This window comes from Python bivittatus, unplaced genomic scaffold (genome assembly GCF_059951505.1).
Source record: "Python bivittatus isolate LINGU-HERP-01145 unplaced genomic scaffold, Pbiv_v1 ctg000680_np1212, whole genome shotgun sequence".
NCBI classification, from domain to species: Eukaryota; Metazoa; Chordata; class Lepidosauria; order Squamata; family Pythonidae; genus Python; species Python bivittatus.
Genome location: NW_028277095.1, coordinates 8,781,273 through 8,911,513, shown reverse-complemented (window position 1 = coordinate 8,911,513; position 130,241 = coordinate 8,781,273). Strand labels below are relative to the sequence as shown.

At 47.1% G+C, this 130,241-nt stretch overlaps 2 protein-coding genes and 1 long non-coding RNA gene across 5 annotated transcripts; 2 read left to right on the top strand and 1 right to left on the bottom strand.

The window, feature by feature from the left end:
• The first annotated feature begins 41,834 nt into the window (after positions 1-41,834).
• Positions 41,835-44,014, top strand: LOC148214417 (uncharacterized). Its single transcript, XR_015798146.1, has 3 exons — positions 41,835-42,019; positions 42,266-42,440; positions 42,906-44,014. It is a non-coding gene; the product is annotated as an uncharacterized LOC148214417 (long non-coding RNA).
• Positions 44,015-50,941: 6,927 nt separating this feature from the next.
• LOC103049442 (hexokinase-2) lies at positions 50,942-98,239 on the bottom strand. Of its 3 annotated transcripts, none has more exons than XM_088152124.1 (18): positions 96,239-98,238; positions 74,972-75,134; positions 71,841-71,989; positions 70,347-70,466; positions 68,838-68,933; positions 67,574-67,673; positions 67,076-67,259; positions 66,275-66,430; positions 65,246-65,479; positions 62,917-63,221; positions 61,937-62,085; positions 60,492-60,611; positions 59,682-59,777; positions 58,449-58,548; positions 57,161-57,344; positions 56,614-56,769; positions 53,913-54,146; positions 50,942-53,272 (listed from the first exon to the last, which is right to left on the bottom strand). In XM_088152124.1, the coding sequence occupies exons 1-18, from the start codon at positions 96,368-96,370 to the stop codon at positions 53,128-53,130; spliced, it is 2,823 nt and encodes a 940-aa protein (XP_088008250.1). In that variant the 5' UTR covers positions 96,371-98,238; the 3' UTR covers positions 50,942-53,127. The 3 variants fall into 3 exon arrangements, with proteins under 3 accessions (XP_088008250.1, XP_088008251.1, XP_088008252.1); XM_088152125.1 differs by lacking the exon at positions 96,239-98,238 and adding an exon at positions 87,815-88,020; XM_088152126.1 differs by lacking the exon at positions 68,838-68,933 and having other exon boundaries at positions 96,239-98,239.
• A 25,028-nt stretch (positions 98,240-123,267) lies between these two features.
• On the top strand, positions 123,268-130,016 carry FIGLA (folliculogenesis specific bHLH transcription factor). The gene is made up of 3 exons (XM_007441741.3): positions 123,268-123,495; positions 125,744-125,896; positions 129,786-130,016. Exons 1-3 carry the CDS (start codon positions 123,268-123,270, stop codon positions 130,014-130,016), a joined length of 612 nt encoding a protein of 203 aa, XP_007441803.1.
• Positions 130,017-130,241: the final 225 nt, after the last annotated feature.

Genomic DNA, 130,241 nt, shown 5'->3' with positions numbered 1-130,241 from the left:
TTTTGCCAGTGTACATGACAGTAAGACTGTAATGGAGGTTTTAATGGAATTTTTGCCCAAGAATACTAAATAAAATTTCGATCCTAGAAAAACTGTTTACAAAAGAATAAAATCTACATTTCTTTCCAGCTAGGGAAAGCAAGCAGGTGAGTGTAAAATGCAGATCGTTCAGAATGAAAGTGACTTATCCTTTGCCTAAGAGATGCTCAAGGACATCTCTTTAAAAGGCTATCATGATAAATAACTATTCTGAAGGAAATAAACATCACTTCACAGGATTGCCTTTCCACTATGAGATACTCAGGTATGTCAGAGTCTGCACACTCATTTCCCAAGTTCAGTAAATCCTCTGGACTCTAATTAGTTCCATTAAAGATTTCTTTATTGAGAGAAATGTACAGCATCTATAGATTGTTGAGTCTAACCATTTCTAAGCAAAAACCTTCCTTTTAACCCCTTCCCTCCCCCTTCTACTTTCCTTTCCCGCTTGAAATTCCTCGCGCCTTTCTCCTGGTCTCACGGTTGCTTGACCTTGTTGGCGCCTCTGCAGAGATAAAGGTAGCACCTGGCTTGGCACCTTCCTCCCCCTTCTCTCCTAACTTTGATGGCAGGAACAAGCAAGCGGGCCTCCAATTAACAATTCTAACATTTAACCTTTTAACTATACATCAGTAGTCTACATTTAATTAAGCTTTAATTTCTAGCTTGCGTAGATCCTGACAGGTAAGTGCTTAATTGCCCAGGTAAGATGTGTATGTCAGTAGAATATGCAGTTGGATCCAGATGTCCCAGGCCTTGCTAGAATGCATCTCTACTTGTAAGTAAATGCATGTAGTGAGCAGGGCTGAATCCATCGGGTGGTGGTCTGGAGATCTCCAACCTTCTCTTCCCAAAATGCTCTGGGTCTTCACACACCTAGTCGCTTTCACAGCCATCACTTACCTTCCATGAGATAGATCTTACCTGGCATAATCCACGCTATCCTTCGGTATGAAAGATAGAGAAGTCTACAATACCTTGCTGTCTTTCTAGTGGATAAAAAAGATAAAAATGAAATTATAAAGATGGATGGTTGGATGGATGATGGATGATGATAGATGATATAGATAGAAATTTCACAAGACAGAAAGAAAAATCAAAGTTTTTTTTAAGACAAATATATAAAAATACCTTGTTCAGTTTAAAAATCTTAAAATTATAGCTATGCAGTGTTGCTGGATCTAGAGTATACAGTTGCCCAATTTACAATATACATCAGCTGACAAGTTGGTTAAAAAATCCAGAAGACCTCAATATGGCACTGAATCATTCATCGCCCAAAGAATTTCTTAGGGAAAAATATGATTTCCAAGATATGTGAAAGAAAGGAAGTACTTCACGCACACCTGATATATTTTATTTATGTATTTATGTATTTATGAAAGACAGAAGCATATGCAACGACTGCGTTTCTACAGAGGTATAAAGAATATTGGACTTAAGCACAGAGAGAGAAAAAAGAAAGTACAATTGAGCCTAAACATTGAGCTGTCTCTGACGGGCAACCTAACCTCCCCGGCCCTTTGGGGGTAATTCCACCTGCTTCGCAGAGCTGTTGCGGAGACGGTGTGGCCCAGGCCAGGCCCAGGAATTTCTCAGTTTCCCCAGGGCACGGCCGGTCCTTTTAGAGGCTTTTTCTGGCCAGGGAGGAGGAACTGGACTTCTGCCTTTCCTTTGCACGGCTTCCCTCCCAGGCTTGAGAAGAAGGAACGTGGATCCCCAGTCCTTCTTTTGCAAGCACGCTGGGATCACGGCTTACACGGAGGGAAAGAAGCTGCCTTGTTTACTACGTCCTATTTAAGGGCAGCTGATAAATCCGCTGGACTCAGTTCAGTGAATGCAGCCCAGCTGAGGTCGTGCTTTACTTGGCTGTTTTACTTGGTAGGGAAGGAAACACTGCATGCCCACTTTGCCCGAACTCTGGATTCTCCCCAGCGTTGCAGAGCGGGCAGTCAGTGAGCGTAGCCAGACAACTGGCTCGTTATTAGTCGTGCTGAAATAAAAGTAGAAAACTCACTTGGTGCAGTCCTGAGATGTCTGAGCAGATCTTTGCTCACTGATTATTATTCATTATTATTCTCCTACCTGAACCATCAAAGAGCTCCTGGAAAGTCACTCCCCTCCGTGCTTCTCAGAAAGACAAGAAGAGGACTTACGCAAGGCTTCCTTCCATGCCCTCGTTATCATCGGAGCAACCAATTCATACCTCTGTGGGGCTGCTTACGGCTGCCTGGAAGAACTTTCTTGCATTTGAAAGAGGGGCACCCCGCTACCGCTTCCCTGCCAGACAGGGAGGCCTGCTTCATCATCAGCTTCTTCCTTGAACTTGCTTTGATCTGCCAAACTCACTCATTACCCTTGTATTAATTTCTATACGTAAACACACATTTTGCCTTTACAAGATAACAGAGGCTGTTATTTCAGCTGGTGTGGATCATCTTCCACTGAGAATGGAGTTTCGACTCCCGACTTGTAGATTATGTCCAGAAAGGCGTTTCCCTTCTGTATCCTCTGGTGGGGGACAATGCGCCTTTTGTCCAGACCTTGCACCTCTGGCAAGCGGTAGGCTTTGAGAATGGCTAAGGAGAAAAGCCCTTGTGATAGGTCATCCCAGACCCAATGAAGCTCTGCTTTATCCTTTAAAGCAGTGTTGTCCAAACTTGGCCACTTTAAGATGAGTGGACTTCAACTCCCAGAATTCCCCAGCCAGCAATTCTGGGAGTTGAAGTCCACTCATCTTAAAGTGGCCAAGTTTGGACAACATTGCTTTAAACACTTAGATATTCAAGTATAGAGGCATCAATACTGCAGAGGCAATTTATGAAAATGAGGCCTCAGCCACATATATATAAAACAAATACAAAAAAGACAGTTTCAGGTTGTTATCAAATCTTTGATAAAACTGACGAGTCCCTTGCTTCTTATGGCTACTGTTTGATGTCAAGGAATTCTGCGCTGCCCATATATACACCATTAGGGCTATGCTCTTGATACCTCTCTATTAAAGCAGAGGCTGTAAAGTATCTGGATGTCAAGGATCTCACCAATAACAGCAGACATCACCTCTTGCTGAAGACCATGCGGTGGAGGTGACCAACCCATAGGCTGACTATGATACCCCAGCACTCCTTTTATCAGCCAACACCCAATATTGTGCTGCCAACATTCAGTGGCAAAATGGCCCCATTTCAATGGCACAACTGCACCTCATTTGAGGGCCTTTGGCTTGAGCTGAAAGGTAGGAATGGGGTGAGTTGCCTCCCACTCCCATCTTCACCCTTAAATCCCATCCCAAGGCCAAAGAGGTGCAGAAGTCCTTTCAGCCACCCCTCTTTAGTGTTGTCATAGCCTCCCTGGGTGCTTCCAAAGAAAAAGGCCTTTATTGTAACCTTACCATAAAGTAGAATCAGCTCATCTGGCCATGTTTCCTGTCTGGTCTACTTCGCAAAGATGACAAACATTCACAGCTAGCTACAAAGATTAAAAAAATGACAAAATGTGCATTGTGCTGTTGTGACACACATTTCAGCCTTTCATATCTGCATCATGACAGACAGATGGTCTGACTCCATCTGTTCTAGTAATGGTCAGACTGTTGTTAACATTGTTTTTCACTGCCTGTATGGGAATTAACTCACAACTACTTCCTGTGATACTGTTAATGCATCCAAAATTGTAACCCAGTCTATTACTCTAGTCTACTAGAACAGCCAGTCTAGTCTTTCTAGACCCCTCCCCCAATCTATATTTGTGTCTTTCATTTTGTATGCCCAGATGCAGGACTTTATATTTCTCCATGTTAAATTTCAGCCTGCTTGTTTCAGACCACTGTTTAAGACAGGCTAGATTTTTTAAAATCTTCTTTTCTCTTCTAAGATGTTAATCAATCCTCCTTCTTTTGTGTCATCTGCAGATTTGATAACCATCCCCTCAACCCTTTTATTCACGTCATAAATACAAATAAAACAATTCTCCCTCTGTATGTAATAGGTGTTGCTCTCTCAACACACTGAGCTCCTCCAATTATGGTGCCCACCAAGCTATTTTCTCCTCCTTCATCTGTCAGTGATCCAGGGACATACAGCAGGCCCCTTCTATCAGCTACCACATATTTCTCGCCCCATCCTGTGTTGTTCTTCTCTCTTCCAGCCAAGCTTCAACCACCTGTACCACCACAGTCCATTCATAAGCCTCAGTCTTTCTCATTCCACAACCACTGCTGGGGCTCCCATTATCACTTCCAAACCTCTTCTCTCCAGCCCTTTTCTACCACAGTCAGCCCCCTCTTGCTCCAGTCTCTTCCACTTCTTCCCACCTTTGTTTCTCATCCTTTTTTTTAATCTGTTCAATTGCGTTTAATTCTCAGAGTCCCTGAAGTTTTCTTGGCAAGGTTTTCACAAGTGGTTTGCCATTGCCTCCTTCCTAGAGCTGAGAGGGAAGGACTAGAACTTACGGTCTCCCAGTTTCTAGCCTGATGCCTTAACAACTACACCAAATTGGCTCTCTTACTCTACTCTACTTACTATACTATACAATATTCTACTATAAATCCTCTGACCATTCACTCCCCAAGCATCCATCTGGGAACCCTCCAGCTCTTCCTCCTTGACTGTTCTCCTTCCCACATTATAGGACTCCTATCCTTCACACAAAGAAGAAGGCTGGAATTCAGTGCCAGCTGCAGCCATAGGCAACAGCCAAGCTGTTGGACCCATGGAGCTTAACTCCACATTCAGGATCACACTTACAGGGGAAATAGGGAACCCTAATAGATAATTTTCAGGAGGAACTCAATATCAGCATGTGTGCCTTGCTATCATGTGGTATGAAAGATGCAGTTTTTTCTATTTGGTGGAGAAAAATCCCACCTCCCCTGCTTCCTCGCCCCCAGCACAGCAGAAACCTTTACTTCAGGATTGGTTCAGTCATGGCTTCCAGTGGAGGCATGGCAAACTAAAAGCATATCTGGCAGAGCAGAGATGAAGACCAAAGAACTGGCAAGTAGACCAGTTCTTTGGAACCTCTCCAGACAAGGACAGGATGGGAGATCACCCACACGTGCTCCAGATGGCTGCTCCTTGTAAGGAGACCACAGGACAGTGATCTCCCACAGGATTGAGTGCCAGGAGACGAAGGGATCAATCATCAAGCTCACAACCATGGCGGAGCCTTTTAAAGGACACTAGGTTCACTAACCTCGCTTCTAATCGCTTTTAGAAATTGCTTATCTAACCATCTAATCACAAGCTATTCGAGATCTTCGGAATAACAAGTCTGAAAAGCCACCTGGGGAATCCTTCTTCATTTCTGAACAAAAGAAAAATTAACTATAAGTTTAAGAACTTAAAGAATTTGAAATAAATAGCAAAAAGCTAAATAAGATTTTGAACCAAGAAAGTTATAAATGAATTAAGAGTCCAGACAAATTTGGAATATTGAAACTTGTACATAAGATTTTGGAACTAACTATATAAAATAAACAGTTTTTCATGAGAACCAGAGTTCATAAGAACCAGATTTTGGAACTAACTATATAAAATAAACAGTTTTTCATCTGTTATTTTTGTCTATTGTAAGTCATAACAGAGATTAGAGACCTTATGATTTAAATTGGACACTAGAGGGGACTAAAGATGCCAGGCAAAAAGAAAAAAAAACTGCCTTTGGTTTTGATTAGAATTGGGATTTACAAAATGACACAACACATTGTAACATTTGAAATATTAAAGGAGATCTTCGAAGAATGGGGCCAGAAATTAGTAGCCACAATATCAACAATATCAGTAACAATGTCTGCTTCTATGGACAGACGGGGATGTTAAGGATAGACAAAGGATGTTAATGAAGGAATGACAGATGTGAAACAAATCTTGCTTGATGCAGAAATAGTGGAATAAGAACTATTGGATTAAAAAAAAGTGTGGATTACAAGACAGAGAAGGTATGTAAAGTGGAAATACAAGTGACAGGCCAAGAGAATGACTCAGATAAAGACGCTTTACTGAATATTTTTATTTATTTATTTATTTATTTATTTATTTAATTTGTCCCCGCCCATCTCCCCACAATGGGGGACTCTGGGAGGCTTACAACATACTAAAAAACATGAATACAGTTAAAAGTTATAAAACCAAACATTAAAAAGATTTTAAAAAGCTAAGAAATCCAAGAGGCCACTGGGGCCACAATGTACCACTAAGGGGCCAGCCAACCCCAATTCTGATTTCTTCCCTCCCTGCCCCAGGCCAGATGGCAGAGCCAGGTCTTCAAGTCCCTCCGAAAGGCCTGGAGTGAAGGGGCCTGTCTCACCTCCGGGGGCAAGATGTTCCAAAGGGCGGGGGCCACAGCAGAGAAGGCCCGCCTTCTGGACCCCGCTAATCGGAGTTCTTTTACCGCGGGGATCCGAAGCATGCCCTCTCTGTGAGATCGGGTGGGATGGGTAGAGATCGTGGGGGCGCGGCAGTCCTTCAAGTAGCCTGGCCCCATGCCATGTAGGGCTTTAAAGGTGATAACCAACACCTTGAATTGGACCCGGAAGCAAACTGGTACCCAATGCAGCTCACGGAGCAGAGGTGTTATATGGGTCCTTCTTCGGGCCCCAAAAATCGCCCGCGCGGCCGCATTCTGGACCAGCTGCAGCTTCCGGATATTCTTCAAGGGTAGCCCCATGTAGAGCGCGTATACAAAAGAAACTGGCTGAAGTTTTAGAAATTAAAAGGGAAATGCAAATGACAAACTAAGACAATGACCTAGATAAAGACTTTTTACTGGATTTACAAACGAGGTTTGCTAAAGCCTCGAAGAAGCCTCTGAGATGGGAAAAAGAAAAATTGAAGAGAGACCAAATCCTATGACAACATCTGAATGAATTAAAGGTTGATATTTTTAAAAGTAAAAGGAAGGAATATAAAGTCAGTTTGTTTGATCAAGGTTAAAATAAGACAGGTTTGTTATAAAGCTCTGGTAACCCTTTATGGACTTTTTGCTCACACCAGGACTAGAAGTTGATGATTTATGGATTTGCAAATAGATAAGGGATGAATTATGGGAAGAAGAGATATTTGTAACCTTATAGGGGGTGAAGAGTTATCAGATTTGTTTTTTACTTGTTGTGATGAAGAATGGAAGTCACTTATTTACATATTTATTTTTCTTTATCTTACCTGCTTTTTCTTTTTCTTTCTTTGCACTTTTTATTCTTTTTTCTATTTCTTTTTCTGAGTTTAGTTTGCATTTGCTTTTACTACTGTAATTAAAATCTTTAATAAAAAATATAAAAAAAAAAAAAAGCTATAGAGCACCAGCATGACCAGAAGTTATCAGCACAGATGGTGCAACTGAGCAAAGCATCTGGTATGAAGACCATGTTGCTCTTTTAATAGGCACGCATGCTTATGTGCTAACCTGACATCAGGCTGTCCCTTGGTTCAGTCCTTCCCTGTTCTCATGGCTCTTCTTCTGGCTTCAAGTTTCTTTAAGGAGACAAAAGGCAAGGTTGTAACAGGACAGTTCATCCTGACTTCATCCTCTGTTTCTGTTCATGGTTTTATCCTGTGCACCGCCGAGGAGCCTATGTGCAGGAAAGAACCATCTCCCAGGGCTGGCAGTCAGTCTGTTCGACATGGGAGGCCCCACCATCATGGGCTCTCTTCATGGGGGACTAGAGGGCTATTGCTGTGCCCAGGGTGATGCAGAAGGCCAGGAAAAATGAAGGCTGTACCTCAAGGAACAAGCAAGCCAGTTGTCAACACAACAGAGGGAAGAGAAGGAAATCCAGCAGAGGATGAGGTGGGGTGCAAACTGATCCTCCCTCAGAGCAAAACGGGCCTTCGCCCAGTAGAAACTGGTCACTCTGACTAGTTGGGACTAATGAGTCCATGACCTGCATGTGTCAATCACATTGAAGTTGAAATAAAGCAGAGGGAAATAAAACAAAATAGGATGCAAATAAGCCAGCTTACTGCATAAAAATCTGACACTTTATCCATCATGTCCTGCCTAGGAATGGAAAGATAGTTGTGCTTTATGTGCTGCTCAATAGGCCATAAAAACGATACAAGCACATGACAGATTATTCCCTTTCCCTGGGACATAAAATGATTAGGGAGGGGGATGCGTGCTCATAGATATTTGGGGGGAAACACAACATCGCATTTTCCGGTTCTTTGTTGGCACCACATAGTAGAAGCCCCACCAGATGGCACGAGGCAAAGAGGACATGGTTAAGGCAAACCGAGGGCCCTGGGGGAGGGCGCTCTGCAGCTTTGTGTGGGGAGAAGGGTGACTTTCTGAGGGTCAGGGAGAGTCTCAGCCCGAGAGCTCAGCAGCCGTGCCCAGAGGCTACCACCTGGTGCTGCTGGATCACAACTCTCGTTGCTGCTCCACTGTTAGATCACTGCTCAGAACTGGCACACAGCAGGGGAGGAGCTGATCCGCAGCCGGCGATCCAGCTTGTGCATCTCCCAGCTGGATGGGAGAAGTTCCTGAGCGGGACCTCCAGGCCCAGATAGGGGACCCTCCTTGGTGGTAGGGGACAAAAGTGGGACTTGGAGCACCTCTCACAGGCACTGTCAAAGGCTGCCAGCCATGGTGGGTGTGCCAGGCCCAGGATGCCTCTTTTCCAAAAGGGCAGCTGGGAGGTTGCTGCCCACCACCTTTGGCGTTTGCTCCTCTTCTTTCCAAGAAAGCGCTAGGCAACTCTGCCACCCACCATTTGATTTTCGAAGAATGCTTCTGGGGCACGGGTGCCTGGGGGGGGAATTAATAATGGCAACCACAATCATGTGATTGAACTTGGCCCCTTTTTATGTGTTTGTGTGTGTCGGTGCATTAATAAAGGTGTAGAGCTTTGATCACCCAATTGCAGCCGCCATCATGACTTTCCTGACCCTTCTGGCAGATGCCTCAGTGCTCTGTGGACCCAGCCGTGAGTGTGAAACAGGTGGCCCTTCTCCTTTCCAAGCAGTGCTGCAACAGCCAGCCGGTCTTCGTCAGGAGAGGGTCAGCGCTCTCCTGATGAAAGGGGGACAGGGACAGAGGGGGCCGGGCCTTCTCAGACCAGCCAGCCAGTTGCCGCTTACCTGGTGGGGTTGCCATAAGAAATGGACAAACCGTGGAACATGAAGTGGTTCAGAGATATGGACTCCTGATCACTTTCCCAGCCGTGCAGAGGATTTTAGTATCCTTCAGGGGACGGGATGACTTCAGCTTGCGAGAGGAGACATTTTACGCCTCTCTATCAGTGCCTGCTGAGGTGGAGAAAGCGCGTACGGTTGCGTGTGCCTGCACGAGCACTGTGTGCATTGCCTGTACATACGAGCCTTGACGTTCTTCCCGTTGCCTTGTGCAGCCCAGGGGCACCAGCTTTAGGACATTGTGCTCTACAGACACCAGCGAAGGTGGACCCATGGTTGAGTGAGAGTCCGGCTGGGGGTTGCCACGTCTCTCCTTTCAGCCCACAAGAAGAACCGTCCTGCGTGTTCCCTCTTCAGAAGAGCCAGGAAGTTTTTTTCATCTTTCAACTGAACAGACTCCAAAGGCGAAAGCTGCTTCTGCCATGCATTTTTATCAAAGGCTGGGTTTGCCAGGGATATGTATGCTGAAAAGGACTTCAAAATTAGGTATAGCCAAAGAGTAGCAACTGAAAATTATACAAATTAAAAGAAAGGTGCCTGTTAGGAGAAGGGCCATGGCAGATCTTTGCAGCCAGAGAACAAAAACGGGCATTTTTGGGAAACATTATAATCGTGAATAAACTTTGTGTGCTCTGCTGAGAATAAGTTGACATGCAGGAAAAAAATAGAATTAATTTAATGCTTTAGAAAATAAGATTTTCTTTTCCTCCCTCCCTCCAAGGCTGACATGTCATTTTCTGCCTGATGTAACCAATTATCAGAATAAGCAATCCTGACAGTGGAGAGATTTAATTGTGGAAGAAATCACCACTGAAAAGGAGAATTAAGGACATCTGCATGTGAAATGAAACAGTGATGCAAAAAATAAATTACAAGGATTAGAGGGAGGGCCCCCAGCCCTGACATCAGATGCTCAGCAGCCCCGCTCTTCCGCCGTAGGGAGCCAGGGTCTCCTCCATGGCGCTTGCCTTGGTCTCTGCCCCTGCCTGCGCCTTTTGGGGCTCCGGAAGAGCAGGGTCGCTGCCCTGGATGCTGCTAAGGGGTCGCCCTCTCTGCCCCCTACCTGATGAAAGGTCTTTCGGAAAGGAGGGACCAGAAGGCAAAGTTGGGTTGGACGTCAGAGAAACTTCCCTTTGCGCTTTGGAGGATCACCTCTCCTTTGTCAGAGGATTGAAGCAAATTCTTGGGACAGAAATCTTGGAAGCGTCTCTAGCTAGGGCTCCCCGACAGCCTGCAAATGTGGGACAGCCAGGAGCCCCCCCATCCCACCCCCGTGCCTGATTGAACAGGCCAGGCTGACTCTGGTCGGAGGAGGGGTTCAAAGTGGGTGCGCCAGGCAGGAAGGGCCCGGAGTCGCTTTGTGGGAGACGGGCCGCTATAGGAATGTGACATATGAATTAATGAATAAATACTGTAAATAAAGGCTATCCAGGTCAGTGCCTATAACTTTTCATTGTGCTTTGAACTAAACTGGTGACCTGAGCAGGGCCTGCAGTAGGCTCCCAATGTTGAGAACTGGTTAAGACAGGGGCCACCCGCATTCAGGACTAATTGCAATTTCTAGATGGTCTTTAAAAGCAGCCCCAGGCCGAGTATGTTGCAGTGGGGTATGCAGTGGTGGTGATGGCATGAGTTACTGTTGCTGTTGTCCCAGGTAGGGACACAAGTGCACATCAGCCAAAGCTGGGCAGAGGCCCCCTACCCATGTCCTCCCCCTGCTGTTCAAGCAGGAGTCATGAATCCTGAAGGACCCCCAAATCATGAACTTGCTCCTGGACTGGGAGTGCCTCTCTATCCAGGGATAACACTGGCCCCAAAGAGAACCCCAGTGTACAAAGAGCACCTCTTTCTTGCTCAGGTTCAGCTGGAGCCTGTTGTCTCCCATCCAGCCTCCAGGCACCAGGATAAAACATCATCTCTACCACAGCCCAGGGGAGTGATGTAGAGTTGCAGTCCCAACAAAAACACCAACACGAATTGTATGAGCAATGGAGCCCCCCAGAACTCCATCGGTTAGTCCATTGTTCAAGGAACCCACCGTCAGAAACAAGCAAAAGAGTCCCACAAACTGACATGGTTGGGGGTCATAACGAAGAAGAGCCTCAACCAGCACCATCTTGGGGAGTGGCCTTTTAAGTCTTATCTTTTAAGGCCTTATCTTTATTTCTTTCCACACTTTGGTTTTGGGAATTTGGGGGGTGGGGGACACATGGTACTGGAATTGCTTTGGTCACCTTGGTGGATGACTTATATGGGCAATTAGATAAGGGAAGTTCAGCCCTGCTAATTTTCCTGGACCCATCAGCAGTTTATGATAACATTGACTGTTATACCCTTCTGGGTCACTTGATAGATTTGGGCCTTGGGGTCACCAGTTTACAATTCTGGTCGCTCCTGTTCGGAAAAGTCCATAAAGTAGTGCTGAGGCCTGAGGAGACACTCAGGGTTCCTCTGAGGTTCCTGCCTCTAGGTTCCTGCATAAAACATTCTTGGATTATGGAAGTCAGTCCTCAACTCAATTAAGAATGAATATCAAGGGGAAAACACACATCCCAGAATTCAAGTTGAAAGTAGTACCCTTGCTTCTCAAAAGGGAAGCTTCATCCTCATCACCATTTACAACCAGATGGAAAGAGAATATTCAGAAGTGGACTTAATGTCTCTTCAGCAGACCCAGCATCTTTCCTGACATTGCAAAAATGAAATGATAGCTGAATGAACAGCTCTAATCCTGGGTAGCCAGGAGCAGAACATATTGCTCACTTGTGGAACTTGTTACTATAGGGTGCCATTTTGGATACAAGGTCCAATATGCAATTTGCTTCTGATTGGCTTTTACAGCAGGCTTTTGAATGTTCTGTGCACCCCACCCTTTGTGAGAAGACCCTCTGGCATGGTTCACAATGAATCCTTGTCCTTCTCCTGGTGTTAGTGGGCTTGCAATCCGAGTGGGGCTAAGTCTTTTCTGCCCTGTCCCTGAGCGCAACTGCTATTTCCCTTGCTATGACCCCAAGGAAAATCATCAGGAATCTGGCACAGGTCAAGCAGAAATGGTTGATCCAACTGTTTAGGCACTCAAACAAATACCTGGGACATAATCTTTTAGGTGTCCTTGTGAAGGGGCCTGCAGTCACAATGGTGGCACCCAGCAGGGACCATGAAGCATACTGATTCCATCCAAAGGGGAGGAGAGCAAAGAAGAACATCAAGCAACCTTCTAGAACCAGGGTCTTCTAAAGGCCTAAAATCAGGAGAAGTCTGGTAGCACCTTTTCAGACTAACAAATCTAATGAAAAGGCAGAAGCTTTTGTGAATTTCATCTTGTCTCTTTTTTAAAAAAATGGCTGGTCGGAAAAGGCATTATAGATGCCTCCTGACTTTTTGCTGCCAAAGACACACCCAAATCTCCCCTACAATGTCTTCCAGGTATGCAATGACATCACCCATCACCTCTGCTAAGTTCCAGGTTTCGAAGGCTGAAACAGGAATTGGGAACGGACTATAAGATAAATATGGTGAGGTGGATTGATTACAGTTATGTGTGCACTGTGAGTCCAAAGGAATGCAGAAACCCTGTAACATGGGATGTTGGAATGCGGGTTTTTAAGAATATTATTCTTTTTTTTTCAACCCCCCCCCCCCAAACACAATTTTCTAGCCCTTAGGACTGCATGGGATAGGTGACAAAAACTCATAATGTTTCCCAGGTTGGATGGGTGCCCAGGAAGCCAAGCCCAGAAAAACTGAGGAGGGGGCGGCCTCAGTGTGCATCATTTTACTGAAACAGAACTGTTATTTTTCTGAATTTTATTGTTGTTGGATTTTTTACTTATTCTTACCTCTTTTTAATCCTCTGTAAGCTGCCCAGAGTCATTGGTGAGTGGGCAGCCTTAGAAACTGATTGATTAATTAAATAAATAATTGGTGCTTGCCATTTAGATGGCCCTTCATCCAATTTAAAGAGGCCCTTCTGGAGCTGCCTGCAGTCCCTTTTCGCTATGCAGAATGGTTTATGTCTTTTCGTGGTAAGAGCTGTTGAATGACGGGAAGGAAAATTTGGTGGATTCTTCTTCTCTGGACTCTAATCAGAGGTTGGACCGCAATGTGTCAAGGATGCTGTAGAAGCCGGCTGCTGCACTGAGTAGCAGTGGACTAAATCGCTGTTTCTCAACCTTGGTAGCATTAAAATGTGTGGACCAACTCCCAGAATTCCCCAGTCAGCATGCATGGACTTCAATTCCCAGAATTCCTCAGCCAGCATGCTGGGCTAGATTATCTTCAAGATTCCTTGCAACCCAACATCCTATGTTTCTATGACTGTAAGACATTGGAAGGTACGACTAAAAGACTAGCAGAAACAAATGCATTTGTCTTGGCACTGTTTGGAGTGTTTTTAAAGTGCTGTTAAAGTCACTTCATTTCCAGCTTCAGGGATGAACTCTTGGAAGTCAGTGCAGAGCTGGCTGCTGCCATGCCACAAGGATGCCAGGATACCCAGCATGCTCGCAACATCTGCAGAGCTTCTCATATGTGGAAGATGTTGCTTAAAGTTTAGCAGTCAAGTCAAGCTATGCACAATGCGGTTGCCAGAGAAAAGCATTTGCTTGGGGCTGGGATGGACGTTGTATCTGCAAAAGCACATTCAGATATCCACATCATTGTTTTTTGCAATCACCCAAGAAGGAACAGAATCTGGAAATAGATGCCAGGACTTTCCCACAAGGAAACATAGACAAGGCTAAAGATAACGCACCAACATTTCTATGCCATTTATTTTTGTGGGAAGATGCATTGGGTCCAGATGTATCACTTTCCCCAAAGCCTGGACCTCTACAAAAATTATCACCCAATTCTCATTTTTAATCTGAAGGAAGGGAAGGATTATGAAATATACAGGGAATTGTAAGTAGGGCCCGAAAGGATACTTGACTTGAATGCCCATTTGAGGCACCCTCCCGACGCGGCTTCACCAAGAGGCCCTCCCCCCTTCTGAAAACAAGCCCTTCTTTGCCTTGCTTCTTGCAGCTTTGGCGCCTCGTCTGTGCATCCTGCTGGCCCTCACGATGCAGCCCCAGAGGCTCCATGGAGAAGGGCTGCGGCGTCCCCTCTGTGCCTCAGCAAGGCGCCTTGTGTCTTCTGCAGAGCACAAAGCCCGCCATGGAAGCGAAACTCCACCACCTCGTGTGGGCCTGGTAATCCTATCGCTGAATTGGATTGATTTAATTCAGTTATTGTCCAGCTCTGCCTGTTGGAGAGCAGCCTGAAAGCCAAGGAGTGGCTGTGTCCCAGATCTGCAACCTGCCCCCTGCCCAGGAGCTTCCCATTCACAAGCACACCTTTGAGTCAGTCATTATACACATACTGGTAAAACCATTTTTATGCATTTTTTATTTTCTTTGAATATTGCAAAATTTTACCCCATTGCCCTAAAGAGTCATTATTTATAGTGCAGCTCTTCCAAAACTTCTTTTAAAATTAAACCTCTCTGCCACATATTATTTTTGCCATCGACTAAAAGATGTTTTTTCTAACTTTTCCATTTCCTCATTTTTATTGCTAGTAATATCAAAGCTGAAATTAACACATTTGTAACCATTTTTCCCCCTTCCAATGAGTTCATAGGTAATTTATACTCAGCTATTTTCTGTAAAGCCACAATTAAATTAATCCAAAAAGTAATATATATTTTTGCAATTCCACCATACTTTTCTGGCCACTTCTAGGAAATTGCATTAGATAATTCATACAATGTCTGCAACCTCTAGGCCTTGTTAATGGACCTGCTTGCCTGCAAATTCAGCATGCCAGTTGTTGACTTCTACTGTTCTTGCCTCTTACAGATGTGGAGGAGCCAAGTTTAGGAAGCACTCTGCAGATAGTCCATGTCTCGGGCAGAAGAAGAGAAGTCTGGCAAAGCAGGACAGCAGAGGTGGTCAGCCTTCCTTGCTCCCCTTCCTTGAACCTGGTGATTGAATCAGGATTAGGAGGTGTTAAATACCACCAAGGTATTATGAGCAGCCACCTTATGTTGGTGATCTTCACACCTTGTGATAACCCATAATATGCTCCATTTGGTTTTGATGGTGTTCAAACCGAGCCACAGTGATGATAAATGCCAGTTTCCAGGTTATTGTAATGTGTGAATCCAGCCAATTGGGTCTTCCTTTCCTCCCTCCCTCCCTTCCTTGCCTCCTTTTCATTGGACAAGTTCAAGGAGAGGCTGGAGGAGGACATGTTCAAGGAGAGTCGTCCATCAGGGAAGATTTAATTTGAAACCCTGAACTGAGCAGGGGTTGGAATCAGAGGCCCAACTGTTATGCCCAGCTTTAGGAATTTATTTTTTTTCTCCTTCCTTCCTTCCTTCCTTCCTTCCTTCCTTCCTTCCTTCCTTCCTTCCTTCCTTCCTTCCTTCCGTATGGCACCTTTTATTTCCCAAGTTTCAATAAAGCCAAATAAGAAGACTTGAGATGAGGCTTTTTAATTAACAGAGGTTTTATTGGCCAAGGAAACCTTCTGGATGGCTCGAGGAGTGTTGCCCAGAACCACACCTTACAAAGTGAGCAACAAAGATTTTATAGGCATATTCAGATGGATTCAGATAGTACATCCCCTCATATCCATACAAGGGAATTTTGGGATGACCCAGGGAAAAGTAAAGGTGGGCCTAAAGAGGTGAATCTAAGTTTAACTTTTTTCTTCTTCTTATCTCTTCTTTGGAATTTCAAAGGGATCCACCCTATTTATTTACTGCATTGCCAGAATTTGGGCACTGCCTTCTCTTCTGATCCTGGGCAGCTCTTTCTGCCTCTGGAGTCACATTGCAGAACAGTCAATTTATCCCAAGCTTTCTTCTAGCAATCCACCCGGGGTGTTCACAGTGGCGAGGGGGGTCAGAAAGGGGCAGGGCATCAATTCTGCAGCTGCAGCTGCAGCCACATAAGAAAGGGCTTTGATCATGAGCCTGTGGCCACCATCTTGACTTTTTTACCCTCCCCCATGGATGCCTTTTGTACTGCAACCCTTTTTTTTTGGTAATTTTATTAAAGATTATAATTACAACAGTAAAAACTAATACAAACTAAAAAAAATGATAGAAGAATAAAAAGAGTAGAAGGTACAGAAAAGGGAAACATAGAAAGATAAATAGAAAAGAAAGAAAAAATAAGAATATAGTAAAGAAAAGAAAAATATATAAAGAAGTGACTTCCCACCTTCATCAAATAAATATGCACAATTTTAGTAACTTACCACCTCCTCTTAAAATACAAATGATCTCTTCTTCCATATCCCATCTCTTATCTATAAACAAATCCATAAAGCGTCACCATTTCAGTCCTGGTGCCAGCAAAAGTCCATTAAGGGTTACCAGAGATAACATTTTAACTTTGATCAAATAAAATCAACTTTATATTCCTTCCTTTTATTTCTAACAATCTTAATCTTTAGTCCCTTCAAATAATGTCACTGAACTTTCTTTTCGTTATATTTATTTTAATACCTTGGGTCACAAGTATGTCATCCCCCCAACGACATAGAAATTTAACACCGGCTTCACTTTGGCAGCATGTCAAGTAGTCGAGATTTCTAGAAAAGGCGTGGGCATTCATCTGGCTGTCAGAATTGGTGAGGGGAGTTTTAAGGCCTTTTTAGGAGAATTTAGGAAGGGGGGGGTCTTTGGTTTGTAACTATGAAACCAGTTTTATGTGTTTCCCACTTCAAGGTGGAAACAGTGCAGGGCTGGGCTCCCCAAGAGGTTAAAAAGGGTTGGAGGGCCGGCCCTGGGCTGAGTTTCAAGCTGCCCACCCATGGTTCAGCTCATAGGCCCTGGGCACAACGTTTCCTCGTCCCCTTTGCCCCTTTGCCCTCACTTTCCCACTGTACAAGAAGGCAGGACTTGAAGCTTGTGCCAACGTTAGTCCAATTTTATTTTGCTTTCTTTATTTAATAAACAGAACAGAAAGGGGGGGAAAGAAGAGAAAAATAGCACAAAAAGAAAAGAAAAAAACGCAATAACAACAGGATAAAGGCTTCTCACACGCATATAGATATATGATTTTTTTTACCTAACAGTTTCAATCAAAGTTGACTATATTTCATTGTAATTGTCCATGCATAATCTATGTCGACAGGCAGCTTGTTTGAAAAATGCAAATAACATCAGATCTTCAATCCACTTGGTAACTGGGGCCTTAAATTTGTATTTCCAAAGTTGAAAAACCAATCTCTTGGCAATAATAACAGCACCGAGAATGCTTTTGGTGTTCCAACCATCAATTTCCATGTAGCAGGTATATGGTTCAAAAGAACATATACATCCAAAAATATTAAACTTTGTCTCAAAGTCAAATTAATACATGGAATTACTTCTTCCCAGAACATAACTTTAGGACATCACAAAAACATGTCTTTTAATGAAGCGTTATTCTGTTTGCGTCTCCAACAACATAAGGATTTATTCACAATGGGGACCAGTGAGTTCAAAATATAATAAATATAGTATAAAGCCTTAATCTAAGATTTAAGTAGGTTTTTGGTACTAAGGGTGAAACCTTTTTCCACTGTTTAGGCAATAGTTCCCTATTCCATTCAGTTTTTGTTTAACTTGCATGTCAAATTATTTATTAACAGATATTTCTAAAGATTTGTCAGCTTTTTGATCTCATAGGATTTAATGATTCCTTCTAATAACTTAGCTGAAAACACCTCTGGTCCACAGGGAGATGTCAGTAAATATTGTAATTGTAAATACCGCTGATGGGTGGCACAGACAGAGAGTATTTATTTTTTAACATACAAAATGATAAAAACTCAATGCTATCGTCTGCTGGAGAGCCAGTTTGGCTAGGGGCAGGGAGACCGTGAGGTCTAGTCCTGCCTGAGGCACGGAAGCCGGCTGGGTGACTGGGCCAGTCGCTCCCTCTCAGCCCTGGGAAGCAGGAGCCAAGGGCAAGCTGCAGGACTTCAAAAACTGCAGCGACTGGTCCGTGTAGGTCACCAGGAGTCAACCACGACTCAAAGTCAATTTAAGAGCAATCTGGTCTTGGTGCTGGGCTAAGAGCAGGGAGGCGTCTGTGAGTTCTGGTCCTGCCCCTCAATCTTCAAGTTCTATGATCTGTACATCAACTCTCCCTTAAGGAAAAGAAGCAGAAACCAAGATGCGGCTACCTCCACCCTCTTCCCTTTGTGCTGGAGTCTCCCTCCACTGAAAGGCCATTAGGACAAACTGCCACTGAAGAATGCCAATTTTGCTCTCCCCACTTGCTGTCTGGGGTGGTGGAGTGGTGGGGTGGTGGGAGGGGGCTTCTTTCCACTGAGATAGACTGCCATGCAAGGAACAGCAATTTTAGTGGTTGTTCAGATGCCTCCCCCTTATACCCAAAGCAGCCCCGTCCATCACAGCTGGCCTTGATAACACAGACTGCACTGGGGCTGTACTTAACCATGAAAAGGTAATATACTTCAGGAGGAAAAATTCATAAACCATTAAGAATTGAAGCCAAGAATGCCTTCTTCCCTTCTCCCTTCCAGCTTCTTTTGCATCCATGTTCTTGTAGACTGTAAGCCCAAGGGCAAGAATTATCATGTTTTCAGTCTGAAGAATAGGATATAAATACTTCAAAGAAAGAAAGAGAGAAAGAAACAAGCATATACACAGTGTAGGAAAAATTAGGGCTTCACTAATGTCATCAAACTGTATTCAAAGTCCTTTGTGAGTTATCCTTTAGTCAGAATGGAAGGAAGCTAAAACAGTGTTGATGAAACAGCAAAAGTTTAGGAAAGAATGGCTTGGAAATGTGTATACTTCTAAGTTGCCTTCAATCTTAGCTTAAAACAAAAAGACAAGTAAATTGGAGGAGTCATCCTTGGAGAAAATCTGAAAAATTAGATGGAAGCAAAAACGTTAAAAAGAGGCATGAGATTTATCTCAGCTGGTCCCCACACAACCCCTGAAATGAATCAAGGCTGGTTGTTTGAACTGACCAGGAGCTAGAGGAGTCAGCATTGCCTGACATTAACATCCAAGGAAGAGGAAATGAAAACCTAATTAACTTTGGGCTGGGCGTGATTCTGGACATCCACAATCATTCATTCAGTTCTGCTCATAGTTCCTTAGTTTATAAGATTCTGAAGGTCTTGTGATGCCCATGCACACTTGTTTTTTTTGTTTTTACAGTTAAGAGGGTCTGTAAGACTTCAGGCAGCTCACAGCATTAAAAATAGTGAGCAATAACAAGAAAAGCACAAACCGTGTGTGTCCCAAAAAACCCCACATACTTCAATGAAATTCTAGAAGGGTTCAGCACCCACCCTAAACCGAGGCCTGAGGAACAGCCATGTTTTCAGTGAATTCTTGAACATCATCATTATGAGTGTCTTTAAGGGCAACCCCTTATAGACTGCATTGCAATAGTACATCTGTGGGGTGACTAGGGCATGAGCAACGTATGGAGGTCCTCCAAGACCAGGAACAGGTGCAACTGGCACAATGGATAAATCTGTACAAAGACCTTCTTGGTGACAGTTGCCACCAAACAGGAGATGTGAATCCAAGAAAACTCCCATATTGCACACCACTCTCAGATGGGGAAGTGCTGCCCCATCCGAGATTAAAGATGGAAAGCTCCCAGAGTCACGCAGTCTTGTCAGTACTGAGCCTGAATCTATTCCTCCTCAGACTTTCAAAGCGTCCAGCTGCCAAGACCGGACATTGGCAGTATCGCTTGAGTGGCCCATGGTCAGCTGGGTGTTGTCCACATATTGATGATACCAGATCCTGTCCTGATAGATGAGCTCCCCCAGCAGTTTCATGTAGATGTAAACTGGAGGGGCAAGAGCAGATTCCTGAGGCGTCACCCAGATGAGCAGCACGGGCATCCCCTTCCCTCCTCTGGCTGGAACTGACCTTGGAGAAAGAAGAGCCACTAACCATGGTGCTCCCGCTGCCAATCCTGTAGTCAGTTCAAAAGGATACCCTGATCCGTGGCACTGAAAGCCACTAAGAGATCAAGGAGAACCAGGAGGAATGTACCACCTCTGTCCACTCTGCAAAGATAATTGATAAAATAATGACTTAGTATTATTTGTTCCAAAATTGGGACTATGAAACCAATTTGTCCTAGGCACTCGAGCATTTTTACCAGGAGGCAAGATGCTCTGAACACAAGTGGCCCCTTTTCTGTGTGGTCACTCAGAGCATGAACAATTGACCCTCAAACCCAGTTTATATGTGAGAGGTGCACTTCCTGGTTCTGAATGACTTTTGATTATTGCTGAATTTGGGTGGGAGTGTGTTAAAGATTGAGAAGATCCGCTAGAGGCTGCCTTAAAAGAGCCACAAAACTGCCAAGTGTTGGACGGAAGTGGGGTCAGTTGAAGGTTCATACATGGGTCCTGCATCTGATACAGGTACACAAATTGCATGGTTTGTGTTGTGATCTTGTAACAGAAGTCTCATCATTGTTCCCTTGCAGTGGACACCTGCACTGGGTCTCCCTTGCTCTCTTCCAACATTGGCCTAAAGTACATTTAACATTCCCCATTTACTTCTGGATGTGGAATGTGGCTCCTGGCATAAGGAGAGCATGTTTATCTAGCCAGCCATGGCTCCTCAGTATTGTTCAAGCACCTGCTTGCAGCCTAAGCATTTCTCCACAGGGGCCTGAGACCACATTTGCATCATAAAGCTAAGAACAGAAAACAAGTGACAGTCATTAAGCAAAAAGGCACCAGGAAAAATAAACCCGAACTGTCATTTAATTGATGGCACTTAGCTTTTCACTGCATATTCAGCCATCATCTTGGCAGCATCTGTAGGACTTCCATGGAGGAAGCTTTGAATATTTTGCAGGAAAACTGTTTTGACAGCAGAAGGATAAGTAATCAAGTTGCAGAATGACATATAGTCAAATTACATTTTTATAAAGACAGACCTGCTCCTGCACAACTGGATGAGAGCTGCTTCTCAGGGCTTTGCTGAACACTTATTTTTGGTTCTGTTTCACTGAAAGATAACAGCTCTCTCTCTCCCTCCCCCAAGTTGGACTCTCTTTCCTACTCAGTTCAGTAGAATAATTTGATTCCATTTTCTTTCCTGACTGCTCTTTTCTTTTTCCTGGTTTAGTTGCATTGTTGATCCCAGTCAACCAGGGATGGTGTAGAAGGCAAAAGATTGTTGCAGATTGGGGGGGGGGGGGAATCTGCAAATTGCAAAATGCAGATTGGATCAAGGAATCAGATTGGATGAAGGGATGTTATCACTAGAGTGCAAATTAGGACAAATGAAAGCAAGGGCTAAGCATTCTGCTTTATTCCTGTGTATAGGTCAGCCAGATATTCTGGGTTCAATTAGTTCACAAGAAGCTCCCAAATGATTTGAGTACCTTAAGGAATACTTAGTGGGGGGGGGGGAACCCTCCGCCTTGGCAAGACCAAGTTCTCTCAGAAACTTGGAGAACATAATGCAGAACTGCTGGATTGACTCTCATGGGAAGAACTGTCCTTCCAGCAAGGGTTTGGAGCAAACAGGGTTCTTCCCAAAGCCAGCAAGGCCTCCGAACTCCCAAAATTCCAGCTGTGCTTGATCCTGACTCTTTTGATAGGTTGTGGTCCTTTTTGAAGGTTCAGATTCCAAAGACATCAGAGACCGTGGGAATTTCATCTTTTCAGTCTGCAAGTAATGGCCAGACAGGAGCAGAAAGAGGTGTTGAGGCTGACCCCCAATAATGATGGAAGGCTCATCAAATTCTGAATCTTGGGGAGGGAGGGAAGCCTTCCTGAGCACCCAGCTTTGAGAACATGATGTCAACCAGTGGATCCCTCAGGAAATAACATCAGAATAGTAGATAGCCAATCACAGTTGGCTGGATGCTGCTGCTGATTGGTGGATTATGTGCCATCACATCATTTTCATCTCCTAGTGACCACATGGATAGATTTTCTCCATGACAATCTATCCTCAGCTGATCATTCAGGTCTTCCAACAGTGCAGTCATCACCACTGTAACTGAATCCTTGCAGCTGGTCGTCCTCTTCCTTTCTTTCCTTTCCCAGAATTAGAGCCTTCTCCAGAGACCCGGGTCTTCGCATAATGTGTACAAAATAGGCTAAATTGAGCCTGGTCATTAGTGCCTCAAGAGAGAACTTTGGTTTGATTTGCTTATGGCTGCTGGGGTGCTTTCCCTCCAGTGCTGGACTGCATCTAACTCGAAGAATAGCATAAAAGGGCCGCTTACGACTCGGTTTTCCCTTTGGATCCCAGGATGAATAGTTCTGCCCAAGTGACTTTCTGGCAGCTTCGTGGGCTCTTGAAACTTCCTGCAGAGATAACTGGGCAGAGACTTCTGCAACTTACTTTGATAAATGCTGCATTTCATTGATTCTCGAAATGGTCAATTTCTTTTTTGTTAGATCAGCAATCACCTTTTATAACATCCTGGAACGTAGCTCAATAAAACTTGTTAGGTTAAAGGATTTTATTTTATTTTATTTTATAATTTATTTTTATTTTACTTTATTGCCTTCTCATCTTAACAAGAAGAAACTGCATTCTTTATTTCTGCTTATAAATGAGAAAGGATCAGTTCCAGTTTACAATGCAACATGTTTACATATAAAAATAATGACATTAAATATGTAAAAATTCAGTGAGCAATTTTTCAGCATTTTAGCTTAATTGGAGAAGAGAGTGAAATCAGGCATTGTATTAATAATTCAGCCTCGCCAAGCTGTTGCGATGAAGTGAAGAGGCCATCTGCTACCCAAGGAACCTCAAGGGCTCAGCAGGGAACCCTTCAGGCACCGTCCATCCAAGCAGCACTCATTCACTTCCTTTCCAAAGCACTTCTGAGTCCTTAACTTGTTGCTGGAGCCCAAATGTTAAAGAAGAGTGACATATGATGAGATGATGGAGGGGGATTCATTCAATAGTTGCAGGACTGTGAAGGCTGTGTGTTTTGCTTAATGATAGACCTGGTCTGCAGGCATGGAAGAAGAAGAAGAACTGTAATAAAAATGTAATAGGTTGTGAGGTTCTACAGTTTCAATATAGTGAATGATGCTAAAATCAGTGTAATAATGTGATGGCAGTTCTACACAACACAATTCAGATTGCAAGGCAGGCAGTAAAATGACATCCCACCTTCTTCTTTAGGTGCTGCCTCAGGCAAGGGCAAAGCACTTCTAAAATCTTGCCAAGAAAACTGCAGGGACTTCTCCAGGCAGTCGCCAGGAATCAACACTGACTTGAAGGCAAAAACATCTGAAAATGAGCTAGTGGAAAGGGCAACAGTGTGTCTTTGCTCATTATCAGTTGGGGCTTTCACTGAGGGCACCTGTGGGGTTCTCAGGAACATCTCAGGAAAACGGAGTTGGCATCTACTTGGTTCAAGCAGGGCCTCTGGGGCTGCCAGGTTTGGGGCAGACGGAGTCATGGTCCCAACATCACCACACCTCCATCAGATTCAGAATACAGGAATCAGAGCTGGACCAAAGTAGACAGTGCAAAAAACAGGGCAGGACTGGGACTGTGGGGCAGGAAAGGGCGGTGAATGCCTCTGCTTTTTTTCATGGCATGAGCCCAGAGGAAAATGCTTCCCATCAGCTGCTCTTGGCCAAGAAAAGGACGTGCTCTTCCCTCAGAGCAAAGAGCTACTGGAGGATTTGCCTTCATGCCCCTTTCCCTCCACTAGATCTCAGCATGGTTGGATGACGATGAGATTACAGTGACATATTTCTTAAATCACCCAATTTGGCCTAAATGTGTTGCAGAAAAAGAAGAAGAAATATATCTTGTGGCAGCTAAAAACAATAGATGGGGCAGCAGAGACCATTTCATAATATTAAATAATATGATACAGAGAAGCAGTATTGACTATATAAACATATCAGGAAGAAAGAAAAAGGATCATAGGATCATAGGGTTGGATGGTATTTAGGAGGTCTTCTTCCAACCCATTGTCCAGGCAGAGGATCCCAAGCAAACGGTTGTCCAATCTTTGCCTGAAAACCTCCACGGAGGGAACCCTCATGACTCCAGGAGACAGGCTCTTCCATGATTTAATAGTGCTCATGGTCAGGAAATGCCTCCTTATGTCAAGTTTGGGGCTGTCTTTGCAGAGCTCCCCCCATTGGTTCTTGTGCTACCCTCAGGAGCTAGAGATCTATAAATTCAGAAAAGGGAGGGAAAGACTGGAAAAATCAATTTTAGTTTTGACTAGAGCACAGACTAAAGATGTCAGGTGTTGAAGTCCAAGGTATCTGGATGGGACCAGATTGAGGAAGGCTGGTTCACAGTCTGAAAAGCAGAAAATTTTTCTACCAACTTCTTTCTCGGGCAAATATGTGTGCCCCAAACTGAGTCCAGCAGCAGCACTGTATAGCGCTAGAAAGATTGGCTACCTGACCAGTTTGATTTAGCAGCAGAAGGGAAACCTGGTAAGGATATGGCTGAACTACAGGACCCAAAATGCACCACTTTCAGTCTGTGCTGATTGGCCAGTGATCCTGCATTGGAGAATACCCCATAACTGGATCCGGCTTTGCTTTAAGCCTGTTACCGGGCTCCGGGGACTCGGGGACTCCTGCCATTTCAAGAACCCCAGCAGCGCTTCTGAGTGCAGAACAGGTAGAAAAACTCACGCTGCTCCCGGGTGCGGGAGCCAAGGGGGCCCCGCTCTGCTTCTCCATTTCCTTCCCACTTCTTCTTCAGTTCTAGTCTTTAGCGCCATTCCCAGTCCACGTGCCCTACGTAGAGTTAGCTGTAATGAAAATATATGCACTTTTTTCTTTACTTTTATCTCCAATTCTCTCCCTGCCACATGGTTTGGATCCTCTTCAGTAAAAGTCAGGCGTCACAGTAAATCTGATGCCACTTACCAAGTGGCAGCCACGGAGCATAAGGAATGTGTGTTCCCATTGCATGAAACAGTCCAAGAGGGAATGGAATGTCATCAAATGGAGCATCTCTGGTGCCACTTAAACACATTCCAGCCATTGGTTAAAAACGAATGGCAGTGTTCAGCTGGGCAAGACAGTGAAAGATCTTTCCTCGGCTCCTCTTTGCTGATTCCTGCAATTGAAATGCCAGAATTTTAATTTTTCTTCATAAAGCTTATCTCTTGCCACTTGAGTCAAGTTCTGTGCCATGCTTAGAATAAAGTACCCCACATATTCAAAATATTAATGTGCATACTTATATATTGTTCCAACTTTTCACCATGTCTTTTGCTCAGTGTTTTGGATTGCCGCATAAGTTACTCTGCTCATGTTACTTTTAAAGATTACTTCATTTGCACAGTCCCTATTGTCCTTCTTTCTGAATGGATTGCAAATTCTCAGTAATGCTAATGAAGGCTCTTACCTGGGGGAGCTGTTGGAGAACTGATTGCTTATCTTTACACACCCACACACCCACACATACACTGACACATCTAAAGGCACTGTCTACAAGTAGGACCTTGTTCCTATCTTTCAGGGAACTGCCTTTGAGTTGGCCCCGGATATTTTCAGGAACGGCAGAAGCAGGGAGAGGATGCAGTTTCCCTGCCTTTCCAGAAAGTGACACTGACCCATGGCCTGGTTTGCCAGAGCTGGGTGGCTTTGAGCCGGTTGCAAGCTTTCAAGCAAGGTGGCCTCTGCTTTCTGTGGAGAAGCTCAGCTGGGGTTGGGAGAGGACCCTGTTTGGAATGGCAGAGCTAGTGGGCAAGAGGGTCTCAGCACCTGCTTCGAAGACCACCTGCTAGAAGATGCCCCAAAGAGTCCTGCTGCTCCTCTTCCCTCCCCTTCCCCTTGGTGATGGAAAGGCTTAACCATTAACCCCCATTCCTTCTTTTGTTCTGCTTGGACAAGTGCCTGGAAATCCCCAGACATACAAAAAGTGTTTTCCAGGGAGAAGTGCAGAACAGATCACCAGAGAGAACTTTGATTTTTGTTGGTTTGGTTTTTTTTAACTCCAGATGATCCCTACAGTGGTTCACGAGGGTAATTAAAGTAGGAGAAACACTTAGAAGACAATATTGTTTAAGGAAACCAAACCCAACAACTGGCATGGTCAGAGTATACAAAGAAAGCAGCCCAGTGGTTGCAACCCTGCGGTTGAATTCCCACCCCTTGTTTGCATGAGAGGAAACTGGCTTAACTTTTCAGATCACCCCCGTGGATGTCTCTGCTCTGGGGGAATCTCTAATGCGGCATATGCGGTGGAGGAACGGTTGGGCTGTTTCAAGGGGTGTGTTGAGTTGGCTTCACGCAACCCACTTAACTGTGAGCCCAGTTCCAAAATACAGTTGCTATGTTGACATCAAATCTATGTTACAATGGCTTACACGGGTGGGCCTGTTCCCACAGTATGTGAGATCATGTTTATTTGCCCACCAGAGACTCACCCATCAACTACCCAGATTGGTTTTAACTTAGTACAGTGTGGTGTGTGAAACCAGTTGGAGTGGCACTGTGGTCTTTCTTGTCTTCCAACAATCTGGACAGCAGAATTTGTTTAGTATAATTTTTCATTTTATTGTAGTAATAATGATTGCTAAAGGGACAAAAGTGAAAGTTACAGAGGAAAAATACTGTGTTTTGGGCTCATCTCAATCCCAGTTTCACACAATGAGAAAAGCTGCTTTTTTAAAAAAAAAAATCCCATGTGGATACTTGTAGATTTCATTACCATATCATTAGCTATTTTTGAATGCACCAGCTTTTTAAATCAGCCGATGCTGCTCTTGTGTGTGTGTGTGCGCGTAGAAAAAGGTGCAAAGGAAATGATCAGACACATCCTCTTGCAAATAAGATTTCATTAAAATTGTTTACATAGTCGATTTGTCATTTTTCAGGGGAAGAAGAGCCTTTGAAGCAGCATTGGAATTCCAGGCACAACAGAAATAAGTCAAACAACATGGCTGAAAAAGGGAACAGCTTATTTGTTCTCAGGGAGACGAGATGCATTAAATCACTTCAGATAATCAACTCAAGGATTCCTGGCCAGGGCAAGCAGTCTCCCCCCGCCCCACCCCACCCCATCCCCGCTAGACAGATTACAATGGGAGATTCACGGGGGATCTGCCTCTGGCCTGCACTGAATGGCAAGGTCAGCTCCTTTTTCAATGCTCCCTGATAACTATAGCCCCACTTGTATTAAGCCAGAACCCAGAGAAGGCAATATTCTTATCTCTCAAGGTCGGCAAAGAGTCACTTTGCTGAGAGGGGAAACCAGGTAAATCTAAATAAATAAATAACCAGCCCAATTGACTCAGGAGCATCAAAGTTGCTGGTTTTTCCCTGGGAAGCAGCTCCAGACCTGGGTTCAAAGGACCACCGGGGCCCCCATGAGCCACTTGGATGGCTGTTCCTCCCCCAAATCTATCACCTCTCTGCTCGTGCTATTCCATCCCCCGGACGGCCGAAGCCTCTGCATGGTTCCAGTATCACGCATCTCCCTGCCTCTGAGGAAGTGAAACTGCTCAGGAAGCTTAGGATCTAAAGGACTATCTTGGCAATCTACAGCCTGGAAGTTCTGTGAATACTGAACCACAAAGTGCCCAACCCTACTTTAGCCTAGTCTAGTGGGTTGTGCAAACCCAACCTTCCCATATCCTGTTCAGGGCTCTGAGTCTTCCTCTAACATCTCTTGAGGAATATGAAGGGATCCCTGTGGGTTGGGGACTTCCAGGTGATCTCTCCAGAGCCCTTTCTCTGCTGCCAACTGGCTAGCTTTGGTCCTGAACAGAAACAGTTGTGTCAGATCAACCTATCAGGGACTGAAGGTGGGTGCTGCCATTACCTGTTCATGTCTACCCCCAGTGTTAATGTGAGCATGGCCAATAATCAAAGCATGCTAGAGAGACTTTAGGGGAGCCATCTGACGAAAAAATAAAATCATAGAAGATTTTATGAGCTGGAAGGGGTGTTCGAGGTCTTCCCCTGATCAAGGCAGGGACCCAAATTCAAGCATCCCAGCCACCCTGGGCTAGGTACCCTGTTGTACTTGAACACACCCAGAAATGGGAACCCATCATCCCTCTGGGGGACAGGGCAAATAATCTGTGTTGCTGGATTACTTACAAGGAGCGGGGCCTTCGTCTTTGTTCCATGAGGCCTGTGCTTGTAAAACGTTGAGGCAGCAGAAGAGCAAGAGCTGGATTGTTCAAGTGGAAGTCAAGCGGCAACCCCACCACTGGCCTGAATAGATTTGGAGTTTTGGGGAGGCCCCCAGTTCTATCCAGGCATTCCTTTCCAAACTCTTGCCTATGGAAATCTGGACGTTCATGCCTTCCCTTGACGATCACGCAGCAGCAACATTCAAAATGTTATATTTGACAGCATTAGATAGTATCTGCTCACAAAGGAGCGTCTTCTGAGGAATTGTAGCCTGCTAAAACTCAGAAAAAAGTGGGGGGGGGTTACTTTAACTGTTTCTTTAAGGGGAACTTTGTTTATTTCTTGAGGGAAGTGAATGAGATTTGTAGGCAAAGTTTCTGAGGGAGTGAAGCCTGACACATCCAAGACAGAGAGGTGCGGGGGCTTGTATATAAAACCTAATTTTATAATTTGGGAGTTTTCAAAGGGTTTGCTTGCCTCCTTGTGGCTTTGATGCTACACTCAGGCTAAAAACAACATACATCATAGAGGTGTCCTAAAGAAGAACTGTGGCAAATCATAAGAAAACAGGCATAGGAGTTTTTGTGTTAAGGGGCTTTATCCTTGGATAAAGGACGAAAAAATGAATTGACTTTCCCCTCTCCTGGGGTTTGGAGTAATTTTGTATGCATGCATCAGAGATGCCACTAAGTAACTTAATATTTCAGAAATATAGCACTGCTTCTTGGTAGACGCAATCAATGAAATCAAATTTGCAACGGAGAAAACCTGAATTTGTTTTTATGACTTCGTGTTCCAGCAGACCCAAATCCCACACCGGATGTAACATCCACGCCTCTTGAACTTTTCCCCATTTTTTAAAAAAAATTATTTCTCTTGCATGCAGAGTGTGTTTGTGTGTATAGTCAAACAGCAAAAAATTCCAAAGCTGGACACAAAAATAAAGTACACACAAGCCCAGGACCACAAGACAGAGACTGAAACAGAGAATTCTGCATTGAAAACAAAAGGAATCTACCCAATTAGCATCAAGACTGGAAGGTCGAGGGGAGAAAAGGCAAGTGACATGGCCACATGTAAGGAACAAACGTCAGCATCCAAGCAGCAGGAGGAATAAATCAAAAACGCTTGCAACTAGAATTTAGGAAGGAATTTACAAAAGGGTTGATTAGGAAAGGAAATGTATGCCCCAAACACCTGATTCTAAATACCACCCAAACTCTTTATAGCTTAGTGTTGGCTGGGAATTCTGGGAGTTGTAGTATCAACACAACTGGAAGACACCAGATTGAGGGACGCAGCTTGAAACGTTGCAGCAAGGAGCAGCCAAGAAGTGCCTTGGTTTCTGGCCACAGGACTTCCCCGTGGTCCTCTGAAGCCCTTCTTGAAGGAGACATTTTCTCTCTCCCCCATTTTCATGGCTGCCAGACCACTATCTTTTCTTCCAGTTCTCCATGTCCTTGTTGTGACTCTTGGATTATTTTCGAAGTGTCCCAAGTGCCCAGGAAACTCCAGGAGGCTCTTTTAATCTTTGGGTGACAGTTAAGAGTCCACAATACAGTTCATCCCTGAATTTTTACTTCTTTATGGATGTAAGAATTTGAATTGTGATATTAGGTTTTTGTGTTATTTGAAGTTTTCTTCTTTACAGCATGGTGGTGATCAGGATGGTATCACTGGAGAAATATTGGGGCCAAATATTTGGCCCTTTCAGAAAGAATATTTATTGTGCAATAAAAATGGGTCTGAACCATAAACTAGAAGCAAGTGGATATATTACTTAAACATCTCTCTTTCTCTCTCTCTCTCTCTCACACACACACACACACACACACACCCACACACATATCTGCAGTCACCACGCAATCGAAGCCCACTCAAAGGGGTGGGGCTTCTACTGCGTGGTAGCCACTGTCAGCCCCCCTAGGTAGACCAGAGCAGGAAATGAACTTCACAGGAAAACTAGTCTGCAAGTCTGATTGTGCTGGACCTCCTCCTCCTCCTCCTCCTCCTCCTCCTCCTCCTCCTCCTTATACCTCAGTGATGTCTGTCTGGGCTGCTTTTGAATGTTCCCTCATTCCTCTGAACATTAAAAGTGATTTCAGCCCCTTTTGCTTAGGCAACCGTTCCTGCATATCTCCATCAAGGTCACCTTCCATACTCTTAACAACCACCATCTTGACTTTTTTTACACAAACACACACACAGAGATGCCCCTACGTTTCTGGCTCTCTTTCCCTCTTCTCATGCTACCATTTTCTAAAATGGAAATCCTAGGAATACAGCAAGCCATTCTTGCTGATGCCACCACTTTGTCTGCCGTTACCACTGATTTCCAAACAGCTCTTGAACCTTTGGAGATAGATAGATAGATAGATAGATAGATAGATAGATAGATAGATAGATAGATAGATAGATAGATAGATAGATAGATATATGAATAAGACTAATACAAACTAAAACAGAGTGAAAAAGAAAAAAGGAAAAGGAAAAAAGAAGAGAAAAAGCTAAAAGTACAAAAAGAAAAAGAGCGGCAGAAAGATAAAAGACAAAGAAGTGGCTTCCGATTTTTACAGCAGTTATGAGTACAATTACAAATTGACCCTTCTCTCCAAAGTTACATGGTGACTCTCTTCTTTCCATAATCTATCCTGTCTAATCATCAAAACCATAAATCACAAGTTCATTTTTTTAACACAAAAAGTCCATAAGAGGTTTCCAGTCACCAATAAATGTAGATACTGTTTCTTCTCTCATCAGACAAGTCAATTTGGCCATTTCAGCAGCTTCTGTCATCTTCACCAACCATTCCTCTGTCATAGGTATGATGATGAACATGTGATTGCTAAAATGTATAAACTTTTATTGAAATTTGAAACAGAAGAAGAACAAGTTAAGGAATATATGATAAAGTGGGCTAAAAATTTTGATTGTAATATACAGATGGAACAACGGGAAAATATGTGGTTGAAAGGACTGAAATCTACACTATGTTTTAATCTTAAAGAGAATTTTTACAAAATGATGTACTGCTGGTATATGGCATCTAGAATATATAAAGGTACTTCAAATTTATGTTGGAAACGTGAACAGGAAGGGTCACTTTTTCATGCTTGGTGGATGTGCAAAAAGGCTAGAAAATTTTGGATTCAAACACATACAGTAATTCAGAGGATTTTAAAGATTGACGTTTAACTGAAATCAGAACTTTTCCTCTTGGGACTGATGGATAAAACAGTTGGAAAAACGTCATGGAACATTGTTTTTATACTGCAGCAAGATCAATGTATGCACAAAGATGGAAGATTCGGGAGAGCAGTTTCAAGGCCTGCTTCAGGTGACTTTGGGATCTCTCTGGACCAGTTCATCTGGGATGGGGTCCCACAGTTCCTTCAAATCCTGTGTCCACCTTTATGATCTACAAGCCCACCCGTGGATTTGCAGAGGCTGACCGGCCAGAGACAGAGACAGAAATTATTCATTCCAGTCACCGTCCTTGTTTTCGGCAACACCTTTGGCGAGTCGTGTCTAGATTCTGGAATGACTCCTCAACCCGCCTGATCAGCCGAACATTTCAGGGCTGCTTGTGCCTCCCCCAGATCTGCTCCTGCTCTCTTTCGTTGGCACCACCAAAGACGGAGGGACTCCTGGCTTTTCCCCAGCCTAGGGCTTGAATCTGATCGTTTGCGGCGGCTGCTTTCTGGGGAGAAAGAGTTTTGAAAATTATCCGCACCATCAAATTGCTTTTGGGTTTTCCTCCCCAGTCTTTGAAGCTGACAAGCAGAGCAAGCAGTGTGTCTCTGGCCGCATCTTCACCCCACGGCGTCCCACTGACCTCAGTCTCCACTATCCTGGTTTGGCAAAGGTAGGGTCTCCTTTAGGCTGGATTCAGCTCCTGGAGAAATCCCTCCCCACCCCCGGCACTTCTCTTGGCAAGAATAGGGAAAGGATTTGCCATTGCCTTTCCGCTTCCTAGTCTGGCTGTGGGATTTTCTGGTGGCTGATCACTTAACTGGAACTTACAAGCATGAATTGATTAGGCTGCTGCCCTGATTCTGGACCCCATTAAAATGCCAGCTTCGACTTCAGAGGCCAGAACCCCCAAAAGAGCATTCTAAGCTCAGGGCTTCTCTTGCAAACGCCCCTTCCCGCAAAATAAGGCCAGGTTAGCAAGGGGTCTTTGAAGGCTCCTGTTTGCAGGACGCTCTTCCTGCCCAACAAGAGGCTTGCGGGCAATGTTTGGGAAAGGTCTCCTCCTTACTGGCTTCCCAGATCCTGAGAACCTGACCTGAAGCCCTTCCGCCTGCCCAACTGTCACCACAGCGGGCTTTCTCGGCAGCAGAGTCCGTATTGGTGGAACCTGGAAGCCACTCCTGCTGGCTAGGCGGTCGCTACTTCTTCTCCAGTCAGATTACCTAAAAATGCCACTGATTCATTAGCTGAACTCTAAACCAGATGTTCTCTTCTTTGCCTTTTAAATGGGGTAGGGTTAACAACTGTGGCACAGGAAGACAACTGGGCAAGGCACAATTGGAGGAAGGCGGTCGCCTTGGGCAGGGGGAGATCTGGGTATTCCAAGTCCCCCCCCCCAGAATATTCGCTTGGGAAATGCTGGGAGGTAGAATGCAAAGAGAGGAAGGCCCAAGCAGGGCATCTGGGGGAGAATCAAGGTCAAAATGGTGGCTGTGCCCACATGATCAAAGCCTGGCCCTTTTCAGGTGCATCATCAAGACGTTGATGCGCTTCTATGGCACGGTCACAGATGCCACTTTTTTATCCCCCCCCCCCCCCGGGGACGCCTCGGGGCCCAGGCTGTCAGGAGTGCCTTCCTACGGAAGCAGGAACTCCCACCACCAGCCGCCCATGAGTTCTTTGCTGACCTCTCCTCTATTGGTGCCGGGCAGGGAGATTTCCTTCTTCAGAGATTTCAGATTTGGATAGGTTTCTTTGCTGGCCCTCTGAGTGGCATGGGGGCCTGTACTTGTCTGTGCTCTTCCATGTGCATGGATGCCCAGCACAGGAGTTAACCGCAGAAATATTTTCAGGGAGGGTTTCCATCAGGATGTTGCTCCATCAATAATTTAGAGGGATATGGTAATTAGTGGAGAAGCAGCTTGAGATGTACATGTCTTTTTCCCCCCCATTTCTTCCTTTTCACATCGCAAAAACAAGCTGGAGGCAGCAGCGCTGGGGCAGGGGGAACTGAACAGCATCAATAGATCAGAAGTGACCTGAAGAGCTGGAGCAAAAATTCCTAAGAACTCTGCTCCACCCGCATTTCTGTTATGCCCAACTACCCTAAAACCCGGCACTGATTCTTAATCTTAGAGGAGGCGAAGAAGCTTACAGAAATGTGGGAACTCTAATAATGATGTGGGGAGGGAGAGGGGTTGACGGAAAAAGTTTAAAAGGGCCTCCTAATCCCTTGACAATTCAGGTAGAGGCCACAAGAGCTGAACCAGAGCCAGATCGCATTTCTTCCTCCTTGCTTCCCTCCATTTTACACTGTGCAACTTGACAACGGAGGGTTTGGATTATTGCCCACCCCCACCCGCACCCCCATCTCCTCTCTCTCTCTGCTTCTTCCCTTCTTTATTAGGCTGCTGCTGTCAAGCTGTGTTCTTCTGATGTGTCTTCCAGCTGGACAGCTTCCCCTCTAGTCTGGCATGTCTCAGAACAGCTCAGGAATGGGCCAACCAGCCATCAGCCAGGCCTGGAGTTGAGCCTCGGAGCAGGGATCTGCAAGGAGGGCCAGCCACGGGTGCCAGCACGCCGCCTTCTAGGTTAAACTCTTGCATCAGGGTGGGGGCTGAGAAACAGAACGGCCCACTGTGCAGGTGCTATAAAATGGGCAGGCTGTGGCTTTGCAAGAGCCAGTCCCAGTTAGCAGACCGAACAGGGATTCTGGCTTAACTGACGAGGCTTCAAAGCTTTGCGCCCATCCGATCAGGAGGTTACTAGAACGGGCTGACCTATTTCCAAGAGCCGCAAAGTCTGAACAGGGAGCTCCTCACCTCAAGTTAAGGACCTGAGCTTCAAGGCAAGCGGAGCCCTGTTTGGCCTGCCAGGCAGGTTGCACAATCATTCTCTCATGGGCCCAGCCCAGCCCCCCAGCCTGTGGGCCTCCAGCTAGTGGGAAAACAGAAAGGAAGTTTTGGAAGTCCACCCATCTCCTGGGCTGCAGTAGGAACTCCTTTTGCCACCAGACACAATACTGAGAAGATGCAAAGGCCACAAGGGCATGATCTCACAGGGGAACAGGGCTGGAATTTAGGGCCACCTCTTTGTGGTTTTGATCTTTGCAGGTTGCTGAGACTATGTGGATTGCATGGGGATACCTGGGTGGTTTCTGCTCCCCCTGCCTGCCCTGCTGCTCCTCCTGACATGCCAGGTTTATCCTCAGAAGCCACCACCTCAGCTTTCCAAGGGAGCTTTTGCCTCTTGGACATCCTGAGGATCTCACACGGGAATATCTGGAGGCTGAAACTGTAGAGCAGCAAACATATTCCCAGAAAGCCATTTTTCATGTTAGGCAAGAACTCAAGTGGTTCTTGAGCAACTGCATCTGTTTTGCAGCAACAGGAGGAACAATTGCTGAGAAACAGCATGGCAGGTCAGCAAATACATCATTTATCTCTTCTCTCTCACACACACACTCTTTCCTGGTTTCCTTGATTTTCTTCTTGACCTGCAAAGGACCTTTCAAATACCAGGTGGGCCTTGTCTGAATCCCCTTGCCAAGAAAAAGGAACACTCCTCTCTCTCCACAGCATTGTGTTTGTGTTGATTACTAGTGCAAATGTCTCATTGTAGTCCTCACCTCAGCAGATGCCTTCTCAGCCACTCCTGTACTTAGGACATGACAAGAGAAGAGCCTGCCACCTCCTAAGCCAGCCTATTAGAAAGTTGCTGATGTTCTAGGTCACCATTGTTGAACTGTCAAAAAAGAGGACACTCTGAAGAGGGGACTGTTTCACCTATAATAAACCCACAAATTACTCCTCTCCCCAACCAAAGGCATAGGTGGGGTAGCACGAGTGGACTGAGGCCCTTTTGGGCCCTGTGGAAGACCTCTCCCCTAAGCCTGAAGCAACCATGCAAGCCCCAGAACAAGGCAGATAGGAAAGGCAGCCTTCTGCTGCTCCGAACAAGAACAAGTAGCCCATGTCACAACCTGCATCCAGGCTTCTAGGTGTGGCAAGCCTCCAGTCACCGCAAAAGCTGCTGGCAAAAGAGTGCTCTTCCCCCACCTCGGATCCCCCCAGGACAGGCGAAGCAGCTGCTTCCAATTGGCAAGACCTGCAGTTCAGTGGTCCTCGGACTGGAGCTGAGTAGACATTCCAGGGAAGGGCGACAGAGCGTTGGAGGAGAGCTGTGTGAGTCTAGCCCAGCAAAAAAGTCCAGGAGCGCCTTTCCAATGTTATTCAGAGGCCCAGATTTTCCAGTTTGGTAGCTGGCAAAGGGGCTCCCAGACTCCTTCAGAGAGTTGGAGAAGGCTCTGCTTCTTCTCTCTTATTGCCCCGGCACCCCAGTCTGGCCTCCTATTTAGTCAGAGGGAAGCTTTGCCACCCAGGGTGGGCATTCGGTTTAAGGAAGGGGCATGGACGGACTTCCAAAGGATCCACCAGTCGGCAAGCAGCAACACCGAAGGGCTGTTACCCAGCGGTTGCTGTGCCTAATCCAGGGAGGGGAGAGCTTTTTTGACCCGTGTCCTGCAGTCTTTGGAAAGACCTCTGGATCCACGTGAAAAGTGCCCCTAACCCAGAGGCCCTCGGCACCTAATCTGTGGGTGGGCTGCTGGCTGGAGCCACTTTCCTCTCTTCCTTTCTCATGGGAGGTGTGTGTGTGTGTGTGTGGGGGGGGGTGTCTTCAGCTGCCCTGCCCAGGCAGTGAACCCGTACGGAGATTAGCCACGCCTGGGCTGGGTGTGTTTTTGTCCCGTGCCAGCGTTGCTACGGAAAACCTCTGGACAGAGGTCAAAACGGGCCCTGGGTCAGACACTGCTGGGCCTGCTCTGCCAGGGCTGAGGGGCCACTTCCCCCAACAGTTTTCTGATCCCCTCAGACAGGAAAACCGGTGGCTCAAGGGCTGCTCCCCCACCACCAGGGCTTGCTGGTGTCAGCCCCGGCCCCGTTGGCCAGAGAAGAGGGAGGGGGCTCTTTGCCCAGCAGGATGGGCCTGACTCCCCCACCGCCAAAAGCGGAATGGCCTGGCACCAGCGGGCAGGAGCGCAGCAGGGCTTACCTGCAGCGGCATGGCCAGCCGGAGCAGAGCAGGTGCCCACCTCTAACCTGACCTCAGCGGCAGCGGCCCAGAAGGACCCACAGCAGGGCTTGCGGCAGCAAAGTCACCACAGTCCCGCTTCAGAAGTGGAGCAGAGGGTCCCTCCAGCGGGGGGGGGGGGACAGGTTGAATGCAGGGCTCCTCTTCCATCCTCTAAACTCTTTTGCTGCAGCATCACCGGTCTGCAGACAAGCTCTCAGGCTACCTTTCCAGGGGAAAAGGCTGCCAGATCAGCGCCAGAGATGCCGCCCCCCCCCCACACACACGCACAGCTGAAAAGGGACAGCAAAGCGTCTCTTCCGCAAGCCTGGCCTGCTGAGGTAGAACTGGATCAAGACTGTCCCCCCCCTTCCCCCGCCAGCACAGGGTCTGGACCTGCTGCAGTCACTGCTTCTGAGGAGGTCTCTCCTAGCCCGGGGAGGGGGACCCAGAAGAGGCCAGCCCAGCCCAGCCTTGCTTTGCTCTTGCCCCACAAACCTCTGGGGCTCCAGGTGCCCCATCTTGGGCCACCGGGTCCAGAGCACCTCAGCTCCAGCCAGAGCACAGCAGGCTTTGCTGGCTCTCGCTCCCTCCGCTATGCTGGAGCTATGCCCAAGCTCAGAGGGGTGACCCCTCCCATGTTCACATATCCAGCTTCCTGCTCTTGCTGCACCCCAATGACACCAGCCTGCTCTCTGCAGCTGCTCAGACCTCTTGGAAAGCAAATGACACCCCCCGCCGACATTTGAGCTATTTTTAGACTTGGCCAGACAGGGTATTCAGACTGTTAAAAGAGCATTTGTCTGGGAAGTTTAAGACAGATGGAAACCCCAGTTTGGGGGCATCTGCTTCCTGCTAGTCCTGCCCCCGGAGCAACAGAGACAAAGTCTGTCCTCTTCTGCACTGCAGCTCTTGAGCATTTGAAGAGTACTATCCTCTCTCCTATTAATTTATTATGTTATTACTTATTTAAGACAAGAATGCACCATCTGTCATGCGAAACCACTCCAGGTGGTGCAACATTAAAGTATATCTTTAATATATTAGAGAGTACAATGAAACATCCATTAAAAGAAGATACATTAAAAAAAAAAAAACAGGGGCCAAGAGTCATAGAACCGCATCACCAGGAGTCACCACTGCCAAAGAGAATACAACGGTTTTATCTGTTCTGCCAGAAATGCCTCGCAGCCTTTTTGTTATTCTCAGCATCCTTCCCTGGATGTGCTCCTGAGGACCAAGTCCTCATCACAAGAGGCGCCTCCATGGAACAGAGGGGTGCTGTGAACTGGGCCCCGCACGCTTGGACTTCCAACACGTAGAGTTGGAAGGGGCCCCGGAGGCCTGCTCAGCCCAGGAATCCAAATTCAGGCACCCCGGGCCCAGGGCTCCCCAGCCTCTGCTTGCACACCTCCAGTGAAGGAGAAGCATCACCTTTGGATCCCGGATTTCATGGCCAGGCTGCTAGAAAAGCTCTGCCCGGCTCCCCTTCCCTCTCCAGGCCTGGCCAGTGGCAAACGGGGCAAGCCTGGCCCACTGACGCCGCTGAACGTGCTGGAGGCAGGGCGCCCTGGCTGGCTGCTCACGGTGCACTGTCGAAAGCCAACAAACCACATTATGCCGTAGAGAAGAGCCCAACCCGTGTAAGGTATGAACCTGGATTTACAGGTTCATGTGTGGCGTGAAGGCAGCCAATACTGGTTTATTTATTAAATCCTGATGAAAGATAATCATGTTGGTTAGCCTTCCTAGCTTATGCCATTGATCAGTGGGATAAACAACTCCCTCAGAGCGTTACTAAATATGACTGTCAACTGGACCTCCAACAGATGGATGTCCTTGGCGGGGGGGAGAGATGTTGCATGCCACCAGTTATATAATATATGCAAGTCAGGGATGCAAATGACTTCATTCACCTCACTTGCATGATGACCTAATAGCGTGTGCAACGCCACTGTGGCTTATATGGGGTGCTGTGCTCCAGTGGCGTCCCGGAGCCCTGAATGAGAAGCAAGAACCGTGCTGTTGTTAAACGGCAGCTGACCCACCTGGCAGCGGCCGTGTTCAGCCCACGTGTTTGCCACTGTGGCAAGCAGCAGCTAAATATGGATCTGTCACTTCTGAGGAACTCTCTCTGAGCTAAGAAAGGGTTCTCTCGGCGGCATTTTCACTGCTGTTGCCACTTCAGGTGCCAAGTGGGAGAAAGGCTGGCCCCAGAGCTGTCCTGCTCACCCTCTCCTGAGAAGCAGTGCACATCTGCTTGCGCGGCTTCCAAAATCAGCTCCTGTTAATGTGGCAGCAAGACTCCCACTCACCAGAGTGGATGTTTTCTCTTGTTAACAAAAAGAGGAATTAAGAAATTATGTACTGCAGCTCTGTGGAGAGGAAGGAAGGGAGGAAGGGAGGAAGGAAGGAAGGAGCAGGCAGGCAGGAGAAGGGGGGGGAGAGGAAGGGGAGGGGAAGGGAGCCATTCTTTCCAACTTTGGATCCATGTAGAATGTTTGGGGCACATCAAATGCTTCTTTGGAGTGGCTTGGTTCAGAGCCTGCCTTTGTGGATATGAGAAAAATCTCTCCCATTGAAACACATAATGTCAAATATGTTGTGCTCAGCTCCTTTGAAGCACAACAGTTAATGAGAGGAAATGATCAGAAGGAGGGGGCAGAATTCCCCCACCACACAGGCGTGCTTCAGAGATGCCACCTGCGGCTACTGCCAGTGAAGCGGGTGGCCGCCCTGCACTGTGGAACCCATGCTTCCCAGGACAAGCACGCTCTCTGCGCCCAACCACGAGGCACTTCACAAGCCGCCGAGGGAGAAAGAGAGAAAGAGGTGGTAGGAGAAGCGCCATATTGGTCTCTGGTATCCAGAAGTCAGGAGGAGTCTGGTGGCGTCTTCTCCGGCTAACGCGCGTTATTAAAAAGCATCAGCTTTCAGGAGCTACAGTGCACTTCATCCGATTATGGAGCGGCTAAATCATCAGTGTATCGGATGAAATGCACGGTAGCTTACGAAAATTTATGCCTTTTAATAAGATGTGTTAGTCTGAAAAGGTGCTACCAGATTCCTTCAGAGAGATGGAGAAATTCCTCCAGGATGAAAAATGCACGGCTCTACATGCAGATCCAATCCTTGAAGTTCCTGAAATTATACTAGGCTGGGACTTCAAGGGAAGACCTGTGCTAGCCCATGTGATTATATTTTTCTTGGGTTGGGGGCTGCTGGGAAGGCCTTTTGGGCCCCAAGAAAATAGCCCCTTCTGTAGGTAAGTAGGTAAGTAGGTACTCCAATTCTGGCACTGTCCAACTGACTCTGAGCAGCTCGCAATATAATGCCATAAAAACCAACACAAACTATGGTGCTGAGGCACAATATGCACACAAGAACCAAAATAACAGACACACCCAACAAGAGGCCCCATCCATCTCACCCCAAGGCCTGGGAGAACCACCAGGTCTTCAAGGCTTTTCAGAACACCAACCAGATGAGCTAATTCTACTTTATTATAAAACTACATTGACAGAATCTTGCAAGTATGAAAATACAGTTCCCGCCCCCATCTCCTTTACAGCCCAAGAAACTAGGGAGGGTCTCTTCCAAGCCTCTTGCTCCACCCACTAGGCAGTTGCGGGCTATGCTGTCTCGCACCTGACTATTCCCTTGTCAGTCTCTCTTCACTCAGTCTCCCAGGGACTGTCTACATACCATTATAATAAGTGACCTTCTGAAGGGCCTCCCAGTCCAGGAACAGAAGCAACTGGCACACACGATGGAGCTGAGCAAAGCCGCCCTCCCTGTCCACAGATGCCACCTGCTCTTCAAGTGGGAACTGTGAGTCCAAGAGGACCCCCAGATTGTGTACCATTCTTGAGTGGACAAGTGCTACTACATCCAAGAGTATGGTTGGAAAGTCCTTGGATCCCGGGAGTCCTAAGATCCACAGCTACTCAATCTTGGTAGGATTGAATTGATGTTGGTTCCTCCCCATCCAGACCCACACAACCTCCAGAGACTGGACAGAATATCAACAGCCTCACTTGGACTTGGCCACCTTGGGGTCAAAAGATATAACTGTCTATCATCAGCATATTGGTGATACTGAGGTCCAAACTGGTGGATGACCTCACTCAGCAGCTTCATGAAGATCTTAACAGGAAGGGAGAAAAAGTTGAACCCTGTGGCACCCACATAAGAGGGGCTTAGGGAACTACCTCTCTCCCCCCAACACCGACTGGGAACCAGCCATGAAGGAACAATGAGAACCACCATAAAACAGTGCCCCCAATTCCCAACTCCCACAGCCAGCCCAGAAGAATACTGTGGTCAGCAGTACTGAAGGCTGCTGAAAGATCACGGAGTTCTAGAATGGATGCTCCCAGCTTAGCCATGGGTCATCAACAAATGTGACCAAGGTTGTCTCAGTACTGAATCCTGGCCTGAACCAGGAATAGATAATCCACTTCTTCCCAGGTTCTCTGCAACTGCAGACCAACCACCTTCTCATGACAGTAGTTATCTAAAATTGTTGGATCCAAGGCTAGGCTCTTGAGGTGGGGGTGCACCACTGCCTCCTTCAAGGCTGAAGGCACCACTGCCTCTCCCAGTAATGCCAGTACCACAGCATGGACCTAACTACAGGTCACCTACCTGGCCACCTTAACAACCCAAGTGTCCAATCAACAGGTTACCAGACTAATAGAACAGAGAACCCTGTCCACTTCCTCAGGGGTGAAATGGGATGTGAGAATAACCTTGAGGAACAGGAGGAAGAGCCGCAGCCAAGATAAAAGAAACCTGAGTCCAAAGCGGAAACGTAATTTGAGAAAATGCCTCAGACTCTCCTTAGTTCTCTTCAGGATAAAGGCAGGGAGGGAGGAGGCACATTCAGACTTGCGAGACTGATGTCAACCCTTCAAATTAGACCAGACAAGGAAACCAAAGTTATGAATGCTGATACTACTTTTATTATAGGGTTAAAGTAACAGACATGACTTTTTAAACTGCAGGATAGCCACATTCCCCCCCCCCCGCCCGCCCTCAGTCCAATGTATTTAACCCTAGCCCTACAGAAGGAACATCCCGTTGGCCTTGAGAGAGTGCCAAAGGGGATGGCCCAGCCCAGAGCAGACCGTATGCTCTCTGGGGATGAACCAAAGAGGAGGTGCTCACGTTTCCTCTTCACTCCCAGATTCCTGAATGGCCCAATCCTCGCCAGGTTCAGAAGAGAAGCCACCCACTCCAGAGCCAGCAACAGCCCTGGACGGCAGCCCCGAATTCAGTTAGCGCGACCAGCTGCCACCTGGCTGGGTCTCGCCCCGGTTTCTCCTCCAGGGCTCAGCTCCAGGATGGCTTGTCAGGGTTATCGGGGCGGGCAGGTTGCTGAGAAGCGGCAGCCTCCAAAGCTCAAGTGCTCTGCCCGGATTTTGCTAGCCAGCCTTTCTCTGCCAAAGGAATTGAAAGCGCCAGTGCACCCCCCAGTGGCCAGACAGGTTGGTTTCCACTTGGGATGTGGGCAGAAGCGTGGCATCTGGGTAAGCAACTGGAGGAGGGGAGGTGGCGTAAAGCCCAGGCCAACAAAAGCCTGGGACCAGCGGGTCCTCTGCTCTGCTTCTCGTGCCTACCTGAGAGGCGCTCCGGGGCACAGAGAGCACAGTGGCTTCTTCAGCCCTCGAGTTTGCAAAACTCACCTGAAAGCCTGTCTGTTTTCCCCTTCTTTTTATCTGAAACCTTGGCAGGAAATAAGATTCCCTGCGATTTGGACGTTTCCTACTGAATGCGGGCTTTGGAGAACGGAGTCCTGGTTGTGTGGTTTGTGGGGTGTGACGCTGCGGCTGTCTTCATGGAACACGGTTAACCACAACAGTTCAAGAACTTGTGGCTGCGTTTGCACACCCTGCTAAGCTTGCCAAGGTTAACCTTAGATGCTTCTTTGGGGCTTAGTCTAATGGTATTCAAAGACTTGCGTGCAAACCAGAAAACAGAAAATAGCTAAATTCAGTAACCAGGCCAAGTGGAGCATGTGAATGCAGTGCAGTGCGCATGTGGCTAGTTGTCCCTTGGAGTCAGCCTTGGTTCCTGGTGATTACATGACTTAGTCCCTGCAGCTTTCTTGGCAACGCTTTGGAAGCGGCTTGCCCCGGCCTCCTCCTTCCTGGGAGAGAGCAATTGGCCCAGAGTCACCCAGCCAGCTTTGGGCCTGAGGCAGGGCTGGAATCCCTGCTCCCAGCCCAGCAGCAGCTTAACCACTAGGCCAGGCTGCCCGGATGGCAGCTGTCTGACTATCTGGGCTCTTCCCAGAAAGTTAAGGAGGGGGATACTAAGTTCGCACTCTCGTTTCTGGTCACTTTTGGAAATTGCTTGTTAACTGTTTTTCAGCTGTCGGGAACCTTTGGATCAACAGGTTTTACAGCACCGGCTGAATTTGCTTCAATCCTCAGCGAAAGAAGTTTTAAATGCAAGTTTAAGGACTTAAAAAAAATGGGGGGGAGCGGGGAATAAACAGCAAAAGGGTGACTAAAACTTTGACTTTAGAAAGTTACCAACAGACTAAGGGTCCAGAAGGGTTAGAAGTAAAAGGAAGGAATATAAAGTTGGTTTATTTGATCAAGGTTAAAATAGATATGTTGTTATCTCTGGTAACCCTTAATGGACTTTTGCTGGCACCAGGACTAAAATTACAAGGCTTTAAGGATTTGCTTATAGATAAGAGATGGGATATGGGAAGAAGAGATCATTTGTTGTATTTTAAGAGGAGGTGATCAGTTACTAAAATTGTTTATACTTGTGCTGAAGGTGGGAAGTCACTTCTATATATATTTCTTTTATTTTTTCTTTACTATATTATTTTTTCTCTTTTTTCTTTTTCTATTTTTTCTTTTTTTCTGCACCTTCTATTTTTTCTTTTTATTCTTTTATTTTTTTGGTTTGTATTAGTTTTTAGTGATGTAATTGTAAATTTTAATAAAATTACTACCAAAAAGAGAGAAAAGTTTAGGAGGGGCAGACCTAGTTCATATTTGGATGGGAGACCACCAGGAAAATCCGAGGCTACAGCCTAGGCTGGGAATTTGAGAAACATCTCTGAAGGAGGCAGAGCCCAGTCATTTGTATTCTGTGGCCAAGAAAATGACACAAATGCATCCATGAAGTCACTAGGAGCCAAGCTTGACCTCAGGGGGAATTCACTTTGAAGATGCTGCCTTGAATATTATGCCATAGAAAGACAGGGCATGTATCTTCTAAATAAAGGTATATTTTTTGTAATTCCTTTTAAGGTCTGTTCTGAATTAGGAATATGGCTTCCTAGGCAGAAATGCAGAGTTATTGTAATAAAGAGATTCAATGATTTTAATGTAAAAATACTTACAACAAAGCTAAAATCCACAATCCATAAAATATCCGGTATTACCTTTCACAGTCAGAGATTCATTTTAAAAAGTAGTTCCTTACAACACATGCTGACAGTATTTTCAGATAAGCAGCAGAACGACGAAAGAATGACCGAGACAGGAGAGAATATCAAGAAACATAACTGAATCTGAAAAAATTATAACAGGTAACACTGAACACTTGTTAGGCATAATTTATAATTCATTAATGAAATATGATTCAGAACCTGAACAAGTCAAAAGTCTGCATGATTAAATGGATGCAAACCTGAATATAGTTTTAGAGTGGGAATTGCAATGGAAAAACAACATTAAATTTACCTTGAACTAACTTGAGTTCCCTTTACTTGGAGAAAATTGGTATAAAATGCTATACATCACTCCATTTTTTATTGCTAAAATGAGTAATCCTTTTTCCAAAAAATGCTGGAAAGGTAATGAACAGATTGGATCTTTTTTCCACATATGGTGGCAGTGTTGCAAAGCTCAACAATACTGGAAAATAATCCATCACATAATGAACAAATCTTGAAAATTGTAATCCCATTTCATCTCAAGATATTTTATTTCATTTCACTAAACCATACATTCCTTCAAAATGTATGCATATGTTAATGGTTGTATATGTTAGTGGTTAAAGTAAATTTGAGGTAGGATTCAGTTCTATTTGGAAACCATTTTAGACTACAATTTTATACATAGAGTTGTTCCACACCCAACGTTTGGGTTTTAGAGTTTATATTTTAACTTCCTATAATCTATATAATACAGTATGGTCTTAATATATTGTTTATCATCCACACTCTTTTTTCTCCTCTTTTTAATGACTCCAGTTGTGTTAACCAAGTATCTTTAAAGTTTAATAGCGGCATGTTTTGATTAGAAAATGGAGATGAAATATCTTATTGTATTACAAGCTTCTAATGCTGTATTAGTCTTATGTTATTTTAGAAGCATTGAATATCCAATCTTACTTTATTGCTTATATCTGATTTTCTGTATTATCTATTTTTGTATTCTTTTAAACTTGTACTGTACTTATATATCTATTTTTCCTTTTCTTTAAAATGTGTTATAATATGTAGTTTGTTAGAAAGAAAGAAAGAAAGAAAGAAAGAAAGAAAGAAAGAAAGAAAGAAAGAAAGAAAGAAAGAAAGAAAGAAAGAAAGAAAGAAAACACCTGCTGAAAAAAGTGGGGGGAGGGTTTCTCATCAAAAAATGATGAGTGGAACCATGTCCCTTGCTTGAAACTGGGGTTCCCACTGACCTGGTGCCTCTCCAGAAAGTCCCTGTAGACAGCCTAAGAGTGGAATATTTGGGGGGGGGGGGGATAGTGGAGGACTATATCAAGATTCAGGAGGACCATCCTTGACAAATTAGAACCATGGGCAGAAACTAACAAGATGAACATCAACTGGGACAAAGAGCAGGTCCTTTATTTGGGGAAGAAAAATCAGAGATGTGAGCATAGGATGCAGTGAGGCAAACTGGGCGGCAATACATGCAAAGGGAATCAGGGTGTCTCAGTGAATCACATCATGAACATCAGCCAATAGCGTGATATAGCTGCAAAAAATGCAAATGCAATCCTGGGCTGCATCAACAGATGTCTAGAGTCAAGATTATGAGAAGTCATTGTTCCTCTATTCTGCAGGGCTCAGACTGCAGTAGAATAATGTGTCCAGTTCTGGCCCAGCATCAAGAGGGAAGGAACCAAGTTGACAAGAGCCTGGAAGGCAAAGCTTAGGAGAGCTGGGAGACGGTAGGTAGCCTGCAGAAGATGCGAGAGCTGCCTTCAAGTTCCTGAAGGGATATCACGTAAAAGATGGGACCGACTTGTTCACATGTGTTCCAAAAGACAGAAAAAAAACCCAGTTTACTTTATAAGGAAGTAGATTTCAGTTGAAATTGAGAGAGGAGAGAGGTGAGAGCTGTTCAGAGATGGAAAGGTCCTTCTTGGGAGGTGATGGGCTGTTCTTCACCATGCTGGCTGGGGAATTCTGGGAGTTGAAGTCCCCCCATCTTCAAGTTGCTGAGGTTGAGGAACCCTGATCTAGAGGAGAGGATACGGTACAGGATTCTTGCACGAGACAGGGTTGGACTCGGTGACCTCTGAGGCCCCTTCCAACCTTTCCATTCTAGGTTTCAGAGATGGAATTTTTCTCCTCCTGTATCTGCGTGTAAAAGAATTAGGCCTTTATTTCTAAACATTAAGCTCTGTTTTAGGAATTCCCCAAACCTGAACAAGGTTCCAGCCTCAGGTGTGTGTGTCTGTGTGTCTATGTGCCAGGATTCAGACTAGCAGTTGCTAAATTGTTCTGTGTTCTTATATTTCCTGTTTCCTCCACTAATTGAATTTCTTTACAAGTATTAGTAATTAAAAGAGTGATGCTCTCCCTCTGAGTTTCAGACAGTCACCGCATCCCTAATTCCTGCTGTCAGTACTTAAAATTCTGGAGATACTGTTTGCGGGGTTCCCTGTTACCTCCCTTGAGACTGCTCTCTCTGTTAGGTTACAGATTTAATGCACACCAAAAATAGACACAATTTTGATCGTATAGTTGCCAATGCCTTTTTCAATCCCACCCCTTGCAATGCCCATCTTCCACACTGTATCTCCCCAGTGTATCATTCAGCCGTTGTTATGATTTGCTAACCACTTTAGTTGATTTCTTCTCCCCACTCCACCCCCGATTTTGCAGTCTTATAATTGCTTTAAAAAAGAGATTTATTGATCAAAAGCTGATGTATTATGTTTCAGGGAATCTTTTAATCTATTTTAGGAAAATTACAGTGCCAAAAAGCAGCAGCAGAAAAATGTGAACGGCAAACTAAGGGGGGGAAATCATACAAAAATAAGGAATCCTATATTGCATGTATGCACATAGCACGCAGCAGTAAAATGACTAAGACAAATTCTACCCCCCCCCCCCAAATATCTGAAGCGATTTTGTCAATGATCTTTGGCTCAAAAAGGAATAACACTCAGTTGCAGCTGCAGCAACACCTTGCTTTGGCCTCCTCCAGGGTGATCAGGACCCCGCCGCTGCTCCACGTTCAGCCAAGCGCATGTTCCCATTTCACGGGAATGAGTGGGTCACGCTCAGACGGCTGGTGCCTCACCCAACACCTCCTGTTTCCAGCTCCTGGGCACTTCTCCTTCCCTTGCCACCCATTCCTGTATCTCAGAGAGGACGCGCCATTCTCTGGAGGCATCTGGGACCAAGAGGGCGGAGCACAGAGCCCTCCCTGGACACCCCTATTTCCCCAAGGTGCCAGCTGGGAAGAAGAGGTGTCATCAGCAGGGCCATCTTGGTCTTCCTCTACCACAAACAAGGAAGGAAAAGCACCCGCAGGGAGGAGACGGGGCCTGAAGGAGGGCTGGGGAAGAACCGGACGCCGGCAGCTTCCCAGCGCTTCACCCTCGGCCTGGGCGAGCTGCCTCTTTGCTAGGCTGCAGCTACACTCTCTGGCTTGAATTGCTCCAGGACAGCCTTTCTGGTGGTTGGGTTGCATTATAGCTCCCATCATCCCCAGCCAGGATGAAGGCACCAAGTAGGGGAAGACGTGGCAAATGCTGCAAAATTCACGAGGAAGAAAAGGTTCCCAGAAAACCCAAAGCATCGTGCCCCTCACCCCCACATCAAAGTCTGTGTGTGGGGGGGGGGAATACACATCAAGGCATGGGGCTTTCGCTGGCCCAGCAGCAGGACTTCTGGGAGCCCTGGACAGATGGAAAAGATGATACGGCATTACCATGGGGCGGGGGGGATAGTATACTTACACAGGTACTCTGTCTGCTTTTAAACGGGAACTCGTTTTCTTCATTCTAACAATGGAGGCAAATGGTCAGACACAGACACTAGCCTACCAGCTCGGTGGGGAACAGAACACAGGGCTGCCAAGCACCAGGCTTCTGCAGAGGGAAACACAAGCTCAGAAACGACCAAACGTGGAGTAGCAACCATTGGGTTTTTTATTTCCTTCCACTGATTTTTCTCAGTGTCCCCAGAGGATCGTCTCTCTACCCCGGGAGGTTTGAAGTGGGGGCGGGGGATAGTCCCAACCTGCAGCCCCTTGAGTGGGTAGGAGAGAGGGGCCCGAGGGACTTTGTGCCAAGGCTGGCCAGACCTGGACCACGAGAGTCAGCAGCATTAGGCTCCTTCTCTCCTCCCTCCCCATTTTTAAACCATTTTTGGCAGCCACGCAATGCGCCTCATGGATACCCGCAGCCCCACCCGCCCTGGCGAGCTCCCACGACAAGAGGCTCCGCCGTCGGCGTCTGTGGCAGAGTCACGAGGAGCCCCTTCAAAACTCACCCTTGAGTGGTAAAGCCCCCCCTGCCGGGGGTCCCAGGAGCGCAGCTGAGGCTGGGAGAGCTGCTGACTCAGGATCCTCCGCCTCATCGCCTCAAAAGGTAGCAACTGAGATAATCTGACAATTTTTGGGATTAGACAAATTTATGAGGGTGAACCAGTGCCAGAAACAAGAGGCAACAGCGTGTGCGTGTGAGAATCTCAGAATTCCCACCCGCCTGGGTTCCGCAAGTCTTTGAAAACTTGGCTGTGCTTTTTGAGCTGTGAGGTTGAGTCCCTGGCTGTGTTCTTGTAATGGAGTGGGTGATTTTGCCTGGCGAACAGGTTCTTTTCTCTTTTGCTTTTATTTGTTTGGTGACTGATTGACTGATTGATAAATAAATAGCAGCAATAATAGCCATAACCAAAAAGTTCAGCAGATATGAAGCTCGAAACCATGCAACAACAGGCCAATTATCTATTTACCAACAACTTTCAAATTGCTAACTGGTGTAGCTGATACGATCCAACAGCATCTAGTTGAAAACAAGCTCTTTCCATCTGAGCAGAAAGGGAACTGCCGAAACAACAGAGGAACAAAAGATCAGCTCCTGATTGACAAGATGATTTTGGAAAACTGCAAGAGAAGGGAGACCAACCTGAATGTAGCTTGGACTGATTACAAGAAGGCATTTGACTCCCTGCCACATGACTGGATAATCAAGTGCCTAGAAACAACAGGAGTCAGTAAAAACATCAGAAGCTTTGTGCAAAGATCAATGGCACAGTGGAAGACACAGTTGCGGGTGACGGGGAGTGGTTAACATCAAGAGAGGGATCTTTCAAGGAGATTCACTATCACCACTACCATTTGTCATTGCATTGATTCCTCTGTCAACAATACTGACCAAGTCAGGCCATGGCTATCAAACATCAAAAACATCTGCCAGGCTATCCCACCTCCTTTACATGGATGATGTGAAGCTGTATGGAAAAACACCATCTGAACTGGAATTGCTGTTCAACACTGTCCAAATATACAGCCAAGATATTGCAATGGAGTTTGGACTGGACAAATGTGCCACCCTTACCATCAACAGGGGAAAAACAGTGAAAACTGAAGGAAGCAAGATGCCCAATGGAAATAACATCAAGAGCCTGGATGAGGAAGATCTCTATAAATACTTGGGCGTCCTTCAGGCTGACAACATCAAGCACACTGAAGTCAAGAAGAAGCTGAGTAGTGAATATATCAGAAGAGTGAAGATCTTAAAGTCCAAACTCAGTGGCGGAAATACCATCGAGGTGATTAACATCTGGGCAATTCCAGTCATTAGATGTACAGCTGGAATAGCGGACTGGGCTCAAGCTGAACTAAAAGCCCTGGATAGGAAGACCAGAAAAATAATGACAATGAATCATCCACGCAGCGATGTTGACAGACTCTACTTACCAAGGACCATAGGTGGGTGTGGAATGTTACAACTACACCAGACAGCTGAAGAAGAAAAAAGGGCATTGGACGAAGGACAGTGAAGAAGATGCACTGAAGCTAGTGCACCATGAAGGTTTACTGAATACCGAAGAGATCAAACTGGCCTACAAGAAAGACTAAATGAAGAATAGAAAAGAGACATGGCAAGGCAAAATATTACATGCCCAGTACACACAAAAACTAGCAGGCAAAGCAGATAACAACAAGACCTGGCAATGTCCAAGAGAGGAAAGTTGAAGAAAGAGACAGAGGGACTAATTCTGGCTGCATAAGACCAAGCCTTAAGAACAAATGCATATAAAGCCAGAATTGAGAAGGCAGCAACAGACAGCAAATGCCACCTCTGCAAAGAAGCTGAAGAAACAGTGGACCATCTAGTCAGCTGCTGCAAGAAGATCGCACAGACTGGCTACAAAAAATGGCATGACAAAGTACCAGCTCTGGTGCATTGGAATATCTGCAAGAAATACCATTTGCCTGCAAGCAAGAACTGATGGGACCCCAAAACAGACAAAGTCATAGAAAATGAAGAAGCTAAAGTGCTCTGGGATTTTTGAATTCAAGCAGACAAGCACCTGCCACAAAACACCCCAGACTTAACAGTTGTTGATAAGAAAGGCAAAAAAGTCTGGATAGTGGACATTGCAATACCTGGAGACAGCAGAAGAAAAGAGAAAGAACTAGAGAAAATCCCAAAATATGAAGACCTGCAAGTAGAAGTAGAACGGCTGGGGAAAAGGAAAGCAAAGGTAGTCCCAATAGTAATAGGCGCTTTGGGTGCCATCCCAAAAAATCTGGAGCCCCACTTGAACACCATCGGCATTGACAAAATCACCATCAGTCAATTGCAAAAGGCAGCTTTACTTGGAACAGCTTCCATCCTGCGACGATACCTTTAATACCATCAAATAGCAACTGCCTTGGTCCTTGGAAAGGACTTGATAGGTGGATAAAAATGCCAAATCTAGTCTAAACACATGGCTGACTGTGCGACCAACCATAATGATGTAAAATAGCAAGAATAAGAAAGATGATTGTTTGGGAGTCTCAGGTGGCCTTCTAAATAACACAGTAACAATAATATAACATTGTGAGAATAAGATTGATGACGTCTATTATGTCCCAGCTCAGGGCTCTGCAGAGGGCTCAACTCCGGTCAGGTGCCCGCTGCCGCTGCGTTCCCAAGGCTGCCAAGACCTTCCCTCTGGTGGCAACAAACCCAAATCCAAATGATCCAACAAAAGATGTTTTATTTCTAATTCTCCCCTCTATAGCAATCTCTATAAAGCAAAAGGTGCTGTCCACTAAACCAAGCACACAGCTAATGAAATACAAGTAATTTCTACATTCTTGACAATCTCATAAATGTAACTTCCAGGAAAAATACATGTAATTACTTTCTCTGTTTTACAGATGATCAAATACTATTAGTTTTCAATCAATTCAGCAGACAGTTATTCTTATTTGCAGTAAAATCTACACAAAAAGGGTTGGCATTGGATTATTCCTTTTGTTCCCCCTTGTATAAAAATAGATAAGCTTGACATTTGTCCAGCAGCAGATTTCCATTTGGCTATTTCTGTACACACCATTTGCAGCCGTTCCTCTTTGTTGCAAGATTGAAGCTTTTCTAAAATAGGCAATTATTTTAAATGCTCAAAAGGAGAGGAAAAGCAGTGTGCTTTTGAATGGAATCCACACCTTACTTCTGGAGACCTCCTTGAATACTTCAGTTATTCCAAGCCACATAAATATAAATACATACACACAGAGATAAAAAAATAGAAGAAATATCTCTCTTCAAAATGACCAACAAAATTTACTGGATCTATCAGAGGCAAAGTTTGACTCGTGTTAAATAGATACTCCCTTCTTAAAAAAAAGGTCTTAGGTTGGTTGGCTGTTAAAGAATCCTCCTTGTGCTCCTCAGCAGCTATTTCCCATCAGCCAAATAACTGTTCCCTCTTCACGCCCGCATCCAAATGGTTGGGCTCAGAAGTAGAAGCTGCCCTTGCCATCCGCAGGAGGGTTGAGAGAGGCAGGAGGACAGCTGCAACTCTGCGTCCACGGCTGCCCGCTTGACTCTTCGGACGCCTCCCTGCAGGTGCCCCCAAAGCCGAGCCCAGCGGCTTTGTGTCCAGAGCGGCGGTTTCTTAACCGTTGCCACCTCTGCCATCAAAACTTCAACATTCATTTGAGCTTCCACAAGAAACAATCAGGGAACAGGCTCCCCTCTCCACCATGGATGGACCCGGGGGGGGGGGGAGGTTGTAGTCTTAAACCTGACAAAGGTGGAAACTGAAGAAAGCAGCAGAGTGAGAGAGAGGCTGCAAACTGACTGAATTTGCCAAGGAAGCAGAATTCCGGGGAGCATATCCAGGATCTCTCCTGCCCCTCTGCAGCTAACTGGGGGGGGGGGGGGCTTGTTGTTAGCTATGCCCCTCATTGCCCCAGTTGCCCCCAGAGCACACCTGCAAGGGCCAGAAGTAGCCGGGAAGACAGGATCACAGCTTGGCATTCCCATTTTCAGGCTTCGTGGAACAACCCTGGAACAGCCACCTTTCCCAGAGATTCCTCCCTGAGCCCCACTTTCATCTTGCAGCAGGGTTATTTCCTGGCACCCCCTCCCCTCCTTCAGCTACACATATTAGTAATTTTTTACAGACAAAAGCTGCTGGCCTTTCTTCTCTCCAGATACAGAATTAAGATACTGGTTCACAAGTGAGGGAAAGCAAAGACGGGGCTTAACGAACGAGAGATTCCCAGGGAGCATCTCCCTCCAGGACGTAACCACGACAGCCCTTTGCCAGCTTAAGGGTCCAAGGACCCCTTTGGACTGACGGGTGGTCTGTTTACAGCAGAAAGCAGCAGCTAGGCTATGGTAGCTCTGGAGCACAAGCTCTGGATGGCAACGCAGTATCTCAGAGGGAAGGATCAGTTGGCAATCTCTCGGGGTCCAGTGATATCCAGGCACTTGCTCACCCAAGTCCCGTAAACTCAACTCAAGAATCATTATCACAGCTCTTGCAGAACATCCCCACTTTCTTCATACGGATACTTGCTATTCTTACTGCAAATGTTTAAGTCACAAAATGAATACACTCACTGCATTTAATGGAAATAGGTGTATTTGTGCTATGCTATGGTCTGGACCTAGCCCAGGACCAGAAGCTGCAGCTGTAAAGTGACAATGGAGCGCCTTCATATGGAATGACACCTGACAGCTACCAGAGATCATCTGGAAGGAGATACTCGTACCCCACAGGTAAGCTTCACATCTATGTGCAAAGACCCAGGCCCGCACGGGCTCCAGCAGAGGCAATTTCGGAAGACACAAGGATTCAGCCTGGAGTGGTCTGGAGATTTGGGGGAGAAGCAGCAATGGGGAGCCACGCCTGCGGTGTTCGGGGACCCCACTCTCAGTGCTGGCCAGCCTCCCGCATCCGGCATGCAACCGCAGTGATAAGTGCTGCCCCCTTCCCGCTGCCGTCCTCGGACTGGAGGAAGGTCACCTCGCACTTGGGCGAAAGCTGTTTCACTGTTTCGTGCATCACCGCAGAGAAGCTGCAGAGAGAGCAAAAAGGAACATGAGACTGTCAGCTGGCTTTCTTCTTTCCTTCCTCATCCTGTTCTCCCTGCCTTTGGGTATAGAGCTTTGTCTGACATTTTTGCCTTCATTTTTCTTCCTTGACGGTGCAACAAAAATGCCAATGATCCTCAGTTTAACTGTTTATCCAAATATTTCTGGATCTGCCTTGCAGATTTATTCCCAAATATCTGAGGAAACGGGGATCAAATAATTGCAGCTCCTGTCATGGTAAACCTTGTGCAATCATGCTACAGGATGGTGCCTGTGGCATAATGTCAGGCTACGCTGTGCAGGAAGTTGCTTGCAAAAATGTAAAGGCTGCCTCCATGCAAATGGGAGAAAGCTCTGGGGCCTTTGGGCAGCAGGAAGCCACAGGGATCTATTCTACCTCCAATCTCAGGAGTTGTTTTAGGCCAGTGTTTCTCAACATTGGCAACTTTAAGAAGTGTGGACTTCAACTCCCAGAATTCCCAAGCCACCATTCCCCAGCAAGGCTGGGGAATTCTGGGAGTTGGTCCACACATCTTAAAGATTCCAAGGTTGAGAAATACTGCTTTAGGCCATCAAACCCCCCCTCCCACCCCAAGAGAAAGGAGCCCAAGCAGAGGAACCTACTGAGGATGGAGTTTGTAGAGGGTCCCATCCACACCGACAGTGACCTTAAGGATGTCCAATCCCCGGTTCTCCCGGATCTTGTCCACCACTGCTGCCACTCCTGCCCCACACAGCTGAGCGGCGCGTCGAGCAATCACGGTGCACACCTCCTTCACAATGATGCTGTCATCGCACGTGCTCTCCAGGCCGAGGTGCTGGAGAATGGAACGGACCTGCAGCAGTGCCAGGCAATCACTGGGGGCACAAAAAGGGGCACACAGGCTTAGGAACCATGTGGGGAGGAGGAGGGCAGGTCTTGTCCATTCCAGCAGAACGGACCTGGCCTGATGTAGAAAGTAAGGAAGATGACCTTGATGGAGATATGCAGGAATCATTATCAAGGTAAAAGGGGCTGAAACCTTCTTTAAGTCCAGAACAATGAGATAACATTTGGAAGAGGCTCAGACAAACACCTCCCTAATTCACTGGAGTAGAAGAAGGGGGAGAAGGTCCCACACAATCAGACTTGCAAGAGTCTGTTGTTAGAGCCCATCTCAGTCAAGGTAGTTTTAGCATTCTGATGGAGTTGGTTTTCCTGCTAGGGCTGGCATCAGGGCCCTCCCATCGTTCTGGGAGGGTGTGGCCCAAGGACACAAAACACCTGCTGGGTTCAGGAGGACCCTCTCTTGTCCCGGCTTCAGTTAGGGCTGGGACACAAACAAGTTCTGAGGTTCTGTCCAAAATGGAGTTCAGTGGAAATTTCAAGGGGGGGGGGGACTAAGCCAGGAGGAATCTGAGTTACTTCACAGTTTCCAGTTCATTTCTGATGAATCTGAAAGTTCTGAAAATCAACAGCCAAGAATACGTTATTGCTAATTCACCTGCCCCTTTCTTCAAAGAGATCCTCCTCTGAGCTTTTGCATGATTAATTACTTCTTTCCACAGAAACTAATCTGATTAATGCTCCTGTAGTGTGTGCGTGGATCATGGAAAAATCTCAAGAATATCAAAAGAACATTTACTGATTACAAGAAAGCTTTCAATTGTGTTAATCATGACAAGCTGTGGAGAGCCATAGAAGATCTGGGGATGCCAACACATCTGGCCAAGTTGGTGGGGTCACTCTACGCAAATCAGGAAACCACTGTGCAAACACCATATGGAGACACTGATTGGTTCAAGATAGAGAAAGGAGTGCAGCAAGGTTGCATTCTTTCATCTTTCTTATTCAACCTGTATGCCGAAGCGATCACGAGGAAGCTGAACTTGAAGAATCAACTATCGGAGTAAAGATTGGAGGAAGGAACATCAACAATCTTTGATATGCTGATGGCACAACTCTCCTCTCAGAAACCAAAGAAAGCCTGAAATTTCTGATCAAAAGGATGAAAGAAGAAAGCATGAAATTTGGCCTCTTCCTGAACATCAGAAAGACCAAGCTCATGACCACTGTGAGGAGTGGAAATGTCAAAATAGAAACTGACGGTGAAGAGATTGAAAGTGAATATTTTATTGCCAATTCCTAGGATTGGAGATTGTTCAAAGCAGTGAATGCAGTCCAGAAATAGTGTTGAATCGCACTAGGTCGCACAGGAACGATGAGCATGAATCGAATATGGAGAAGCAGGGACATCGGCCTGGCAACTAAATGCAGATCGTGTTTCCCACGGCTGCCTACGGTTGCAGAAGTTGGACCGTGAAAAAACTAGACAGCAGGAAAATCGACCCGTTCGAGCTGTGGGGTTGGAGAAGGCTCCTGCGCATTCCTTGGACGGCACTGGTGACAAACAAGCAAGTTCTGGTGCGTGTGAAACCAGACATGTCTTTGCTGGAAGGCAAAATCGCAACATTCCGCCTTATTTATTTCAGCCATGTCACGCGATCAAACTCGCTGGAAAAGGCAGTTGTGCTTGGAATGGTCAGCGGTAAAAGGAAACGAGGCCACCAAAAAACATGGTGGCCGGACACCATCAAAGCCGACACTGACCAGAGCATAAAACAACTGAAAGAAGCCGTACAAGATCGGAAAATGAGGAGAGAGCTGGTCCATACGATCGCGGAGTATCGGACATAATGCAACAGAGACCATCGTCGTCATCTGTGTGTGTACGTGCGTGTGTGAGTGAGAGCTTATGTACGTGCAGTTAACTTTTTGCATGCTTGCTTTGCACAAAGAATATAAAGTTAGAGAGAGAGAAAATCACACTACCTTTTTCCTTCTCATGTTGGAAGAAGAAAACAGCAAGAAGAATTATATGTGTCCGTTGCATGACTCAAATAGCACACAACATACAGAGAAGGGAAAAAAAACTACACTTGGCTAGGGCTCTGCTACAACTCCAGCCTAGGACCAGAATACAGCTGCTGTCATGCACCAACCTGCTCCAAGCTGGCCAGATCAGATGTTATGGGATTTGTATTCCTGGAGAGTAGCTGGTGGTTGGGAAAGGCTGCAAAAGGGGAACTAAACCTGGCCACTAGGAGGCAGCAGTCACTCCTAAGGAAGAAGCTGAACAGCCCTTTTGCCCGCCCCATCCCATAATAAACAAGAGTAAGCTAGTCTTGGCGCTCCAGGAGAGTTCAAGCAAGGTCCAAGAAGGGAAGATGCCAGCCATTTCCACCTCCCTCTTCTCCTGCTTGTGGTCAGTTTGACTCCTGCCCCAGAGATGGGGGGTCTCTTCTGTCCTCCCCCTTCTCCTGTTCAGATCTGACCTGATCTCACCTCTCAATCTGAGACAGGAACTTAGTCTTAAAGATCCCCTTCGTCTTCAGCCGTTCAGAGATTCTCCCACGGAAGAGCAGCCCTCGCTTGGTGAAATCAATCAGAATATTGCGGACAATTTCGCCCAGGTACATTCCGCTGATCATTTTCTCGTATCTGAAATGTTGAGAGGGAGGATAAGGTTGTGAGCAAGGACCGCTAGAGGAAACTAACCCAGAGAGTGGGTTCATGCATGTTAAACTTGTGTAAATGAAACCCTATTACTGCTCAGCAATACATGATGCCCAAATAAATAAACCACATTATAGCCTAGCATAAAACCCAGTTTGCACAACATGCTTCGATGATGGCTGGATCCCCCAAATGTGGAACCAAGCAATCTAATCCCACTTCAGCATGATCTAGGTGTGTTGTGGGGATCCAGCAAGGACATGTCCAGGTAGATCAGGGGCTGTGGATCCCATCGTTCATAGGCACCCACTCCTTTGTGCCCGCTAACCCTGGAGGAAAAGGAAGGCACATGAAAATCTCCCCCAAGTTCACCCACCGTTGCTTCCCGGGGTTGAGGGAGTTCTCGTCCACAATGGCATCAAACTCCGTCCAGAACTCATTCAAGCAGCCGTTGTCACCAAAGGCACCCCACTCCATATTGACACACATCCTGCCCTTGTCCCCAGCCACCAGCTCCACATTTTTCAGCTCCTCCATGTAGCAGGCATTGGTGCCAGTTCCTGGAAATGCCACAGGGAGAGGATCTTAGAGGCCCGAAAAACACCCTCTGCTTTTTGAAGAGGCAGAAGACAGAAAAAATGACATGGACCATGAGGCCAAGCATGTAAACATGAGAGGGAGGTGGATGTAACACCCCATTACTGCCACCACCACCACCACCACCAAAAACCTCTTTTCCTACAGATGAAAACCACGGGGGCACAGCGGCAAGAAGCCAAGCCACTTTGCCCTCAGATGCAATGGTGCCACGGTAGGCCAGATGGGGAAACAGACCCCAGAAGAAATGCAAGAACTCTAGTTTATTGATATAGGGTCTAATAGCAAAATCTTGAAAGCCTGATCACATTTCCCCTTCCCTCCCTCTTACGCCAAAAAGTCAAGGTGGGGCAGTCCTGAGTTTCTTTTTCACCCTTCACTGTTTTCCCAGGCTAAGCTCATGTTTTACTAATGAGTGCCGCATGTTCTCTCCAAGGCCATCTGTGTACTCCTCTACATATAGCCACTAAGTAGTACTGGACTCTTCCAATACTACTTATTATATTTTCTACTTTATAAAATATAATTCCGTTTTAAAACATTAACTTATTTGTGTTTCTTTAGACTGCCATGGTTTTCCTTTGTTGCGTGAAGCTTACTATTCCACTCACACGAGATATCCCAACAACATGGTTTAAGAAAGCCTATAGGTCCTGGGAGGAAGGAAACAATTAGGGTGTTTTGAATTGAAGACCCCTGTCACAGCATCTTCAGCCTAGCCTTTCATCAGGCAAATGTACCACAAAGTTCAGAGTTGGATTTTGTTTTATTGTTTTGTTTACTAATGTGATTATCAGTAAGTTGCTAAACGAGATGACTGTGAAGCCTACAAACGTCTGAACTCGGGAGCCAGAGTGGGGCTGAGCACCACCTCCAGTAGCACAGAGGGCCTTGGCACTCCCCTCAGCTTCTCACCCTACAGCCCCTTCGCCCAAATATAAGGACAAAATGTATCTGCGGCTGCTTGGCTTCATTCACAAAGAGGGTATGGAAGAGACCTTTTTTTAACGGCAGAATTCCCCAAACCAATTAAAACGCTGCTTTAACCACCAAGGTTTGGATCTTACCAACAATGAGCCCCACTTCACAAAGAGGGTCTTCATACCCACAAGTCATCATGGTGCCCACCGTATCGTTCACCAAGGCTACCACATCCAGTTCAAACTCCTAAGAAGAAAAAAGAAAAAGAGACTTTGTCAGAACCTCACAATTAACTGCGCTGATTAACTGTAATTGCCAGCTTGCTCCGTTCTACCACAGTTGTACGTTTATTGGACCTTTCCCTACAGAGAAAGTGATTGGACCTGTTTCATTCAGACTGACTTTGCCTAAAACTTACAGGAAAATCCTCCCCGGGTTTCATGGTAATCTTTCAAAACCTTTTAAGGAATCCACTAGGTGGCACCCCTGTCCCTCAGCACGACACCAATTGTGGTTGAGGGAGAGCAGCACTTTGAAGTCCAAGAGACCTCAGACTCCCGGAGAAGAAAGGGAAAGTAAAATTCCTGGTGCAATGGAAACATTTCCCTAAATCATATTATGAGTGGGTGGATGAAAGACATTTAAAAGCACCTGAACTTGTGATGGAATTTTTTAAAAGGTATCCAGATAAAGTAAATAACTGTTTCCTACATGTTATTATGTATCAGTAGATGACAACGTATCTTTCCTTCTGTTTCTTTTTACAGATATAATTTTCTGTGTTGCGAATCCCTTCTTCCTGGAGGAGCAGAATGTCAGAACCTCGCAATTAACTGTGTTGATTAATTGTAATTGCCAGCTTGCTCAGTTCTGCCACAGGTGTACCGGGGAGAGAGTAACGCCAGTTAGGTGCATAACGGCTGGTGCAGATGGCTTCGCCTATTCTAGTCTTCGGGAATGCCAAGGTCGTACCGGCAGGAGAGCAGAGAAGGGCGCCAGAATGGGGGGAAAAGGGGGGCAATTAGAAAGGTTAAGAAAGCATTGCTTTCCATGGGCTTTTCAGTTTCAGCAATTCCTTGCTAAGGACTGTGTGTTAATCATCAATAAACTGATTTTCTTTCGGACCTGCTGAGTCTCTGGAGAGAGTTTCTTTTTATTGGGGTTAAGGACTGCAGTGCCTGACAGACTTGGCTTCCAATGTTTGCTATGAGGGAACAGGAAACTACCCCAAGGTAAAAAGAAATTAGAAATCAAAATCAGTCAACCTCAATCCAAATTAAGAAAAGTCCAATCGTGCTCTTTTGGTTTTGTATCAAGCCAAGCGTTTCTCTCCAGATGGATCAATTTTTTAATTAGCAACACTTATCTCAGCGATATACCTCTCTTCTATGGATGGCTTCCTTCAGCAGGCCCACAACGTCCTCTCCTTCACAACCAGAAGCACTGAAGCCCTTGGTCCACTGCAGGAGAATGCCCTGAGAAAGACAGAAAAGAAAAATAAGGATGAGAGGCAGGGAACTGGGGACCCAGGAACCAGCAACCATCTCGGAATCACCCAGTAAAACTCTTCACCCACATGGGCTCAGTTTAAGTGACCAGCTCCAATCTATCCAGCTTACTTTTAAAAATACAAATGCTCTAAACACCAACAAATTTAATAAACAAATAAAGCAAAGTTATTTGTTTCTAGATATTTTCAACCAGTACTACCAGAAAACAGAGAATGTGGCTTCCAAACTGCTAACTGAACATTTGTGGGTGGAGGGTAAAGCCCTGCACTGGCCCCTTCCTACCATGTTCAGCAAAATCAGTGGCTAGTGGGCCAAGCCGTCTTGGCAGGTTCAGACACTGTGCTGAAAAATAAACCAAACAGCAGCCCCCCATATGGCTCCTTCTCTGCTGGTTTTTAGGAAAGCTATGAAAAAAGAGTTATTCCAGCAGGCCTTGGGGCTGGAACATTGTGTTCTTATTCCCTCGGGCAGTGGAAGTTAATCAATTCACTGACTGACATTCCCGTGCTTTATTTACCTACTATAATGTTATCGATACATTTCGCTTTTATTGCATGAAATTGCATTTATTTAACCCAACTTAGGTACCTTGGGCTGCACACTGCTCGGTGTTGTTCGCCGTCGGAGCAGCCTATAAGCCCAGCAACCCAATTTGGAAGCAGCGGGGAAAAGGCTTACCTCATCAAGGCTCTTTTGCTGACAAGGGAAGGAGAAGGTAAATCCTAGAGGAAGCGAAGCCCCCTTCATCCCCATGTATTCCAAGAAGTCCGAAATGCAGTGGACGATGTGATCAAAGAGCTGTGAGGAGAAACAAGGGATGGAGCTGCTAACCTTAATTAAAGCCGAGCTGCGGCTGAGACCGTGCTCCAGAACGCCTGAGCGGAAGGGACGGAAGGGCCTTCTGAAGGAACCCAACACCCAACATTTTGACATCTGAAACTGCAGAATGTATCTCCAACTCCAGCTTCCTCCAACCCAGCGTGCCCCAGACATTGAAGGCTACAGATCCTGTTGTTCCCAGGCACCACTGCCCATGCAGCTGGGTTGACAGGAGCCGAAGTCCACCATACCTAGAAGAGACCCCACGAGGGAAGGTGCCCGGATCGCCTGCCATGCTGATAGAGCCTCCGGGCCATTGCTTCCCAGCACTCTGCCAGCTTCAGGGAAGCACAGTGAGCGCTTCTGGGGCCAGCCGTACAGAAAGACCCCACAGTGACCCAGAGAGAGCACTGGAAGCGGCCTGGATTAAACCGTAAAGGTGGCTGGGGCGGGGGGCAGAGGAGTTGAACTCGATTCACTCTAGAACATGACTCATGTCACTGTGGCTTCCCTTCCTTCAGGATGGAGGCTCATTGAAAAGGCATCCCAGTGATATTTGCACCCCTGGATTTTGTCCTGTGGCGTGAGATAAGGTCCCTATCTTCTTGAGTTAGCACAGCCACAATGCTGAAAGGCATCTGCTCCTCCTTTCCTAAAATCTTTCCACCCTTCTGTAAGCAAATGGCTATGAAAAAGGTTCTGGCTGTTGCTCTCTGAGACAAAAAGACCTACGGCCAAAGCGGGCTCAGGCACTGTTCAAGAACAGTGTTTCTCAACCTCGGCAACTTTAAGATGTGTGGACTTCAACTCCAACTTCAACTCCCAGAATTCCCCAGCCAGCCATTCCCCATGGGTGGGGGGTTCTGGGAGTTGAAGTCCTCACATCTTAAAGTTGTCAAGGTTGAGAAACACTGTTCTAGAGTAAGGCTTGCAAAGGAATGTGTCCCTGTCTAGTACCTCTTCACAAGGGGAGGAAGGCTGCATTTCCCAGAAGAAACCCACCACAGCAAGGGTAAAACTTCTTCTTAAAACCATCAAAATGCCTGACATACAATTAACCAACTCTATTATACCAGAATGTGATGGGCAGAGATGTCTGCAGGAAATGAGGGCATCTTGACTTTTATGACACCCGCCCCGGCTGCCCCCGGCAGTAGGCTCCTACTCCTACTGCCTGCCAGCTGTTCCAGAGGCCTCTAAGCCAAGATGCCAGGCGACCTTCTACCTCCAAGGAAGGCCTCTCTGGACTTGCTACAGCTTCTCCATCCACTGAAGCCCCTCCCACTTTTCCAAGGACCACTTACCTCCTCTCCTGTCCCTTGCATGATATCCTCTGAAATTGAGTAGATCTTGTTGTGCATCTCCACACTGCGCCGCATCCCATTCCGTATGCGCACCAGAAGCACACGGAAGTTGGTGCCCCCGAGGTCCAAGGCCAGGAAGTCTCCTTTTTCTGAAACCAAAATCCAGCTCCCTTTACAACCACCACTACTCCACCTGGACACCCTGAACATCAGGAGAACTTCTATGCCTCCTTCTGCAAAGCCCTGGAAGCTGTCACAAGGCTGGAGGAGATACCAATGAACTCCTCAGACCTCTTTCTCCACAGGGATATCCCCCAGATGCACGGGTAGCAGCACCTTGCAAAACCCCCAAGGGAGGCACCAGGCTAGGGGAGACTTCAAGGAAAGAGCGTCTGCCTGCCCTCCCAAGAGGGCTCCCACTGAGCAGTCTGTTCCTGGCTGGGGGGTCACGAGCAAAACCATTAGGGGGCAAGCGAGAAAGCCACCTCCCTCCAACGCAAAGGCCAGAGAGCAACCAAGGGCTAAGCGTGGAGGCAAACACCCCAGAGGCAGGCTTCAGCAGAGGTCAATGTGAGGGGCTGCCCCAGGTGGTCCTTTGAGGGGACAAACAAATCTGCTCCAAGGAAACAATCCACAAGAAAATCTCCGGAAGAGCAGACTAGCAGATGTCCAGGAAGCCATGTTCAGAGAGAGGGAACAGCTTCTATTCCTCCCAGGGGCACTCCAGGGCTGCCTTCAAACTTGTTCAACAGGGTCACCAACAATCCAGCAGCTGTGCGCATGCACCAGGCTAAGGTTTGGGTGACCTTTTTTGTAGTTTACTATGCGGGCGCCTGGGGTGCAGGTAATATCAGGTGCATCATCGCCTTATTGGGAAAGTTACATCTTTTCTGTAACTTGCGTCAGTCACGACCAGCTTGCACTCCTGGCCATACCTCCCACCAGCTCCAACCCAGCGGGGCTCCTTGGGGCCTCCTTACCTGTCCCGTCAGGGGTGGAACACACATAGGTGGGCAACATCTTCACACTGGCCTTGGCGTGCGTCTCTTGGGCCAGGCCCAACTTCATCTCTTGCTGCATCTTCCTCTTCACCTCCAGCAGCTGCTGCTGGCTGAGCCGTAGGGGGCTGAGGATCTCCTGGCGGGCCTTGTGCTGGGCGGCCAGCCGGTACGCCACTGCCGTCACCATGGCAGCTCCCTTGCCGCTCCCGTCTTCGGACCGGATGAAGCGGATTTCACAGTCGGGCAGGAGGCGACGCACCACCTTGTGAAGGCGGCGGCCAAAACTGTGCAGGGCAAAGATGAAGAATAGGGCTGTTGCAGACAGTCCCCCTGCAGAAATCTGTCTTTGCTACCAGGTGCATCGTTCTGATAGGACTGTGCCGTTAAGACAACAGGTGCTCAGAGATGCAGAGCCCCATTTCAGTCTTGTTTGAAAGCAGATAGCCGCTTCTTTGAATAAATGCCCTCAGAGGCCCCTTTCATTCCACCTTCTCAGCAGGTGAACAGGACCAGACACCTGAAAGGCTAAGCCCAGCCTGCAGACCCAAAGCAAGTCGCTAAAGGAGGACTTACACAGTCCGGCACAGTCCAACCTTTTGTCTCTTTTTCTGAGTCCAGTTTGCCCAAGGACTTAAGTAAAACAGCGCCTGGCCTATCTAACGGGGGGATCATTAGTTACCCCCATCCAGACAAGAGCAACCCTGCAAACGTCTGCTCTCTGGTCACCATTCCTGCTGCTAACTCTTAACTGCAGACTTAGGCCCTTTGAACCTTCTTCTCTTTAACAGTAAAAACAGCGAGTCCTGCGGTCTCTAAGCTTACCTAAGATTGTGAGATATGGATGTGACATCCACACAATTTGTGTGCATATTTCCACAGGTTAGCATATGGGTTACTCCTACCTATAACAGGAACCAACATGGCCATAAGGGTTGATGGGACAGCAGCTGGGCCCTATCCTGGGACCCCAACAAGATTTCCAGGGGCGATCCTGCCCTGTCCCTACAGAAAAGCCCCTGGCATGCTGCGCGCACATCGTGTTCCCAAACTCAGTAGCCGAGCCAAAGATCAACCTAAGCATGTCAGAGCAGAACCTGGGCCCTTCCCCAAGGCAGAGAATTTCCCAAGGGAGCATGGTATCATGCCACCGGCAAGAAGAGCAATGATGGCAAAAGACACCCCACCCCACCCCACTGGCAATTCTCACATTTTCCAATGCAGGCCAGAGACTTGCATAAGGGCCACAAACTGACAACTTCCTTGTCTACACAACACTCCTCCGCCACAAGCGTTGCCCCAATCAACAGGATCACACCAGGTAGTAAATCATAATAGAGAACCAGATAGCAAACAATAACAAGGGCCAATAACAGTGGATTAATACCTTTAAAATCAATGTCTCACCAGCTGAATCTATTGGCAACTGAACTACATTTTCTACAGGTAGTTCTCGGCTTACGACCATTTGTTCAGCGACCATTCAAAGTTACGACAGTGAATGACGGGGGCTTATGACCAGTCCAGGAAGTTGCAGCCATCGCAGCATCCCCGCAGTCACATGATTGCCATTTGCGACCTTCACTGCCAGTTTCCCACAAGCAAAGTCAATAGGGAAGCCGGCAGGAGATCACAAGCCATTTCCACTCCCGCTGTTTTTTCACCCACCCGCCCGTAGCACCCGCACCCCCACCCGTGCTCCATAGTGCCTGTCTGCAGCACCCACCCACCTGTGCCTCTCACCCGCAGCTCTCGCCCACCGGCCTGGTTGCCTGGGACTCCCGCCTCTTCCCACGTCATGGTCATGGGAAGTCCTCACTTAACAACCCGCATGGCCCTGGGGTTTTGACAGCAACCAGGACTGCCACTGTTAAGCAATGCAGTCATGTGATGTCGCACTTTACAACCACATTGCTTAGTGATGGAAATTATGGTCCCAACTGCTATTGTAACCCAAGGACTACCTGCAACTTGCTTAACTTGTAAAGGAAAATTTGGCAGGCAATTAAGGGGTAGCCAGGCCAACTAATCTACCTTTTAAACGTTAAAGCTGGTCTCACATGTGGTGCCCATAGCTGTCAGTAATTCCTTGTTGGGGGGGGAGGGAGGGGGGGAGGGAGGGAGGGGGGGATTTGGCTTGCCACGAAGCAAAATGCCCACTTCCAGCCAACAACTCCCCAGGGTCTAAGAATGCCTCTGGACCTCAGATGGACTCACAGGCACTGCTAGCAAACACGGATTCGGGCCAGCTACAACCCGCTGCCTTTGCCCACTCAGAGCCGCTCCCCCTGGGTCCCCGAGCCCCACTTACTGAGGATGCTTTTTGTAGACGGTGCCATCCACCCCAACGGTGCTGCGCAGGCGGTCGACCCCCCTGTTCTCCTTGATGCGCTGGAGCACAGCGGCCAGAGCAGCCCCGCAGAGGCTTGCCGAGCGGGTGGAGACAATCTCGCAGATGCGCTGGGTGGCCACACAGTCCTCGTGGGAAGGCTCCAGGCCCAGCCGCGTCAAGATCTCACGGGCTTTTGGGATGCCGTCCTTCTCCCTGCGAATTCGGAGGACAAGCAAGGCTGAGTCCCTGCCAGCCTCAAAACACCACTCCCGGCCACTTTGCTCACCTCCAGTCTCGCTGTCAGGCTGAGGTCTGTGCCCAAACCCTCTTCCAGGGTGGCCAAACTCTGCCATCCAGCCCCTGGGCTCTCCCTTCGCTCACATCATTTTCAGCATCACTCAGCTGCTATGAGAGGACTGGACAGCCCTTTGTCCGGGATGGTCGGAGGATCCCTGCCCTGGGCAGGGGGCTGGACTAGAAGACCTCTAAGGTCCCTTCCCACCCTGGGTTTCTACGAAAAGGGTCATTAGTTTTCCCATCCTTTCCACAGCAAGTGTATCCTCAGCACACCTGCCTTGTGCTCCAAGAGCCCATATGGTTCCTATCAGTTTATTCGTTTGTCTGATTGTGGGTCTCTATTCCACCTTTCCAAATGGGCTGAGGTCCAAACTTCTACCTCATGCTGAACACACGCAGTAGAATCAGCAGGCAGAATAAATCAAATTATTGGTTTCAATACAGATTGCAATGGGGTTAAAATTCTGCTAGAAGACGACCAACACAATACGAGAGGAGCAGACCAGCTTTATATATACAAGAATTTCTTTGTTTAAATGGAGAGGTGGCTCCTTCTGCATAACTGAGCCATGTCTCAGTAATATTTTATATGGAGCCCCTTCACACCTTCTTTGGGTCATCAAGGGACCTGTGTGCAAACCAGCCCCCGGCTCCTCCCTGTGATGGATTCTTGAAAGGCCAAGATGGTCCCAGCCCTGACCCACAACTCACTTTTCGATGGCAGACACATATTTGGTCTCAAAGAGCCCTGTCTTCAACAAGTCGGTAGTGACCCTCCCGTTGAAGAGAAGCTTCTCCTTGGCCATCTTCACCAGGATGAGCCTGACCAGCTCACCCATATACAAGCCACTGATCATCTTCTCAAACCTGCAGTATAAGGGAGAATTAGCAATATCAATATCAAAAATATCAATAGATCTCAAATTATGGGTTACTCAACAAAACACTATTTCAGACTCAGTGAACCCCATTGCATTTGTATGGAAAAGTAATGAGCAAATCATCATCTTGTTGGAAATGCAATGAGAATAATGTTTCAAAAATACAAATGTTCCTGTGCTATCCTAAAGTGGTTATGTTCTGGGAAGATGCAGTTATATATCTGAATCTGATCTCCCATATTCCTTTGAATTACATTTCCACATGGAAACTGATGGCTGGAGAATGGAAATGGATCCTCCATGCCCTTCCCACTGCAAGGAGACCAGTCCTTAAACCTCGGAAAGACCAGTTTAGACCTGAAAAACCCCATTAGACCTGATCTTCCTTGCCTCTTAGGACTAGAGGAGCTGCTGACTCAGTAGAGCCCCACATCTCTGAAAGCTCATTGACTCTGAACAAGACCGATGCCTCTTCCTGCCTCTGGGCAAAGGCCCGGCAGCCTTAAGTGAGACCTGTTGGGTAACTACCACAAGAGCCAAGAGACTGACATTACCCAAAAGATGCTTGGAGGCCCCTCTGCTCTGCAGGAAGGGCAACATGAAGCCCCAACAGGGGAGACATTCCACTTACAGCTGCTTGCCAGGATTCAGTGAGCCCATGTCAATTTCTTGGTCAAACTCTGTTCTGATATCTCTGAGGGATCCATCATCTCCAAAGGCTCCCCACTCCATATTGATGCACATGCGGCCCTCATCGCCCTCCACAGTGTCTATGTGGCGCATCTCTTCCATGTAGCATGCGTTTGACCCAGTGCCTAAGAAGATGGGTAGAAGAGGCAAGGGAAAGGCCAAAAAGACTTCAGTAGCAGCCCAGATTTCATCTGTACCCTTGGCCAGAACGATGGGCAGCAAATAAAGTATCATCACCCTTAGTAAAGCAGATCCCTGCGAGCTGAAAAGATGAAGTCTAGGGGGAAGGGAGCAATCAGATGACCTGCCCAGTACTAGAAACAGGCCAAAAACTGTTTCTGCTCTGCAATTTGCAGGCTTGGAATGCCTTTTAAAGCCCCCAGAATCGTGGGGGAGGGGGGTCTTACTTGGCCTTCTTATCCCAGATAGTTTCTCTTACCAACAATAAGCCCAACTTCACAGTTGTGGTCGTCATAGCCACAGGTCATCATTGTCCCAACGGTGTCATTCACCACAGCCACAACGTCAATGTCAAAGTCCTGCAATACAGGAATTGGAAGGGAAGCGCTGAGTAAGAGTCCCAGTTGGTTTGACACAACCCAGCTGACACCTCGGCCTCCCTCTCACAGGCCTTGGCTCCAAAGGCAAGTGGGGGCAGTGCAAGATGGGGCAGACTGGTGGGTCCCAGTTTGGTCTGTGCCAGGAGTTGATGGAGAACCAGCAACGTTCCGGAGGACAAGGCATCTGTGGAGTCAGCAACACGTGCCCGCTGCTGGAAGGACAGGGCTCTCCCCCCCTCCGGCAGCCATGCTTCAGCGCCTGCTTCACAGCTGCATCTGCCTTCCCTTCCAGCCACTACAAGAGTCCCCAAAGCGAAGGAGCTTCTCTGCCTGAAGCAAAGGGCCAGGTGCTGGGGCTGCTGCCCTGACGAAAGCTCACCACTTCCAAGCACCACCATTTCAGGCTGCACGCAGCCCACGCCATGCCCACGTGCAGACTTCAAGCCACCTCCACAATGTGTGTGCAAACCAGCATAATAGCTACTCATTTTACAGGCTACCTCCCTCTTTTCCAGCATTTGGGGGAGCTGGTTAGGGGGTACTATGCCATTTTTTAAAGTTTTCCTCCAGTCCCACCTGCTTTGCATCATGGCCTCAACCATTCATTTCTTTCTCTCTCTTTCTCTCACGCACACTCACACGACTGTAGACCTCAGGCAGAAAATAAAAAGCAAGTGCAGCTTCAGTAGGGCAAAGTACTTTAAACTGCTTATAACTCTTCCTGCACCGTCCACACCACCTTCTGCGGTCACTCATCTCTGTACGATCCCTGGCCTGGTGCCTTCCATTTCACTTTGCGGCACAGAGGCACAGACAAGGCCCACGTTCCTAATGCGAGCGGGCTTCCACTTTGGCTTGGACTCGCCGAAGGCAGAAAGGCCTCCGACAGCCGAACGTGTTGGAGTGAGTGCGCTGTTCCCCCATGGTGTGTGCAGAAACATCTTTTGGTCAGCTGTCGTCACTGCGTGAACGGGTCTTGCACACTTTTCCAAACAATTCCAAAGAGAACAGGCAACCCCACCGATCAGCTATAGGAGGAGGATCCCAGGGGCACCAATGACCCTGGGATACACCCACAGCACTCTGGGAAATCTAGTGCCTCCCCAGAACCTCACACTGGGGGGACGATCACACTTTAATTACCCCTCGCTTCCTTATAGCTTTCCGTAACAGTGCAACCACATCCTTCCCTTCCACGCCGCTGCACTTGAATCCTTTGGTCCAAGTATCCAGGATGCTCTGATTGAGAGAAAGGTAAAGCAGCAAGGGATCAAATCTTAACAAGACTATTTTAAGGGGGCCCTGCCCCCCAAGTCTTAGAACAATCTGCCTGACCAAGGTACCCCCCCTCCACAAGAAGTGTGGACTTCAATTCCCAGAACTCCTCAACCAGCATGGGCACGACTGCAAAATCCTCACTGAGGACTCTGGGAGTTGAAGTCCACATATCTGGAGGGGAGGCTGTTCTGGAATCTCTCCCCCCTCCCCCCGCTGCATCACTTGGAATCTATTACCCACTGGTTTGCATATTGTCACAGCTCTATCCTATTAGACGCAACTTGTCCGGGCAGGGTATGTCCATCTGGTCAGAACAGCATGAAAAAGCCTGCTCAGAGTGCCCGCTCTATGTGAGCGGTGCAGCATAAGGGCAGGCAGCAGGGCATCTCTGTTGTGCCCCCTACACTGGAACCCCCTCCCTCACAGCATTTTGTAAAGCTGTTAAAATAGCACAATTCCACCATTCTTTCAATCACAACTGAATGTTTCTGGTGGGCATCCAGGAGTTTCTATTAAGTCTTTTTGTTTTTATTCTGCATGTTTGTTCTGTTGAATATCACCCACACTCTGCAGATTGGGGCAGGGTAAAAAAAAACACAAAACCCATGGGGAAAAGAATTGTTCCCACCTTTATGTGCCAAAGATCCTGCATCTGGCTGCAGGACTCCCCACCTTGAGGCTCCCTCCTCCTCCACCCCTTTCTGCCGTAGCCCAAGTCGAATGAAGCAAAGAAAACAGCCTGGCGCCTCAAAGGGGCCAAGTCCCAAGCAGCGATTTCCCTCCCCACCTTTCCTTTCTTCGGTGGCTACAAACGCTGCCTCTGGACGCCCCGTGGGCCTTTGGGAAGGGGGCTGTTTCCATCCCTCCTCTATTATGCTACTTCAGCCTTGCGCTCGACCTGTGGGGGCCGCAATGCCCTGAGAGGACTGTCGTCTGATCAGCCTGGCGCTATGGCGCAGCTCCGACAGATCACTGGCAGGACACATTGCCCAGCGGTGGCAGACAAGGCTGACCGGGGAGCACCGGGGAGGAGCCGTGCCCGCCTCAGTCCCAACCCGCCCACAGGACCGCTCTATCCCGCCCACTTCTGGGCACCCGACTTTGCCTGTGAGGTCAGAGGCGCTAAAGCGTAACAGACTTCACCCACCTGGCCGCTGCCTCTGGATGTGATCGGCTTAAGGGGGGAAGTGCAACTTTAACACCAGCACAGCCACAAATGACTTAAGCCCCTCTCATTCACAGGCTGGGCAAGGGAGGAAGCGAACCTCATGAGGACCGGGAGGAAAAAGATGCTGCCAGAGCATCCGTGGGCCAGAGGTGGATGCGTGCGGGGAAGACCTAACGCAGTCCCCCAGGAGCAAAAATCTCACCTACCTCGTCCAGCTTGGTCTGGTGGCAGGGAAAGGAGAAGGTGAAGCCCAGCGGCAGCTTCCTGTCCTTTATTTGCAGCTGCTCCATGAAGTTGGCCAAACATTCAGCAATGTAGTCGAAGAGCTGAAGAGGCATAAAGACATGTTTAGGAAAGCCATAGACAAGGATGGCCATTTGCTCTTTCCTGCCCATTAACATTCAGCAGGTTGCCCTCCAATGACCTGTCTTTCCTTTTCAGGTCATCTTTCTGTATTTATATTCCAAACCTACCAAAAGCAGGATTCGTTCCCAGAATCAACCATGGAATCATTCACTCAGTAGCAGACAGCATACATTTTGGATTAGAAAATCCAACTTTTTCAAAACAGCTTGGTTATTCCATACCTTGTGGTATGAGAATTCAATACAAGCCCATCAATGTCTCAAAAAAGTGATCACAAGTGATAGGAAAATTTAAGACTTCCCTGTAATTTTCTAAGAGTCAAAGAACTACAGAAATGATTGAAACAAGATCCCATCCCAGAATATGTGATGTTAAGTGGAGGAAGCCCAAGGTGGAAGGCTTCCTATGCTGGACGCATCAACGCTTTGAACTCATTGCAGACAAGAGAGAGAACCTGTAGGAACAAGGGGGCTAAAGGTGGCCACGTGATATACCAAGGGCACCACTTGGACTGTCTCAGATTCTCCAAAAGGTTTGGGTTTGTCCAGATGTGCCAAAGCCTTTACTCTAATCTACGTAGAGCTAAGGCATCCCAACTACATAAAAATCTAAACGCAAAAGACATTTATGCACTACATCTCCAGTACCAGAGACTTGAACTGTATCGTCAAAGGATCTACAGCTGTGGTGGGCCACCTGAAGACTCTAAGCCATCCTGATATAATGCATTTTGCCCCTTAAAACTCTCTCCTGGTTTTAAGGCCAATCTCTGGATTCACCCCAACCCAGCCACACATGTGCAACCAAAGGAAACACACCAGCCTCCTTCTCCATTAAGTATACATTTGCAAACAGGCTTTCTCAGGTCTTGGTTTAGAAGTCATTCTGCTGGATAGTCCTGGGTTTTCAATTTTGATCTGTACTGCTCTGTAAGTATTATTGTATTGTTTTAATTTTCTGTGGTGTAGCCTCCAATACTCTGTAAAGAGCTATAACATAAATAAAATAAAATAAAATAAAGTAGAACTGGCTGCATGTTTCAGGATAGCACTGTTCTCTGTGTGTATGTGTGCCAGGGCCCTTTTGAGATGGGGGAACTTAGAGATACTCAAAGACAACAAGAATCATCTTTTCCCAAGTTCCAGCACCCTTGGTGGCCAGAGAAGCAACAATCCAGAGACATAAGACAGTGCAAGTGGCCATAAAGAGCATATGAATTAGCCTTTCCATAGAATCCAGAGGTTCTCTGCCACAGAAGTGTCTCAGCTAGAGTAGCTTATTCCCCAAGGAGTGTAGCCAAAACCAGAGAGTCAAAGAAAAGCTGCAGAACTCACCTGTGTTCCACTGCCCCTCATCAGTTCTTCTGGAATATCATAGATCCGATTCTCCATCTCAACTTTCTTGCTGCCATTATCTGCAACTTTAACTCTTAGCACCCGGAAATTTGTGCCACCAAGATCCAATGCTAAGAAGTCACCTTCCTCTGTAGAAAGCCAGGGTAGGGTGGGGTGGGGTGGGGTGGGGTGGGGTGGGGTGGGAGAGAGAGATGGAGCTCATGTCATTCATGCACGCATGCAGGAAACAAATACTAAACAAAAGAGCTCTGAGCTCTTCAAAGAACCACACTTGGTTGACAATCCTCAGGCCAACTAGACCATCTCAACAGAGGCGAATATGAGTAGCTCAGGGTTGAATGGCGGAGTCCTTGGGGTTCTCTGAGCTTGGTTGTTTCCTTGCAAATGTTTCATTACCCAGCTGGATAACATCTTCAGTGCTGGAATGGGATGGAGTTTGCTCTCTGTTTATATACTTGCTTTGCCAGTGCTGGTGGGGGTTTTGTTTTGCTCCTCTGGTAGTTCCTTGATTAGCATCTGTTTACTGTCTGATTGTGTGCCTGGTGGTAATCTTGGCGTTAATCTCTGCTTATCTGGGTGATGACTGCTGGGGAGGAAATGTTCTGGTCTTTTGTTTTCTTTTCTATTGTCTCTTTTGAATAGTGTGTAGATGCTGTTTATCTCCCTGTGTCTGTTGATTGCTGCCTTGTCTGAATACCAAGCTTCCAAGAATTCTCTTGCATTTTTGGATTTAGCTTGGTCTAAAATGCTGACAGTTTCCCAGTTAAAAAGACCCAGTAGCACAAGAAAAAACAGGACTCATCTACAACATACAGTGCAAGGACTGTAACAAACACTATGTAGGACAGACAGGCAGAAGGCTAGAAGAGCGCATCCATGAACTAGCAGTCAGAAGACACAATGAAAACTCCTTCATCTCACAACATGTGGACAGACTTAACCATTGTTTTAACTAGGAAACTGTCAGCATTTTAGACCAAGCGAAATCTAAAAACACATACCTCAGACAGTCATCCTGGGTATCAATGTTCAAGTTATGGAAAGGAGCCAACTTAGTGGGAAGCAACTGATAAGGAATCAAGACACCAAGCTCCCTTGCTCCGGAGACATAGTCTGGGTTGGCTCCCTTGAAACATTCTTAGTGCCTTAATAAGAGCCACTCCCAGAGACAGCTGTAAAGCCAGATAGGGCTGATGGGAAGTTCCCCAGCAGATGGTATTTAAGGCACACAATTTGTGATTAAGGCAAAAACACACAGCTCCATACTTGTTGAAGAGGCTAATCAGCCACCTGGAAAGAGGTCTCTTAGCCCAAGGTTCAGCCAGTCAGGGATCCAACACGTAACTCTCTGGCCCTTCTGGGCTCCATTGAGAGACACCAGCAGCAGGGGCTGAATCCAGGAGGCATTCTTGGCTCACCACCAGGCCTTTACCCCAGAAAACAGGAAGCCAGTGCTAGATCCACCCAGGGAGATCTCCACCCAGAAATATTCCTCCCTGCCTCTGGACACTCTCGTCTCATCTAGTGATCCCTGAAGAGAGGACTTGGGAAGTTCTCACCCAAAACACAATTCTGTGTCTTCAGCAAAAGCTGCTACAGCTAATAGACATCAAAAGGAGCTGCCAAGGGATCCAAGACCAGGGAAGGAAACCTGATTGAAAGCCCATCTCCACATCCCAAAGTCAGGGGGATATGGCCTAAAAGAACAAGTGATTGTTTAAAAAAAAACACAGCATCTATTTGGAGGTTCTTCTTGAGCCTTAAATTAGGCTCAACCTTGCCTAGAGTCTTCAAAACAATCATTCACAGAAACAGCAATAGAGCTTAAGAATGTAGTTTGGTCCCCTTCTATGTTATATCCTACTTTAATTTGGCATTTATCAGCTGTAGTGTACTTTATTTATCTTGAGCAGATAAAAAGCAACACAGATAATTCCTTTCCTGACCCAAAGATCTCAGCAGTGGATGACTGATTGTGGAAACTGACTGTGGAAGGTTCTGGTGTCTCCTGGTGGGGCTGCTATTTTTATTTTTATTTTTTTGCTAGGAATTGAGAAGAGATTCTGCCACTTAGTGTTGTGAACTTGGGAGATCCATGGCCTAATTCAGTATAAGGCAGATTCCGATGCAAATGTTACTGACACGTCTCTGCATGAGTTCATAAAACTTGGCCTCTCCCTCTAAGCCAGGAAACAAGTAGGATTAACTGAGTTTACAGGAACTATCCTGCTAAAAGGAGAACTGGGAGATCAAGGTCCCAACTATGGTAACAACTTCCTGCCTCTCGGGTTATCTGTTTGCTGGTAACAGCTGAATGCCCTAGACTTCCTCCAGTAAGTTTTGACTGGCCTCTCCTGATAGTTATGGAAGGACATTTAAGTTTCAACCAAAATTTAACCCAAAGGGGATTTTATTCTAGGGCAGAAGAAATCAAAACCTGTGTTGCTTTCCCACAACACGTCTAGAATGTGTGACCATCTTGTAATGCTTGGTATGACAGAAAGTGAATATTAATATATGGAGACCATGTTGTATCCACAACTGCATTTAATTTTAATTAAATATAGGTGTGAATCCATCAGATTTAATGTTTGCCCCTGTCCCCATAACTTTTTGGCATGTGGCCAAGCATGGCCCTCATTCCAGAAAAAATAATTATCCCATCTGTGTGCAGATAAGGGTACTTCCCCCTGCCACCCATATTGTTAAAGGTGGTTTCAAAAAGGATACCTTGTAGGCAAGCAGGTTGTTCCTTATTTCTAAAACTCATACAACATGTTGTAATGGGCAAAGCTACATGCACAATAAACCATACAGAGTCAAGTCTCCCCAGTGGCTTTCAACTTGGTGAAAACTACTCTTGAAACAGACAACAGCATAAGCTACAGAACTAAGAAAAAATGGTCTCCACCTTTGGAGGGCCCTTTGTAAAGGAAAGATCCAAAGGCTTAAGAAACATTCCTTAGAAAGGGTCAAATCCCTGTTAGGCACTTAACATGCACTAAAAGACATTTGGTATAAGGAAGAGTTGAGCTTCTGCAACCAAGAGAACTCTGGCGCCCAGAGCTGACTCAAATCTTTTCTTTTTATTTTTGGGAATAACGCTTTACCTGTTCCATCAGGAATGGACCTCACAAAGGTTGGCAGCATCTTCACCGAAGCTGTAGGGTTGGTGTCTGCCCTCAGGCCCTTCTCCATGTCCTTCCGGAACCGATCTGAAATGTCACGGAGGGTCTCATCCGAAAGCCGCATGTGATAAAGGTACTTGTCAATCTGGCAACAGGAGAAAAACGAATGAGTCCACTTTCAAAAGCAGCGGGCGCTGCAAGAGCTAATATGTACAGCAACCCAAACCCAGCAGCATCTCAGAATCTGAACCACGGACCTCACGGTGGAAGGAAAAGGGGTGAGTGAAATGTTTGATCCTGTATGGACCAATGAGATGCCTGCTGCATCCACGTGGGAAAACGGATCAAGGAATTTTAAAATACTGGCAGAATTTAAGATATGGGCAGAAGGTGGTAGACAGCACGTGGCCTGTTGTCAGAAAGGAGTATTTACCAAAAGCCAAAAGTGGCAGGACTCTCTTCGCTTTGTCACGGGGACCTGGGAATTGGGTACGTCAGAAACATGACAGAGAGGCACGGAAAGGTATAACGAACTGTATTACTGTATGTTCGATTTAGCTATATTTCCTCTTCTATCTCATGCCTTTCATTTCTTTAGTTTCCTATTGCTTAATCCTTTCTGTGCTTTGCACAATCTTGCTCACCCCCAAAAGGATAATTTGGTGGAACTGTACGTGTGTATGAACCCCAGTTAAAAGGCGAAGATGCCCAGTGAAGCAGGATGTGGTGCATTACAGAAATGGCTCGCCGCTGCCTTCGCCCATGAGGTTGTTTTGATTCCTCAGGTAGCCCTTGGACGTTACTGGTGGTCAAGCCCTGACTGGGCCCAACCCCGCCTGGCTTCCAAGCTGAAGTGAATCAGCCGGCTGATGCCACCCATTTAAAACTGCCAGTTGTTCCCTAACCAACTGGGTGAAAGCTCCTTGCCTTCATTACATTAGTCTCCTGATGGCCAAGGAAGGAGGACTGCTGGCCCCCAACTCCGCAGCAAACGGCGCAAACCAAGGGGCGGAGAAAACCTCCTGCCTTCCAATTAGCCGAACCCTTTAAAATAGTTGATTGTTCGGCACCACGTGACTAGTTGAACAAGTCTGACTGAAGGTCAATATAAAGCTCAGGTGTTGAATGGAGGCCACCAGAAGAATAGAACTGTGTATTAGGACAATGAGAAGACACAGGATTGGCTTGCTACGTGCAAATTTTGGCATTTCCAGACAGGACTAGGAAAATTCTGGCTCCGAAACCCAGGAGAGCTGTGACCAGCTGGTAGAGAGCAGCCGTGCCCCAGCTGGGGTGGGCCGGTGCAGGGCTCTTCTTCCTGAGGCTGGCTTGCTCGCGCTCTGTTTATCTGCCTGGGGGAACCTACAGCCCGCCCGCCCCAGCTCTCATCGACCTAACCAATACGCAGGAGTGACGGGAGATGGCATCCAACTGCTGGTGGACCCCACATTCCCCACCCTGGGCGCATTAGGGAATGTTCAGAAAGAACACAGAACAGGAATTGTTGCCTATTTCACACGGAATTAGAAAGGCTTACAAAATAAAATGCAGAGAAATGACAAAACTCGGCAACTTAAAGTCGATAGGAAATTGAGATAAAGATGAATTGACTCGCGCAAAGCTGTGGCCAGAGTGAAATATGAATTAATAGTGCCCTCTCAGCCCTCGACAGGCTGGCATTCTCCAATGTGGTGAACTGGCAGCACCTCAGCCCTGCCCAGCCTGGTCCCACTGGCTGGAGAGGAGCAGCCCAGGAATGGAGCCCGCGTGGAGGGCACCCGGTTAGGGGACAGCGGCCTTCATGGCGGCCACCCAAGTGGGGGTGTTTCAAGGGCAGGGCAGGGGCACCCCAGGCCAGGCAGCTGCAGGCCCAAGGGGGGCTTTCATTTGGTGACTGCGGTCGCAGCCCAGGTTGCCTCATTACGACCCTCAGAGGGACTGCCAGCGAATGTCATGCAGGAACTGCTTGCTTAATCACCCAGCTCTCGCTAAATTAAAATGCAGTTGAGGGGAAGGGAAGATCTCTGAAGGGAGCCAGGCCAGCAAGGCACGTCTGACTTAATCCCGCTCATCTCCTCACTGCCGGTGCTCCTGTCTGTTGGTGGAGAAGCGGCTTCTGCTTGCCAGAATTTCCTTTCGGTTCCAGAACTGAGCTTATTAACCACTTGGCAAATGTTTCTTAAATCTTATGCCACTCGATGCTGCAGAACCGGTATTTCAAAGAAGACATAGCGGCTGAAGCAGAACAGGACAATGGCACCAAATTACGCTTCTCGGGGCAAGAGGCCGGAAGAGGAACCAGGGTTAAAAGTTTGTAACAGAGAAATACAGAAATACTTTTTATTTCCCAGCTACCCAAGCAATGCTTGAAAAAGGCCACATCTGAAAGTCTCCAGAGGCAAAACAGCACGCGCACCAGTTGCTCACAGCCACCCTGCCTTTCCAGCAAAAGAGAGACTTTTGATTAATGGGACGCCTTTCCCGCCCAGCTACCGGTATGCGCAGGCAAGCCCCATGTTTGCCCGCTCATGTAAACAGAGGCAGGGCTGAGAAACTAGAGAGGACACGTAAGGAGTCCTTTAGGAACGCGCTGGAGCAGGAGGTCCAGCCCCCTCTTGCTCGGGAAGGAAAGGGGGGAGCCTTGGGGGGGAGCCACAGCAGCCCAGCTTTGGCCAGTGTGGGGCACCTAAGGCCAGCTGTGCCAGTGCCAACAGTGGCAAGAAGATCCAGAGCTGCCTTTTGGGAAGTCAGGCCCTTCGTCCATCCAGCTCAGAGAACCCAGCTCTGACTGGCAGCCACCTCCAGTGGCTCTGCAATCGCCTGGCCAGCTCTGTGGCAGGAATGGGGCAGTGGGCAGCCAAAGAGCTGGCCTGCCGGGTGCCAGGCTCCAGGCCACAGCCAAGGATCCCTCAGGCTGGGACACCAACTTCTCCCAAACTCCTGGACACCCTCTGATTAGCTTCCAGTTGCCACCAGGGTAGAATTAAAACAATAAAATTTAATGGGAAGGGGAAGGTAGCAGAAAGCCACAGGGAGGATCTGCTTTCATAATCAGCCAAAAACAGGAAGCTGGCAATCTTTTAAAGCCACAGATACTCCCAAGAAAGAAAAAGTTGTTTTTTTAGTTCTTTGATTTTTCCAGCTATTGATTTAATCTAGTGCTGGACAGAGAAATTCTCAAGGTTATATTTTTTTTACCAGTTATCTTTCCCCTGGATGAAATATAACTTGATTTTGACATTTATTTTGAAGGGGAACTGTGGTGCTCTCACTTGGTTGCAAGCTGGCCAAGGGGTGTGTGTTTCGTGGCATTTACTACGAAACCCCAGGCATCCAGGGATGCATAGCCTCCTTGACTCCCCACACTTTCATTAACTCCCACAAGGCATTTTCAAGAGAAAGTTCCTCCCTTGAGGCTTTATTTAGCCTCTGCCTTGGTAAAAGGACTCCTCCTTCTACGAAACTGGGTGAAGTCATTCCCCCAATTTCCGTTTCAAAGAATGCCGGACAGCCGTTTCTGGCAGTTCTAATTTAAACTTAACTTTCTTCCAGTCTTTTTTCCATGACCGTGTTGCCTGATGGAGATTCTAGGAACTTAAATGTTTGCAACAACTTTGTAAAACTTCAGTTGGCCAAATAAAGTGATGGTCCTAATGGATTTACATTGTGCCTTAAGTCACTATTTTAGTCCACCTATCCCTGTTTCTAGCAAGTTTGCAACCTGCAATCCCTTCACTTCCTCCCATGTTGCAGCACTATTGCATCCTCCTCGCTCGTGATATCTGCAGTCAACCAGGAAGCTCTGAGACTTTTTAAATTGCTTCCTTTCACCAGAAAGAACTAGGTGGAACCTTATTTGCTTTCACAACTATGTGGCTGCCAGCCCACGAAGAGGAGAGGGATGTGTCGTTCCTCGAAATCCTCCTCCCCTTGTCAGCAGGCCAGCAAGAATGGGGAACCCACATTTCTTTAGAAAGGGAGCAAAGCCTGCCAGACATTTAATCTTTTTCCACTTGGAAATGTGCACTCATGTCGTCATTTGCTGGCACTGAGGTTCAGGAAATCAAGCTCTCATAAAACGCACAGAACACATGAGGGAGAATCAATATTCTGTTCTTGCCCTGGAACTGCATAGCTATTTAAAATATTTCTAGACCAAATTTCAGGAGTAGGCACATTGTGCCTCTGAGTCAGCCTTGACTCTGGCAACCGCCTGACAAGTCCCTACAGTTTTCTTGGCAGAATTTTCAGAAGGTTTGCCCTTTCCACCTCCTTCCTGGGGCTGAGAGGGAGGGACTGGCCCAAGGTCCCCCAGCCGGCTCCATGCCTAAGTCAGGACTAGAACTCAGGGTCTCCTGGCTTCTGGTGCAGTGCCTTTAACTGCCACACCAAACTGGTCTAGAAGTCTACATAGAAGTAACAAAACATTAATAATACCACCATTAAAGCCAGGATGGTTCAAAACATTAAGCCCCCACTACCAATTGGGTGCAGTCACAGGAAAGTTTAGGAAAGAACTTTAGGACTTCCTTAAAAGCTGCAGAATTGCTCTGCTGTCAGGTTTGCCCCGCTCTCTGGAATTATCTCCAAAAGCCCACTTATAAGAAAAGTTAACTTCAAGATCAGCGGAAATGCTCCTTCCGAGCAAAACGTTTGTCCCTTGTCTGCAGCCAGGGGACCTAGAAAGACTGACTCCACTGGCTTCCAGCAGCCAAAAGAAGCTACAGTTGGGGAACTCATGGACATTTGCACGTACTCCCCTCTCTCACACACGTGCCCGTGGTAGCCCAGGGGCAGCACCCAACCTTTCCACGCAGAAGCTCCAGATCAAACCCTACATATCCAGACAGTCTGAACCAAGCGCATCAGAGCCAGCAACCACGACCTGGGCAGCCTGGAGCATACTCTGCTAAACCATGGAGCAGCTGATGGGTTTCTTGCATGGTGGGATGTGTGAATGAGGCTCACAAGAACAAATAAAGTTGAAAAAAAACTGGTTCAGTGTCATGCACGTATCAGTCAGCATTTGGCAACTTCTGTGCACCATATTTCCTAACTGCAGCCGTATGTAAAAATAAATTAGTTCTCAAAATTGTGGCCCCATTAACATGAGGCTGCCTGCCTGCGGTCCTTATAAAGGGCAGTTTGGGCAAGTAATGCTTCATTGAATCTACTTGGTGAATCTGTTCCTGAGACAGCCACCAACATCTCCTTGATTGCTCTCCTTCAATCTTCCTCTCTCAAAAAGGAGATTCATTCCCAGAGCTGCTCAGATCTTCTGAGATCAATGCTCAGCCCTGGAGCCAGAGGTCAACTGTCCTTCACGCGCACAACAGCAGAAACGCAGCCATTTATCAGGTCAGGGCATACCATGAACCACAACGTGCTAAGGCAGAGCAAGAAATATCTGAAAGCTGAATGCCTTACAGCAGGGTTCCTCAACCTTGGGAACTTTTGGCTGGGGAATTCTGGGAGGTGAATCCACCTGTCTTAAACTTCCCAAGGTTGAGGGACCCTGCCTTACAGTATGAAAGTCCTAAAGTCCTTCACGCTACGTTGCATCTCCCCAAAGTTGAGCTCCATTCAGTGTTACTCTGCTTGTGACGTCAGAAGATTAACTTTGCTTCTTGGCCAGATTCCTTGCTCAGCACCCAATGACTCAGCTTCCTGCTTAGCTGGATTCTCCTTGGCTCATCCTCACCCTCATTCTATACTACACACAACCTGTGCACTAAGCTCCTGGAGGGGAGACACACTCGGAAAGCGATCAGTAACTCAGAAGCTTCTGTCCAACCTGCCAAATTCCATAGACCCCACAGTAGGGCGTGGGCAAGAAGGGCAATGATGGAGAAAGGCAAAGGAAAGCCCACTCCAGGCCTGGCAACTCTCACACTTTCCAACTCGGACCAGAGACCTTCAGAAGGACCACAACCCCCCACCCTCCTTGTCTGCGCAACAGTCCTCCCCACGGGCATTGCCCCAATCAGGTGTCAATGCAAGGGAAACCCACATGGTAAACAATAACAAGGGCCAACAGCAGGTGACTGGTTTCTCTACCAACTGTATCGGGCTTTAAATTACCCTGATTTGCACTGGAAAATCTGCATGGTGGCAGAGAGAATTTGTCTCCTGTTCCAAAAAGGGAGAAGGGCCAGCGGGGGCAGACGGGAACTCCTTGGGGAGGGGAAGGAAGCAGTGCTTTGTAACTGCTGTGTCCCCCAAGACAGCCATTTTATGAATGGTCAAATGCCCTCTAGCAGCCCTTTTGCTAGAGCCCCACAGCAGGTTCCCCAAATCCCAGATGTTCACCATCAACCATTAATGCTGCCTTGCCTTAAGAATCTGACATTGCACTCTAATTCTTTTGCTCCCCCTGCTTGCTTGCTCACAACAGGTTGCCATTCCCTCCAGAAAAAATCACGGAGGAACCCCCCCCCCCCACAAAGGTCCTACTCCCATCCAATCTAACACCCATCTATCACACATGAATCTCCGTCAGGGTTATGGCTACGTAATTTGGGAGGGCTGCAGATTTAAGCACAATCCCCTGCATGCTTCCTCTGACACTGATCTTCTCCTGTTCACCAGAACTTCTCTGTGTTGGATGGCAGCCCTCACTAAAACCTCACGGGAGGGTGGAAGATTTCCAGGTCATGACCTCAAGGAAGGAGAGGAGGATGGACAATCCCATCCAAGCCATCCAAAAGGGGTATGATCAGCCTTTCCCAACCTCTGTCCACCAGACGCTGGACTGCACCTCCATCACTGTGACTGGCCGGTGTGCAGTCTAATAGGTCTACGTGTACAGACGCACACCGACCTCTATACATGGGCCAAGTGCCATGGACCTTGAGAATAACCTTGGGAGACCGAAGGAAGAGCCCAGCCAAGACAATGGTCCAGCAAGAGAACGAGGGAGGGGGGCGGAGAAAGTGTCTCAGAAGGGACCCTCCCTCGTTCTCTGGAAAATAAAAGCAAGGGAGGGGGAAGTGCTTTCAGACTTGCGAAATTCTGTTACTATAACCCCACAATAAAGGTAATGCTAGTACTCCTGGTTTTGGCTTCCTGTCTGGACTGCCTTGAAGGCGACCTGCTGCTTTGGGAAGAGCCCAGAGCCCAGTGCTGGTGTCCCCAGTCACCAGACATCCTTAGCCAAAACAGCCTCCCAAGAACTTTGGCCGATCCACCTTTTCATCTCCTGCATCCAAATTGCATCTGTTTGTCGTCAGCTCACGCAATATTTTTTAGAGAGGAGAAATACCTTAGTCACATTCCGATGTTAATTCCTTTTTTCTAGAAACTCCGGCATATAAATTATACCTATCTTATAATAATCCCTCAGTTAAAACAAGTCTGATTTATAGCTCAACGAGAGGACAGAAAGGTAAAAGAGTTTGCATTACCCGGCTACAGTTCTTAACAGTGATACTCCAAGGTCATAGCACAGCTTTTTGGACTCTAACCCAAAGGCACTGGGGGAAAGTCAACTGACTGGGGAAGAGAGGCACAGTGCAAACTATTTTCCCTTCCCTCTAACTTCTGGATTCCTGGAAATGTGTATTTCCTTCCAGCCACTATTCTCTTCTGAGGCAACCGCAGAGCCCCAACAGTCTGATTCAGAACTGCAGAAGCTGGCCAATTTCTGAACTGGGGGAAGAACCTTCAGAATCTGAGGTTTGATTTGAAAATAGTAATAAAAAGCTACAGTTCATATGAGTCTAAAGGAAGTTCCACAACCTAAGAGCAAAGGATGCTAAAGTTCTGAAGCAATACACCAAGGAAAATGAGCCATTTAGAGTCTTCTTTCCTCAAACCTGACATTTTCTGAAGCCAGATTTACAAGAATAACCAGTGGATAACGATTTTCTCCCACCTCAAGTACAGATTACACAATCCAATACATCAGAGCTGGCAGTTACAATTCACATGTTTTAACTGACTCAACCTTGGGGGAAATTTTATGGCCATGTGGGCCATGCTTTTTTCAAAGGGCAGCGTGCCCCTAGCCCTCCAAAGGAGGAAGGCCCCTCTCTGCCAGTGCCCTCAGACACCCCGAGGGCAGCGGTTACAGGATCTGCCTCCCCACCACACAACGGCTCAAATGCACGTTGTCCCTTCCTGCCCCAGAAGCTCAAGGAATGGGTCAGGCGACTCAGCCGCAAATCGAGCAGCAGAGAATGCTGCCAGGGCAGAAAGGAGATGGGGGCCCCTTCCTCAGCTTTCCCACCCGCCTTTGTTTTGGACCCAGACCAGCACCTAAACATACACTGTGCGGGTTCAGAGGGGGAAAGGGGCACACACGGGGCACCTGTCAGGAACGGCCTGAGCCAAAGCCATCTCCCCCTGGCAAAGAGCAGCCATGAGAGCCTCGGGAAAGACCCAGCTTCTTTAAGAGGTTACTGATAGGCTCTCTGCACATGCTCCAAATCACCCTTTTCCCATCAGATCTGGATCCCTGGGCAGCCCCCTGGCATCAGGCGCCCTTAAGTCGCAGCCCCACCCTAACCGAGCCACCTCTGCAAGAGATCAGTTCGACCGGTAAAGGCGGCCTCGTCTTCCCATGCAGTGTGCTGGGGGGGAGCAGGGGGAGGGGGGAGAATGACAGAAACAGCCCCACCCACTCTTGATTCATCCCTGCTCCTTGGGCAGATTAACCCAGGAACGCTTGGGGAAAAAAAAAAAGCGGTTTTGCCCGGTTTAAAAATAAAAATTAGCCAAGTAAAGTTGCCAATCTTAGGAGTGCTGTATTTTAAGGCAGAAAAAAGGGTTCATCGGAAAGGTGTTTCGATCTTTCCCTCCTTGCAGGAGCATGACAAACGTTTGCTGATCATCTCACCCCCGCTAGCAAGAACCCGTGGAAAAGACCACTGCAAGGGCCCGGCTGTGGCCCAGGCCATTCTCATGACCAGCCTCCCCAAAAGAGTGACATTCTCAGTGCCCTCTCACCAGCAAGGAACAAGCGTGTGGAAGAGGGAGCAGGACCGAGCCTGCCAGCCGCAGCTTCTCCCCTCTTCATTTCCCCCTACTGCGCCTCCACACTCTAAGGCAGCGTTCCTCAACCTTGGCAGCTTGAAGATGTGTGGACTTCAACTCAAGGCTGGCTGGGGAATTCTGGGAGTTGAAGTCCACACATCTTCAAGCTGCCAAGGTTGAGGAACAGTGTCTCACGGGGATGTTCCTTGACAGATGCCGAAATAACCGTCCTCTGGATACAAGCCTGGGAAGGGTGAAGTCCAAGCCCAAACTGGCAGAAGAGACAAAACATAGGCAACGCCACCGTTATTCTCTCCTCGCGCACACTTCCATTTCTACTAGCGCGCTCCAGGGCACCTTTCAGGACCCAGCCCTGCAAACGCAAGCAGGGCGCCTTTTGGCGTGACGCGAGGTGAGCCGAGAGACTCCCTGGAATCCGTCAGGGATTTGCCTTCCACCTCAGCGAAGCTGGTTCCTTTCATTCCAGGAAGTGATCACTGCCACAAAACACCTGCCCTCAGCAGAGAACTAGCTTGAAAAGTGAGGCTTGGGGGTTTTTTAAACCCTTTCCTGATTCTCCCTCCCCAAAAGTTCTTGCAAGGCCCTTCGGCTTTCCCCTGCATTTTTGTAATGACCTTGCCAAGCAGATTAGTTTGCCAGGGAATCTTTCTGCACAACTGAGTTAAACTTTCCAGCCATCCCTGGTTGGAAAAAACTAGTCCAGCGCGACGTCCGCAGCCCCCCCACCCCCGGCCAATCCCTATCCTGCCTCCACTGCCTCTGTTCTGCCTCACCTCCAAAAGGTGCCACCTGGATTACCCACATACAGTGCACGATCAGCAAAGTGACTGGTTGATTCCTCTGGCTTTGCTGCCCTCCCTCCAATCACCCACCAACCGCAGTGCTGCAGCAGGAGGAAGGCGGGCCCACCCCTCTGCCCCCACATGCCGTCCCAGCACCATCCCAGCCCAATGAGGGGTGGAAAGAAAGTGCTGCGAGGGGAGCCGAGTCGCTTGCAGGGGCCACTTTCATTTAGGGTTTCTTTCCCCTCCCTGCCTTTTTCTGTACAGCGCCCAACCTGGCTGCCGAGTCCCCGGATACCCTCTGAATCCTGGCAACGTTACACGCCAAGGAAGGCGAAGGGCCCTGCAAGATACTTTTCGGAGGCAAGGTTTTAAAAAGGCTTTAATTGGTGCCTCCTGGGCCGCGGACTTCCTTCCAAGGAAACGGGGATGAAGCCAGGAGATGCTACCCGCCCTGAGGCCGCCCTGGGACGGCGCCCCAATCAGGAGGAAATGTAAGAGTTAAGGAGCGGAGATGAGAGCGGAACGAGATCATGGGAATGTCACAGAATGAATGCCCTGTGGTTTAGTGCAAGCAGGGGTGTGGCACAGAGTTGCCCAACGATGTCCAACATTTACATTTAAAACACTTGTATAGCGGCCCATCTTAAAGCCAAACTCTGGGTGGCTTACAACCCAAGAATAAAGCAATATATACAACAGTAAAACCAAAAACAGAAAAACCCAGTGCCACAACCACATTTCCCTGATGCAATCCACCACATCGCCCTCCCACTCTGACCTGCGGGGGTGGGGGGAAGCCAGCTCTTTCTTTCCGGAAGGTTAAAAGGGGGAGGGGCTGTCAGACCTCAAGGGAAAGGGCATCCCATAAGACAAGGGGCTGCAACGTGTCACGGGAGGCCAGCGTTGCATTCAGGACCTGATCCAGTGGACTCGATGCGCCGCGATTCTCTGGTAAGAAAATTACCATCCGAGGCCCAGAAGACAAACGTCATCCTGTTTCCATTCCATGAAATAAGCTCCTATTTGAAGAGCACCGAATCATTCGCGGCTTTAGCATGAGAACTGCTGAAGTGCAGAACCAGGAATTGTTTCTGCCCCAGAGCCAGGCAGGTGGCTATAAAAATCTTCACCAGTTACAAGATCTCTCTGCCATTGAAAGGAACCGCTAACTTGCAGGTGATCCACATGGTTTGCCCCAAGAAAACGCCTCTCCTAGCAACAGGCTGGACCACATGACCCTGTTCCGTTATCAGTCATTTTTTTAACCCAAGGACAAAAATGGAGATCTGGTATGAAATGAACGCATAAGGAAGCTGGCTTCGTTGTTGCGCTCCTGGCCAAGGCAAGCCCCAGCCTCCACAGGCTCTGCTGGCGGCCAGAAGAACAGGAAAGCAAAATCTGTTCCTAAAGATGAAATGGAAAACTCTCCTGCTGACCCTTTATGGTGGGGCAATGGCATGGGAAAGCCAAATGGATTATTAGCATTGATCTCTCCTGCTCCCAAACCCAAAATAACAAAGCCGGTGACCCTGTTAGATTCCCAGCAGGTGTATCTGCAGGATGTGGTCAAAAAAGTCAAGATGGAGGCCACAATGGCAACAGATCAAAGTTCTGCCTGGTTTTTAATTTAAAAAGCCCATTCTAGCATGGCCCAGCATGTTTGCATTTCCTTGAAGGGATTGCTAGAACAGCAGCTGCAGCCCTTTCCTCTCCCTGTGCTTGACCTCCTATGCCCCCAAGCCCTTTGTGGCCTCCAGCATCTTCCAGGCCCCCTGACCCGCCTCTTGGGGCTCAGCACCCTTTGGCAGGGCTTGGGTGCCTCTCTGCAACCCAGACCCTGCAGGGAGGCAGCAGGCTGACAGCAGACTGGACCTCCTTGAAGACATGGGCGCCCAGGGCCCACAGGCCCCACACCCCAGGGGGTCAGACTGAACGTGGGGGCGCCCAGGAGAACCTCTCAACCAACTGCTCCCCGCTTTGGCCAGCGAAACAGCCCGCTGGGAACTCCTCCTCAGCTGCAAGAGGCCTGGGACACCTGCCCAGCACTGGCGACACCTCCCGGGAAAGCCGCTCGGCCCGTCTCCCGCAAGGGGAACAGACGCCGCTCCCTGCCCGCCTCGGGTCAGCGCCAGATGCCACTTTGCTGGGGCTCGAGGGCTCAGACCACCAGGCCTGCGCAGCATCGGGGCCAAAACCAGGGCAGTCAGCCCGGGCTCCGGGGACAGACCCACGACCCCCAACAGCTGCAAAGTGGTGCCGCTTTACTGCGGAGGGAAGTTTGGCGGCCGCTGCCGCCGCCGCCGCCGCCTCTTTAGGACGGGTCGCCAGCGAGCCACGCAAGGCGCAGCCCAACCGCGGAAGCCGCAGCTCCGCGCGGAGCGGGGTCACCAACGCGGCCAGGCGTGAGTGGCGCAGGACGCGCCGCAGAGCGCCCGTCTCCAAGCCCGGCCGCGGCGCCCGCGGAGACGCTCGGCGGCTCCCGCCAGAATCGCTCCAAGCCGGCCTCCCGAGCGGAAGAGCCGGCGCGCAGGAGGCGGCGGCGGCGGCCGTCCGCGCGCGAGTCCTGGGAGCGGAACCAGCTTCTCAAGCGGCTCCGCCTCGGAAAAAGTTTCGCGCGGGGAGAAGGAGGCATCCGAGGACGGAGCCGCCCCGAGGCGGCGGCGCGGCCCTTTGTTCGCCTCCCTCCCGCCCCGACGAGCCGCCCGGCGCGCCTTGCACGGAAAGCGGGAGGAGAAGGGCCGCTCCTCCCGGACGGATTCAGCGGTCTGCCCCGCGGGAAGCGCTTCCCCGCCGCCTTCCCCCGGCAGAGAAGCGCTCCGCTCGCATCCCGATGCGAACAAGCCCGCCTCCGGAGACCTCGCGCCTGCCCGGGGATGAGCGGGCGCGTGGCAGACGTCGGAGAGCCCCTCCCGGCGAGGCCGGGGCCGAGCGGGACGGTCCCCTCCTCGCCGCCGTCGCTGGCGGGGCACAGGCGGACTCGCGCCCGGCCCGACCCGGCCCAGCCCGGCCCACGTGCTGTCCGCCCCGCGCCCGCGCCCGCGCTCACCCGCTGCGACTGGTCGTGACGGAGCTCGGCGAACAGGTACGCCAGCCAGTGCGAGGCGATCATGGCGCGCTGCTGCTGAGGCCGGGAGCCGCGGTCAGCCCGATGCGAAGCGGCGGGAGCGGAGCTGGGCGAAGCCGGCTGAACAAAGTGACTCCGGGGCCGCGCCGGCTAAGTCGTCCCCGGCCGGCTTCCGCGTGACGCGCCCTGCACGCCGCCGCCCATTGGCCGCGGGCGGAGGGTGTGCGCGGGGAGAGGCGGGAGCGGCTGTTCCGGGCGCGGCGGGGGAGGGGCGGCGGGCTGGCCCCCGCCCGGAGCGCGGCCCGGCGGCGTGCCTCTGAGCACGTGCGGGGGACCCGCCCCGCCCCGCGGGCGAGCGCGCGGGAAGGGTCCGAGCGAGGGCATCTCTCCGGGGGCGGGTCTCCTCCGGCCAGCGGCTGCCCGGCCGGGCGGGGCGCGAGGGGAGCAGCGCCTCCCGAGCCTGGTTTCGGGGAGCGGGGCCGGGGCGGGAGCAGGGGAGATGCCGCGCCCCGGGATGCGTCGGGAGAGCGGCGCCAGAAGCGCCGGAGCATCCCCTCTGCCGAGCGGCGCCGGGCCGAGGACCGCGCACGTGGAGCTGCCGCCGGGGAGCGCCCGCCCCCGCCTTCATCCGCCCTGCCCCGCCCCGCCGCCTCCTCGCGCCGCGGCTCCCCCCCCAGGTGCGCGCAGCCGGCGAGCGTGTCGAGCCGCACGGCGCTCCCCGGCCGCCTTTGCGCGCAGGCAGAGCGCCTTCCTGTCGCCGGGGCGCCGGCTGCGGGGCCGGCGGTTGCTCTGGCTTGGCCCCGCGACTCCTCTCTCCCCTCCGGGCCACCTTCGGCCCGGCTCGGCATGGACAGCCCCAGAAGAGCCTTTCGTGCCACCCCCGGCGCCTTCGCGGGGGTCGCTCGGCGAGGCGGCCGGAGGAGCTGCCCTTCCCAGAGACCGGCCGGCGGTCGGGTGGGCGGGCTGCTCGAGAGCCTCCCGGCTCCGGGAGATCCACTGCCGCCGTCCCGGGGCCAAGGACGGCCGAGGGGCGGCGCGAGCCTTCGGGACCCGGCCAAGCAGCGCGATCTCGGGGGAGAGGGGCCTGGCCTTGCCGCCTCAGCGGGACCCCCTCCTTCGAGCAGGGCGTTCCGTCGCTTACTGAGAAAGGGGGCGATAGAGCCGCGCTGCCTTTGGGCGGCCCGGCTGAGTTTGACGGGGGCTGGACGGGCGCGCCCCGAGCCCCGCCGCCCCTTCCGAGCCCGTCTCCACGTGCCCGCGCCTTTGCACGCGGCGCAGCCTCTCGCCCGGCGAGCCGAGCCGGCTGGGGCTGGCGGGGGCTTCCCGTCCGGTGCGAGTGAAGCGCCTCTCTTGCGGGGCGGCGAGCCCTCCGCCGGGGCCCCCGGGCAGTTGGCCGCCCACCCCATTTGGTCCTTCCAAAGAAGCTCCAGAAGCGGCAGTCGCTGCTCGGGGAAATGAGATGCTTAAGGACCGTTGGTTTCACGAATGAGTCATGATGAGTATTTTATCCCAGCCTGTCTGGGAACAGCGTTTGGTTATAGTTAAATACCTAGGAGAAACTAAGTCATCAGCTGCAGTCCCCCTTATGAGAATTCGTCGTACTTCCATAAATCTGTACAGCTGAATTAATTTAATTAAGGAATCGACTCAAACCATATAGTATTTGAAGTTGATACAGTAGTTAATATTGGAAACTTCCATAATATTTCCGTTTGCTAGAGGTTACAATATTTGATGGTAAACTAATAATTAAACCAATTTTAATAATAATATGCATTCATTAATTAACCTTTAAAACTTACTAAAAAGATAACTGCCTCTAAAAGCCGTATGTGGCAATGCAACTTTCTGTGCCTGGATTCACGCTTCACCATAACCCCATTATAGCTTAGCAGGCAGATGCGGGAACTTGGGGAGAAAAGCTTGGTGTCACATCTATAAATTAACTTTTGAATATTACTAACAGCTTGAACAAGGGTTTAAAGCCTGATTTATGCTCCAGAACCCAGCAGTTCCATATATTTTGAGATTTGAGAAAATATATGCTGGTGTAAAGTAGTATTTTAACTAACACTTCAGAAGACAGGCTCACGATTGAAAAGGATCTTGACAGACTTGAACATTGGGCCCTTTCCAGTAAAATGCTGCTCAATAGTGAGAAACGGAGGGTTCTGCACGTAGGAAAAATCAGATGTGCAAGGACAAGAGCTCGGCTCAGGCACTAGTGCTTGGGAAAAAGACCTGGGTGTCTTGGTAGACCACAGATTTAGCACGAGCCAGCAGTGTCCTGCAGCGGCCAAAAAGGCAGTGCAATCTTGGGCTGCATCAACAGAGGTATAATGTCCAGATCCCAGGAAGCGATAGTTCTGCTCTACACTGCCCTGGTCAGACCATGCCTGGAATTCAGGGTCCAGTTCTGGTCGCCACAACGCAGGAAGGACGTTGAGGATCTGGAAGGAGGGCGAAGAGCAGCGAAGATGGCGAGGGGCTCGGAGGCTGAATCCCATGGAGATCGGTCAAAGGAACTGGCGTTTTCTTGGCCCAGGGGAAAGGAGGCTGCAGGGAGTCATGGTCACAGTCTTCCAATACTCAAAGGACTGTCACAGGGAAGACGGGTGGATTTCTTCTCCGCAGCTCCCGAGGGTAGGAAAGAACCAGCGGGGGGAAGCTTTGCAGAGGGAGATCCGGGCCTGAAATAATTTCCTGACCGTGAGACCTGCTCAGCAGGGGAACGTCCTGCCTCCTGAAGTCACGGGGGCTCCATCGCTAGCGGTCTCCGGACAAAGGCTGGGCGGCTGCTTGTCCGGGATGGTCGGAGGATTCCTGCCCTGGGCAGGGTTGGGCCGGAAGACCAACCCTAGGATTCTAGGATTTTGAAGAAATAAATGGTAGCACATTTTATGTCAACAACTCAGGATGGCAAAGGTCACAGATCCATTTTGCTGGAAGCGTATAGAAGGATAACATGGAAGGGCTCTTAGCCCATTACTAGAAATGCGACCTACGCAACAAAAAGGCCTGTGTCGTCTTTTGCCATTTTAAGGGTTTTTTTGTGCGCTACCGTTTGTTTTTGTCAGGAGGGGAGAGAAAGCAAGCAAAGAAGTCAGCAGAAGATTACAAGCAAAAATGTGCTTAAATGTGGGCAAAACAGAATAGTGACTTTGCAAAGCAGCGCCTATCATTCCATCATAACGGCCTTTCGTAAGGTAAAAACTCGTTCACTCAGGTCCATCCACGAAAGAACTGAACTATTTGCTCAGCGGCAGGAATTTGGACCTCCTCGCATTCCTGAGTTACATAAAGATGGAAAAGAACAATTGGTTTGCACAATCAGAGCAGCAGATGAAGATCTCAAAGGCAGAAAAGGGAGCAAAGCTGCAGTAGGAGAAACTGGGTGCTATCATTAAGTGATATCCCGGCCTGGTTTGTGCCACACACGCGCCCCAAAAAGCCGGACTTCTCAAATATTGTGTAACTAGCCCTCCCCAGAAATGATAAGGGAATTTGGGTTGTCCCCTCTGCCCCAGGAATAGAATTAAATAATTCACTGGTGCCAAGGATGGGCAGGAAATATGCATAGTGCTTTTCACACTACCACAGGGTTCCCAGAGCCAGTGCCCCCTTTGTGCAGAGAGCGCGCAAAGCAAAGTTCAGAGGGAGCTTTGTCAGCCCCCCCAGTTAGGCGAAGTTGGTCAGGTATAAAAGAAATGGCACTCCCCCCCCCCCCCCCGTGCCTTCTTGCTTGTGGCCGCTCTGGGAGCCTCAACCCAAAGCATGGGACAGCCTGCCATAAGGTGTGATGCATGGTTTGGCTTAACTGGGGTAACTGATATTCCTGTGTTACCAGGATATGGATAATGCCTGCTTAGCGCTATCGTTCGCCCTCCAAAAGGCCTGCCTTTTCCTGAAACCCAGTCAAAAAGATCCTCGCCGGGGTTTCAGTGAATGCTGTCGTTCTGGTAGGACGGGAGACGGGAAGGCTGCGGCGCCTGAGTGTCTTTTACAATCCCGCACAACAACTTCACGCAGACAATCGTTTCACAAGAAAGCCACAATTTTCCTCTTGCAGCCTGGACTTTAGTTAGCGACGACGGCCCAGTGGGTTAAAAGTTCCACCCCCACCAGCTCTCCACATAAATGCTCAGAATTAATTTTCTAGCCTAAAACCGTTTTAGGTGTGGAAAATAGTTTCATGAGAAAAACTCCTTTTATATCTGAGCTCCCTCATAATGGGACAGCGAAGGAGGTGAAATCCCCCAACGCAGATGAGGGCTTGCTCCGAATTCCCCTGGCTACCCACAGGGGCCCAGCAGTTCAGCCTCTTCTCGGCACCAGCAGCATCTCTAGGCCAGGCTGGGGCCGGGCAGCTCCGGCGCTCTTGGTCTTCAGCGTCTGGTGCCAGGAACACAAAGAGGTTCCACCTTGACTGGCTGGGGTGACACATTGTGCTAAACTGTAGCTCATCGAATACACTGTTATTGCCAGGATTCATGCCACAGCAAATGCACCAGTTCAGACATAACCAGAGGCTGGGGGGGGGGCGCATATCTGACCCCGCAAAGCATCCTGGAAACTCTGGAACCAGCAGCCTTCTCCAAAAAGCCCCAAACCCATTTTGACAGGTGGCCTCTAGCAAACTCCTCCCTTGCTGCTTAACCTCCAAGGAAGGCGGCTGGTGCTTGCTATGGATTTAGCCCAGTTTACCCAAGATCAAAAAGATTAGGTAGGACTACCAGAATAAATGGAAAAAAGGGCCAACAGAAGAGAATATGCCTTGATATTGATGACACAAGCATGAGTTTACAAGAAACTCGGAGCAGCAATGACCAACAAACAATTGTGGCAAAATTATGTCTTTGAGTCACAAAGCTTTGGAAGTGACTGAACCACCACCAGATTAAAACTTGGCCTTGTCTCCAAGTATTTCTGCTGTAATCTGTGTTATATCTTGTTCAATAGTCTCTGCTTAATTGTCAATTTGTAATATTTTATTACTGTCAATTTTAACGCTTGGTTTGGCAGCCAATCAGATAAAAATATTGAAATAACTAGGTAGAATGAAAATTATTTGCAGCTCGCGGCAAGCAGAGACTAAAAGCAGACAACCATATTTATGCCGACTTTTGCCTCTGGCCAAAATCAGGGAAAAGCCACTTAATGGGAAGAGCCTGAAGAGGCGGCTTCATCGTGTGCCCTTCGATGTTCGGAAAAAGGGCCGCCTGCAATACTTAGAAAAGGCTGGGGTTGTATTCTGCACACTTCACAGATGGGAACAACATCCCCAGATGACAGATATCGTTTGTTCTTGCAGGCTTTGCTTTCGAACCACCGTTACCGCTGGAAAGGCAGCACCTCAGGGCAAGAGACTCTAGCTCAAGCTATTCCTTGCTGGGCTAGTTTTCTGCCTGCACAAAGGGGTTGAGCAATAAAGGCCCATTGAAAATGGATTTTCCTCCCAGCTGAAGTCCAGAATGGCAGCACCTGTCTCTTTACCCCCAGGAGCCTCCCTCCTCCTTGGGTTATAAGCCTGGATCTAGCCAGGAGGTGCCGGCCGGTTTTTCAGCAGTCAGGGAGGGGGCCAGCCTTGGGCTGGAGGTGGAGAAGCCAAAGGGGGCTGTGGGGGCTGCGAAGGGGGGCAGGGGGAGCGGCAGCCACAGCGGCAGTTCTGAGATTGACCCGGCAAGGTCGGTCGGGTGGGCCCACGCCAGCTGTGGCTCCTTCCCTCCTCCGGCTGGCCTCGCCCACCCTTCTCCCGTTACAGGGACGGGGTGGGGGGGATTGCTCGCTCTCCTCTTCCTTCTTCAAAGGACGGGATGTTTTGGGTGCAGAGTGCTTGGCACCGCCAAAGGGAAAGAGCTGTGCAATCACTTCCTTCACAGGATGATAAAGCATTTGGTAAACCGCTGTCAGGAGAATTGCAACTTTCTTTCCGGAGCAAGAAGGAGGAAGGTGGTGACACGGACAAATGTGCTAAAGGACAAGAAAGGGCCAGAAATGGAAACAGAATTGCACCTTTTAAATCAAACTAGATGCCATTTAACTCATTTCCTGACCAGGGGCTTTCAGGGGGTGTGGAATAACAATTCCCATAATTCATAGCCATATGGCTGAGAATTATGGGAGTTCACAGACCTGGAAGGTGGCAGGATGTCCACCTATTGCCCACCTAGTTGACAACAAGATGCAGAGCAGAGGACAATTTTACACCACCCAAAACCTGGAGCAAGAATTGGTGGTGTGAATTTAATTAAATGGAATTATATATGAATATACAGTATATAATTGTTGCAGGAAAGATTATTTTTTTCATAATTTTGCATTACAAGTAATTCTGAATTACACACCTCTCAGATAATTAACAGACCTGCCATTATTAATGCCTACCTTTCTAACCTGCATCACTGATGGGAATTGTAGTCCAACTTATTTAGAAGGCTGGGTAAGGCAGAGGAAGGCAATAATTAGGAACCCCTATCAATATTTTGCTCAAATCCACTTGCTGCAATAGAGTTGATCCTGTTCCCTCTTTTGTCCAAGGAAGACCCAGCTCCAATGAAAATGTTTCCCTTTAAAATATATATTTATTTAATTAACCTATCCACCTTCTGATTAACTCATAAAAACACATTTTGTATGTACATCCATGCAAGGTGTCCTGGGGCTGTATTTTGCAAGCATGTTTTTGAAAGAAGTAGCACAATATTCCTGCCACAACAGCTAACAAAGGTGGGCGTGGTCTTATTTAATATCCCATCTCTTGTATAATGAAGAGGGAAGAGGAGTGTTTTTCCACACCCCAGAATATCCCTGGTTGCAACATTTTTCCCCATTATTACCGCATGTTGCAAAACTGAAATTCCATTACATAACTGTTTTCTGTGTAACAGAAATGTTTCTTCAAGCAAAGGCAGAAGTGCCGGATTGCTCAATGCAAGGCTGACCCCGGGCCACAAAGCAAGACTCTGTAACTTCCTGAAAACAGGACAAATTTGACAACCGACCAGGAGCTCCAAATGTTCTCCCCAGTGTCCAGCATCCCCTCTCCATCTACCTGTGGTTGCCCCTAGACCCACTCATTCGAAGAACCGGGCCTCGCGTACCCTCCGTACAGTTCTCTGCAATTGTTACGGGGAGTTGGAACGTGGGAACCCTGCTCTTAGCCTGGGATCCCGCTGCACTTTGCTTCCAGCCTCTTGCTTCTCTCCTTCAGTCAGCTGGGCTAGTCAACAGAATCCTCAGCTACTGTTTTCAACACCATTTAGACACGTTCAGCTCCTTCCAGGCAACCTAGATGAATAGGGTTGCATTGCAAATTCTGAATTTTAATATTCTCATTGATAAAGCAAAATTAGTCCCTTTGCTGAACTCTACATTTCTCTTAGAGGGTTTTCCAAAAAGCTGAAGCAGCACCAGAAATCTTTGAGGTAAAAAATGGACATGAGTTGAACAAGATGTGTCACTCATCCTGAACTTTTCAGAATTATAACCCCTTCCACAAGGAGCTAGGAGTTGTTCAGTGAGATCAATAGCATTGATCTTCATGGCCAACTATTTATTTCTTTTTTAAAAATGAAAATCATAGCAAGAAATTCTCCAAAATAGATATGGATGCCCAACTTGGATGAGAAATAAAAAAAACAGGTGGAAGAACCAGCCTTAGAATTGGCAATGAAGATATTGAAGTGGTGGATAGCTTCTGCCTTCTAGGATCAACCATCAACAGTAAAGGAACCAGCAGAAGAAATATGCCTCAGACTAGCACTTGGTAGAGCAGCCACAAAGGCCTTGGAAAAGATATTCAAATGCTGTGATGTGTCTGTATCTACAAAGGTCAGAATCATGCAAGCCATGGGATTCCCTGTGACACTCTATGGAAGTGAAAGTTGGACTTCAAAGAAGCAGGATAAAAAAGTACTAACACTTTTGAACTTTGGTACTGGAAAAAACTCCTGAGGATATTGTGGACATCCAAGAAAGCAAGTAAATGGGTCATCGAACAAATTAATCCAGAGTTATTGCTGAAGGCACAAATGACCAGACTCAAATTATCATACATTGGACACATTATGCAAAGACCCAGCTCTCTGGAGAAGGCTCTGATGCTGGGAAAGGTGGAGGGAAAGAGAAGAAGAGGACAACCAGCAGCAACGGGATGAACTCAGTTACTGTGGCGATGGGGGCACCGTTGGAAGACCTGAAAGAACAGGTTCAGAGTAGATCGTCTTGGAGAAAATCTTTCTGTGTGGTTGCTAAGAGTCAACATCAACTTAATGGCACATAATCAATCAATCAATCAATCAATCAATCAATCAATCATAGTGAGATGTTAAAGCTGAAACCTAGCTGACTGTGAAAAAAATATGAAAGGTCTGTTCTCTTCTTAAAACCCAAAACATAAAAACTTACCTGATTAAAGATTTCCCCCTCCTTGGCCTCCATCCTGCCCGATTTCTTGGAAGCAACTGAGCGTGATCTGGAGGCTGCGCTGGAGATGCTCCTGCTCAGGAAGAAGTGAGCAAAGGGTGGCTCCAGGAGCATTTCTGGGGCAGATGGCAGCGGCTGGCTGAGGTCACCGGCTGGGCGCGGCTGAGCGAGTCGGACAGACAGACAGGACTGTAGGCATTGAATCTCAGCTCTGTGCAGAGAGCGCCCCGGGCCCTGTTGCCGAGAAAGGACTTTGGAGACAACATCACAACCGTGGCTCTTCCTCTCGGGCAGTTGCTGCCTTGCTCACACACTGGCCTGTTGGGAACAACAACTGTTCACCAAAGCACCTGCAGGACAACAGCAACCCAGGCACCGAAGGACTTTGGGACTTTTAAAAAAAGGAAGCCGATTTTCCATTTTTGTATTATTACTGCCGATTCTATGGTGGATTGTAATATTTCAGTTGTTTTAGTGCAAGAGCAGATGTCCTCATGTATACGCTAAGGAGGTGGGGTTGTTGCTAACTTCAGGCCATCTGTCAAGGAGAGCACTTGCGGTAAACCTTGGAACTGCCCAGATTCTTTCATCATCGGCTTTTCCTTTTCTTATGCTGTAAGTGAAAACGTCCTTCTTCTCACCCCTCTGCTGTCTGGAGGCACCCCGGTTTTAAACGTGAACCCATGGGAAAGAACCCTCACCCCACCTCCGTGCCGCCCATGTTGCTCTGGGTTAATCAGACTTAAAGAGAGTAAAACGCGGTCCTGCCCGACCAGAACAAGGTCCTGCTTTTTCAGCATCCTGTTTCCACTCTGGCCAGTTCTGGGGAGGTTGTAGGCAGCTGTGCAGGTGGCAGATGTCTATTCTTGTTTGTTCCCAGCATATGGTATTCAAAGGTAGACTGCCTCTGGACACGGAGGATCTATTTGGCATAATTTTGCATAAACTTTTCAGTCACACAAGCTGCATGCAGGTTGTCCACTGGCAGCTGGAGGGCACATCTATGTGTATGCACCCATGCCCCACCACACCTGTCTCACTCCATGTACACCAACCTTTTGAGAAATTGTCAGACAAATTTTGGCCCAGAATTAGTTTGCCCATCATGGCAAACCTGGGTTTGCTCAACCTTTTCAGTCACAACAGAACAAGCCACATTAGTGTGCTGTGTGAACCGTGACCCAAACTTAGTTTATCAAACTCAGTTCTCTTTCTTGCTCTGGGCTGGGCACACCGAAGGGCCCTGATTCCTCTCCTGTTGAAGGAAGCCTGGAGCAGTGCTGGGAGCGGCTCCTGGGGCGTCTGATTCTCTGAGAGACGATACTGCAAACAAAGCCCACCTTGCCTGCGTGGCAGACCCCGTCCCCTGCTTTCCCCTGGGTGAGCTGGGAGAGCAGCTCTGGCTGGAGCTGGTGCCCAACACCCCTGCGCAGCGTCCAGCAGGGAAGCCGGCTGCGTCAGGCCCTGGTCAGGATCGGTGCCTCCCTCTGAGCAGCGGAGTCAGTTGATTGCTGCCAGCAAGCCCCAACCAAGATGGCGAGGATCAGACATTTCTGGGATGATGGAGACTAGAAGCTGCTTTTAACCTGTTTGCCACGTGTCTGGAGGCATCATTTTATACTTAAAAAAGAGAATGCTATTCAATTAACGGAAGAAACACAGGCAGACTGCACCCCAGAGAGTTTTCCATGCGCGCTGCATTTTTCTTCCAATGTTGCACAAAACGCCCGGTGCCCACATGTCCTCACTCAGACGCTCTGCCATGCCTTGATCTGCCCATCTGGCTTGCCCTGAACCCAGAGCAAGGACAGGGGAGGGCTGCGTGCTGCCACACGCTTGGACTCCCCAAAGCCGATCATCAGCTCCGGACCTCATGAGCAGGAGCGCCATGTGCAGAGCTCTCTCTTGCAACTGGCTTGTCCAGGAGCAGAACCAAACCTGGGTGCCTTTTTGCTGGTCATTAACCAGATAAACGTGATCCAACCTGGACATGCAGCAGGGTGGGGAGGGATGCAACCACCGAGGAAGAAGCAGTAGAGCGGGGTGGGGGTGGGGTGGGGTGGGGTGGGGGTGGGGAGGGGGAGGGGAGGGGGAGGGGGAGGGGGAGGGAAACCCCCACTGACTGCCTGAGCCGGTGCCCCAGCAGCGCCCCATCCGGTCCCTCCCACTTGCTTCTTTCCCCGAGGAGGTACGTGACCTGAAGCACGCACGCCAGCCAGCTCCTGCCTTGGGCTTGACGGAAGGTGCAGGGGGAGAAAAGAGGTTTAAAGCAGAGCCGCGAAGCTGCGCTGTGATTAATTCCATCAGAGCGAGATTAGGCTGCGGGGCAGAAGCTGCACACAAAATACGACTCTATCCTGGCATGACCTCTCTTAAAGCAGGCCGGGGTCAAATAACCTTCGTGACTTGCAGCAAGAAAATCGCTGCGTTCCGGCTTCTCCAAGGACCACTTTTGTTGCTCCAGACCCTGCCCGCTTAGGACAGCTGCTCGAGCACCCTGAGACACCTCCTGCCCCAGCATCATTGACATCAAGTGAGAAGCGTCGGCAGGAAGAGCCACCGCTGCACGATCAGGAAAAATCACGCCTTTTGTTGCGGCTGGAAAAGAAAAGAAGACGGACAATCTAAACAGCAGAGAGCTGGACGCTCACACTAAAGAGGAAAGACAGAATTACCGGGGGGGGGGGCATTTTAAAAGCACGCATGAAAATCATTTATTTTGGGATCTAAACATTTCTCAAACTTTCCCTCTCAGCAGCAGGCAAAATCCTCATCACTGTTATTTTTCATATTATGACTATTTTTACTGCTAGAATTCTCCTCTTCCTCCCAGAGCAGTTTGTGTGTGTGTTTTAACCTGTTTCAAGTGTAACAATCCAAACCCATTTCAAAAGGGTAGCTCAGGGAGAAAAAAATCCACATAGATCCACAGTGGATCCCAAAGCAGAACCAAGGGAATGAGTGGGAGGGAACACCAAAGGGCTGAGTTCATCCAGGCCCGCCACCCCCAACAACCAGTAAGCGCCACCCCCCTCTGCATCAACCCTCACCCCTCAGCACAAGCCAATCTAAGCCGCGGCATCAGAGGCCCCGGGCAAGCGCCTGGAGGGGCAGGGAGGGGCGGGCGGGTTTCCTTTCTTCCCATCTCCTGGGCTGGAGGGGGAAACTGGAAGGACTCTCGTCAATTTCACCCCAGCACCCAAATCAGTAAATTGTGCAAGGGAATGGGGCAGAACAGACCAGGGCACTCAGAAGTGTCCATGACTGGGTTTTAATCTTTGTTTTTATGGGTTTTCCAAATAGTTTTTGTGGTTTTATTGTTGTGAGCTGCCCAGAGTTGTGTTCTCAAATGGGCTGCCATAAAATCGTTTAAATGAGTAAATAAAATGGCCTATGCAAAATGGGTTGGAGTACACCAAATGGCCTCTCCGCATTTATGTGGGACTTCCTGCACCCAAGCAGCTCCCGCCTCGCTCCCTCACGCCAGCTGAAATTCTTGAACCCTTCAGTGGCACACGAGTGCCTGGCCTTGAAGGGGCTGGTGCCACCCAGTATGGAAGGTGCCCGCGCACAGCCTGAGAGGCACCTTGCAAAGCAGAGTGCAGTCAGGCTTTACATGGGAAGGGTCCTTCTGAAGGGGGCAGGCGACCCCACACCCGAGTCAATGCCTGCAACAGCAAATGCCAGCCAACAGGCATGGAGGCAGGGCCTTCCGCACAAAGAAGTCCTGCAGACAAGCCACAGTGCAGCACTTGTGCTGGCAGGAATTAGAAAACTCCCCTTTTGACCTAGAACAAAAAAGAAAGGGGAAGGCTGCCCTCATGGTGGACCAGGGGCAAGTGCAGGACAATATTTTGCATTCATGTGCTCCAGAAACAGTTAGTGGGCCTTCTTCACACCAGGCCAAGGAGGACGTATGGATAAGTCCCGAGTGAGTCTGCTAGGACTTGCTCTTGAGAAATCCACAACTGGCTGGGTAATGGCACTCAGAGAGTAGGCGTTAATGGCTTGATCTACATTGTGTTGGAGAGCACTGACCAATAGGTCTTGCGTAATGCTTGCAGCCAGTATTACACAACATTTTATGAATGACCCAGATAACAGACTGCTTAGCAGATTTGCAGGTGACACAAAATTAGGAGATCCGGCTAGCACCAACGATGATGGAATGAGATTGTAATCTAATTTAGGCTAGAAGCCTGGGTTGAGAGGAACAAGATGTTCTTCTAAAGGAAGAAATGTGAGGGATTACAAGTAGGGAGGAAAAATATCAGGCACACATACAATATGGAGGATTCATGGCTTGGAAGCACAACAGCAGAGAAGACTTGGGTGTGGACCCTGACAATAAGCTGAACATGACTCAGCCGCGTGAGACAGCTCTAGAAGGCCTGATGCAGTTCTGGGCTGCGTTAGAAGAATCACTCTACCAAAAATGCAAAAAGTCCTTATTCCTTCTACTCTGCACTGGGGAGCCCACATCTGGAGTACTCTGCATGATTCTGGGTAGCACATTTCCAGAAGGATTCTGGCAGGTTTGAACAGGTTCAGAAAAGGTGAGGAAGATGAAACAGGGACTTGGGGACCTGTCCTTTGAGGATAGCCTGAAGGAACTGGGGATGTTCAGTCTAGAGAAAAGAAGATGGAGGGGAGACACAATATCAGGGTTCAGGTATATAAAGGAAGCTACAGGGAAGACAGTGAAGAATTATTTACCAGGCCCACAGATACCAGCACCAGAAATAACAGGTATAAGATTTTGTTCAAATGTAGGGAAAACTTCCTGATGGAAACCTCTGCACAACAGTAGAAAGGTCTCCCTTGGAAATTGTGGGTCCTCCATCCCTGGAGGCTTTGAAAAGAGACTGGGCAGCTAGCTACCTCTTGGCAATGGTGTCAATGGATTTTTCTGCACGTTGCAGAGAGTCGGACTAGATGATCCCTACGGTGCCTTCTCCCTCTTCAGTTCTAGGACTCACTGAAATGCTTAACTGGTTCCAGCCCACCTTTGAAAAGAGGAAGTTCTTGTTCTATTTTACGGAGCGTGCAAGGGGAAAGGCTGAGAAGTTGATCACAAAAGAAATCCAAGTTGTGACTCTTTCCCAGCCATGGGGAAAACCAGAGGAGAAGTCCTGGTTCCCCCTCCCTTTCGTTGCCCCTGCCATCAACATCATAGTCATGGCTGCATTTCCATAAGCCATTGTCCGGCAGACAACGGGCAGCCGCCGAATCCTTGGAAAGAAAGAAATTCTAAAGTTTTGCAGGAAGACCCTCAACCGCTGAAACAACCACCCCCACAAAATCTGGATTGAGCTCCCCAGCCAGAAAAAAGCACTCGGGTCACTGCAAAGGTTAATTGCTGAGTCCCCTGCTTCATGTTAAGTTTCCATTTACCTAGCCATGGCTTGCTAAATAAGTCACAATAGCTGAGTTCTCACAACGCTCTAAGACAGAACTAGGCAACCACATTAGCACTTTGTGTGAATCCAGCCAATATGGTTTCTCTCCCAGACCCAATCCAGGGTTAAATGGCTTACAAAATCCTTTATGTTCCATGAATCAGGAGCAACCCTAATTGGTTGAGATTTAAACATGTCATAAAAAATACATGGACAAATACAAAATACATCTGTCATTCAGCCTTACATAATTAAGCAATTTGTATTATATACAAATTAGACTGCCCAGATCTGGGGAACTGGTTTTAAGCAAAGCTATACAATATACGTGTTGTGAGGCTGTGTGGTGTTTAAGTGCTAGACTAGAACTACAGAGATCTAGGTTCCCCGTGGAGTCCCCAGTCGAGTGAAGCAACCTGGTACCTCTTGCGAATTAGACAAATTATTTCTCAACAGTTTGGCATTCGAAGCATATTAGATCTAGTTTTGAACTGCTGAATTTAATCTTCACATCACATAAAAAACAAAACTAGCCAACATAGCTTCTCCTGGAAGTCAAAATGGTGTCTCCGTTATTTCATTATAACTTTATAGCTAAGGGAAATACTGAGAGATTTGACTGGATTTGAAAATTTTACAATGCAGTGCGTGACTCAGACACTTGCTGGGCTATATTTATGGACTTACAGTAAAGTATGACTTAGAACCTGAGCAAATCGAAGACTGTAGAATTAAACGCAGGTAGAATTTGAATGCAGTAATAAAGATGCAACAATGGAAATCTCACCGGAAGAATGTTAAATTACTTTGAACATTATACTCAGAGAAAATTGGTTTTAAATGTTTTATCATTGCTATATTATCCCAGTTTTGACTGCTAAAATTGACAATTTATTTTCAAAAAATTACTAGCAATGTAATGAAATCAGATCATAAGGTGGCAATGTTACACAGGTAGTCCTCACTTAACGTCCACAATTGGGACCAGAAACTCTGTCTCTAAGTGGCACAGTTTTAAGTCTGACATCACATGACCACACCACTTAGCAACGGCAGTTCCAGCAGTCCTGGTTGCTGCCATTAAGAGAGGACCTCACATGACTGCAACCTCCAGCTTCCTGCCAGCTTCCCCATTGACTTTCCTTGTAGGAAGTTGGCTAGGAAGGTTGCAACTGGCAATCACGTGAGCGTGGGACACTGCAACACCATAATTGTGGGCTGGTTGCCAAGCGCCCAAATTGTGATCATGTGATAGCAGGGGCATTGGGAAGGCCGCAACTATGAGGATTGGTCGTAAGTCCCCCTCATTCAGCACTGTTGTAAGTTTGAACAGTCACTGAACAACTGGTCATTAAGCAAGAACTACCTGTAAAACTAAACAGTTCTGGAAAGTGATTCATACTAGTATGAAACAAATTGAATTCCCATTTCAATCTATGATAGCATTATCAAACTTCACCAAATCATATATACCGTCAGAGTATACTAAATACATTTTCTCTGGCTGGGGGATTCTGGGAGTTGAAGCCCGCTCATCTTAAATTCTGGGAATTGAAGGCTACCCATCTTAAAGTTCCATAGGTTGATGAACACTGGTCTAGATGATGATTTCTAAGGTCCCTCCAAACTCTGATTTTGTGACTGCCACATGCCACATATTGCCCTGGCTCCACCAGTCTCTTTTATTTCAAAACCAGTCAATGGAACAAGAAACTGAGGAGGATACCACCACTCTAGGCACTATAGGTATCAACTTTTCTGGCATAAACATGAATTTTAAAATGCCTAACATGGAATACAGGTAGTCCTCGACTTACAACCATTCGTTTAACGACCATTCGAAGTTATGACAGCACTGAAAAAAGTGACTTACAACCAGTCCTTGCACTTGCAAACATTGCAGTGTCCCCGCAGTCACATGATCAAAATTCAGGCGCTCTGCAATCAACATGTATTTACAATGGTTGCAGCATCTTGGAGTCACATAATAGCCATTTGCAACCTTCCCAGGGGTCTTCTGACAAGCAAAGTCAATGGAGGAAGCCAGATTCATTTAACGACTGTGGCAAAAAAGGTAGTAAAATCAGATGTGACTCACTTAATGACCGCATCACTTAGTGATGGAAGTTCTGGTTCCAGTTGTGATCATAAATCGAGGACTACCTGTTTAAATGGAACAAATGTTAAATGGAACAAATGCTCCTCAAAAAAGAAGAAAATTAGTTCACTATTTAAAAAAATGGAAACAAGATGTAGTTTGTCTTCAAGAAGCACATATTAGAAAAAAGAATATATTTGATCTGCAAAAATTTGGGCAAAGAATTTATTCCATTGGAGTTAGAAAGAGAAATGGAGTTGTTTTGTATATAAACCCCCAATTACAACCAAAGCTGATATTGACTGATGACTATGGCAGATATGTGGGGGTGGAAGCTACTTTGCGCAGGGCCAAGACTTTGATAATGGGAATTTATGCTCCAAATGAGGATAAAGTGACATTTTACAAAGGACTTATGGATAAACTAATAGACTTACCATATGAAAACTGGTGTTTAATGGGAGACTGGAATGGAGTAATTTGTCCACAAAAAGAAACTCTGAGAAAGATATTAAAACAATACAAGGTAAATTACCAAAAGTTTTTTTAAGATATTTATGACGGACAATGTAGACCTTGTAGATGCATGGAGATACAAAAATATTGATGCAAAAGAATATACGTATTTTTTCTGAAAGACGCAGATCTTTTTCAAGAATTGATATGTTTTGGATATCTAAGAATGTGTTTACTAGTGTTCACAAAGTGCCAAAGTGCCAAAGACTTTTTCAGACCATAATCCAGTGACTTTAGTATTTAAAAGGAAAACCAGTTATTTCAGATAGAGGTTAAACAAAACATTGCAGAAAGAAACAGTAATGGAAGATTGTAAAAAGAAGTTAAAAGATTTTTTTGGCAATAAGCATAATAAAGGTACAGACATAAAAATGGTTTGGGACACAGGATTTTATGAGGGATTATTTTATACAGCATAATACTAAACTCAAAAAGAGAGACAAGGGAAAACATAGGAGACTTTAGATCAGATAAAAATGAAAGAATTAAAGAAATCCCCCTGAAAGAAAATGACTTCACAACAAATTAAACTTCTGCAACAGCAGTTGTCTTTGTTAACCGTAAGAGAAATGGAAATAAAAATGAATTATGCAAAACAAAAGAATTCAATTTCCATTAAATTGAGGAAAGAAAAAGAGAAAAAATATTAAAATTACAAAATGGAAATACTATAACAGATAATCTAAAAATGCAAAAAATATTTCATCAATACTACTTTAAATTATATAAAGGAGAAGAAATTCCCTTGGCAAAGGTTGATGAAGCAAAATTTACTGACGATCATAGAAAAACAGAAACAATTAATGAATGGATTAATAAGGGAAGTTTGTGAAGCTATAAAAAGGTCAAAATAGGGAAAGCGCCTGGACCAAATGGGTTACCAGCCTCTTATTATAAACATTTTGAAGATGGTTTATTACAACCATTGCAAAACAGGATGGATTCTATTTTACAGGCTGAAAAGATACTGGATGGTTGGATGGAGGCTAATATAGCATTAATACCTAAAGAAGGTCAAGACTTGACTTCATGAAAAAATTATCACCCCCTATCATTACTGAATAATGATTATAAGTTATTCACAATGATTTTAGCTGAGAGAACAAAGATGGTTTTACAGGACTTTATTCATGAAGATCTGTGGATTTTTATCTAAAAGACAGCTGAGGAACAATATTAGAACTGCATTGGATATTTTGGAATACTTAGAACAACATAATGAAAAGCAAGCAGCATTAATTTTTTTTTGATGCAGAAAAGGCCTTTGACAATTTGAACTGGACTTTTTTGTTTAAAAATTTGAAAGATATGGACTTTGGCTGGAATTTGGCTGAAATCGGTAAAATTGATTTATACTTCACAAAAGGTATAGATAATTGTGAATGGAGAATTAACAAAACCCGTGAGATAGAGAAAGGGACAAGACAAGGATGCCCCTTGTCACTGTTGCTATTTATTTTAGCTTTGGAAGTATTGAACAGAGATATAAGGTGAGATGAGAGCATCGCTGGAGTGAAAATTAAAAGAGAAGCTTATAAATTATGGGTGTTTGCCGATGACCTGGTGATAATTTTGGAAGACCCTTTGGAAGGAATAGAAATATTAATGGAAAAACTAAAGGATTTTGGGTGTTAGGTGGTTTTAAAATTAATAAACAAAAGACAAAGACGTTAACAATATCAAAATGGAAAAACAAATGAATTTGATGGGAAAAAAATGGTTTTAAGACTGAGAAAAAAGTGAAATACTTGGTTATCACTATGACTAACCCGAACTGTACGTTATACCAGAATAGTTATGTTAAGACATGGAATGAAGTTAAGAAGGACATGTTAAGATGGGAGAAATTACAATTGTTATTGTTGGGGAGAATTTCTGTGATAAAAATGAATGTTTTGCCAGGAATGATGCTTTTGTTTCAAACAATACCTATTATGACAACTGATGTACCATTTAAACAATGGCAGAAAGATACGTCTAACTTTGTATGACAAGAGAAAAAAAACAAGAGTTAAATATAAAATACTTCAAGATGCGAAGGAACAAGGAGGATTGGGATTGCCTGATTTGAAATTGTATTTTGCAGCCTGCTATTTGGTTTGGATGGGAGTGCGTTTTGCTGAGAAATAAAGAGAATTTTAGAATTAGAAAGGCACAATCTGAGGTTCAGATGCCATCGTTTAAGAATCATGATATTAGAAGTGCCATATTGAGAATACAGAACAGATCTAAACCCAGACTGTGCCCGAAAATACCTTTACGGATCTCAGCATAAGAAGCATTTTATAGGAAAGAAACAGCAGGCAAAGAGAGATGGTTTAGATATCGAGAGTTGTTAGAACAAGAGAACAAGAATATAAGATGAAATCAAAAGAACAACTGGCTGCAGAGGGATTTCGTTTTCAGTGGTTTTCGTATCCACAGTTAAGAGAAAGATTTAAGGTAGATAATAAGACATTTGGAACTCAGCAGCAGAAGACAGAATTTGAAGTTGAACTTTGTACAAATGATGAACATGCAATTGCTAAAATGTATAAACTTTTATTGAAAATTGAAATGGAAGAAGAACAAGTAAAATACTGTATGATAAAATGGGCTAAGAACTTTGGACATAATATATTGATGGAATAGTGGGAAAATATGTGGTTAAAAGGGCTGAACATTATGTTACAACTTAAAAGAGATTTTTTATAAAATGATGTACCATTGATATATGACTCCAGAAAAATTGTGTAGAATATATAAAGATACTTCAAATTGATGTTGGAAATGTGGGTGTGAAGGGTCATTTTATCATGCCTGGTGGACTTGTAAAAAAGCCAGAAATTTCTGGGTTCAAATACAAATAATGATACAAAGAATTTTAAAGATCAACATTCAACTGAAACCAGAATTTTTCTTGCTGGATTAATGGATAGTCAATTAGAAAAGAGCCATGGAAGATTGTTTTTATATATGATTACTGCTGCGAAAATATTATATGCAGAAAAATGGAAAGATTCTGAAATATCCACAACGGAGGAATGGTTGGTGAAGATGATGGAACTAGCAGAGATGGCAAAATTAACTTGTTTTGAGAAAGATCAACAACTTCATTTATCAGTGACTGGAAACCCCTTATGGAATTTTGCTAAAAAAGCAGAAAAATGAATGTGTGATTTAAGGGTTTGAAGATTAGAAAGGGCAGCTTCTGGAAAGAAGGAATTGATGATGCAACCTCGAGAGAGGGCAAGATATAAATGCATTTATAACCGCTGTCAAAAAGATAGAAAGCCATTTCTTTATAATATTTTTCCTTTCTTTTTCCTTTCTATCTTTTCTATTTCCTTTCTTTATTTCCTTTCTTTTCTAATATTTGTATTGTTTTTATCTTGTTAAAAAAATCTTCAGTAAAATTGTATCAGAACTAAAACCACTCCGTGGGACAGCAGTTCGGCACTGCTGTTGTTCCAGTGAAAACAGCCGATGTGGAAACGCTTCCCTGCCCCGTCCCTGTTCTTGGAGAGCAGCCAGCGGCTGGCCACATTCGTGCTGTCACCTACATCCTGGATCCTCCCTCCTGAAAGCCACGGGAGTGACTGCCCGGAAGCCGGTCCAGCCGGACGCGGCTTAGAGGTGGAAGGGCTTTCTCTGCTCGGCGGCTCGGCCAGCGGCCCGTGGGGAGGGGGCGCGCACCTCTGCATCCTGGCCCACCAAGGGAGATGGGCGAGCTCCTGCTGTCAAATTCCATTCCCCACCTGTAGAACAGCAAAAGGGTCATAAAACACAGCAGCGTCTCCCATTTTTAATAACATCTCTTTATTCTTTCATTTGATTTATATGGCAGCCCAGCTCAAATACATCTGGGGTGGCTAGCAATGAACGAAAACAAGATAAAAACATCATAATAAAATAATAGAAAGAACGTAAGCAGCAGCCGAGATAAAAAGCAACACGATCCTGGCTCAGTAACAAAACCAGATCTTGAAGGCCTTACAGAAAGCTAGTGGGGTCCGGGCCAGGGAAATGGCGTTCCAGAGGCGAGCACCGTGACAAAAAAAGGCTCTCTTATTTGTCTTTATCACAGGCATAACTCAGCTGCAATAAACAAACCCCTTGTTTGATGGGTTTGGCCCTTTCTGAATATTCCAGGTTTTGCCTTGAATTTTCAGCTTTTGTTTTAGTAAATAAGTCCCTAACTATTTGTTAACCACCAGAAATCCAGAGTTAATGACTTTAAACATTTTGAGATACTTCTTCTGTCCGGCTATAACTTTGTTACGAATTTTAGATGTTACTTCATAAGAAGTCATTCGTGTGCTTCTAATTCATTGATATTTGCATCTAAGAGGAAATTTCATTAGTCGTCAGTGTTTGCTTCGGGCAAACACGGAATCCTAGCAGCACCAATCTCAGTTCTGGCCTCACTGCGCATCACTCCTCAGACAAAAAGTGGTATTTCAAGGCATACCTCAAATACTCCCAAAGGTTAAAGATTTGTGCACACCAATGACCAGATAGAAACCTGTGTAAAACATTAAAATGGCTCAATTCTGAAGTCTGGACATTTTGGGCCTCTCATGCTAGAAGCCGCAGCAAGCGCAACCTTGTCAGGACGAGACAAATGCAAAAGGTCGAGCGCAGCTTTGCAGAGGCAGCGTTTTGGCTGGCTGCCACGCCAGGCGACGCGCCACACCTGGTGCCCGTTGTGCAGAGAACAACTTCCTCGTGCTACTGACATGACGCTGAACTGCATCCATCTTTTCCCTCTGCCCCCCCCCCATTAAGTCTCCAAGGTAAGTGGCAAGCATTGTTTCCTCATTGCTTTCCCTTCCTCCTCTTGCCCCGGCTTGCGATGTTCAGTCGCCAGGTTTAATCTCTGGATGTCAGCACTGCCATCGAGCGCAGCAATAAACCCTCACTCTCTAGACTCCCAGCCCCAGATTCAGGAATGTAGCTACAGCGGAAGCTTCAAATGCAGCTAAATAAGTTGCTTTCCTGAAGATGCAAAAGATGACAGTCGGCAGATCTTTCATACGCAGAAAATCTGCCTATTGCAGAACGTAGAAATCAAGCTTATATTACATGCCTACTCTCAGGTTTAAATTCTCCGTCTCTTCCTCCCACTTTTTCCAAGCCAATGTTCTTTTCTCAGCCTTGAGAGTCAGAGATATCTGCTCAGCGTGTATGCAATAGTTTTGTCTGGGCTAAGCACAGCTGGTTCCCACATTGGCAACTTCAGCCCTTATCGCTCTTTGGAAGAAACAAAATGGAAAACCTCTTGAAATGTCTGTGTTCTAAAATCACAGAATCATTTGGGCCATCAGGTTCCATCTGCTGCTCCATGCGGAGATCCAGATTCAAGCATCCCCAAAAGACTGACATAAAATGCCTCTGCTGGAACGCCTCCAGATAATGGGAGCCCACCGATTCTTTGGGGAATTGTCTAACTGCTGGGAAGTTCTTTCGAACCTTCAAACAATTCCAGTAACTTAAATCCATTATTCCATGCGCTGTTCTCTGGTACAAGAAAGAAAAGATGATGGCTTTCGTATGTGTCATTCTTTCAGATATTTGAGGGTCATCTTATCCCTACTTCAGTCTTCTCTTTCCAGAACTTCAAACTCTTCCTATTTTGATGTCAGGTCCTAGAAGAAAAGATGGCAAGATATGGGTTGGGCAGTGCTACCACTGATGCTATTCCTTTCTTGTTCATTTGCACTCTTAGACTAGAGAACTATAAGCGTTAAATTTTTGCCTGGGCCTCATGCTAGAAGTCTCAAGACCTCTCCCTTACAGGGTGGGGGTGGGGGCTTATAGTGCCTCCTAGTGGTCAATAGTGAACATAACCACTGTCATGGTGTCATGAGTTAGATACAGATGTGGTTGAACAATCATACCTAAATGAATACACATCAACGATTCCCCATCAAGTTGGAAGGAAGCATTAGGGCTCTGTTCTAGGCCGTTGGGTTCAACATGTTTATAAATGGCACAGATAAGGGATTAGAAAATATGATGATCAAAGTGGCAGATAGAAAGATGGGGGAATAGCAAATGCCTATATCTGGTAGGAAAAATAGAAGGAGTGAGTGTAGGAGTGGGGCGGTAGAACCTGCAAAAAGGATCTGAATGTCAGAGTGGATTACAGACTAAGCATGAGTCAATAGAGGCTGATTTCAGCCAGACATCTTAACAGTAAGAGCTGTTCACTTGCCTCAGAAGCAGGTGGATCCTCCTGTGACGGAGGTGTTAAACAGAGGTTGGACAGCCATCTGTCCGGAATAGTGTAGTGGTGGCTTCCTGCATGGGGCAAGGTTTTAACTAGAATCAGCACTTCCCAAACCTGGGTAAATTATCCAAAATTGGGTAAGAGTGTTTTTTCTTTGGGTAACGACACACGAACCCATTCACAACAGGGACATTTAAATTGACTTAAAGATTGCCGTGTGTATTAAAACATATTTGAAAATCTCCCAAAGTATTCCTATTAAGATGAAAATCGATGAAATTACCAATGGTAATTTGTTGAAATGACATAAACACCATTCAGTTATATTGTTGATAAGTGATATGATATGATAAGCCCTCGAGTTATGACCATCCGTTTAGCAACCGTTCAAAGTTACAATGGTGCTGAAGAAAGGGACGTACAACCTGGTCCTTGAAGTTCTGGCCATTGCAGCACCCCTGTAGTCACGTGAACAAAATTTGGACGCTTGGCAACCAGCTTGCACTTATGACCGGTTGCAGCGTCCCACAGTCATGTGATTGCCATTTGCAACCTTCTCTGCTGGCTTCCCACGAGGAAGAAGTTTGGGAAGCACTGAACTAGATGATCTTGATGGTCCCTCTTATGTTCTGTGATTCTGTGGCTTAGTTTCTAATCCCCTGATCCTCCTCCTTGATCTTCTGAACAGAACCCTTCTTGCTTCTAAAAGGCCTGGCAGGAAAGTGTCCAACACGTTTGCTCTAACTGCCTCCATTAGTTCGTAGCCATCAAGACTCCCAACTCCCTTTCTTTGGGTGACTGTCTGAATGTTATTGATGTCACCTGATTCCATTTTGGGAGCAGTTAGTGCCAAGGAACCCAGCGTTGCCGCTCTCCTCCTCCTGCTCCGTCAAGCAGAGACACGCTCCGGCTTGCTGATCCTTGCAGAAGATGCTTCCTGAGAAGAGCAACTGGGGCTAACCAGGTGAGCCAGCAAGGGAACTCATTTAACCTGCCTCCTGGGAGAAGGATGAGAGAGGCCGTTATTCTAGGAGGCTTAAAGAGCAGAGAGCTAAAGATAAATGGGGGAGTGTCTGTGTGTTTATTGGATATTAAGCCATAAATCAAGCTACAAACTATAATGGCTGGTTTAACAGAACATGCTAAGCCAAACCAATCACACAATGACTTCTTACCTGGTATGAATCTAGTACTGTAATTCACAAACTACCGCCTACGGCTTAGCCCGATGTGTGGAACCCAACCCTTCTCTCTCTCTCTCTCTCTCTCTCTTTTTAAAGATTATAATTGCAACAGTGAAAACTAATACAAACTAAAAAAGATAGAAGAATAAAAAGAATGAGTAGAAGGTGCAGAAAAATGGAAATAGAAAAGAAAGAAAAGTAAAAATATAGTAAAGAAAAAGAAAAGAAATACATAAAGAAGTGACTTCCCATCTTCATCACAATAAGTAAAACTACAATTTTAGTAACTTATCGCCTCCTTTTAAAATACAACAAATGATCTCTTTTTCCCATATGCCATCTCTTATCTATGAACAAATCCATAAAGCTTCATCATCCAGTCCTGGTCAGAAAAGTCCATTAATGGTTACCAGAGGTAACAACCTATCTCTTCTAACCTTGATCAAATAAACCAACTTTATATTCCTTCCTCTCTCTTCTAACCATATTGGTCTTTAGTCCTTTCAAATAATGTCGTAGAACTTGATTTCTTTTCATTTTGTCTTTGTCCTTTTTCACAAAATTCTTCAGAACTTTAACAAGCCTCCTTTGTAAATCCAGTATAGGAAAGTTATCCAGGTCACTCTTTTGGTTTATTGTTTGTATATCCGTTTTAATTATTAAGACATCAGCTGGTTTCTTTTGTATGTCCAATGTAGCATCTTTTTCCATGTCATTCTTGTAGCCTGTCATTTGTAAATCCACTTTCAAATCAGTCTTGACCTTTTCAGGTACAATTTATTCCTGTTTCATAACATCACAGCTGTCCCTTTCAGAACTTTTAGAGGAGCTGTTTGTGTGCAACTTTTCCCTAGCCCTGCAGGAATTCCCACTTCGAAACCATAACTGGGAAACGTCAAGCAGCGACCACAGAGGAGGCCCTGCCCTTTGCCAGGAGAGGGGAATTTGAACATCTCCTCCCCCAAAATAATAATGAGCTAGTGGATGTGTGTTGGGGAAGGGGGGGGCTCCTGTCCAATTCATCACTCAGCAAACCTAGGGCCGAGCTGGACCGTGACAGCAAAGCTGCCAGTAAAGTTGTCCCTCTTTAAACAGGTATGGCTCTTGAGGTGCCACTGGGGAGCAGGCAATGCCATCACGGAAAGCTTCATCCGCAGACATTCAAGGTGATGACGCAGGCTGGCTGGTGTTTTGCCTGGCTGGACCCCCAGGAGCAAAGCCCACCCTATTCGCCAGCCTGGGATTCCTTCCTTGTGACCTTCTGGAGAGAAAGCGAAACAGAGGGAAATAATCACCCTGCACGTCACTTGGGTTATGGCTGTGACTCTGAGCAAGCGAAACCCTTTCAGCCTTTGCTCTTTGCTGGATTCTTATCTGCATGTCAGATAAGGCCAGGCGTTTTATGGCAATCTCTAGCACTTGTCACAAAGGCTGCAGGTTCACCAGCAGGAGGGAGAGATCAGATTCTCATTACCACCATTTTCTGCTTCAGCTACCCCCACCTGGCACCTTTGGGATGTTTGAGACCACAAACCTCATCACCCCAGCCAACTGAGGCTATGGGTTGTTTCACGCATCGATCCATCTGTCGAATGTAGTTTCATGCACTTGCTAGTTTACGGGTTAGCATGCTGTGTGAATGCAGCCAACGCCAATTTATTCAATAAACCAAAGGCTTAACACAATCTGCACACTTAAACTTTGTCCTGAGTTGCTTTGTCAGGATGAGTGACAGATCAATCACCAAAAAGCTGGAAAGGGAATTGCCTTTCGGGCTGTGTTTACATTATACAGTAGAAGATGACTTGCTTAACCAGGATTCACTGACTAAACCACCATAGGCTGGGCTAAGAGGCCAAGCAATGAGTCTTTGTGTCATGGAGGCACAAAACCAGAGCCCCGGTTCAAGTGGGTCCAGACGGCAGCTGGGAGCATCTTGAATCTGGCCATTCTCTGGGACAATCTGAGGGAAGCTGTCTGAGTCATCCTCCAGTGAGGACATGGTCACTGGGACAGTGAGAGGCCAACATTTCCTTCCTTCTTTCCTCCACTCACAAAGCATATCAAAATAAAATACAATAAAACCACTGAAAAGCAATATGACAGCTCACACTGTAACCAGTAAACCATCCCATTATGTACTCCAGGCAGGCATGACCCTCCCATGCAAGGCGGCCTGTGGAGGATAGGGCTCAGTGGCATGTGCCTGCCAGGTCTGGCACCAGCTTAAATGTTCGTTTGAAGGCAGTTTAGAAAGTTGGTGGGCATCAAAATTTGAGGCCTGCCACCTGCTCTCCTGCTGCGCCCAGTTATAATCATGTGAACACAATGCATGAGCTGGGCCAGAGTTTATCCTCCTAATGTGCAACGCGGCTGTCTTCTGATGGCCAGCGACCTTTCTGGTAGCCGGCAGCCCTGTTCCAATCACGCCAGCAGCCAAGGCAGAAGCAGCAGCCAGAAAAGGGCTTTAACACCCCTAGTTCTGAGCCTGCAGGAGACCAAAAGGAAGAAGTTGATCCCCAAAACGCCACGTCGGCATCTGCTGCCACTCCTGGGGGGAAGCGCGTGGTATCAGCATACCTGGAAAAGGCGAGAGGCTTGAAGAGAGACATCCAGCTGTGGGACATCCTACCTGGGTAGAATAAATGTAGTTTTGTAAGTGCTTGTAAAATGTGCAATGCTTGAATTTTGCAATGAAGTGCTGCCACCTACGGTATAATCTGTGCATCCATCCGTCCACATCAGCCGAGAAATGTCACACAGAGCACAGAAAGGAGTAAGAAATAGTAGAGCCAAAAAAATGAAGGGCTTAAGAAAAGCAAACATAGTGAAAATAAGTTAGAACCAACGGCACTCACTCTACCCCTCCCTACCTTTCTACTCTTACAAAGCACCCTATGTTACCTTTTCATCACTTCTCCCTTTCCGAGCATCTTATCAACTCCATCCGCAATGACTTTTTCGGCCACCCCTTTCTCCGCTTATTCCCATGTTTGTGGTCAAGCCACGCGCCGTAATTTACAGGTCGGCCTGGCTGGGTTCATCCCATACCTTAAGACAAAACAGAAGAGATTAAGACTTAGCATGTTGGATGAACCTCGAGCGGGGGTATCTCTGGTGAGCTGAAAGCCAGGCCAAGCTTCCAGTCTCGTGATCATCTCCGGCTTGGCCAAGATGGTAAATAGTTCTAAATAAGCGAGTCAAAATGACAAAGCCATACTTTAGGGGTCGTGTGTGGTGAGGTTATTGGTTTTAATAAACACCTCAGACTTCAACCACAGTTAGAAAGCTTATTTTGTGAGTGGTAAAAAAGGAGCCCCGCAGCCCTTCCCCTTCGCCATGCAAGCTTAGAGCTGGGCACTGCCAGAGAGGAGCAGAGGAAATGGGGCTCTGAGTGGCCCTTCCGAATTTTCTTTGACTTTCAGATGCAACCTGCATCTCCCAACGAAAGGAAACGTAACTGTCAACTAACCTGAGTGCAATTTTAAAATAGGGGGAGACTTGCATATAAATGAAGCAAGCCCAAATATCATTTTGCGGGATTCCAAGCAGCTGTCTCATTTGCACAGGGGGCCTGGTACTCCTGTATATACAGCCTTTTATTACTCAGCTTCAATTCAATAAAAGAGCAAATATGAATATAAAAATCGACTTCCTTGATAAGACTAAGGCCTCCAAATCAGCTTTCCTTTTCCATTATCTGCAAAGGAAATTGCACATAAGATACGATGTTGTAGCAAGAGTTGTTCAGCGTATGATCCTTTTAAAACCAGTTATACAATCATCAAATTGTAGTACTCTATAAATTTTACAATTTGTGAGGAAGTTCCATCCCTGTGGTTATATTAAACTACAGTCTTATGCTTACTTGATAGAAGGGAGAAGAAAACTTCCATGTAGTTGCTGGACTCATCAGTGTAACTTCTCCATTAATATAATGCTGAAGCTGGCAGTGGGGGGGAGAGGGATCAAAACAGGAGATAGAATTTATAACAAGGAATTAATCATACCTAGACAGAATATGCAAAAAAAAGTTCTGTGAATGCAGAGGTGAAAACCCACCCATTTGCAACCTTGAAGCCATACTAGAATGTGAAATAAACAATGCCATCAAATGTCTAAAGAACAGGAAGGCACAGAATAGATGCAATAATGTTAAAATCTCCAGGGGGAAAGGAACAAAAATTCTAACCCAAACCTGCAAGCAGGCCACTTGCTCAAAGACTTTAAGCACACGTTTATTCCAGTCCCTAGGAAAGCAGGAACTATAGAACGCTCTGAACGCAGAATCATTAATCTTATCAGTCATGCAGCAAATGTTTGAATGAAAGTCATTTTCTTAATGAACTCAGGAAAGTGCAACAATGCAATTAGTAAAGTTTAGAGCAGATTCATGAAAGATAATGGCGCTAGGGAGGGCATTTTCAATCTGAAAAGAACAACTGGGAGATATTTAGGAAAACCAAAGGACATATTTTTATGGTTTGTCAGTTACTTGAAAGCCATTGATTGTATAAATCGTGAAATGCTGATCAAAACCTTGGAGTGACTTGGAATAGATGGCAAAGACATTAGAATTATAATGAATCTGGGAACCAACTTCCTCTTTTAAGACTGAAGGAGATTTTTCAGAGGTTTCAGTCCCCAAAAGAGTGCCAGGATTTTCTTCTGTCACCCCTCCACCTCACACATGCAGATGATACCGCGCCTCTGGAAGAAAGACCTGAAGATTCAAACTAAGAAAATAGAAACAAAAAGTATAGGCTATGTTTTAATATGAAAAGCCCCGAGGTGACAGGTAATCTCAAGGAAGAAAGATCCTCGAAAATTCAAAATGATGGGCAACAATGCCCCTCTTCAGATCAGCAAGAATTTTGTCCATCTTGGACATTTAATTATAGAAAACAGCTGGTGAAATAAAGAGGCAAATAGAAATTGCCAGGAAATCCTTTTCAGGCATGAAGAATATTCTGACTTCGGGGGAAAGGGACTTAAAGCTAAGGATAAGAAGAACCAAATGCTACATCTGGACAATATCCAAGGAGGCTGTGAACAGTTGAGAGCCTTTGAAATGTGGTTTTCGAGGCTAATCTTGAGAATCCATGGAGCCACAGAGACGGCACAAGAGAGAAGAGGCCTCGGACCATCAAACAAAGAAAACTGAGATATTTGGGACGTACGCTCAAGGCAGCCAGTACAAAGGACCCTGCGAGAATAAACAGCCGAAGGAGAGAGAAGCAGGAGACGAAGCAGGAGATGAGAGAGAAGATGACAAGAGTCACAGCAGAGGTATCTGGAGTGGTCTAAATGATGAAGGGGGCACAAGAGTGGCACAGAGGCGGGCACACTGGAGACTCAGGGCCATCACCTTCTTGGAAGGAGAAGACACCTGAATGGAGCCAAACTGAATTTATGTCTGAGGTCTTAAATTCATTTTTTATTCCCTTGTTAAGACTGTTCACAGTGTAAATATGCCGAATGTTTTAATTTTATAGGCATTCTACTGCTGTTATTGAAGATCAGTGAAGCATCACAGCTATAGATCTTTACTTCCAACTGTATAGGAATCCAACTATTTATTTCTGACCATTTGGGAGCACAAAGATACTAGAGATGGGCGCAGAGCTGGTTAAACCATTTTACTCAACACACACACAGCACAACAACATGTCAGACCAAAGAGAAGTATCAAGAGGTACACTGGGAGGCTACCCTTCTATTTTTTTTAATATAATTTTTATTAGAAACTTTTATATAGGTAAAAGATAAATATGAAATAATACAAAGTAAGAAGAAAAAGAAAAGAAGATAAAGAAAAGTGCAAAAAGTAATAGATAGAAAAAAGAAAAGAAAAATATATAAACGACTTCTGATCTCCTTTATAGTGGTTACAAATTATTGTCTCTCAACCCTCTTTAAAATTACACATAATTCCCACATTCAACCCTTTTAACCAGCAAATCCATAAATCAGCACTTCATTTTTTTTCCATTTTCAGCAAAAAGTCCGTAAGAGGTTTCCAGACTTTTATAAAAGTACTTGTCTTCTCCCTGATCAAACAGGTCAATTTTACCATTTCTGCAAATTCTACCACCTTCACAATCCACTCCTCCATTGTGGGTGATTCAGTATCTTAGTATCTTTCCATCTTTCCGCATATAGTAACCCCATTCTAGACTCTGTACTATTCAACATATTTATAAATAACTTGATTAGAAGTTAAAAAGTGGGATTATCAAATTTCCAGATGGAACTAAAATAGGAAGGATAAGAAATAACTCAAGAGGACAGAATCAGAAGCATCTTGAGAAGCTAAAGCAATGGGCAGTAACCAACAAGATGAATTTCAACAAGGACAAATGCAAAGCCCTACATTTGAGTCGGAAAATCAGAAGCAAGAGTATAGGACCGTACTAGCTAGCAGTATACATGAAAAGGATCTAGGTTTATCACAAGCTGAACATAAGCCATTAGTGTGGTGCAGCTGCAAAAAAGAGCAAATGCAACCCCAGATTGCATCAATATAGTATCAGGATCAAGATAAGTCATTGTTCCTCTTTACTTTGTATTAGTCAGAGCGCATCTACAATATTGCTGTTAAATATTAAACATTTCGGCTGGGTTCACACGTGCTGCTCAGCCAGATTAGTTTAAAGACCTATTCATACAACATAAAGCAGTGTTGTCCAAACTTGGCCACTTTAAGATGAGTGGACTTCAACTCCCAGAATTCCCCAGCCAGCATGGCTGGCTGGGGAATTCTGGGAGTTGAAGTTCACTCATCTTAAAGTGGCCAAGTTTGGACAACACTGACATAAAGTTTGGTTAAGTAATATGTTGACAAACCTAACCTGATTTTTTTTTTTAAAAAAACTTCACTACTCAATATACTGCAGAAATCCAAACATTGGAAGATATTTGACATCATATTCCTAGAGGGGAAGCAAATAAATTTCTATTCTCTTCTGTTTTTAAGCCAGAGAGAAGTGCATGGCAGGATGACTGGGGATTTTCCACTGCTCTTGTGGTAATCACTGACGTGCTGTTAAGTCAACCTCACTTAAGAGGAAGTTGGTGAGATAAAAACCTCCACTTAACCAACTCCAGCTCTGGTTAAAGGGACAGAAGCAGGTGCTGCGAGAGTATGCCTCCATTTCCAACGTAATTTTATATTTCAGTGTGATGCAAGGTTTGAAGTGTTGGTCTTGGGTCAAGGAGATCTGGGTTTGAGTTCACATTCACATTCAGCCATGAAAACTCCTAGGATGACTGTGAGCTCAACCTGCCACGCAGGGTTGCTGTTATGGAGATAAAATCCACTTTGCCTTGAGCAAAAAAGGCAATCAAATAAGTTATTAATGGAATACATAAATAGCTGTAATTCATGCCCAGGGATTACCTGGATCGTATCTTTCTCCTCCACATTTTGCCTCTGCCTTAATCATCCGTGGGGTGGACCTAGAGCTGGGAGCGGCTCCTGCTGGAGTGATGGGAGCCGTTATCCATGCATTGTGAGGGAGCATGCAAAGAGGCCAAACTAGCATAACCCTGCATGTCTGTCGAAATAAATAAATTTATTTATATGCGAAATAAATATCAGCACAAGGGCTAGGATATCTCTCTTCCCACTGATGAGCTTCCTGAAGCGCTAGCTAGTTAGCTAGCTTGGGGACAAACTTTGGACTGAATCCAGAACCATGGGTCTGAGGATGATCTTTTCTTTTTGCTTCCTTGAAAAGTCAAGAAAAAAAATCTCCAACCCAGCAGTAATCAACAGAGAAACAACATTTTTCAGGCATAGAAATGTCAAGATGGAGCCACTACAGAACTGAACAAGCAGGAAAAGATGACAGTCACTGAGATGCGAAAGATGCTGCTTTCTTAGAGATGAGTTGGTGGTTCACCCCCCAGGAGGTACACTGGCAGCTGGTTCACATATCTGGTTCATGGTTTGCTAACCATGATTTATTGAACATGCCATTTGGCCTTCAACCCATCAAATTCCCTGTGGAATGTCTCCTTCTGGCACAGCTGCGTTCACACCTGGTGGATCCCCTTCTTTTCCAGGGCTGAGTCCCAATGCCTCTTTCTTCAGAGCCCAGCACTCTAAGCCAGGAACCACGACTTGACCAACATTTGCTAGGTTCACATACATGCTAAACCACATTCACTGTCTTCTGAAGACCTAGTTAGCAAACCCCACTTTTACCTCCCTGGGAACAGCACAAGTTGGGCTTTTACAGAGGAAATTATTCTTAGGCTCTGTTCACAAAACACAATGAATCACAAATCAGCCCAAACCATATTTTAGCCTCCCGTGTGGAGTTTGTCACTTCCTGTGATGGGTAGTTTAGATTTAATGTGGTTAGTTTATGGTTTTCTGGGTTGAGAAAAAACCCCAAATCAGGCTAAGCAAGGAACCATGGGTAAGTGGGTTGTCTGAACAAAGCCGGAGAGCAGGCAAAGGGGCCATAAAATGAAAGCCGTGCTGTGTTAAGGGCCACTTGACTGAAAAGGTGGAACACGCGGCGATTGGCCAGAGAGAGGCAGCCAGTATTGGGCATCGCTGCCTTTTGGGCTAGATGTTGAGTTCAACCAGGTAGTAACTTAGGGCTGCACCCACAGCTTGGAGGTGTGTGAAGTGGCCTGGGGCCACAAGTGTGTCCTCCTGGTTTCAGCTGAGGAGTCTGTCCTGCCTTAACAGAGGGAAAAAACCCGCCTCAGGTAGCACCTTTTAACCTTGGGTGACTCCCCTGCGCTCCTGGAGGGTTTCCATCTGTGTTCACACAACCTGGTGAACCACTGGATTAATTTTTGGTAGCAGGTCAGGGCAAAGGGCAAAGGGCAAAGCACAACTGAGGGCAAAAGCAGCCTTCTTGGGGGTAACCAGGCCACCCTGACAATGGGTGGGCTGGTCAGTTGCCGGAGGAGCCTCGGGGCCCTTACAAGCCGGGGGGAGGTGCCAGGGTGGCCCTCCCAGCCCCCTCCCCATGGCACTGGCAGGCTAGTCTGGGTGCTGCTGGGCCTTGGGCAGCCACAGGGAGAGCAGCTGGGCTCTGGGGACAAAGGGCCTGCTGGAGATCCCTTTGATGCGGGTGGGGGCACAAGGCTCTCCTTTCCCCAGCAGTGGGGACAATCTCAGCACAGCCGCCCCCCAGCTCCATCACTTTCTGTCCTGCCTTTCCCCCAAGGGCAGAAGGATCTTCTCCCCACAATAGCCCCCCTGCGAGGTAGGCTGGGCTGAGAGAGGGCCTGGCCCCAAGGCCTGCAGTGCATGCCAGGGCTGAGGCAGCTGAACTGCCCGTTGCCAACCGCGGCAACAGGACCCTCCAGCCAGCAGGGCAGGCGCCACTGGCCGCCCAGCCTCTGCCCTCCTTCTGGCTGCCGACAATCTCCAGCCAGGAGAGCCTGGAGGGAAAGGCTCCCTCTCCCTTAGCCTAGGAACAAAAAATGTGTGGAACAAGAGAGACCCCTTTAAGAGAGCAGCACGATGAAGACCTGCGATCCAACAGGTTGATGATGCAAAATGGCCCCGGGCAGGTCAGCCCAGGAGCCGGATGAGCCCCCCTGAGGAAACCGAGATGGCCAGGCAGGGTGTCTGCAGGGCACGGTCCAAAACGCTTCAGTCAGTCCATCGTGGCCACCATCTTGACTTTTCTGACCATACGCTGCGGTCAGGGCGCCCTGGAGGCTGCCCAGGGAAGGACTGGAGCCAGGGGGCAGCCCCGGGAATGTTGAGGCCACCTTGTTTGTGCTTTAATAAAATGGCTGCCATCCCACCCGTTTTCAATTCTGAGAGGATCCAGGGAGGACCACAGAGACGTCCCTAGCAATAAAATGGCCCTGGCAGCAGGTGCTTTGCTTTGACGGAGGTTGGCCCCCAGTTTCCTATGCCCGATCAGAAGAACCCAAGGGACACATCAGCAGTTGTGAGGAGATAAATGCCCCCTTGGCCATCCTAACCCAAAACTGTGGAAGGGAGGGGGCGTTCAGAGGCCAACACTTTTGCACTTGGCTGGGAAGTGAACCTGAGGCAGGTGCTGTCGTTATAGGATCACAAGTCCTGGGCTGAAGTCTTGCAGGCGCCCTTTGCACCAATGGGGGTTCTGAACAGTCTTCAAGGGCAGCCCCATGCATTTCTCATTACAGTAGTCTAAACCAGGGCTACAGAAGGTGGATAATTGACATCAGGTTACCTTTGTCCAAGAAAAATGGCTGAACTTGTTCCTTAAGGTGGAATGCAACTCCCTCCAACTCACTTGAGCACTGAGAACCCAGGCAGCTGAACCCCCCATCAATAGGTCCTCAGTTTGAACTACTTCTTGGTTTATTGGTCCTTAAACAGCCCTTAGCTTACTCTGGGTAATCTTGGGAAGATAAGCAGGCTCAGCCCTGGTTTGTTCTTGGATGGGAGGCCACTGTGAAATCCAGTGTTGGCTAGACTGTGAAGACGAAGGTATGGGCAAAGACTTTGTCCAGTCCAATGCTTCACAACTATAGCGGAACAGCAGCCCCGCCGCCCCTCGCTTGGCACAACCGCTCTCCATTATTCTGTTGGGCTGGAAAGAAGTAGGGAACAAGATTAGCACCTTGCGGACCCCCTGCTTTTAAGGGCTGTGGGAAGAGCAGCCGTTCCCCAGCAAGACCTTTTGGAATCAGCCATCCCGCAACAGCAGCAGCCTCACTGATATATTTTTGGGGTTTTTAGATTTTTTATCCTGCCTTTATTATTTTTATAAGTAACTCAAGGCAGTGAACATTCCTAATACTCCTTCCTCCTCCTATTTTCCCCATAACAACCATCCTGTGAGGTGGGCTGGGCTGAGAGAGAGGGACCAGCCCAAAGTCCCCCAGCTGGCTTCCACGCCTAAGGCGGCACTCGAATTCACTGTCTGCTGCTCTCTAGCCTAGTGCCTTTAACTACTAGGCCAAACTGGCTCTCTGTAGTATATCACATGATGCATAATATAGCATAGCAGGCCCTTTGGCAATCACCCCTCAAGGCAATCAAAGCAGCTCCAAAACCAAGCTGAACCCTGGGAGATCCAGTGGATCTAGGATTCAGCCAAACCCAACTTACACTGCCTGGGAACAAGAAGAAGAAGAAAATTGCCCTGCCAATTTCAAAGCTGCACCATCTATTTTCTTCTCTGCTAATTGGTTGGTGGCCAATGCCTGACGAGCTCGTTAGCCAAGCAGCTGAAGCCTGGCAGGGGCTTGCTGTGCCTTAGCAGCTTCAGTTCAGCAAAGCTAATTGGGATTGCATCAGGGAGGGGCTGGAGCCTCCCATTTCCCACAGCTCACCTGCACCGTTGGTGAGATGGCTCCACGATGAAATTATAAGCGCTAGAGTGGAAGAGCCAGCCTTAAAGTACGTACCCTCCAAAACTGCGAAATCCGCAGGAGGGGAATGGCACATCCCCTGGAGGTTGCAGGCAACCTGCCTCCCTCCCCACGCTCCCCTTCCATCTCTTTCCCCTTAAGATGTTGCAGGACAGACAGACCAACAGACAGACAGATGCTACTGCTGCAGCTGGTAACCCTTTCCCCATCTGTGCCTTGCCCCGATGATGAATGGCTCTGCTTTGTAATATAGGGCGAGGATGGCCAAGGAAGCTGCCGGTGGGGACTGTCAGCAGCTGCCTCTGCTCCTCCCGGCCCCCCCAGCTGAGGTCCTGGGCGAGATCCTGAGCGAGCAGTTTGGCCCCCTGCCTTTCATGGCTCCCATCACACGGATGAAGAGGAAGCCATCCGGCTACTACTATCCCACCGAGAACCGAGAGCAGGTCCTGGGTCGGAGGCGGGCGGCGAATGCCAAAGAGCGAGAGCGGGTAAGCAGGCAGCGGGGCCCCTCTGCCCTGGCTCGACTGGACCACGCTCCCAAGAAGTGGCCTCGGATCAGGAAAGCTTCTGGTCTCTGCTTGCAGCTGGTTGGCGGGGTGAGGATTGCCTAGGTAGGCAAAAGGCACATTCAAACTAACCGTGTGTGCCAGCCCTCTCCAGCCTGGCACCCTCCAGGGGGGTTGGGATGGCAAGCTGGCTGGCTGAGGAATGCTGGGAATGGCAGTCCCTACACATCTGGGGGCTCCATGGAGAGAAAAGGCTGAGTTCGAAATCCCAGCTGTGTTCAGAAAAGTACATGCTGGTAGTCCCAGGCCATCCGCACGCCTAGGAGGAGCCACGCCTGTAACTTGTCTCTGGTGTGTTAAGAGGAGAATCCAAGTCTGAAGGCCAGAGGAGGCTACTTACTGAAGGCATGCCGTTGTTTAGGTGCATGGCCAAAGGGGTGGGGGGTGCTTTTCCATACTTGCCCATGGCACACGTTGGCCCTTCTCCAAACTCTCATGCCCCACTGGGAACTGCAGCCCTGATCAAGCCAGAAGGTGCTTGTGGGGAGATGATCCTCTCACGACGCGGCTGGCTCCTTAGCAGTGATGAAACGGTTATGCAATGCGGTGGCTCTTCAAAGAGCACCGTAAATGCCCAGGTTGTCCATCTTCTGAAAGTTCTGCACCATAGTTTTTTCACCATGCCTACGAAGACAGGCATTAAATTCATACCGGCTGTGTACAGGCGCCAACGTTTTCCCCAGGCTCTAATTCCCAAGGCCTGAACGCCTGACTCAGAAGCCAGTGTCTGGTGCGTTAGAGCAGTGTTTCTTAAAGTGTGGTCCCAGGACCGCTGGGAGCCCCCCAAGACCGTCTCAGGGGTCCTCAAAATCAAAGTTATTTGCCAGATATTGAAGATATTTGCAAAAAATGAAAACAATGACACCCTTCTCATTATTTTTTTTATTTGTTAAAAAATATAGGGTTTATTCATGAAAAATATTTGTTAATGCCTAATGGGTTTAATATTGTTTTTTTACATGATTCAATAAATAAATATTCTATGACTGCATCAATTTTAATTTTTAATACGGTAAACATTGATAAACGTAACCCATACAAACAAAAGCTCTTTTGGGGTCCTTTATCATTTTTAAGAGTGGGAAGGGGTCCCGAGAGCACAAAGGCTTAGAGGATCTTCTGGCTTCTTCCAGTCCTCGCTGAGATGCTGGAACAGTCACGAGGATGGGCTTTTTATCCTTTCGGGGTGGCAGAGAGACACACGAGGATGGGATGAGCCATCGGGGGGGGGAAAGGGAATCAGAGTCATCTGGGGCGTTGGGGTCAGCCTGGCCTCTCCTGAAATGGCTGGCAAGGTGCAATAAAATGGTTCTCAGCCTTTTAGAGCAAGTTCTTATCAGCAGCTTCAGATGTTGACTCTGGATAGCACTCTGCAGTGCATAAACATTGGAAGCGCGTCAGTGGCTTATTCTTAGTGTGTAAAAGTTGTATCAGGCTTCAGTAGGAGGCTGGCAGTCACTTCTTGCCAGAGATAAAGGGCATGAAAGACTGCCAGGGGGTTTCATGTCCTCCTCTGGCAGCTCTTTCAGTCCTGGTCTGGATCATTATAAGCCATGGTTTGTTTAACTGTGGTTTATCTAATAAAATGCAACTGGATGGATTCACACAACCATTTTTTTACTAACTGTCATGGTGGAGATCATGAAATGCCAGGCAAACTGCATTTTGGCTTAGCACACGATGCGAACCAACTCATTACCTCCAAAACCTGTTCAGCTGAAGACTAATGAAGCAAAAGGAATGTTTGTGGGAGAGGCAATATGCCATGTAAAATAGACTCTTGTGCTTTAGCCTGCTCTGACCCTTTAATACAAAAGTGGTGGTAGTGAACAGGCAACATTATGTATCATTAGGAATCTTGTAAAAGTATGTTTGGCATGTTTGCAAAACTTTTTAACAGTCACTCTTGAATGCTCTGAATGTAATGGAGAGTTTTGTAGGAATTCTCCTGCTGCAAAATAAGTTTTGCTATACAGCTACCAAATAGTTGAGAGAGAGAGATTAAATTCAAGTTCCCTTCTAAACTACAGCTCATTATTTTATTTATCTCTTCTAACCAATTGCTGTGTGCAATTTCTTTTTCTCCTCACACAGACAGGTATCTGCAGTTAACAGTCTCTGAAAACGTGACTGCTGACTCTGATCATTCATTTCTTTTTTGTCTAAACAGATCAAGAATCTGAATAGTGGTTTTTCCAAGCTCAAGTCTATTGTCCCGCTGATTCCAAAGGACCGGAAGCCAAGTAAGGTGGATATGCTTAAAGCCACAGCTGAATATATTCGCCTGTTGCGCTTGATCCTGGAAGAAACCGGAGGACTTGAGGTAGGAACGAAACCGCTGTCTTGCTAAGACAAAATACCATTCTATGAACTAAATGTCTGATCCTGCACTGGGTAGTTTGCAAGGACTCTAACTGGCTAGGTTCCAAGTGACAGAGCCTTTGGCAAAAAGTGCTAAGTCGTTTTGGAATTAGTACTGTCACTTTTTCATATAAGCACTTTAATTTTTTTAAAATGTAGCCCAAAGAGACTTTACACTGATTAAAAGCTTGAAATAAACCTGATGACACAGTGGTGTCAAGCAGCAAAATCAGAGTGAAAGTGTGCACAACCAGCCTCTCGCCCTCGAACAACTCCTGCCCCCAAGAACAGAGTTATGGGAAGGTGTGCAACTGAGGCTTTGGGAACATGTGACTTCTCACTCCAAGACTCGATACGACTCCTGCGCCATTCCAAAAGTTGCCTCCAGATTCTGTCAGTTAAGGCAAAATTATTAAATATGTTTCTAACATAATTGTTAAATTCAGTTTTTGTTTTATGTTTTTATGGTTCTGTGGTTTTGTTATTGTTGTGAGCCACCCAGAGTTGTGCTTTAAGATGGGCAGCCATACAAATCTTTTAAATAAATACATTGGATACACACCTACTTTCCCATTGTGCTGTTTCCATTTGGGGCAAGCCACTTAATGCAAAGCACAGAAAAGAATAGCAAGCAAAGAAGTTAAATGCAAGAGGTAAGAGCAGGAAATACGGCTAAGTCTAGTTTATACCAGTACCACTCTCCACACCTCTCCATACCTCTGTCCTTGGAGATTGTCTTTTACTTGCATCGTATCCAACTACACATTGCCTTTTGTTCTTTTAACGTCTCACCTCTTTTTGAGGATCCATCTCATTGGTTCCATCCAACTATGATTTTATCCTTTTTGCCTTCCTCTTGACCCATTCACTCTTCCTTCAAGCATTTGTTTTGCAATTCAACCCTCATTGAACCTCTTTGTATGACCAAATCACCTCAACATACTTTCATGCTGGTCATTAAGCTTTCAAATCAGGCCACATTCATTCAGCGTTTACTCATTCTTCATCTTATCTCTTCTTCTACAACTCTTACTTCTTCAGAAACTCATTCTGACCCCCTTCAACTTACTCTTACGGTTTTCCTGACATACCCAACTCTCGCTTCTGAATAACAAAATGGGCAGATACATTCTTAGATACATTTTTGCTTCTGAAAAATATTTATTCCTCACAACACATCATTCTACCTTTCTACCAGCAATTGTACATCTGAAATGTTCTCCATCTATTTCCCAATGTTCTACCAAATTCATCTATCTGTTCTAGATTTTTGCCATTTATGTATTACTTGCAGAAGTTCAATCCATTTCCCTGTAAGCACAAATACCTTGGTTTCTGATGCATTTTCAGAACTCTTACTCCTTGTTGCTTTATAATATCTAACATTCATTGCTAAACTCATTGGATTCACAGCCAACAACATGACGTTGTCTGCATTAGGAAGTAGACACACCTCCAGATCTTCAACAAACACACTTCTACTATAATCAGAAATGCATTAAACAACTAAGGGGATACCACACATCCCTGCTCAGTGCTGAACAATCCATTTATTCTTACAGTTGCTTTACTACATCACATGCTACTTGTATCACATTCATAAATGGACCTTCAATTTCATGCCTGTGCAAAATTATCCAGTATTCAAGCTTCTTCAATCAACTTTCCTTCTCAAATTCATACTTTTCCCAGTGACCTGCCCAACAAAAAATACCTGGTATGTACACCTTTTGCCTCGCGTAAAGTTGTGCTACACTTCCAAATTTTGCTCATTTTGGCCTCTGCACTCCTTTGATCAATCTCTACAGCTTCTCGGGTGCACCCCATAGTTTTCGCTCTTGCTACCCATCCTTTGCATAGGGGAACCACAAGGGCATCCTTCCCATTCAGGCCCAGATGAGTCTTCATTCAAGTGAAACAAGTTGTGTGGGCGTCCCGTAAGCAACCCCCATCCACATAGGAACATTTCACCAGTTACACCATCTGCACCTGCAGACTTACCAAATTATAAATTAGGCAAAGTGAGGCGATGGAATTCACGAGAGTATCAGACAACATGTGATGGACTGGAATGGTGGGAGGGGAGTAAAGAATGTGCTCTCATCTCCAGAGGAGCGAGGAAGAGATAACGGAGGAGACTGGCATCTCCCTAAGAAAATCCATCGGTGTGAACTGGCTGAGCCTGGGAACTGGTTTCAGTCTGGGAACGTTCTTGTTAAGGGGTTGTAGCTAATAAACCTTGCTGGATTGATTCTGCATGGTCTCTTGGAGTTCCTTGGGCTAGGCCCGACACAACAGAAGAAAGGAAGCATTTTTCAAACTGTTCCCTATACTGAAACAAAAATTGTCCCTGTAGGTAGCACACTTGGACAATAAGGTTGAGTCTTCCTATAATCAGGCTAGAATACTTTTCTATACAGTATATGAAGAATTTCAAGATGGTAGAGCCCTCAAAATGGGCAACGGATATCTCCCATCACTGCCTGGGTTTATGCGGTGATACGGGTTATTTCCTTTCGCCACGGTGTGTCGTATAAAGCCATACTGATTGCAATAAACCACATTAAGCAATTATGGATTGGTTATGTAACTCACTAAGCCATAGTTTAACTTAACCACAATTGTCTTACACAGCACACCAAGCCATAAATCACAATTTCAAAATCACATTGGCTGGTGTCACACACCCTGTTAAGCCAACACTGGTAAATTGCCTCTCAGGTTATTGGGCCGCACCTGGAATTCTGCTCTCTCCCTCCACCGTGTTTCGGCTGATCAGCAATGGCCCACCTGAGATGTGGAAGCGGAATTTGGGGCTGCACAGCTCCATTCATCAGGAGGGACCATAGTCATTTCTCAAAGTAAATGGCTCTATTTACTTGCTGCCATTTGTTTCTTACGTGGAATGCTCAAATGGCATTTCCACACCAAGCCTGAAATGACACAATCAATTTTGCAGCCTCAGAATTTGTCAGCCTTTCAAGGTAGACTGGACTAAGAAACCAATGCCGTATAGGTCAGCGTTACTTTTATTATAAAGCTGTAGTAACAGAATCTTGCCAGTCTTGAACGCACTTCCCACTCCCTCCCTTTATCTTCATGAGAACTAGAGAGCATCTTCTCTGAGTCGTTTACTCATATTACGCTCCTGGCCCAGACTCAAGCCCCTCTTATCTGATCATCGCCTTAGCAGCTGCTCTTCCTCCTGTCCCTCGAGGCCATACCTTCCATCTCCTGGTAATGGTCTGTGGGAATGACCTTGGGAGACAGGAAAAAGAGCCATAGACTGGACAACCGGCATGCAAAAGATATCCCAGCCCACAGAGGGAGAAGAGGTATGGAAAGTGTTTCAGATGGGACCCTCCCTAGTTTTCCGGAGAGTAAAAGGAAAGGAGGGGAGAAATATTTTCAGTCTTGCAAGATTCTGTTAATGTAACCTTACAGTAAAGATAAGGGTTAGCACTCCTGGTTGTGTCTCTTGCCTGGACTACCTGGCAGGGCTAACACCTCTACGGGACTATACCACCTCTTTCTGCCCCAGCCTTCTCAAACAGCTGCCTGTGAAATTATCCATCTTATTTCTGTTTTAGATGCCCTTTAGGAGCGCAAGGCAACATGCACAGTGCTCCCTCCTCTCATTTCCCCCCACCACAGCCATCCCAGGAGGCTGAGTGAGTGACCGGCCCAAAGCCTCCCACGGAGCTTCCTTCACTGAGAGGAGGCTGCCAGCTGGGTCTTCCCGGTGCCCAGGGAGCCCTGCACCAAGGTCACGCTGGCCTCTTCCCTCTTGAGCCATACTGGCCGTTCCAGTTGCTGCATCAGCCAAGCGACCTCCTTTTCCCGTTACTTAGGGGGAAGATGCTGTGGACGGTCCACCTCCCGGGCCCATCTCGGTGGCAGAGCCCTTAGAGAAGTGCTTGTCGGGACCTGTCCCAGCACAGCGGTCCAGCTGTTACATAAAGACCGAGAACGGCCTGGAGATGGTGTGGGCCAATCAGATGATGGAAGCCCCTGTAGGCACGTGGGGAGAGACCCTTCTGCCTGCGTATATGGGGATCGTAGAGCTTCACAAGAGCGATTAACTGGTAAGGCTCCGCTGGTGTTTTATCTCTAGATGGATGTGCAAAGAGGAAAACGAGTTTCCTGTTAACTAGGTGAGCTTGAGGGCTACTAACTTAGTTCTGCTCCATTTCTTTTAATGGTGCATTTTAATCTCTGCTCTGCTGTTCGCATAACTGGTTCTCCTGGTTGAAGCATAAGGACTCTCCAGTTTTACAAACAATGGGTGGTTCCCTTACCCCAACTAG

Excerpts from the sequence above, each read along its gene's own strand:
- LOC103049442 (XM_088152124.1), bottom strand. The coding sequence starts at position 96,370 with ATGCTCCTGGAGCCACCCTTTGCTCACTTCTTCCTGAGCAGGAGCATC. Across the intron at positions 60,612-61,936 it reads TGCAAGGGACAGGAGAGGAG|CTCTTTGATCACATCGTCCA; the intron begins GTAAGTGGTCCT and ends TTCTCCTCACAG. Across the intron at positions 54,147-56,613 it reads TTCCTGTCTCAGATTGAGAG|TGATTGCCTGGCACTGCTGC; the intron begins GTGAGATCAGGT and ends TTGTGCCCCCAG.
- FIGLA (XM_007441741.3), top strand. The coding sequence starts at position 123,268 with ATGGCCAAGGAAGCTGCCGGTGGGGACTGTCAGCAGCTGCCTCTGCTC. Across the intron at positions 123,496-125,743 it reads ATGCCAAAGAGCGAGAGCGG|ATCAAGAATCTGAATAGTGG; the intron begins GTAAGCAGGCAG and ends TTGTCTAAACAG. Across the intron at positions 125,897-129,785 it reads AAGAAACCGGAGGACTTGAG|GGGGAAGATGCTGTGGACGG; the intron begins GTAGGAACGAAA and ends CCCGTTACTTAG.